The 144,179-nt window shown below is 40.1% G+C and overlaps 5 protein-coding genes and 1 long non-coding RNA gene across 19 annotated transcripts in view; 4 read left to right on the plus strand and 2 right to left on the minus strand.

Moving 5' to 3' along the window:
- Positions 1-382, plus strand: part of LOC137257968 (uncharacterized) — a 4,383-nt gene extending 4,001 nt beyond the window's left edge. Inside the window, exon 2 of the long non-coding RNA XR_010954609.1 lies at positions 1-382. This exon is cut by the window's left edge and continues 3,222 nt beyond it. This is a non-coding gene — a long non-coding RNA (uncharacterized lncRNA).
- A 988-nt stretch (positions 383-1,370) lies between these two features.
- On the plus strand, positions 1,371-11,517 carry LOC137258065 (uncharacterized). The gene is made up of 7 exons (XM_067795614.1): positions 1,371-1,979; positions 3,361-3,947; positions 5,277-5,355; positions 5,683-5,740; positions 6,451-6,581; positions 8,860-8,953; positions 10,190-11,517. The coding sequence occupies exons 1-7, from the start codon at positions 1,838-1,840 to the stop codon at positions 10,293-10,295; spliced, it is 1,197 nt and encodes a 398-aa protein (XP_067651715.1). The 5' UTR covers positions 1,371-1,837; the 3' UTR covers positions 10,296-11,517.
- Positions 11,518-17,255: 5,738 nt separating this feature from the next.
- On the plus strand, positions 17,256-61,203 carry LOC137257652 (uncharacterized). 14 transcript variants are annotated; one of them, XM_067794995.1, is made up of 14 exons: positions 17,256-17,369; positions 18,977-19,035; positions 39,022-39,130; positions 41,146-41,291; positions 43,322-45,145; positions 47,882-47,983; positions 48,868-48,954; positions 49,636-49,689; positions 50,955-50,978; positions 52,944-53,018; positions 55,469-55,674; positions 56,916-56,985; positions 58,835-58,983; positions 60,192-61,203. In XM_067794995.1, the coding sequence occupies exons 2-13, from the start codon at positions 18,997-18,999 to the stop codon at positions 58,943-58,945; spliced, it is 2,847 nt and encodes a 948-aa protein (XP_067651096.1). In that variant the 5' UTR covers positions 17,256-17,369; positions 18,977-18,996; the 3' UTR covers positions 58,946-58,983; positions 60,192-61,203. The 14 variants fall into 14 exon arrangements, with proteins under 14 accessions (XP_067651096.1, XP_067651095.1, XP_067651099.1 ...); XM_067794994.1 differs by lacking the exons at positions 17,256-17,369; positions 18,977-19,035 and adding an exon at positions 24,262-24,343; XM_067794998.1 differs by lacking the exons at positions 17,256-17,369; positions 18,977-19,035; positions 52,944-53,018 and adding exons at positions 24,262-24,343; positions 51,653-51,670 and having other exon boundaries at positions 60,192-60,275.
- Positions 61,204-79,713: 18,510 nt separating this feature from the next.
- Positions 79,714-97,182, minus strand: LOC137258005 (lon protease homolog 2, peroxisomal-like). Its single transcript, XM_067795538.1, has 17 exons — positions 97,057-97,182; positions 96,073-96,166; positions 94,873-95,071; positions 92,005-92,117; positions 91,426-91,578; positions 90,380-90,552; positions 89,658-89,756; positions 88,763-88,837; positions 87,920-88,105; positions 87,321-87,468; positions 86,418-86,497; positions 85,429-85,661; positions 84,137-84,393; positions 83,375-83,587; positions 82,702-82,893; positions 81,779-81,889; positions 79,714-80,877 (listed from the first exon to the last, which is right to left on the minus strand). The coding sequence occupies exons 1-17, from the start codon at positions 97,161-97,163 to the stop codon at positions 80,767-80,769; spliced, it is 2,544 nt and encodes an 847-aa protein (XP_067651639.1). The 5' UTR covers positions 97,164-97,182; the 3' UTR covers positions 79,714-80,766.
- Positions 97,183-97,421: 239 nt separating this feature from the next.
- LOC137258720 (F-box and leucine-rich repeat protein 13-like) lies at positions 97,422-109,947 on the plus strand. The gene is made up of 2 exons (XM_067796413.1): positions 97,422-97,584; positions 105,728-109,947. The coding sequence occupies exons 1-2, from the start codon at positions 97,561-97,563 to the stop codon at positions 107,624-107,626; spliced, it is 1,923 nt and encodes a 640-aa protein (XP_067652514.1). The 5' UTR covers positions 97,422-97,560; the 3' UTR covers positions 107,627-109,947.
- A 10,341-nt stretch (positions 109,948-120,288) lies between these two features.
- Positions 120,289-144,179, minus strand: part of LOC137257910 (importin-4-like) — a 36,150-nt gene continuing 12,259 nt past the window's right edge. Inside the window, exons 14-29 of the mRNA XM_067795414.1 lie at positions 143,403-143,511; positions 142,844-142,982; positions 142,302-142,415; positions 141,449-141,565; positions 139,757-139,880; positions 139,154-139,265; positions 138,380-138,495; positions 131,096-131,173; positions 130,673-130,836; positions 129,511-129,704; positions 128,546-128,716; positions 127,811-128,019; positions 126,187-126,319; positions 125,283-125,387; positions 122,801-122,870; positions 120,289-122,210 (exon numbers count right to left, since the gene is read on the minus strand). Of these exons, the coding sequence (XP_067651515.1) occupies positions 122,062-122,210; positions 122,801-122,870; positions 125,283-125,387; positions 126,187-126,319; positions 127,811-128,019; positions 128,546-128,716; positions 129,511-129,704; positions 130,673-130,836; positions 131,096-131,173; positions 138,380-138,495; positions 139,154-139,265; positions 139,757-139,880; positions 141,449-141,565; positions 142,302-142,415; positions 142,844-142,982; positions 143,403-143,511 (2,104 nt within the window). The 3' untranslated portion in view covers positions 120,289-122,061. The remainder of the gene's footprint in view (positions 122,211-122,800; positions 122,871-125,282; positions 125,388-126,186; positions 126,320-127,810; positions 128,020-128,545; positions 128,717-129,510; positions 129,705-130,672; positions 130,837-131,095; positions 131,174-138,379; positions 138,496-139,153; positions 139,266-139,756; positions 139,881-141,448; positions 141,566-142,301; positions 142,416-142,843; positions 142,983-143,402; positions 143,512-144,179) is intronic.

A 144,179-nucleotide genomic window follows, 5' to 3' on the forward strand; every position in this document is an offset into this window, starting at 1 on the left:
ATCAATATTGCTAGAATATTTCTGAAAGCAGCGTAAACCTAAACTCTGTCACTCACCCCGTCTGACATATTCCTTTGAAATGTCAAGCAGTAAGCAATTTATTGGAAAATATTATCAGAAACATCAGAAGCTGGATGTTGAAAATTGTTTGTATATGGCTTTGATAAAGATTGTAATGTTCAGGTCACAATGCAGTCATACTGTGTGTTTCATGTATGTCCTTATGTGAAATATTTTTCTGCAGTTTACATGAAATGACTTCTTCCCTACTGGCATTTTGAATTGTGTGTGTCTGGATAGAGTGGCGTCAGGGACCATATTGATGAAATGAATGTAAAAATACATGTATGCATGATTTATGTAATAAAAACATTTTATTTTTGCTGGTGTTAAGTGTTTTGTTTTCACATCACAAGCTAGTCTTTTCGCTTATAATGTTAAGTGAATTTAAAAACAATCAGTATTTCATTGTAGTGGCTATTTATTATGCTAAATCAGGGATAATTGATATATAGTCTCCCTGGTTAAATGATGAGAAACATTTGTAATAGCAACTATTGATTTAAATAAGTTAAATGATGAGGAAACATGCAGCATGCAGTTCCTAATAGTAACTGTTCATTAAATAAGAGTGAGTGAGTTTAGTTTTACACCGCAATCAGCAATATTTCATCTATATGGCGGCAGTCTGTAAATAATCGAGTCTGGACCAGACAATCCAGTGATCAACAACAGGAGCATCAATCTGCGCAATTGGGTACATGTGTCAACCAAGTCAGCGAGCCTGACCACCTGATCCCGTTAGTCGCCTCTTACGACAAACACAGTCGCCTTTTATGCAAACATGGGTTGCTGAAGGCCTATTGTACCCCGGGACCGTTCATTAAATAAGAAAGGTATAATGGACATACGATATTACTGTCGTTAAAAGCTTGAATGAATGAATGAATGAATGAATGAATGAATCGTCTTTCATTCGAACTTTATGCTTCGATCACTCAGAGCCAGAGGCGAACATGAAATTGCTTCTTTTTTTTCATTATCAGCAGACCATAGGTGTACTTATCATTGATATCGTACTGGACAAGAACAAAAACAATAACGAAGAAAAACAACATGATTTGTAAATTTGAAAGTAAAACAATCAAGTGTTACAAACGTGTATTAATCTGAGCATCATTCAAGCTCCGACACACGCACACTGTTAGCGAGTAATTGTCTCCCATGACTGTTATTTGTTTATAGACGGCGTTGAGATAATCACCGAAGCACATGGTTCATGCTCTCAACAGCGACGTTGAGTTCCCTGCGATGTCCTGTTGATATTGCAACACATCGCAACATGCGTTGGAATGGAGCTTAAACAAGTTGCTAAAAATAGATCAATACAACTTGCGAACGTTCTCGACGACAGGCAGTAAAAACACGTCAGTTCTTCTGTATTGCACAACTATTGCTCAGGTTAGCTGCATATAAAAGGGAAACGGGAAGCTGTCTGATCAAAGCCCGTCAGCCACAAGCAGTGACATTTGTTTTGACACGAGCATCGTTTATGATATTGCAAATCGGCAACCGTGAGGTGCATTTGACTGATTGAGCTGGTCTCCTGTTCTCCAATACTTTTTGGACGGCAGATCTAGTTACTATTATATGATTTCTTTTAACTAATGTTGCATTAGATAATATTTAGAATTGTTTTCTAATCGTTAGCTATGACCAAAAACTGAAAATGTTTTAAGTAATATTTGATTATTCGTCTAAATGTAAGCGTTTTGAAAACTGTAATCCTTTGAAAACGAGTAATTATAGTAAGTGAAAGTAGACTAATCACTCGAGGATGCCGAGTTGCATATATCACAGTGATAAGGTCAAATTTGAGAATGCGAGGAAAGATCTGCAGAAACTTCAGATCTTACCCAAGAAATATGGACCTCGACTGGCAATGGCTGTGTGCTCCTGTCGAAAGAATGCCAAGAAAGGTGAGTTCAGAGTTGGTCGTCAAACGTTGATTGATTGTAATGCATTCTCCGTAATAAATTATTGACAAATGTGGGTGTTTACTAAAACCAGAGATTAGGTAATATGATCTGTTATATGGTCTCTGCCGAAACAATATGCAATAGAAATGTTTTTAGTTAAAGCATTCTTGAACAAACCATCTTTTTTCATTTTGATGATCTTCATTCTTTGCATGTGAGTACACTCACCTATAGAGATTGCTTACACACTGGCCACACACGGGGCATCGTGTTAAAAATGCTGGGTTATCTAATACATTTCTGCTGGCAGCCTAGAAATCTGATAACATAGGAAAGATCACACTCTAAAGGTTTTTAAATTCAAAGACTCGATGGGCCTAATTGTTGAATTCATTCTTAGCTTCATAACAGTGTACACATGATTCTATGCAGTGAACATGAAGATGTTATCCCTGAAGATGTTATCCCTGAAGTTGTTATCCCTGAAGTTGTTATCCATAACGTCACATGCTTCCTTATTGACTTCCCAATTTCTAGAAGACTGATAGAAATCATTTGATGGTGTGTGAGCATTTTATTTAAGGAACTATGTGGTTCTCTATTGTTACAATGAGATTGGACTTTTTTACCAACCATGCTTGTCATAGAAGGTGATTCTGCTTGTCATATGAAGCAATTTATGAGATCGGGTGGTCATTCTTGCTGACTTAGTTGACACATGTCATCGGTTCCCAGTTGCGCAGATCGATGCTCATGTTGTTGATCACTGGATTGTCTGGTCCAGACTCGATTATTTACAGACCACCGCTATATAGCTGGAATATTGCTGAGTGCGGCATAAAACTAAACTCACCCGTCAACACATAAGATCTCCTTTGACATTGATAATGATTTGTATGTTTGTGAAATATAAACTTAGGTTCTTATGGTTTAATGAGGATCTGTTTGTGAGTGATTTAGTTTAGAGTTTTACGCCACACACAGCAGTATTCCAGTTATGTGGCGGCTGCCTGTACATAATCGAGTCTGGACCAGACAATCCAGTTGCCATGACCATCAATCTACACAAATCTTCATTAGCTTTCAATGAAAAATGTACATCTCAAACATGGTACTGCCATTAGACTTGCAGTGCAGAGATATCATAGTATTGTGACATGATCAAAACTTTATGACATCAATCACTTGTGATGGCATCAGGATTTTTATATCCCAGCTTTGTCATTTCATATAGCTGATGTTGTCAGGGCATTGTACAAAATCTACTGTCAAAATAATATATCCTTGGAGATTTCGTTTGATTTCACACAAACAATATCTCCAACAGAACACTGTTCTGGATGATAAATATGAAATCGGTATGTTTTATATATGTTTACAGGTGATTATGATGTGGACAGCATTGAAGTAACAAATGAAGATTTTAACAGATTATACTTGGAATTAGAACTCCCTAAGTGGGATACTTACCCCCAAACTAAAGACTTCGTTAATGAAGTACAAGCTATTAGCTTGTGTAACCCAAGTGTGAAGAAGTTGCTCTATGTTCTAGCACGGGCTTTAGATAAAAATTATACTTTCCTTGAGCAAGAAATGAGATTGATACCAATCAACATCAAACAACAGAAAACATCTCCCTCAGCTATTCCTCACATCATCAGGAAAAGAAAAAAGTCATGTTCCATCAAGACTGACATCATCCTTCCACTGTTTGGAGGGAATAGCAAATCCCTTGAAACAACTACTGGCAAAGGTTTTTGTGACATAAATAGGAAGTTTGACTGTGTGGTTCAGTTTGATGGAGAGAAGACAAAGGCATTTATGGACAAAGAGAAACAGAAGACAGTAGTGACTGTTTGGTGCAAGTCACGGGAAAGTCTCACAGACATCACTCTGTGTTTGACAGCAGCTGCTGAGAAGATTCAGTCTGAGGCTTCCCGAAGACATCAACGGGAAAAAGAAAGAAGGGTATTTAGATATTTCTATTTATTGTCAACAGTCGTAGGGGAGTTGGGTAGCCTAGTGGTTAAGGCATTTGTTAGTCATTCTGAAGATCAAGGTTCAAATTCCCTCATGAGTAATATTCATGACACCAATTTCTGGTGACCCCTACCATGATATTACTTGAATAATGCCCAAAGTGACATAAAAGTAAACTCACTCGCTGTTTCTTGGTGTTGGCATTATAAATTTTCTGGTATGTCTACTCACACCATCTAATTTCTGTTGTATTTTAAGTATTCTTGAATGTCATTGTGCATATGGTTACCTAGTAGAGTTTGCACTTACAGATTTAAACAGCATTAACTAAAGACTACCAAGAGAGGTGACAGTATCATGATATTGGTGAACCAATGCCTCAGTGCATTGTGGGGTTTCATGCAATGATATGAATACCGATGCATGTTTTTCTGTATCGATACAAGACAAAACAACAATATGTGCACCAATATTATACAAAATGCATTATTTTCTGTATCATTACAACACAATACAACAATAGGATGTGAAATACATTATTATTTGTATCCACACAAAAGGCACAAGGCAAGTGACTTCAAGAAAGTTACACTTGTACTGACTAATTTTACACTTGCCCTGATTTTATGACACAATGTTTAATGTTAATGTTTACTGTACTATTTATCAAAGAGTGATAGATTTCGAAGAACAATGGTTCTAAATTATTATTATTGAGAAATGTAATAACTGCATTACACGCAGATATGAAATGAAATCCAAGATTATTTGCAGTTTGAAACCATAAGTGGAAATTATCTAGTAGCCCATGGACAAGTAAGATACCATTATTTGATGGCCCGAAATGAAAATTGACTTGTCCCAGGCATCCGGCAATGGAATTTTTGAAGCCCTGATACAGGATAATACAATGTGTGGAGTGATACAATACACAATGCATTCTGTATTGTATCGATACAAGGCAATGTGATGTGTGCAATAATATGGTCCACTTGGCATTTTTTTGTCTTGTATCAAGACACGACAAAACACTTCCTTAAATACTTACAACTTACTAATGATTCTTCCCATCTCATATTTTATCCAAGAGAAATATCACACAATGACTTGTTATCAGTGTTTCTAGTTTACTACAAAAACATGCCACAAACTTGTCTACAGCTGGCTTTTTCTTTGAAATATGTGCTGAAATGTTTCAGTCGTTGTATCTGTGTATCATAATGATCTTGGTGATGCACAGTTCGTCATGTCCTGTTCTTGTTTTAAGGTTTCATGTTTACAAGTCATCCATGTTATATTGTTTGTTTTTGCCTTCAGGATGTAGCCAAAGCAAACTCAAGGTTCTTTAGCGAGAAATCTAGTTCTGATGTCAAAACAGCTTATAATTTCGAAATGGGTGAGTTTTCTGTAGTACCAATCACTCCTTTAAGGGTTCAAGGATTAAGAATTAAGGTTTGACGTCGGCCATTATTGGTGAACATCATAGACATGTTTACGAGACATGGTTATACTGGATTGTTTTATTTTCTGCCTATGATTGGTAAATCTACATTGCTTATTTTTTTATATATAAAATCTGGTTAACAGAAGGATGCAGAAATTAGAATAACATCCTTCTCAGGATCACAGAGTGTCTGTCTCATGAAAGAATTTTGAATGCCTACCAAGGTTTGGGACAGTTAAATGTTTATTTTGTTTTCTAATGATGTATTCTGTTCTGCAGATCGGAAGGAGATATTGTCTTGTGACTTTGAAAAGAAAGTATTGAAAGAAGATAAACAGTACGTATTTTTATAACTTATGAACAAGTGGGTAAATGTTGTTGAACACCACAATCAGCAATATTCACGCAGTGAATGTGTGTTATCTTGACAGGAAATCTAGATGCTTACAAGCCATAGTGTTGTAGCCAACCAAATCAGTCAATAGGGGCTGTAAGTCGCACAAGGCACTACTTCTGATACAGCTGGTTCTCAGGTCCCTTTGTGCCTACCTTGCAGTATGACAGATTTCCGGTGACATTTGAGTGAGTGAGTGAGTTTAGTTTTACACTCAGCAATATTCCAACTGTATGGAGCAGTCTGTAAATAATCGAGTCTGGACCAGACAATCCAGTGATGAACATAATGAGCATTGATCTGTGCAATTGGGAACTGATGACATGTGTCAACCAAGTCAGCGAGTCAGACCACCCGATCCCTCTAGTTGCCTCTTATGACAAGCATAGTCGCCTATTATGGCAAGCGTAGGTTGCTGAAGGCCTATTCTACCCCGGACCTTCACGGGTCCCGGAGACAAGCATATGGTCAAGAACCAGTTCAGGTTCCAAACTGTGTGACCTCAAAATATGACTTTACTAGACCAGACCACGTATATAGCCTTGTTTTGGTGTCACACGGTTGAATTAGTTGTCTAATTTGTGGATGGTTAGGTCAGAATCTAGTTTTGGATGCATGTGTAACCTTTTCAGATTTGATTTTCATTTTTTCAGGAAGAGGTACCAACCTACTGGCAAGGAAAAGGTGGACCCCTTGATAGGCGGTCACTGCATGAATTGCCTCAAGATGTACGACTCCCTGAAGTCCAGTGATGAAACGTGTCGTTACCATGAAGGCTATATCTGTAAGTAGTGAAGAAGTTGTGACTTAGCGCTGTTGTCAGGTTGTTAGGGTGTTCATTGATCAAACCCGGGTGCTTTAAGACCCTGGTGCACCCAAGTGAGATCAGTCCTTTAAGTTTGATAGATAGAGGAACAGAGCATTTTATATTCTTCAACTTTGGTTGGGTGGTGTTTAGAAAATAGTTTTTATGAAATGTTACCAAGAAAAGGCATTCTCATATTTGTTTTTACAGAAAGATAGAAGAACTATCTATCCACAAAATGCTTACGAAAAACATTTATTTTGCTCATAATTTGTTTTGCAGTATTTTAGTAATATCAAGGTTGGGTTCACCAGAAAGTGGCCTCACACATTGTATCTTTTTGTGTGGAATCAAACATAGGTCTTCGGTACGATGAGCGAACTCTTTAACCACTAGACTACCCATCTGCTTCTGCAACGTTTAAACTTGGGGACAGTTGGCCGTCTGAAGTGACATTCTGGTCATTCTCAGAGAGCAGTTGGGTGGCTTGCCATGCCAAAGACCCAGGTTTGAATCGCCACAGGGGTACAGTGTGTGAAGCCCATTTCTGTTGTTCCCCACCATGATGTTTGGTGGAATATTGCTGAAAGCAACGTGAAAGCCAAACCTAGTTAGTCAGCCAGAGAGCATTTGAAACAGAATTTACTGTTGAGAAAGTTATCTCCCTTGTGCTGTACTCAAACCATGTAACGCAGATTGTCACGGTTGTGATATGAGCAAAATAAAGAAATAACATTAGATATATTTTGAAAATATTTTGGACATTGATGTTTTTAAAAATATGAAACTGATATCACTGATGCACAAATTATGAGATCATAATCAATCATCAGATCCAGGATTCATTCATTTTTGTGAAAATGTCCTCCTCTTTATTGCTTGGTCTCACATTTTGGTAAACCGTTACTATTCCTGGAACCAGTCCCGTTATTCTTGTGATTGCAAATAACCTGCCCTTTGTTTTTTCACATTTTACCAATCGGCGATAAGTAGACTTATGTGTAGGGTTAAGGAAGGTAACTTATATCACCGAGAAACACCAAAACCACTGCCGCTGTTTATGGACATGAACAAACACTGCCCATCAAAAAGAATTTTTAGTCCTTTATTTCAAGTGTCAGTCAGTTTTCCCATATTGCAGCCCCCAAAGATTGACCAAAACCAGCGAGACTGCCCACCATGTTGTTTATATCACCATTCAACATTCAGGCTGGTTTGTAGCTCTCATTTTGATTGGTATGCTAGATCTGGCAGCACGGCCAATCAAATGTTGAGTTTGTAAGGACCCCAGGAATGGATCCAGGGGTTTACTGAAATGAGCAGTCTGGAGATACAGAGGATCTTTCACTTCTGAACTAATTTACTAGTCTGAAGCCCAAGTCTAGTAACATTCTGAGTGGGCAAGTGAGCTTGGATGATGATAGATCATATATTTACTAAAACTTTTATTGAACTGAAGTGTAGGCTCATAAAACCATTGTCAGGCCATATAAAAATGTTGTTTCGGTTCCAATTACATCTCTTTGAAATTTGATGACTGATGTCTGTTGGTGCCAGTGAGGACAAAACAATGATATTTGAGAGCTTATTTTATTCATACTGCCAAGGCTGAAAAAGAATAGGGCCTGCACCAGAATTCAAGGGTTAGTCGGGTAAACCGAACGACTACTTATTTTTCAGGCCTCAGCTAAAATTGTTCAGTGGGAAGTGCTGAAAGATTTGTAGTATTGAAACTTCTGTGTTGATTTACAACAATATTGGAACATAGTTTTGATAATAATATTTATTTGTCCAGGCACCACCCCCCACCGCACCCAATTTGAAAATCAGGATTATGAGTCCCAGGAACACTCAAATATAGGACTCAAGTAAATTCCTGCTGATGTACATAATTTGATATAATTTCATTTTTTGCAATTCAACAGGTCTGCAGTGCCATTTAAAAGAACAGACAGTGTAACGTCAGAATTACAAGGACATAAATCTTGAATAGCTTCAAACATGATCTTTATAATGATATGATGAACAATGCACACAATGGATCAGTGATTAGCCCTAATGTGTATAGACTGTAACTAACCTACTGGCTCGATGACCTATTTATGTACATTTTATGTCAAATTTTCAACTGCAGTAAAGTAATATGGTGGAACTGAGTTATGGGATGTTTAATGCTTGATTTAAATTTTTGAGAATGAGGTAGTAATGGAAAGCCTGTTACTTTACATGCAACTCAAGTACTGCTGTTTTATTCCAGCCTACAATGCTGTCGGTAAATACCACTTCTGGACCTGTTGTAATAACTCTTCATGTTACCTCAAGCCCACCCACGAGGAACACTCCAGTCACGGGTAAGTGATTCTCCTGTTATACCACCCTGTTGTGGGCCCCATTCTACAAACTGAATGCAGAGCTCCACATAAGCAATTGGGTATTTACTCGCATGTTTGTTTATGTGTGAGTTGTATAATTGCAGTTTTTGAGGAGTAACGAGCATTTTATATACTCCCCCTAGTTTAAAGAATCGAGTACTTTTACACAGAGTTTCTCATCCTTATTGGGTAATTAACTCTCCTACATATATAAATATATGTGCTTTTCAGTGGACTGAAAGTTGTTATTAATTGTTATATTGTAAATTATTTGCAGTCATTTTTAAATGGTAAAGATGGAAGTCATGTGACTATTGTATTAAACGCTACAGTTATAACTGTATATTTATGGGCTTTGCCTACCACTTGCTAATGTTGTAGAGTTTTTGAGCGCCATGACAAATCATACGCAAGCCAATTTAGTTAATTGAGTAAAGTATGCGAGGTATTATAGACATATTTTAAGTGATTCTTACTCTTGCGTTTTTGGTACTCCCAAATTTGTAGTTAATTGAGTAAATGTGAGTAAATTGAGTAAAATACGCAAATATGCGCCTTATCTGGAGCTCTGTGAATGTAGGCCTAAATGATTTTCCTCCCAGTCACAGCACATTTACCATTTTGTGGAACATATGATATTGTGGAACAGAAATTAATCTGTTCTGTTATCCTCACATGTGAGGGGTAGAATCAGTCTTCAGCAAACCATACTTGTCATAAGGAGTTACTGACAGAATTGAGTGGTCACACTTGCTGACGGTTGGCATATCATCATATCCCAATTGCGTAGCTGAATGTTCATGATGTTGATCACTTGATTGTCTGGTTCAGACTTGACTGTTTACAAATAACTAGAATATTTCTTAGTTTTGGATGAAACCAACAAAGAATATATTCTGTCATCCTCACTTTCCCAGATATTTGTCCATAGCCTCATTCAAGTGTTATCTACAGTCATATCATTGTTATCAGGACAGGGTCATAAAACATATGCTAAGTATTTTGGGAAGGGATGAAAACAGTGTAGAAGGACAGGGTGAAGGCCACCTTAAACGTGACAAGCTTTAGAGGGGGGTCCCTATTTTTAGTACATTGAAACATTTTTATATACCCAAATTTTTGTATCTGCTAAAATTTACTGCAAGGGAAAATGTTTGGACACTTACTCTGCATCATATTATTGGAAACATTTCTTTGGGTATCTCATTTTTTCAGGTGCAAAGAAGGACGACATGTATGGCGTCCTCACTTGAAGGCATCAAGGGGAGACAAATCTGAACACAAACACTGGACCAAGGTTTTCAGTCGCTATAAGCATTGAAAAAACTCAGAACTTCAATGAACAATTTCTTTAACCACACAATGGTATATCCCTGCCACTTTCAAAATGGAGAGTAGCCAGCTGTTGGTGGCAGTCCTGCGTAGTTATGTGTGGAGTAAAATTTACTGTCAGAGTTCCATGTTCCAGCAATACATGACCATGTACCTTATTTTACAGATCCTCTCAACAAGCTTGTTCATTCTTTTGAAGTTGACTTTTTTAGATAAATGTGTGTCATGAAATGGTTGACATATATTGAGATGATGTCGAAACAATCATGCACTAATTCCATTTACATATTACATTTACATAACTTCTTTTTACGGTGATTACAAGTACATCGTTTGATGTAATCAAAGCCAGAGCTGGTGATGCATGAAGGTATACTGTACGTCACTGTTCTATGACGATTACTTATTTTTGAATTTGGTGCTATGAATTTTTCTGTTCGCAAATAATAATGTAATGAATAAGTATTCATATAAAGAAACTCATCTAAACATTGTTGTTAAAGGTCCCTTGTATTCAGATTTAGTCAATCTGCTATATGGCTGATTACAAAGGAAAACTCAACTCAACTAGTGCCATATCTATGAAATCATGCAAAACAATTATTTAAAAATGGTTGATGTGTTTTTGTCATTCCAAAGACTCAGATTGATGCCCCACACAGGTACAGTAGAGGAAGCCCATTTCTAGTGTCGCCAGCTGTAATATTGCTGAAAATGTTGCTATAAGGGACATAGAAATAAACATGTCCTCTCACTCACCCAGAATACTCATGGATATTTATGCATATTGAGAGGTGGCACTTGTGTGATATTGCCGGTGTCCAGTCATTTAATTTTAGATAAATGGATAGTGACCAACACTTTACAATCTTAGACAATCATCTTTCAGAATTTGGATGTGTCATCTGGGGTGCCACAGTTTGCTCTGCTCCATGTGTGTCGCTGTTTGTTGGTTTTATCAAAGTTGCCTCTTGAAACAGTTTTTCTTCATTGTATACTGTCATGCATTGATATATGACCCTCGTGCTATTCAAAGTGGTGTTAAAAGTGTCCTGATCACCAACAGATGGATCTTTTTGTGTTTCATGTTGAATGACTGTTACATCTACATGTGTTATTGTTAATTGTTGTTAATACATGAATGAAAATTGTATGTGAATGAGTTTTCAAGCGATGAAATTCATGTACAAATAAAACTTTTTGTTACAGAATTTAGAGTTTGTACGTTTGTACATTGTATGTACAGGGGATAGATACTGCACGCCCGGTGATGGAGGGTTTCCGGGATTGCCCATATTTAAGCCCTGGGGCTTAGTAATGGAAAATGACCCCTCTTGTTAACAAACATAAGCCTCATAATAAAGCCCTTGCCTTTGGAAATGCTTGTATCAGAAGAAAGTGATTCTGGGACACAGTAAAATGGAATAAACTTTACTGCAAACGGATAAATACCGAACACTGGAACCATAAAAATAAGTGAAAGCAAATTTTTAAACTTTCAGTTATTGTTATACATGAAAACCTGATAAATTTGATATCTTAATTTGGGCCTATGGGCTTAATAACGGGAAAATATCCCGTTTTAGTGCACACTACAATACAGCACATTTCTAGTATTCTTTTCATCATACTATGTTGAAGAATTGTAACATTCTTTATAAATACTTCTCATAAAATATGTAAGTGACGCATAAGATTTTCTTTGGTTAGAATTGTCTTCATCAACCAATGTTTATCGTTATCACGCCTCTCGAAAGAAAGGGGTCAGGTGGCCTGGATCGTTTACGTGTCGCATGTCATCGTTTCCTTATTGCCTAGGGGGCGGTGGGGTAGCCTAGTGGTTAAAGCGTTCGCTCGTCACGCCGAAGACCCGGGTTCGATTCCCCACATGGGTACGATGTGTGAAGCCCATTTTCTGGTGTCCCCCGCCGTGATATTGCTGGAATATTTCTAAAAGCGGTGTAAAACTAAACTCACTCACTCACTCCTTATTGCCTAGAGCGATGCTCATCATGTCAGTCACTGGATTATCAGGTCCAGACTAGACTATTCACAGACCGCCACTATATAGCTGGAATAACAATGAGCACAGCGTTACAACATCAATTATAGGGCAGCCAGACAAACAACTACGAATTCTTTTCTTGCCGGGCACAGGCAGTTGTTTAACTACATTAATCAAGATGTTACATATAGTCAGTATAGTTGGACGTTTGAGAAGGAACACGCTCTGACACTGAACAGCCCGACCTATCCTAAATTCCAACTTTTATAACCAAAGGATTCCTCTCAATTTTTCATCTTGAGCATCCTTGCAAGTGCTTTCTTCATTACCTGGTTTAATGCCCCCTCAGACGCGGCCATGATGCACTGACGAGAATAACTGCTGGAAACGTACAACCTAGTCTACTAATATTACCTCAAAACAAAGGTAGTGATGTTGACTTTGAAATCCCCGTCATTTTGATTTCCTTATATTCGATATTATTGACTCCGCTTGTCTCGAATAACTGATATTAACAAGCCAGGTAACTTGGTCCAACCATGACAACAATCCGCGTATTCGTCCAAATCAGACACAACTCTTGTCTAGAAATGCAGATAACCTGATTTCCATAGATGTGTAACTTAATCGTTATGAAAGTATTATATATACTTCGATATTTTACTCGAATGAAGGTTGACTCCACAATTAAAACTTAGTCCGTACAAGATCACGTTGATCTGATGAAAGTAGAATGCTTGTCTCGTGATATGGAAAATTCGACTGGTAAAGACGACGCAACATAATCTTTGTAGAAACATTTTCGACATTTTGGTCGAATTCTGACACTCCGATGTTCTCGAAATGTTCACTTGAAATAACGTTGGTTGGTTTGTTGTTTTACGTCGCATCCAGTAGTATTTCAGGTATATGGTGGTAGTCTGTAAATATTGAAAACTGGACCAACCCATCCACTGATCAACAGTATGAGCATCAATCTACGCAAGTGGTATGTGATTACATGCGTCAACCAAATCAACGAGTCTGACTACCGAATCCCATTGTTCGCCTCTTACAACAAGCATGGGTCGCTGAAGATTGATTCTATCCAGGATCTTCACGGGTCGTTGATCTGACAAAGCAGTAGGTTTGTCTCATGACACGGATAATTCGATAGATAAATATGATTTAACTTAGTTGTCCAACTCACTCACTCATCCTCTTGTTCAGAGTTCCGCAGGTTCCATGCTGCCTCCCGCTGACTCGTTTACCATTGCCTCCCGCCATCGTTACCATGCTCTGTTCTGCTGCTGTCTTGACAGCCTCCTAGTAAAGACACACTTCTCGCTCTGCTATCAATGGCACTGGTGGTTCTGTCGAGCAAACTAACGCCGTTCAGTAACCATGCAAATACTGTTATGTCGAGGTTGATCTCGCGGACCTACAGAAATACTTCGAGTAATCCGACGTTCGAAACAATCGAAGGAAGGATAACGAAAGGGAAGTGAGAGAGTTTAGTTTTACGGCGCGTTTAGCAATATTCCAGCAATATCACGTTGATGATGATGATGATGATGATGATGGTGATGATGATGATGATGGCAATTGTGTGTCCTGCGTATTGTGAAGGGATCCAACTTGCAGATACACCAAACGCAACCCCACCCCATACCTGAGTCACCACTAACGGGTCCAGCTGCATAGATAATCTCATGGCAATACGTCTCGTTCGAACGTCTCCATCTCGGCCGTCGGGATGGTGTAGATTATAGCAATTTTCATCAGACCAATGAATCCTAAGCCATGTCCTCAAGTTCCGATCTTCTGTCTGCCTACACCACGTCACCTGCTTCTGTCTGTCTGTCTGTCTGTCGGGATGAGGGGCGATGGGGCAGCTTGATGGTTAAACCGTCGACCCGTCACGCTTGCCTGGTGTGTTCGACATTTGTATACCGTCGATATCTAGTTCGCCATCTCAATTGCTCAAGGGCGCTTTGTGTTTCCCCCGATAATGGATGTCCATCTCAACGGCACATCGTATTTTCAATCTCAACTCCCTGGGGATCATACAACTCTTGCTCGTCAAGATTTCACTCGTCAAGCTGAATGCCCATTTACGATTTTCCATATGGGTGTAATGTGTGAACCCCATATCTGGTGTCCCCTCGTGCTTTTGCTGGAATATTGCTAAAGGCAACAAAACTCACACTCACTTTGACGAAGTTCCGACAGACCAGTAGCCCGCAGCCTCCCCCTACTGGTGCTGATCAGCCTCTAACTCTCCATCACCCAGTGGTCTAGCGGATAAGGTGTTTGTTCGAGGATGGGAAGGGCGGTGGTTCGATCCCCTGGTCAACTGGCAAAATGTATTGAAGGTCTGTACTTGTTCTTACCTTACCTGGAACCCTTCATAAAGAGGATGAAACAAGGACTGCTCGGGTCGATGTGTCTGTGATCTGCGTCTAGGAAGGATATCACAGTGACAATAGCATGGCGTGATAGTGGGCTACCATTCACACACAAATTCGTACACGCACCCCCACACATACGCTCAGTGCAATAATCTTGACTTTGGTTCGGTTGCATGGCCAGTATTCCTGCAGTATGTACTTTACTCGAGTCTGGACCAGACAGTCAATCTAGACAATTAGGATGCGATGACGTGTCAACCAAGTCGGTGAGCCTAACCACCTGATCTCGTTAGTCCAAAGATTTTGAACCTTACGTTAAATCTTATTTTACCGTCCCCGCTCCCCTCACATACATCAAACCCTCCCCAAGGCACTTGTACACATACCAGCTTGTATTCTGTTTTCATTTGTGTCTCACCTGGCGAGCGTTATTATACTCATTTGGACCGAACGCCTCACAAATATCACTCCCGAGGAAATGCCAGCACACTATTTCAGTAAGAGAGACCACATTTCCAAGTTGAGCATACAGGCACCGTCCTACAAGCTGCCACTGCGGCTAAACTTGCCCTGTTTGCAAACTACTGTTTGTATGAGGCGTAAAGTAACACTGGAATTATGGACAGTAGATCCACAAAAACATGCAAAGGTTTACTATCACGTGGCTGATATTCTGATTTTTCCCCCATTGTAGCGTTTAGATGAAATCTCCATTATTTATACTAGTATTCTCGTTGGAGTGGACCTGGGCCTCCTTTCAAAAATCACTCAGGTCATCGTAAGGCACTAAGATAGCCTTAGTACAATGTTAAACAATGGGAGTTAACCGAAGTAAAGGTTGCTGAGTGAAAGGAACTTCAGAGCTTCCTTTCAAAAAGCATTGAGGTGATCTTGAGGCTTTAAGATAACTTTAGTACGTTGTTAAAGAATGTGAGTTAAGGTTAACCTTAGTAAGTGTTGTTTCGTGAAAAGAGTCCCTGGTTAATATGGACAACTCCCAAATGAGTTTTGTTGTTTAAAATGTCTACATGCGTACTTTAAAGTGTACAAATTCGTTAACACCATAATGTTTGTTTATTTGCGTTTTGTTGTTCTCTCCGATTGTTATTTTTTCTTGTTTATTTATCTCTATATGGAAAGGAAATATATCAATTACCATTTTACATGGTACAATCCAGATTAAAGAGATGTCACTGTAGATAAATTCAGCATTAATTCAACGAAACTCGGTTAAATGAAAAAGGTTGTGACACATTCAAATTAAAGAGTTGTCTAAGACGGACAGCTACGAAAAGCTGCACCAATATCAGCATCTGGACTAGTGGATGCACTGGTTTGTAAATTCACCCTACATTTGCTGACATAGAGGAAAATGTTCCAAATACGTTCTGTCCCCGATATGCTCGTTGATACGGCCTCTCTCTCTCTCTCTCTCTCTCTCTCTCTCTCTCTCTCTCTCTCTCTCTCTCTCACTCACTCACTCTCTCTCTCTCTCTCTCTCTCTCTCTCTCTCTCTCTCTCTCTCTCTCTCTCTCTCTCTCATATTAACATTACTGCTGCCTAATCGCATTAAGTTCAGCATCGACTGAATGTCGTTTCTTTGAAAAATAATCCAACAATAATTATTAGGCACTTATAACTGTTAGGCACCTAATCTGTGTCTTTAGTATTCTTTTAACTAAGCCTATCAAGTACTTCATACACCCCCCCGCCCCCAATCCCCACTCCCTTTCTCTCTCTCTCTCTCTCACACACACACGGTTACTAAGGAAGAACATTACTAAAATACCATTACTATTACCCTTGTTCTATTTTGTTTTTCCAAGAAGAAAGGCAGGTCCACCAAAAGTATACGTTCATTTGTCTCTACTGTGTATCAGTTATTACATTTTATGAGTGAAAAGGTGTTCTCAGTTGAATAAAATACCTGCAGTTTTAAATGTTATCGTTTTTGCAAGTGATCCTGTTCTCAACATCGTGACAGTTTAATGACAAGACTATCAAGTGGTATATGTCACATTGTTTCTTCCCGGTATATCAGGTTACAGCCTCCGAGACATCCACCTTGGCACCATGTTGGATGGTAACTGCTCAGTGGTGCTGTGTGTCACTGTGGCACCAGTATGGTAAACGGCCGCTCACGTTCTGCAGTCTTGCATTTTGTTGGAACCAATGCGCTTGTGAGAGAATACTGCACACCAGTACATGTATACACACTGTAAGCAACAACTGCCGTTACCCACCCCCTCCTGAAATATCCGTCCTTGACGCGGGCTTGCTTCGCCATTTATAGGCAGGTGAGAAACACACTTGAAGAATCCGCCGCTGAGAACCATTATGGCAGCGAGGGGTGTTAGGTCACTATCGAGTGCTCCATATCAGCGGACTGTTAAAACCAAATCATACAAACATTTTTTGCTCATTTTTTGTTTTTAAATGTCGTGCAGTCATCAGAGCAAACTTATGGGTGTCTGGGTTTAAAATATTGTTTTTGAGTTAAATTTGATATTTTTAACCTTCTTCCCCTTAAGGTGGACTGGTCCCACATGACGGTATATTCGACTGTAGTCTAAGGTTGTACACTGCCTGTTACTTCCCCTCCAGTCCTCCTAAGCTGTAACTTTGGTCGTGGATTTTCGATCTATTTCGAAGTAGGCGACCTAGAAAAGTAAGTATTATTCCTATTCTTCTTATATTCCACAGTTATTTCATGTATGAAATACACGGGTAATGATAACGGTACGAATTGCCGACTAAGCGTTATTTATTTACATTAATATGCAAATGAGGAATATTGGATTTACCTGAAATACGGACATCTTTTACCTGGATCACCTGAGCAGGTATCGACCGACAATCTTGACGCAGGAATCGGTAACCATGGAAAGGTCGTGATATTTCCACGGGTTTGCTATGCCAGATGTAATAGAAACTTGAGTCCACATCTCAGTACTGGGCACCGCGCATGTACGTAAGACCATAGGCTAGCTCATGTGTGCCATACTAAGAAAAACCCTGTCCGTAAGCTAGCTTTATAGGAGAATCATTTTTAGCAAGTCTTCACTGTCGTGGGAGACGTGGACTCAGCTATAGTGTAGAACTACTCTTATCTCTTCCATCAGCCTCCTTTCGTTTTAGATTCTCACGACAGTGATAAGTAGATAAAGTTAAAAAACATTTAAAAATGAAGCTCTCTCCGGTCTGGCAGAACTATGCGTATTTGAAGAACCAGCAGACTGTTCAGAAAGTTGCAGTTCAAACTGCCCTTGAAGAGGCTGAGGAGAGGGTAGGTCGTGTGATACCGTAGTTATATCAGAGTTAGCCATCTTGAATTTGATTCAAACTTGCGCAATCGTGATCCCAAATCCGAGTGTAATATTTCAAGACAACGATGCGGCAAAGTTTGTTAAAGAGATGCTATTCTTAGAATCCCGACCCGATCTGGTTGACTTTTTCACCTTCAGTCATTGTTTATGTTCCAAAAGGGAATGTGTTTTGATGGAATGGTCCAGCACGGATGGGTGTTATGGCGTAGTGGCGGGAGCTTTCCAAACATTACTCTTAAAAGAAAAGGTTAAGAAAATGGTTTCTTCAACCATCCTTTTCTTGGAATGGTTTTCACGATTGGTGCAAGTTTGACACACCTGTGCAACCAGACAATAGCATTTCCTCCGTGGGCATAGATAAGGTTGCGTGTGCCTTGATGATTCACAGTAATGCCATTGTCTGGTGCGTCTACCACTACCGTTCCGATTTGCAACTCGGACACAGTGACCAGTTTGTCTGGTCGTATCCGTCCTTTATAGTAGGAAGTAGAACATTTCGTCATAGATCAAAAGGAATATTTATTTCATTCTATATGGTTTCCAAGATAGAATTCGTTTAGTTTGGCATTTCCCCTGCGCTGACTCAGCGGAGGATTCTTGGAAGGCCACCAGATTTCGTAGGAGAAGCAAGTGTTTGTTTTTGTCTCCAAATTTTTGGCACAAGCAGGGATAAACAAGATATCTCCGGTAAAACAGGTCAGGCTATCGCATGTAACTCATCTTGTAAATCTTCGTCAAATTTGGAGGAAATAAGTTTTTTAAAATATTAATATAAAATCTTTTAGTGGTGAAGGGGCCATTGGAATAGCTGATCATTAATACTTAATAGCGAACGCTTGAACATGTACATGGTCGTGTTCACAATGGTCGCTTGTGTTCCGATTTGCAAACATGGATCAAATTAAGAATGCATTCATGCAATTAATTAATGGTTTTAAACGACGAACAGGTGAGGCTCAGCGGGTAGCTATGACTAAGAGGAGGTTCTTCGCCCCCGGCTACTCAGTGGTAAGATTCACAACTTTCAACTAACACTCGGCGACCGTCATTTTGTTTCGCCAGACGACAGTTGGCAGCCATATTGGAATTTTTGACAACTTCTTTCTTAGAAACTCCAAAAATGACAAATGCCTTGCTTTAACGCTCTGGACGTCCAACATCGAGACATGACATATTTTCTATTTTTTGGAGTGATGATATCAGGTTGTCAAATGTTCCAAAATGTTTATATTGCTCTGCAGCTTCATGCAGGGCGGTTTGGTAGCCCAACGGTTAAAGCGTTTGCTCGTTACACCGAAGGCGCGGGTTCGGTTTCCCACAAGGGGACAAATGTGTGAAGCTCATTTCAGGTCTCGTCATAGTGCTGGAATATTATTAAATGCGGCGTCAAACACAACCTATTCATCAGCTTCGTGGACCTTCGTTTGAAGCCGAACCCTGTCGCTGCGTCAAGCTTTACATATTCAATGAATAGGGCATTGTTCCATTCACTAATCTTTGTGCTATTTTTTTCTCTCGCTTCTTGTAACATAGACTTGCGACTATCGTGGTAGAAAGAGAATATTATGGGAAGAAGCCCTATCTCCTTTTTTGTCACACTACACATGCATGGTGTCAAATGGTTCTTTGAGAACTGATATTGACGGAATGTTGTAATGGTAACTGTTTATGTACAGACGGTTCCTTGCTGGATTTACTAAAATCTTCCACTACATGTTTCCCAGTTTGCTAAAAGACTAACACATATCAAACACGTGGTTTCTCTAGCAGATGTTACTTTAAGGAGGCGGTGGTGTAGCCTAGTGGCTAAAGCGTTCGCTAGTCCCGCCAGAGTGGCAGGTTCAATTCACCATATTTGGTACAATGAAGCCCGTCGTGATATTGCTGGAATATTGCTAAATGTGGCGTACAATCATACTCATTCGCTCCCTTGGTTATTTCTTCAGAATATGTCAGCTTGGAGTGTCACGTACTTTTAGCACCCGGTGACATCCCTGATTTTCATCCATGAATTTATTAATATTTTACCTTTTACGTCCAATAGAATCAGATTGGGCGGATATTCGAGGCAGGTTACTCCCGGCTTAAACGTTTTTCAATTATTGTACTGTACTTATTGTATAACAGAAGAGGAACTGAGTGCTTCCTAAACAAGGTACATCTGCAAAACTAGTCCCTACATAGCTTTCTCGCTCTCGTAATAAGGTATGCTAATGGGTGTTATTACGTAGTTCAACGGTTGAAATATCTGGCGCTGACAAATGCCGTTTGTTCGACAGAACCAAGATCGATTCCCACTTGTTCGACAGAACCAAGATTGAACCCCACGTGTTTAACAGACATAAGATTGATCCCCACTTGTTTGACAGAACTAAGACCGATTCTCTTTTGTTTGACAGAACTAGGTTCGATTCTCACATGTGTTCACCAAGTGATGCTAGCTATATGTTGTACAACCACACTCCTTCACTGAAGTAGGAAAATGACCCGTAATTCCATGTTATTCCTCAATTACAGCTTAGTGTTGAGAAACAACTCGTTTGTTTGTCAGACATCTTTCTCGGCTTTGTTCCTCATCGGTTCTAGCTCTCTTTACAGAAGGAACTGCATTCCCCAGCATTTTCCCCCATCACACTCCCGCCCATATTTGAAAACGCGCCTGTTGTGTCAGCGACCTCTGCCAAGAGTGCCAAATACCTACAATGCAAGTACCAAGTTGCCATGGAAACTTATGAGGATAGCGTTCTAGATATTCCATCCTGTTTTCGCAAGATACGCCAAAGATAACAAAGGCAAAGATCACACCGCAAAGCTTGGTGCATTTTGTTGCATATTCGTGCACTTGGATTAAACTATAAAACTTGGGCGCCAAAATCTGGTTTTATCTGGATGGATCCGAATGTTCATCCTCTCTGATATGATTACGTGGGTGTGTTTGCGAGAATCTCAGTGACTCAGGATTGCTACTTCGCTACCTGTAGACGCACTGTTCCGTTATGTAGAAACTATATCTTTATATAGGTTGTGTGTGGGGGTGGGGGTATCTGGTAATGCCAGGATAACCTTGTACTAACGGATGCACATGAAATGTATTAAATAGAGTTGAACCGCCGACAGTGATATCAAAAGGCGACCTTTGCACTTTGACTAAATATAGTACATATTTTTAAATGTGACACAAACGTAAAAAATATTAACGGATTGAGTTACATTCACGTGTATTTTCAATTTCATTGATTAAACTTTAAACTCATTTAGTCATAATCAGCTCTAAATAAAGTATGAAATTATATGAAGTTATTGCAAAGGATCTTTTCCGTAGATAACTATATTTGTTCCTGTGAACACTATTGCTGTTTGAAGTACGTCTTCTGTGTCACGTGTTAATTAAGGTCTTCCAGCCTACTGGTATGAATCGATGTTTATCTTTAAGGTATCTGACTTATTACCTCCCACCCACATCTCACGGACTGATAAGTTGCAATGTTATTTAACGCAGTGATAAATCCACTCACTTACCCACTTTGTACTATCAGAGTGAACTGTGAAAAGTCGTTTGGCGTCTTTCAACGACGGTCTGGTCTGGTCGTAATAGAGACCCGGGTCGACTCCCCATATGAGTACAATGTGTGAAGCCTGCTTCTGGTGACCCCCATCATGATATTGCTAGACTATTGCTATAAGCAGCCCGAAATCCTCTCTCACCAAATGCCTTTCACCTTTAAGACATAAAACATATGTATTTCATAAACAACCCAATATCACGTACATTGAAACAGAGGTTCTCTGCAGTATCCTAAACTGTAGTCTGTCGCACAGACCCCGACATAAATATAACCACGAAAACCCATGCAAGTTGGGAATATGTGGCAAGTCTAGATTTCAATAGTTTTAGAAAATGGGCTCCTTTCATCGCATTTGGAAAATATTCAGTTCAAATATATGTAAACAATTCTGTCAAATATGTATTTCAGAGACTTGATGCTAGTTTACCTAAACTAACCGCCCTAGCTGGAGCCGGGGCCTATCAACCCACGTGGTTGTTTATGAGCCGAATAGTTCCTGTGTATCTCTTCGAGCCTACGTCAGTACAGCGAGGAGAATTGCTCTCGGTCGAGGCTATGCCTATATATACCTATCCCTTCTTCACTCATGTTGAGAGCCAGCCGATGCCAGAATGTTGACTCGCAACAGATACATGCACTGCAAGACGCATATATCTGTCACTTCAGCATTCACTGTCTCATAGTGCAGCATTTATTCTTTGCCAAGGACGAACACAGGTATGCAGGTTTTGCACTTGGGGTATGTAAGGAAACGCGGAAACAGCTGGGTGGACAAATCACAGCCAGTGTATATAAACGGTAACAGAACGCGTCCCTTGAAACCAAACAGAACCTGCAGCAAAGGGCTTTTTATGCATTGCAATAGATAGTCAAATTCTAGTCAATTCACCTTACATGAGAATATTGAGGCACTCAATCTCTACTTTAACGGGGTTCGGGTCAAAACCGTTGAAAATCATAAACATTTGGGATTAACGTTTTCAAAAGATTGTAAATGGTCTGACCACATTGATAATATTGTAAAAACAACATCAAAAATGATTTCTTCTCTACGTAAACTCAAATGATTATTACCGCGCTGTGTATTGAATAGAATTTATGTAATGTTCATAAGACCCCATTTCGAATATGCGTGTGAGGTATGGGATGGGTGTGCTCAATACCAAGCAAATAGATTAGAACAACTGCAATTAGAAGCAGCAAGAATTGTAACAGGTTTACCCAAATATACACATCATGAACATCTGTATTATGAAACTGGTTGGGAATCTTTAGCAGAGCGTAGGAGAAAGCGAAAACTTTGTCTTTTCTACAAAATACAGCATAATATGGCACCATCGTACCTTAATGATCTTGTTCCTGGGAAGGTAGCGTCAAAAAGTAGCTATAATCTTCGTAACTCTGACGATATCTCGCTTCCCTTCTCCCGATTGAAGTTTACTTATAATTCGTATTTTCCATCCACAATTAGAATGTGGAATGAATTTCCAGTTGAAGTTAGAAAAAGCGTGTCACTGAATTCTTTTAAATCAAATATTGTTGTAACACAAAACACAGCTCCCAAATATACTTTGATTTTGGACCGAGAATCACTAATATCACCCTTACAAAACTATGTTATATGTGTAGTCAACTGAATTACGATCTATTCCGTGCTGGCATAATAGATAACCCTAAATGTTCTTGTGGATATATTTGTGAAAACTCTTATAATTGCCTATTTGACTGTCAACTATATACTCAACAGAGATCTGCCATGATGGCTAATTTACGCAGTGTTACCAATGTTACTATAAACTCTGATTTACTGTTACGTGGCAATGCAGATCTGACTGATGATGCAAATCAAAACATATTTAAAATTGTTCAAACATACATTTGTCAATCATTTGTCAATGTTCTTAATTATTGCAATTGCCCCAATCTTTCTCATCTTTCTGTTCTTGTCTGTCCATCTTGTATAATGAATGTAAATAATATTATGAAAATACTACGGAGAAGGTGTTCTAAGTTGTATAACTTGTACCCAATCCTTTTCTCACGAATAAAATATGTTTAAAACTAAAAAAAAGTGTCGGAGGTGATTAAGGCGGCTGATTAATGATCTAGTCTAAACTTGAGCTGACACGAGTTTTCTCAATAACCCACTATGACGGTACTCATCACATAACGGTAGGGGGAACAAGGCAGATAAATATACTCGTCTCGTCGGTCTGCTCAAACCATTTTACTGACGGAGAAAATACATTAAAAGACGTATAGGAAAACCACGATAGAGTCAGGATGGTATCTTCCAGTCTTTCTGGCTGCTGGCGGTGGGTGGCCAATGATTAAAGTTTTTACTAGTCGCAGAGACGACACTGAACCAATTCCTCACATACGGAGTTCATTCCTCCTATATCCGCAAAACTGTCAGTGGGAATTGGCGCGGCGTAAAATCACACTCACTGACCCTGTTTGTGAGTCATCCCTGTCACACTGTTTCTCATCGCTTGTAGGAAACAGCTTTTATATGACATGTTTCCTCTTCTTAGCGAGTCTTATCTTGACGTGCAATCAATTAACATGGAGCTAAACAAAATTGCACCAACTGCATATTTCTTTAAATAGCTAGCATTCCATTTGTCTGATAAAACTCGACATTCCCTCCCCAAGAGCTCAGAACGGTGTCGGCCTCGTATGGTGTGCACAGGGAAGGTAAAAACATGGATACTAGCACTTCCGATCCGAGGGACTTGAGACTGAAAAAGGTACGTCTTGCAAATATGCGTGCACGTGTCCTGACAAATCTCATTCGTCAACGCTCGGTGTTTTCCGTTTATTGCAACGGACGTGTCCGATTGTCACAACGACATGCTTCAAACCTACAGCACCTTTGAAATTAGTTGTGAGTGTATCTCGTCGCTGATACTGACTCAGGCTTGATTTTCTAGATCGTTCATGACGTGAAATTGCTACCGGAACTGTTTACCTTAAAAGGTAACCGGCTGATGGGTCTTTGGAATAAATAAATAGCATTGACATAACAGTAGCTGTGGTCAAGAAATCAAGAGCAGTGTTTCCAAGAATATTTCATTTGTTGAGTAAGAACTTGGAGAAAAACCCTGCCTCTACTCAGTTACTCAGTATCAACGCATGGGGAAAAAGATAGATATTTAAATGGCTAAGCCGCTTCTACAGATAGATGGGGGACCATATACACACTGCACACGGTGAACGCACTGTACATTGGTATTGCCCTAGAAGATGGCGTTCAAGACGAAACTTTCGGAGTAATATGACACAGATTAATTTATACACAGATTAATATATGGCCGTCGAACGGAAACCACTTCATTATTACTGCAGGAAATAATGGCCATAAACCAAACGAAAACAAAACACAACATACGCAGGTACTCTCTCTCTCTCTCTCTCTCTCTCTCTCTCTCTCTCTCACACACACACACACACACACACACACACACACACATCAAACGCATACATATTAAAACTTACCCAAACACCTTGTGCTAACGGCAATATTGTTTAAAGCGTCGGTAACCAAGCTCACTTACTCACTCTTCTTAGTATATCACCCATGTGGGTAAAACATGTGAAGTCTACTTCCGGTGTTTCTTGATATTGCTGGAGTATTGCCAAAAGGGGCATAAAACCATATTGACTCACTCACTCACCTCTTCACTCTTTTTTGGCAATTCCAAATCGAAAATGGGCGAAAATATTACGGTTCGAAAAACTAATGACATTAATTCATCGGCCTGGGTGTTTGTAGTGTTGACTCAAAAAATGCAAAGATGTTACTGTCAGCAGAAGATGATGAGCCGTACATGTTTTTCTGACGGAGCTATACCCATGTTCCATCTGTGTGTGTTATCACAAGGATATCAGGTTATGGCAATCAACTGCACTGCTAAGACTGGTCCTGTGCTGCTGTCTGTTTGCCAAGGTGTTGATCTCATTAAGTCATTAACAGTCGCCAGGATTGACTGGTACGTTTATTACAAAAGTATACACATGCGTGTTGTTATGTGGGGTAAACATGTATACATGTGTGGACCTATTTAAGGGTGAAAGTCAAAGATGTATGTTTAGTACGTTGTCATCTGCTGTTTGGGTTAATCTTCTTTTGTGATATTGTTCTCCGGTTACCGATTCTGCATGCTAAATTGGCATTAAGTGACATCAGTTTGCAGCAGTTTGTGTTTTTCTTAAGAAAAGGAAACGGATGTATTGTCTCAGATTCATCTTGTCATACAGTAAGAGCCATCCGAACAACTATGCTCTTAAATCTCGCGTTCTGAAGCGTAAAGGATTGTACGGTAGCCCAATGGCTAAAGCGTTCGCTAGTCACCTTGAACGTCTTCGTTTGACTCCCTACGAAAGTACAATGTGTCGAGGTCATTTCTAGTGTTCCCGATGTAAGAGGATCGGGGTTATACGTTGTCTCCGGCAACTCATGTTTGTGGTAAGAGGCGACTGACGGATACTACATATGATACGATGTTGGCAATGATCATCACTACTTTGGTACAATTTCTTTACACATTGACGTGTCACGTGATGTAGACCAAATAAAGACCTCAAAGAGCTGTTTAGATTGTGATGAACTGAGTTCAGGTAAAATGATTTACTGCGCAGTTTGGCTCCGCTGAGTAGGTGACCAGTTGTTCACGTCAGAGCTACACGAAACAGACCCTCACACACAAGTCTGTGTCTGTCTGCACAGCTCATCAACGTCGGCTAGGGCAGCCAATCCGAGCAACAGGTGCCCGCTCGCCCCCAGCCAGCCCGGCAGTGGGAGCTCTGGAGAAGATACATACATCCAGCCACATCAGCAATGTTGTGTTGTTTTCAGTATAAATGTACTTAAACTTGACACTGAATTGCTTGTGCAGATACATATGTAATTTCCTGTTTGGTGCTTTAATTTAGCCTGAAAACATCACTGTCTCTACGTTCTAAATCTTCCTCCCGGCTGATGTTCTTGGCCATTTCTGATCTGACTACCATCTTTGTATTAAACTTCCGATCCTGCTGTCTTCAGTTGTTCAGTGAACTATGCATGAAGTTTCATTTCATAAGTTACTGATGTTTAAAATTACAATACAAGATAACTTTAGTGCTATGTTAAAGCATATGGCAGTTAAGGTTAACCTTAGTAAAGGTTGCTTCGTGAAAGGAGCCTAGGTATTGCCACTAAGAAGCTGTTGCTCAGCTTCGACATGTGTTGTTTACAATATTCGCGAAGAAAGTGTTCCATTTAATCTTCGTTTTGACGTGATTTGAAACATAGATATATTTAACGTCATCCTCTCCATACTTACTAAGGTTTCCATAACAAAGTTCAACCAAGGTTCGTTGGATTCTTTTCAAGTAAGTGATCTTTACAAATTATGCTGACGTTTGCAGTTTGCTCTTTGTCGGACTTTGTTAACGGAACATAGCTTTAACTACACAGCGTGAATACAGATAGGGATTAAGTAACGCTTTTCACTATTTTTCAATAATTGGTCAACAGTCCTTCCCTTATGCAGTTGGTGTCTGACTTGTGACAAGTACAGGAATACTGCGTTAGAACATGATTTTAAGTGGTCATTAGGGTCTACGCTGATGTTTTGGTTGAACTTCAGTTTCTTTTGGCGAGCTGTAATTTGGCAGCATTGTCCACATTGTCCTCGAAATTGTTTCTGGTCCGGATTTGTCGGGGTTTTTTATGCAGTAGATTAGCGAAATTGTTAGAGCTGCTTTCCCCAATATGCTCCTGGACATCCCCCGCCTTCACAAGATTGGAATATTCCTGAAATTCGAGTGAGATCACCCCTTCACTCTCTGTTTTTCTAATGCGTTATGAACCTTTAACACATCCCATTGTAGTGAATAGTTAGGGTATTGAGAGTACAGATTGAAATGCCACCTTGTAATGGACGAAATGAGAACCGGCATCCCTGGGTTCTTGGCATCAGAGATGTACATCACAATGGGACAACCGCGTCTTGTAATGAAGAAGGGTTCCATCTAGGCAGTTTGGCAAACTTACCGGTGCCTCTTTGACCTGTATAAAAAAACGAAAGCTGATGTTTTGATGGTCTTGGACCTTGAGAAGTCCTTGAGAATATAAGCAATGTATAGAGTTTTATTCATGAGTTTCAAGTTCTTCTCGGTAGTGTTCAGGTAGATTATGCCCTATCTCTGCCTATAATGAAGATCTATATTTAGCTTCTGCACTGCATGTCTGTATTTGTGACTGGTTCTGTTGGGGAAGCTCGGAGTCCGAGCTTGAAACCAGATACATGTGGGCTACGTGTATCATGTAAAGATGGTTATTCATATAGCTGCAAAGCTTGGTGTTAAGAGGAAACAAGTTGTTGTCATGGAAACTCTATCATCTCTATCGAGTAACTGTTTGAAGATTACAAGATTGTTATTGTTTGGTTAAATCAGTTAAATTATTTGTGGAATGATGTTATTCATGTTAAGAACAAATTGAAACAGTTATACGTTGAAGCATATATTCAAATGGTAACACCCTTTCATAGTGTTCAGTCGACACAGAACTTGCAACTAATTAGATATTACGTATTGTATATGACAATGCACTTGGAATGTCGTAAATAATGAAGATAAACATCGAATGAGTAATCAGATTATAGGACCAGGTGCCGTTGTGCAAAGCAACTTAGCGCCACACCAGACGCAAGTCTATATTAGGGTCCTGGAGTTACGGTCACCTTAGCGCCACACCAGACGTAGGTCCGTGTTATGGTATTGGAGTTACGATCACCGTAGCACTAAATTGGCTTTGTAACGCGGCACCAGGTATGACACTCGTGTATGGCAAGGCGCTGTATAAATACGACACAATGTGTAATTGTAAATATTCTGATGAACATTCTAATTTTAAACTGTAAATTCTAGTCTAACTTTAATAGGTGGTACCAAATGCTTGACTGTAATATCACTGTCATACAATCACAACATTGTCTTAACCCTTTGTCATGGTTCCAAGGGCTGTTCAGTGACAACTGGATTTGTTCATTTGCCAGAATGGGTTCATTGTGTAGAGGCAGTCTATATACAATACCTGGTTGGTGCCATGTAGAGGCAGCCAGTTCTTATCAGTGAAGCATACACTGGGCATACATCAATGATAACTGTAACCTATAAGTCATAATACACATGGCATGTTGAAATATTCCCCTGGCAAGTGCCGTCACAGAGCACCCCGCTGACAAACAGGGATACTGCAACAACTGTTGCTGCTGGCGGATTTCCAAACTGATGAGGAGCAGTTTGTAGTCAAGGTTTCCTGCTTGATCAACACGATTGGGATAAAGTTTCAAGATTTGGAGATAACCGATTCAACAGTTTAGATTTAGACGTAGTTCTTTAGACGTAGACACAGCCTAGAGCGCCATGTGATGATAATGTTTTAACTGCATCATCAAAGAACATCTGGGCGTTAGATTGTCAAACATCTAGGAGTCACAGCTACACTAACACACAACTAGGAGGTTTAGTATCAGAACATCTAAGCGTTACACTATCAAGCATCCAAGATGTTTAGTATCAAACATCTAGGGGCTACACTATCAAACATCTAGGTGTTATAGTATCAGACATCTAGATGTTACTGTGTCAAACACATATGAGTTAGTAACAAAGATAGAGGTGTTAGTAGCAAACATATATTAGTTAGTAAGAGTTACACTATCAAACCACCAAGAGGTTTAGTGTCAAACTTCTAGGAGCTTCACTATCAGATATCTGGGAGTTACAGAGCCAAACATCGAGCAGTAATAGTATCAGACATCTAGGAGTTACACTATCAAACAGCTAAGAGTCATAGTGTCAGACATCTAGCAGCTACACTTCCAAACATCTAGGAGTCATAGTGTCAGACATCCAGGAGCTACAATTCCAAACATCTAAGAGTCATAGTGTCAGACATCTAGGAGTTACACTATCAAACATCTAAGAGTCATAGTGTCAGACATCTAGCAGCTACACTTCCAAACATCTAAGAGTCATGGTGTCAGACATCTAGGAGCTACAATTCCAAACATCTAAGAGTCATAGTGTCAGACATCTAGGAGCTACAATTCCAAACATCTAGGAGTCATAGTGTCAGACATCTAGGAGCTACAATTCCAAACATCTAAGAGTCATGGTGTCAGACATCTAGGAGCTACAATTCCAAACATCTAGGAGTCATAGTGTCAGACATCTAGCAGCTACAATTCCAAACATCTAGGAGTCATAGTGTCAGACATCTAGGAGCTACAATTCCAAACATCTAAGAGTCATAGTGTCAGACATCTAGGAGTTACACTATCAAACATCTAGGAGTCATGGTGTCAGACATCTAGGAGTTACACTATCAAACATCTAAAAGTCATAGTGTCAGACATCTAGGAATTACGCTATCAAACATCTAAGAGTCATGGTGTCAGACATCTAGGAGTTACACTATCAAACATCTAAGAGTCATAGAGTCAGACATCTAGGAGTTACACTATCAAACATCTAAGAGTCATGGTGTCAGACATCTAGGAGTTACACTATCAAACATCTAAAAGTCATAGTGTCAGACATCTAGGAATTACGCTATCAAACATCTAAGAGTCATGGTGTCAGACATCTAGGAGTTACGCTATCAAACATCTAGGAGTCATAGTGTCAGACATCTAGGAGTTACGCTATCAAACATCTAAGAGTCATGGTGTCAGACATCTAGGAGTTACGCTATCAAACATCTAAAAGTCATACTGTCAGTCATCTAGAAGTTACGTTATCAAACATCTAGGAGTCAGTAACAAATATTGTGTGATATTGAGTGTCACTTTTGGACTTATTTACCATCCGATAACAACTGACCTCAAATACCACACGGTTGCTTTCTATCTGAGTAGTATCAAAGAAGATACTTACAGATTCGTTTCCGATATCGTTACATGCTTATTTACTTTGAAGAACATCTTCCGCCAAAATAAGTTAAATGATCCATGTCTAAATACCAGCTAACTGGCGATATTGCTGCAGTGGCAGCAGATATGTTTATAGTGCATCTGCCGCAACCTGTAATTAATGGTGCATGTTGATAGTCTAAGTAAACATCAAATTGTTGTTTACCCTCTAAGCAAATATCGCACATCGAACATGCAACTGGTGGAATGAGATAAACCATGGCACTCTAAGGTTACCGTGACTGTCTGAATAAATAAGTACCATCCAGGACACGGTGTAACAATGCATATGAACTATATAGCTGATATGCTGTTCAAAAGAAATCAGGGAACAGTCAAGTCTTCTAAAGTACAGATCAAGCAATGTGAAAGAATCGGATGTTCTCCAAGTTTTATTAAGCTGTCTGTATGAATTTTGTTGCAGAGTAATAAGAACAAATTTACATAACAAAACAGCCCCTATGCTCACGAAACAGTACTGACGTACGTACGCCAAGTGTTTGACCTTGGTAAAGTCGCAGACGAAATGCAAACATATTCTGACAGGTTTTTGAAACTTTTCATAAACCATCCCTTCATCAAAACAACGACACTTCTGAAACATGAAAATTTGTTATTAAGCTGTTATTACGTATAGGCGCGTAATCTTAAATGGCGCTTGTTGATGCCCCGTGACCCGTGACTTTTTTACACAAACTGTTTCAATTGCATCATTAAAATATTTTGAAACGAAAACTAATGTGATAATCTTGAGACACATGAAAATATATAGAAATATTCTTACGTATTGGCTGTTATTCCTAAGTTTCTTGTTAATGACCCGTCAAGGTACATTAGAACTGTTCTTGGAGAAATCATGCTTTGAATGGGCGACATATATCGCCGCCATATAACCAATATAGTGTTGAGTGCAATAGACCCGAAAGAAACAATTTAGTGAGAACATGTGCTTCACCTGTATTCCATCCTTAGTTCGCCAGATATCTCTGGATCAGCTCTTGTTTAAACATTCCATTATCACCACGAGCCGTGTTATATGTTTATGTTTCTAACTGCACCTACACTGTCGGGTTTTACTGATGATCCAATGCAAAAGGTGATGCTCCTCTGCAAACACGCACGTGAAATCATTCTTCACTCTGGCCATCGTTAATTAATTCATAATAGATAAGTGTTATAAGGTGCAGGTTCTACCTAACATTCCAGCTATAAGCCAAAGGGTACACAAGCCTATCAGTTTCATTCACGATGCTAACATGTAATTTTGTAAGTACCTCTCCGACCAGAGACGCTGCACTCTATGATGCAGATGTTGGTGCCGAAACATTTAGTCGTTCCTGCAAACATTTACCAGAAAGGTTACAAAAGCTGAGGATGTAACTACACAAACATGTCCATATACTTTTTACGAACGGAAGACACCTTTGATTCTCAGAACTGTGTTAGTTTACCTACGTATTTCAAGTCTGGTGTATTAAAGGTTACCAATTTCTCATGCCTGATCGTCTGAGATCTACCACTGTCTGTAGGTCACGGAGATAGTGTGTGCCGCAATGCTGTAGAGTTACTTTAGCCCCTAGATCATCCATAGAAGTAGAATCGTCCAAGGACGAGAACAGTTAATGGCCTCAGCTGCCCCTTCTCTTGTGATAATAATTAAAGCAAGCCGTTGCCAAGTCCTTGTATTCTCTTTTCCATCTAGACACCAAACTGATAGTGTGTTTCAAAGGGTAGTTTACAGGAATGTGTTTTAAAGAACATCTATGAGAGTATCATTTCCACGATATTACATAAGCTCTTCGGAGGGAGCGACAGGTGTTTTTGTGGATTGGCAGTCTGCCCAGACGACTTGCGACAGGGGTTGTAAGGGAGACCTGTGTCATTTCCGACATAGTCGGACGTGATTGGTCTGCCAGTTGCAAGTCAATCTTGATTCTCTGCCAATGCCAGCTGGGTCCGATGCAGGATAATGTCAGCTGCAGTAGGTTATTGGAATATTATAAACTAGAGGCGGACCTTACCCCCGGGAGCTGGATCTTAAACCATCCTCTCCAGCTCCGCAACGTACTTAACCATCCGCTTTTGCGTAGTAGATTACTCACAAAGAAACTGTTGTGCCTTGCAACAAGGAGGTGTTTTCGTCCTTCCAAGGTGGATTATCAGTTTTGAACTTCATTAAGGTAATTACAACATGTTTGCTAATATTCTAATCAGATAAGATTATATTTTAAAACTTGATTATGTTCTAAATTTTTTGTTGAAGTAGTTGTTATTAACTGTTATCTCCGTAAGGGCCTCCCAGCTTTAGTAGCTGATATTCCCAAAAATCTTGTTGTTAAGAAATAAAATATATTATTTAATTATATAATCCGATTTTAAAAAAAAATGTTATATTTAACATATGGTATGTTTGGAATTATACTTTCTTAGTAAAGCAGTAAAGCAGTAAAGTAGATTTTTGTGCTTTTATTATTATCATTTTTATTTTACATAATATCCAGACTGTTTTAATCCTAAAATAAGGGGAAAATGCGTTTATGTGAATTTAATCATTTCAAGACATATTTGACATCATATCTCGCAATCAGAATTTTTGTCTTGACGTATGGTAAAAATATGAAATATGAAATTTGCATTGAATATATATGAATTATGTGAAATTTTAACATGATTGGAATAATAGCTAGCCATGCTAAGCATTGCATCAGAAATAAAAATGCAGATCATAGATGTTTTTCATTTGAGTCAATGGTTAAAAGTACCTAACAAATCGACCCCAAGTGAAAAGTTAGCGGCAGGATATTTGCAGGAGAAATAACCAGGGCCCCATTTCACAAAACTCTCGTAAGGTGTCGTAACTTTTCTCGTAGCATTTGTACCTGGCATACTGTTACATAGGAGGTGCAAAGGCTACGAGAAAAGTTACGACACCTTAGCCTTACGAGAGTTTTGTGAAACGGGGCCCTGGACATTATTTAAATTCCATTTCTTCTGTCTCGCACCTTGATGTTGCTGGAATACTGCAAACTGCAACGGCGTAAAACCATTTTCATTCGCTTACTCATAAACACAATGGTTTCATCTGTGAAAACAAAGCAGCTTTAGAAAAATACCTGCTCCCCTTGCTCTGATTCTTTCAGAAGACGCAGATGGCCATTGACCTTTAAAGCGCCATCTGCCGCCGTCTCTGACGTCAGTGTAGGCGTCACTAGTCAGAACATCTGATACATGACATTTACTGACAATGCCTGCTTGGTGGGGGGCTTCAGTTTTCAGGGACCTCGAGGTATATGATACGAAATGTAAGTAATGGAGATTAGTTTTTCTCATAATTGTGAATCTGTATCCGATGTAGTGTTTACGGTAATCAGCCAAGAACAAATTCATATTAGGTTCTGTTTCTGTTTGTTTCTTTCTTGCGGTTATGATTTAGTTCGAATTATCATATTCATCCTGGTAATGGTTGCTCTGTGTGGTCATTCCCATTCTTTTGGGCTTCTGCGTTTTTTGGTCACGTTCTACAACACGTGTCACAATGTTCTACAACACGTGTCACAATGTGATTTCTTCTTATTCAAGGGTCTACTTCCCAAGGCTATGTACACTGATATGTTCAGTAACCATTCCATCGATCACTTGGCAATCATTTGGATACAGGATCAGCGCTGTGGTCGTATATCGTCGACACAGGGCAAGTTCTTCTCAGCTGGCAAGTGCGGATACTGAGAATGATTCACCAGGTGGAGCTGTACAAGGCTTTGAAAAACTAACTTACAGATACTTAGAGTATTTAGAGCCTGAGTCAGTTGGACCTAATTATCACACACGAAGGAGATGATATTCAGCTTCTTGGGTCATAGGCTGATGTCTAGTCTCTAAAAATATTTAATTATTTATCGAAACAAAACAACCGTGAAATGAAAAAGGAGTCATGGAAAGGTCGGAGTACCTGAACATGTTCAAAATCTAGAGCTGGACGTCAGTGAAAATAATGTTTCAGGCACTGTGAGTCAGAATTATCAGGAGCCTGGGTCTCCTGTAATAAAGCACTAAGGTGATCGTAAGTCACTAAGGCAGCCTTACTGCAATGTTAAAGACTGGAAGTTAATGTTAACCCGAATAAAAGGGGACTGTTCCCGTTTTACCACACACCTAACGTGCAGTACAATACAAAACTGGTCAGATTAGAGGGTAAAGCGAGGACCGGGTTTGAACCCCAAACCCCAAACGTTGAGGCCCTCCCCACCTTCCCCATTGCTGCTCCCTTGTATGTAATTAAGCATTTGGTAAAAGGAGTTCAAAACCTGTAGCCATTCTCATATTTGGCGACGTTCTCAGCCTTGCCTGAACATGACATCGTGGAAAGTATATATATATTTTTAACTTACTCTGCACTGTTATGGAGACACTTTGGACTTCATTTTTGCCACAGTGAAATATCTGAGCGATAGAAACAGTTGACGTCACACTACATCCCCCACCGTGAAGACAGTTTAATTTTAGCCGTTTACTCAGTGTGCCAAAACTGTTTCATTTGTCGACTGGTGAGGCCCACGGCAGTTGCAGCAAGAGCACCAGCATGAAGAGCGTGGATATATTTATACCTGGTGATTAACTAGACATGGCACTAGGGGGAAACAATGTTGCATCGACATTTAGTTCCTTGCAAGCCGACTGTCTTAGATATGGTTAACAACAGTCTTGCTCCAAGGCTGTACTGAAAGCTAAGCTTCTATTCATTTTGGAATTTTATCCTTTAAAGAGACACGTATCGATAAATGGGGCAGAGCACCTACTGACGCCAGTCTGTTAAACGGACAATCTGATAATTGTGTGTGTATGTGTGTGCACGTGTGTGTGTGCGTGTGTGTCTATTCAGTAATTATTCAGGGCAGTGTCTGTCCACAACAACAAACTGGACAGGGTCGTTGGATATTGATGACGTCATTGCTGCTGACGACGGAACAGCCCTTATAATATCAATCACTGGTTTGGTTAATTTAAAACCAAATGTATGTAGACTGCAGTCCCATGGCTATAATATTGTTGTTTCAATGCTAAACACAGACCAAACAATATTATCCAACGAAAACACAAGTTACGTTAAAAGAACCTACAATATATTTGATACAAACCTATATTACCTGAAGAAAGCACCAAAACTAATTAATAAATTAATTTCATTAATTATAGTTCAGGACCCCAGACCCATTGAAATAGGTTCTTCATATATCAGCATATATTTGCCATTGTAGTTCGGAAAATACCGCTTCCGAGAACTTCTTCCAAATTTAGCATTAGATGTTACGGAGCATTCCTTTGCATATTTCACAATCTCATCTGGTTGTCGTTATTTCTTAATAACGAAGTCCGACTTAACGAAGTTTAAATGTACACAATGCTCGCTCTGTCATTCCAAAGAAACAACACGGCCTTGGCATATTTCTTTGGAACTTGCTACAGTATACTCTGTAATACATCATGTTCCGCTTGTTCCTGCATTTTGTGTGGGTGATTTACTGATATGTCTGTGGTCTGTCCATGTTATTGTTCTCGTTCTTCTCTATCGTGGTGCCTGCAAGTCTGAGGGGTTAATAATAGCGCCTTCTTATTATGTACACGTAGGTGTTTCTCCAATGCTTTATATGTACATTGTTCGCTGCTGAACTCAGCCTCGTAGAATGTTACAAGCTAACCCTGGAACTAAAAATTCCGGATGGGCACAGATGTCCCAAGTCATTAACTTAGTCTTTTGCAACAATACAGAGTCGCAATGAGTTTCCTATTTCAGTCTTTCAGTGGTATATTTCTGTTATACAGACCCTAAAATATATATATCCAATACACCCGACCCAAGGCCATATTACTTGGCAATGAAGTGGTGTTCCTTTATATTAGTTGTTTGGGTAATTGAAGAAATGTTTCTTTCTGTAAAATGATTTCTTTTAAGAGATTTGATGTTAGGGTTCATCATCTCAGGCAACTGGGAATATTAAACACAATTTAACCGATGCTGAAGAATTCATCACTCGATTAGAAATGACTTGCAGTTCATGTTACGACCAATGTCTCATGACTTTATCCCATAAAGATATCGCAGTACTGTTATATGTCTATAGATGTCATTTTTACGAAACTAGAAATGCCTGTTGCGTCTAAGGACATATCAATATGTCTATGCTGTTATCACAACAATCACGCCATGGACACAAAGGATAACTGTATCGTTATAAACATTAAGAGTATTAGAAGATAAGCATCACTGAAATAGCTGTGCAATAGAGACGTTATCTCTCTCTTACGTGGAGGTATTTTACAAGTCTACGTCAGACGTCCTCTCTGGGACGGTCTTGCTTTATCTACCTATCCGTTTCCATGGCAACCTTACAAGCACGCGTTCGTGGAGCTCTTCTCCTATTTATCACTGTATTGAGATGAGCGCAGCTAAATTAGGCCCTTCCTGTATGGATGCCGTGTTTCTGGGAGGAATGTGGCGTGTGTCAGTAGGTATCGGGTTTCACCCCTCTTCTGCTTCACAAGTGGATCTTCCCACATTCTGACCGATTCTGGAATGGCGGTTCTGTATTGAAAAACCGGTTTTAGACGCCCAGCTATAACTTGGAAGTGCAAGTTTATTGTAGCGGAACGAATGCATTTGAAGAAATAATTATATAGTTCATTGTCCCTTCATTCCAGAGTTGACATATGTTTTACATTCATGTCTGTGACGAAATTATATGTGATGTCATATCACATTTTGTAGTCCAGACAATTCAACAAAATATGGTATTTAAATATGCTACCTTTTAACTAATCGGGTGTTTACTGTCAGCGATGCATATATTTTAGTGTAATGTCTCCACTTTGTAATGTGTGCCATGTTATCGGTGAAATCTTTGTGTGAAGCCTAAGCAAAAAAATATCGGAAGATCTCAAACAATGTTTTAGCAGATAGTACTTGAGAATATGGGACAAGTTTTATTTTTAACAGAGAATTCCTATGGCTTTAGAAAGGCTTCCGTCTCTTGGCAATTCCTTAGGAAGCCTTACATGCCCTCGTACATGCAGACGCAGACGCAGACGCAGACGCACACGCACACATGCTTACGCATACAAACACATTTTTCTTGAAGCAATATATGACAATGACAAATATCAACGATAGTCTTTTAAAAACCACGAAGCCCATTTTTGGTGACACACGCACTAAGACTGCTGGAATGTTGCCAAAGTTGCCATCAAAACCTACTCACTCACTCATTCACTCACCCGCCCACTCACTCACTCACTCACTCACACATTCTAACTTCGGCTTCTCACGAATCCTGCACATCTGCACGGCAAAGTGCATGGCTGCACAATCTGCTACGTCAACGCATTCGGCTGCAGTGACAGAAATTCCAGTGATGCATTTGCCCTTCTGCAGACCATTTATTCCGGTTGCCGGTTGCGGAAGTAATGTTTTGTTGGAAAACTGAAGCATGAAAATACTGTATACTGTATGTTTGTTGTCTTGGGTCCTTTTTCCTGTTGCTAAATATATCGCCTGGAGGGGTCTATAGGGCGAGATGGGACTATGGATGAGATAAATATTGTGGATTATTTTGAAAAAGATATTGTGTGTCCTGATTTTTCTCCGAACGTAGTAAAATATTCTCTGCAGACTTTTCAAACAAATTTGTGAAAACATTGTGCAATATTTCGAACTGTCCTCACAGAAGAAAAACTCCTTGTTTTGAAGCAGTGACATAGACAATAGCCTGTCTTTAAACAGTGTGAAAGGGAATCCAGTTTCCTTTCCCACTGTATGTTAAATACTTCAGGACCCAAAAGACTTAAATACTGAATATTAATATTCATTGTCGTTAACAACCCCTCCTTGTGGTGTTAATGGGATATAGCCATTAACATTCACTTTGGTCTTGATAACATTGCATGCATTTGATAATTAACACAAGCACTTCGAGAAGAAACTGGTTTTATTAACATGATTACACTAATATCACTTTGCAAGAAATTTCCCATAAAAGACTGGTTATTTAGTAGTTAATGTTTGAATTCTACAATAACGCTTCAGTTATGTTCTCAGAATATCAGTCATGTTTTAGAGTAAACATCCTCTGTATTACCCGTGTCAGATGTAACATGCGTGTACTATAACCCCTGTATTTCCCGTGTCAGAATAAACACACCTGTACTACAACCCCTGTATTACCCGTGTCAGAGTACACACACGTGTACTGTGATCCCTATATTACACATGTGTCGAAGTAAAGACAGGTGTACTATAACCCCTATATTACCTACGTTAGAGTAAACATACCTATACGATTATTCCTATATTGCCCGTGTACACAATGTACCATAACACTCTAATGCTGTTATCTGCAGCTGTACTTTAACCCCTGTATTACATGTTCCCGTACAGCACCCTTCCTAACACCAAGTATTGCCTGTTTCAGAGCACAAGGGGCCACTCCGTTCTGCGCAGAGGGACGTACGGTGCCAGCCCTAGACGAGTGTTCGGCGACGCCTTTGCCCCCGAGTATATACCTCGAAGGATCGGATACGGTAACTGCCTCTTTCCACTATCATAAGATATATCTGCATAAAGCACAAATTGAGCCTGTTTTCCACATTAATTTAAAGACCGTTGTGGGTACATGGGCAACTAAATACACAAAAGCTCTATACCATCAGGGGATCGGTGGGAGGAGCAGCAAACAGTAGAACAAAGATGAATACCCCACTCAGACACGTTATGCTAACTCAGAGACGACCAGTCTTTGTCGTGCTCATTAATGCCGAGCGTTAGGCAGGGACCAACAAGTACCACAGTGCAACGTCTTTTGGCACGACGCAGACGGATATAGAACCCATGACCTTCTCCGGACGTGCGCTCTAAGCACTACAACATAGAGTCGGTCCTTAACGTGTGCAGTGTCTCATTCCTGTTTGGACACTTTTAAGGATGGGCGATTCATCTTGACTGTCGTTCTTATTGGTACAGCGTTCCATGTATGATTTACTCATTTTATAAATTTCTGCATGAAATAGCCATGCAGCGTTTGCTACAATCTTCGGGATATCTTGTCGAATGTCGAACACTGGCAGACGTCAACGTGTTGCTGTTGATATGTTCAATGTGTCACTGTTTGTGATTAACAGAATCTGGAACAGATACCATGAAGTTGTTTCAAAGGCATGAAATTCTCACAGGAGGGTCAATCCCGTTCGGGGTTTTCCAGGTCGTCATCACGAACACACTATCTATCTGAAATAAGGCTTTAGGAAAACGACCTGAAACGCCAAATGAAATGGCTTCATACTTTGATCTGGCCAGTGGAGTACAGGTTGTTGATATTAAGATATCTATGTGCATCCTATCTCCGCATCTCAAACATTCGTCAGTAATATAAACGGCGTATAATGTAAAGCTTTGGTAAACGTCAATCGACACATGTCTTGCTTTACTATGAGTTTCAGTCATTGTGCACAACCGTGTTAGGTGTCTGATGCATTAGAAATGAACGTCAAGCTGTTGTAGAGATCTCATGACATATTTGGTGGTGGATAGTTAATAGTGTGGAATGACACCACTATAAATGAGTAAACCACACTCTATAATGTTCAGGGTAGGGTCATACATTGACATGCGTCAACCAAGTCAGAGAGTCTCGCCACCCGATCCCGTTCGTCGCCTCTAACCATTATGTATGATTTGCTGATGACCCGGATCTTCATGGGCTCCACACGGGTCTAGCTCTGAATATACCCAAGAAAACTTATGCGTTAACATCATGGGCCGCCAACCATGTTAGCAGAACTTGGCAAGGCGCTGCAAGAAGAGTCGGGATGGCTCGATGAAATCGCTACTGAAAGACATACCCAGAATGCCCCCTCGACTGAATGAAGATTTGGCAGGTCTTGGTGGTACATCATCATTACCCATCTTACACCGGGTCACCCTTCAAGATCGTCGGAAGTCATAACATCTGCTCTTTTCCCTTTTACAACAAAGAAAGAAATTTTTTACCAACTAGTCCGGGTATCCCTATATGTGGAGAGTATTACTCAAAAACCATGAAAACATTTTGAAAAATAACAGTTTTTGCTCGCAATTATCATATCATGAACAATGACTACAATTCAACACTCCGAAAGTGTGTTGTACTACAAATGTATATTATAGAATTCCATTTTGAACTAGTACACATGACTATCACATGGCACTATCAAATTTAGCATCAGTTGAGATACTCGCAATCTTCTTGCTCAGTATCAAAATAATTTGTATGTGATAGGTTTTTCGTAACATTGACCATCGTGTTGTCAGAGCTTGCGATGTTTTCACGTCCTGCAGACGGATTGCAGTGGTTATGCTTGGGAACTGTGTAGTAACGGAATGAGCCGAGTGGATCTGAATGGTATAGGGCTTTTTTCATTCGTCATTACTCGTTCTTTTCCGTAACCTTCAAAAAGTTCGTTATTCGGTAGTCCCGGAAGAACCCTTGTGGGTCACGAATGTCTTTTCCCCTAAAACATATCAACAACTATGGCTCTGAAATAAAACTCTCTGTTTTCAGAATCAACTGCAGAGGAGTACGCTCTTGACAGTGCCATCACCAACGCTACATCCTATTCTGACGCTTCCCTGTTCGACACCTACGACACTGCCAGCAAGTCACGAGGGCGGGACCAGGCACTTCTGCAAAACGCCACAGCAGCCATCGTGAGTTACCTCTCTTTATCCGCCATTTTACTGTCAGTTTTCAACATTTTGAAAAAAAGCAGTATTCCACTATGTTGCTTTTAGGTTAAGACTGTTCGAACTGGGTTGAAGAGAACATAGCACGTTGCCCTTTCTTAATAGCGATACGCTACTGAACAGCTGGGTTTCCATGGCCCTAGAAAATATTACCCTCAAGTGTTTGGACACTAAAGAACATCCGTTGTTTTCTCGATTATCCCATATACATATCACTAACTTATAAATGAAAACTTTATCCTAAACACAAGCCATCAATCGAGAGTTGACAACGTGTGTGTGAGACACACTACTTTTCATTACAGTCCGAAGGAGCACTGACGTCCGATAATCTATGACGTCCGAAAAAGTATGATCCAATGAAAAGATGGTTCGAGGTTAATGTACAAGAACACTTTATTTCTGTATCATAATACGGATTTTGATTCGAAAGGTTATGCAACATCGGTAAACATGAAAAAATACGAATAAAAACCGAAAATGGCTTGCATGTCCGTTGAAATAGTTGACAATATTTTTTTAATTTGAATTTTAATTTCATATTCCAAAAGGAGTCTTGAAGCTTGTCGGTTTACCATTCATGTCTATTTCATTTTTAGAACCTTGTAGCATATGAAATTATTCTGAATCCATTGTCCAAAGTTTGTAATTTGTAAGTCTAATGCACCATGACATTTTATTGGATTGTGCCCATTTGATGTGTTTATGCAGTGAATCTTCACTTGCATTTGTGAAACTTTATTCCTGAAAATTAACTATCGTTTTTATCCTTCAATCATCAATGGCAACAATCTGGAGTATAGAGGAACCAGGTAATTGCCGTGAAGGCGAAGTGAAGTTATATTTTGATAGTCAGTCAGTAACACGGAGAATGGTTGTTAATCTTAATCACATAGTATCAGAAGACGTGTGTGCGTGTGTATGCGTGTGATCCTATGACTCCCTAAATAATTATCCTCATAACATTCCGTTTCAGATATATACTTTTTATTCCACATTTTTAAAACTATTTTTAGTAATGATTAAACATGCAACTGTATACATAAGAGGTATATATCGTTTTAACAGTTTTTATTTAAGGTTCGTGTTGTGAAATATATATGTTAAGTCGCTGTAAAATGTTGTAGTTAGATGTATAGTGGATATTACGATGTTGTCTGTAAATATCTTGAATGATCTGAAACGAAATTTATAACAAAATGCACAGTCCCTATTCCAATAGCACATATACTGGACATTCATCATATTCTGGTTTGTCCATATAATTTACTGCATGGCCTTTGTGTTTTGATAGTAAAATCAAAATGAATAGCGATTACTATTAGAATTGGAGTATTTGCAGAAACGGATTTAAAAAGTATTTCGTTTTAATCAGAAATACCTTTCAACCAATATTGTTGCAGAATGCAATGGGGGTTATAAATACAAAATGTAAAAGCCAGAGACAAATATGTTTTGATTTCTGCTGAAACAAATTCTATTGGACTTAGAATCAAAACGACGGTGGAAATGGATCTCTGAAACTCAGGGATTAGTATTCAGTAAATGATAAGCATGTTTTGATCAAAGCCTACCTGCGTTTCTGCAAATGAAACCCGAAGGGTCTGAAAGATTGAATATATCGTCTGTCTGTTTCTGCAAATTCTCCAGGCATATTCCGGATGACATTCATCATCTTTAACATCGTCAACAGTCAATAGGCACTGGCGAACACGCATTCACAAACGTCATTTTTACCGTCATGTGTTACAAGATCATGCCATTCTGGGACCAGGTAACTGTTCCATACATGTAGCCCGTCCTGTAGCCTTTTGTAACCTCATTAGTTCCTACAACCTACAACCTACAACCCAATGCTTCTCATATTTTGTTTTTAGAGATAGTAATTTTTCTTTGATTTGCCCTTAGACCCTCTAGCTTCATCAACAAGACCATACGTTCCATCAGTTTAGACCAGAGCAAATATCTAAGGTGTCCCTTCACTGTTCATGCAGCCCCCGTCGACATACTCTCCGCTGATGGCCTCGCCTAGCCGGACAGCCAGCGCCCTTCCCGGGAGGCGTTTTCTGTCACAACCGTTCACTCGTTCCTTCTCCCCCGACATCGATGACACACCGGTGTCATCGAGTAAGACAAGTTACTCTCTCCCCACCTCACACCTTCAAGCCAGCGCACCTCCTCGACCAAATATAACTCCCACAGTCAGTAAATACAGCAGGAGCCCTAGTTTAGGCCAAACTGCCAGTAGGATAGCGTCTCTCAAAAGAACTTACGATAATGGTTCTTCAGATGTTTTGCCAGAGAGTTCAACCACTCGGCTTCTAGGAGGGTACATTCCTCGCACTCTCTACCGTTCTGGATCTCCACTTCGTAGCGGCACGGCCTCTCCCCTTTATGAATCGCCATATCTTGGCCCGAATAGGCCGACCTACAAATTAGTATATGACAGTGGATCTACTACACCCACATACAGACCATCAGAATATACAGAGACCACAAGGCTTCTCGGGGGTTATGTGCCTCCTAGGCTTGCCTACAGAGGTGTCAGTGTGTCTCCATATGCCAGTGGCACAGCTTCCCCTGTGTACCCGTCCTACAGGTCCAGAACTGGAACCAGGTTACTAAGTGGGTACATCCCCTCCAGACGTCTGGCGCTGTCACCGTCAGTGTCCCCTTATGGTAGCGGCACCCAGACGCCGGTCACATACACGACCGGCGCCCCTCAGACTACATATGACAATTATTATGTGAATGAACCTGTATATCCAGAAGTGACCATCGCGAAACGTCGGCCAAAGGTCTTGGGGACCAAGATGCGAGTTGGCAACTACATGGACAGACTTAGAAAAAAGCGGGCAGGGCAAAAGGGATCATCAAAGTACTGGCCTTACTATAATGTGGACGACATCACGTCAGAGGTAGGTGATGTTCTCAGCGAGACGGACTCAATACCAGAATACTATACTACAGATAATGCCAGCCACTGGGACGACGAAGGAGCTGTTGGTGGAATGTACACAAGCTACGGGGATAATGGGGACAGGTTTCAGGATAGTTACATGGACGAACCTGATGAGTACGTACCCTTCAGACCCAGACGACGGCTTGAGTCGCCCGGTGTTCTAGAACTGGCCCCCTATGATGATACTCCCCCCGCACCAGACCTCCCTCTTGTGTCCAAAATCCCATATGTTCCCAAAATCAGCTCAGATTATGGTTCAAAGGCAAGTGACTTGTACTTAAATTCCATTGTGTCGTCATCCGCTTCTCGTGCAAGGACCGCTTTCAAAAACAATGGCTTTGGGAACTATGACAATGCGAGCTTAGTGCTAAGCGTAGAAGGAGATGTGGTCTCCCCCGATACTGGTGGCAGATATGGATTTAAATACTACCACCCTCCAGTTCCGCTTGTTGGCTCAGGACTGGGATCAAGCGTACTTGGCCTACCCTCGCCAAGTTCCTCAACAGGGGACAGTTTCCTTGGGACCTATTTGAACAAGCTGCGCGATATTCGTGCAGATTTCCGCGATAGACTTGAAAGCAGTGTTTCACCAAGAAGAACGGTGCCATCTGCATACAGAGAGATCGGAACTTACACTCCTAGCAAGCCGACAGATAACTTCCTCCCATACACATCCTTCAGAAAACGCCTTCAGGGGGGCGCAACGCAACGTGTTGACGTCATTGAGCTTCCTGTCAGCGAGCGTGTGTTGCCCTCGGAGACGCTGTCTCTCACTCTCCCTGAAACGGCTTCTGCGCATGACAAGGACAAACGTGACAGTTATAAGCTTACTGTTCTTGATAAAATCAAAATCAAGGTAATGTGTTCTGCCCGTAGTCTAGCCAAGCCTATGGACATGCTCTGTCTCCCCATCTGCTCCTAGTGATTGGCTGGCTGATGCTTCACCCAATGTAGTGGCTACTCCGGTTCTGTCTATCACTTGCTAGCTCCTGTGTATGACTGGCTGTTCAGTGGATGCTAACGGTTATAACCTTCTAGATAGAGGAGAGCTGCGCGCATTACATCTCCCCTCAGACAGGTGTGTTGCTAACTAGGAATAAACCAACTAACTAGGCTTATATTCTTTCCTTCCTACTCACAAGCACTTACATCAGTAGAAAGGCTGGTCTGGCACTTAATGACGGTGGGTTGCCTGAATGCTGACTAGATATCACTTAAGAACATGAAGGAACACCACTGATGAACATCGGTTTCATCAGAAAACAAATTCTGAAAAAAATAAGTCCAATGTCCCAAGCTTCACTAGGTTTGTAGATTGTGTAGACCATCTTTAATTTGCAGCTCTTGTGTTGTTCCACTCCTTCCATGATTTTTGTGCCCTCCCTTCCTCGCAGGTTTCCAGTGAGGCATACGCTACACCCAAGACTTCTGTCGCAGCGAGAAGGGTTGCACGAAAAGCCAACCAACAATCTGTGCAACCGCAAGCCAAACCTATCCCAACCCGGACTGAGGTAGCTAGCTATCCTTATGCCTACTATCCCGCCTACTATTCGCCTAGACCTAGAGTCGTCCTTGTTCAAGGGCCAGGGAGAGGGTATTATGTAATACCCGTAGGCCCCCGAGTGCGTGCCCCACAGTACGTTGCTGACAGTGTGCCACTCTCTGTGATTGTCCCTAAAGAGAACAAGGGACAGCCTGTAGTTGTACAGGAGCGGCAAGTGGTTCGCTCCACTTACACATATATTTCAACACCAAAACGCGCGAACGTTCCTCCTCGCTATCGACTCCGCTCTCTGCGGTCTGCATATGCCACTTATAGAAATCCAAGAAGAGCAAAGGTGATGTGTAGTTCCTGTTTGGCTGTTTCTTAGTTCAGTTGGTTCGCTGTTGGGTTATCTTTGGCAAGCATATTTGAGTTCATGCTATCACTGGTTCCCGTAGTTTCCTCGGAACGTCAAAACCCTATTCCAAATTTGTCCACAAGAAAACCCTTGCTCTTTTTACACGGCTTCCCGTAGCGACATAACCGCTTCCGCTTTTGTCACTATAATGGTTCAGCATCAGCCCAATAACAAATATTCGCATTTGTTGGCTTTACTTACAACATGTTGATGCTTCATCTTGCATTCTTCAAGGGTTAAACTATTGAAAAGCCAGTGGCATATGTTGCTCTTTCTCTACTAATGCCACGTGGCATGCGACGATTGGCTAAACTGTTACTGTCCTTCATGTTCTTAATATTACAGCCAGACTTGGATTTGTTCACGCTAATGCTTGATCCTTTTTACAGTTACATTGTTTTCAGCGTAGTAATCGATTTACCCAGCATGCCACTTTCAGGATGGCCGCCGTTTTTACTTACAGCATTGTTGGCATGTGGAGCGGACATAGGAAGAACGCATGGGCATTACGTTACAAGTCAGGTGACCCATGAAGGGTGGCTGACTTCTCGGACGGACCAGTCGTTGACCCCAAAACTCACATTTAATTCTAATTCTGGTGTTAAACGGTACCACTAAACATCTACTGATATGTTCACACTGAGTCGACGAGAGAAGTCTGCATGCTCCCATAGGCACTTTCTTGTGGCATGACATGTCGAGTGAAAAGCGTTACTCGTGTTGTATAACACCGTTAGTCTGGGTACATGCCTCACCCGCCTGATCACTAACATACATCAGCCAGCCTTTGTCAGAATGCTTCTGTACGTTTTATGTTCATTGCATTTGTTTTAGTATCGTGGTATATGCATACGTACATATAATGATTGTGGTTATATTTAAAGTCTACATAAGCATAAAGAAGAAATACAAATTCCATTGCAATGATTTTATGATTTAAAGTATTTATTGCTCTTATGTTTAACGTTGTTTTATTATGTTGTTGACTAAATCATTTTTAACGATCTTAAAAGAAAATATACCATTTAACAAAGTGTGCATACCTTAATTTTTCTTCACCGGGTGAGGCATTTCCTTGTAGACTGTGGGCCACAGTAAAACGAAGTAAACTTGTCCATCGGCAGTCACCAGGTGTCAGTACGTTGATACGTGTATATATAATAATTCTGTTATTGTGGATTAACAGAAAGAGTGCCATATATGGAATCATGGGCGGCTCCCCATATTCTGTAATACAATCCGTGAATATTAATGTGATAATGAGTCCAGTCGCCGATCATCAGTTACGTCAATGTCTATTCGTTCAACATTAAAGGTAAAAATTCAGAACATACTGAAACTGATATCCATCAACATCAAATTTTACCTTTGCCGCTTAATCCTTTTTAGCTATTGAGACAATCTACCTGTACATTTTAATAATCATTCCACGTGTTACCCAACGTTTGCTAAGGATCGTGTACTAGGGTAAAGTGACTACCCTGACACTGTACATGTTCCATGTATACTATTCAACGTTTGATAGGGGTCGTGTACTAATGACTTTGCATATGTAAAATGTATCTGCCTATCACAAGTTGAGCAGTATACATGTGATCATGTCTGTGACTCCGTCCTGGTATCAAGTTTTCAATTCATCTGTGGCCCACTTTATCCTGCCCTCGAATTTCATCCGTTTGCTTTTCACACAGGCCGCAATTGTTGCAAGCAAAGTTGAAGTTGAGCCCAGGAGGAAACGGCCACGTTCTAAGTTCGCCGCAGAAAAATTGCGAACTACTCGTGCAAGAGGCGAGGTAAAAACCCGTCCATTTGTAAGTGTGACCTTGGACGCCGGCGACCTTGGAGCCGAAAGGTCACGTGATGCATGGTCTTTGACTCGATTGGTTGAAGGAACTGCCAGTAGATCATAGACGTTTCTATTCTTATTTGATACGCATATTGAAATGAGTAAATAAGAATAGAAATGGCGTGTATTTGTGTTACACGTTACGTGAGTTGTCTTAATAAGCGACGCAATATGTTAGTGAAATATCTCCATTTAATTATGTCAGATGCGATTTGTTTTTAAAGCGAAAACCCTTCAGTCCAAACATGCATGTTCCTAATGTGTCTGTTTTTGCCAGTTGGCTTCTTCACTTCTTGGTGTGACACTGCACAGCACAAACATGAAAAACAAAGATTTTTTAAAGAGATCCTCTCGAATGTGAAAGCCATGACTGAAAACAAATCACGTCACATTTATATATCCCTTTCAGTACGAAATGGAAAACAATTCAGTTTGGAGGAAAACAGAAATAGCAAAAACTATTAAGGATAAATGATATATGCCCAAGAGTAGTGTAGTTAGGCTGCTTTCTTTAATTATTTGGTTTACGGATCTGTCTGCCTCAGTTCCGCATACGAGAAATTTCTTCATTTACTTTCAACATGTTAACTAATTTTTTGCAGTAGGGAAATGGGTAAATAATTTCAGTCACCTATTCATTGCTTCTTCTCTTCTCTTCTCTTTTGAGATCACTTATATAGATTGTCATTTGAAAACGGTTATGGTAAATGTCTGTAAACCAAGAATTAAAGCAAGGCATTGCATTCTAGCAATAGCAGTAGCAGTAGTAGTATATTGACGCTTGTGCTTTAGCGGAATCCTTAATTTATCTTAATATCTTGATTTCAACAGTTACCTCAATTAGAACTGGGGGAAGGTTCAAACAAAGTGGATCCTTCTTTAGATCTCCCCCAATTGAGGCGATCATTGTTACTGCAGGTATGTTTAAACAAATATAAGGCATGTCCCATGTACCACTTCCATAGACACCGATCAGCACGTGACACGATCACCTGAAGAATAGTACTCCTAGTCTTCCGCATCTGCCTTCAAGCACCAATTAATGACCTTCAAAGTAGATCACCGAACACCCAGTGTGATAATAACACACCTTGTATGGAACCTTCTACTGATAAGATCCCACCCAGTAACACTTCTTCTCTCTTCTGTCTCACGAATCATATCTTCGAGAACAAGCTCAAAACAAGCACTGAACAAGCCAAATATTAGATGACCAATAAAACAATGTTGGCGTTATTCATTTCACTGTTGGGTTTTCAGGAGAAACGTTTGAAATGACAGCAACAAAGCTGTTTCCGTAAATATCGGAGACCTCTTCTAAAACCAGGGTCCATTTTTTTATATGAAACTGCATGACTTGAAGAAACGGTTTTTCATAATGAATGAATTCAGAAAACATAAGTCTGTCTTTTTCTTCTGCACATGATCATTAGTTGTCACGATGTTCATTTCATTCACATCTTCATTCTTGTCAGTCAGTATATACAATCCTACAGGCAGTTCCTTCTCAATCATTATGTCTGTATTCGTATGGTCACGTGAATGCATACCGTCATTTCGCTGAGTCAGCACATACGCACCGACTGCATTATGTTTCAGGAAAATGTGTACACCCAGCCCACCTCTGGACTCACCGCATCCAGACCACCCGTGGTAGGTCATTTTTAATGTGTACGTCAGTTTAAGATGAAATATACCATTCCAAAATAGTAGGGGATATTCCATCTTGCGAGCATACCACCAGCCAATGTCAGTAAAGTAAAGTAATATATACAGATGAAACAGTTTCCCTTAATTTCTCTTCAGCATCTGTTTCGTCCTTGGCTGCATCATCTGCATTTTATAAATCTTGTAAATTCAATATCCCCTAATTTTTAATGGTATATAATGTCACCATTTATTATTTTAAAAAATCAACGTATATTTCTTTAGGTTAATCGCCATAGAGCAACATCGTCAATAGTGCAGCTATTCATGGCTACTCTTTTAAGAGAAATGTTTAATTCTGAAACTTAAATGATGGTGTAAGTGATTTTACGAGCGTATCAAGTTAAACCTATGTTGCATTCGGATTTCTAATTATCTGTACTTACATCGGATCTTAGAAATAAAGAAATGATTTTGTGGCATATTTTCGATAATTATCATTACCCATGATGTTTGATTCATCTGTTTTAAATGATTATCGTGGTATTTAAGCATCATAGTAACACTTGTCTTTCAGATAAATACATTCAGTTCTACACGATCTATAAAATATTAACTTAAATGTCGTGCACAGTTCTATAACAATCAAAATACACATCTTACTCAATCAATTACACACAATGTAAACAATTTAGCGCTTCCTAATAACACAAACCTACACGTACTGCAGACCATTGCTTGTGTTTCTGTGAGTCATTCGTAACTACTTGTATCATTCCGGCAACCCGGATGGCGTCATGTACCACTCTCGGGGCCATGTTTACGACTGGGTTTTGTCTAAGCGCAAACGGGCATGGAGATGAAAACAATCTAGTATCATTAACAAGGAAAGATAACTCTGAATGTCCAAACATGGCTCTAAAAACAATACGGCCATTCTCTTTGCAAATATGTTTCCGTGTTGAAGGTTGTTCATCCTTTAGCTCACAGTTTAAATTGTGTTTGCTATAGTTAAGTGAAGTTTCGAAGTTCAGTGGTCCCGCCATTTTCATGTTTTGAAATACGTATTACTACGCGTCATTTAATTGGTTTGCCACGATTCTTGGCAAAAATGGCGTACGAGAGGGGAACGAGTTTCTTGTAGGTCACGGAAAGAGATGAGTAGTTACGAATCTCTGTGAGTATATACGTATGTAAGGGACTTTTGTGTCTCTGGTCTACTTGCATCTCAGAAGTATCAGCCGATCTTGATGTGGCTCAACACTTTTCAGAAATACGATGACCTGGCACAGGTGGTGAGGAAAAATAGCGATATAGAGTATGACCTAGGCTTGACGTGGATACCAGTTTGATCTTTGGCATATTTGACATAAATATTAGGTACAGAGCATTTTATATTCTGTTTGAGACAAAAGGCACGTTTCAGTAATCTCTTCGAAATATAAAAATTCTCGGAATGTAAACATTTGGAGTTTTGGAAAAGAACATCATTTTCAGGACTTTTTTATAGAATATGAAATGTTCACTCCTTACATGACATCGGTGGAAATATTGACCGAACTGGGATGAGATTTTACCTATTCCTTCAATTCTATAGGTGAAATCCCATACTCAGTCGAGTATCCACCGTCATGTATTGTCAAATCTTCCTCCTCCTTCCCATGTTGCCAAACATAGCTGTTTGTTCCTCAGTACCCGCTAGACAACCTGAGATGGGCCTTCAAAGACCCGTTTTACTTTAACTCCAAATTGTATACGTAACCAAACGTTCAACTGATTCGCTCTCTCACAAGTCGCAGCATACCATTGTGATGACCCCAAGTTTCAAATAACCAAGGTTTATTCGTTGCTTCCCTGTTCAATCACAATGGGTTGTGATCTACCCTGCATTTGTGGACGTTCGTTTCAAGGCTAATACGGGTTATGGTGGCCCCGAATATGGATCTTGATCAGGTTATGTCTTTTTCAGCGCACCCCGAGGGCATTGGTAGGTATTGGCGTTCTGAGCAATAATAAGCACAAACTCAGCATCTTGGTTCTACGTTTATACTCAAAATGCACGGTCTACAGGTGTCCTACGATGTCTCGCTGCATGGGGACCGTACAACATCAAGTGAAGACGATTTAAGAATTTATATCTTCCCAAAGAACCTGTATCAGCACCGAGATCTGTGGATCTGATTATCCTAGGATGTGTCTTCAATCAATGTTTTCATATACGTTTCAATAAAGATTTAGTTCAGATATATTTATGCCAAAGAGCCAAGACTGAGGCTTCGTTGGTCCTTCGATTTTATATTATATACATGATGTATATCTTTTCACAGCAGTATTTTGAGAAATATTTAAATACAATTAGAATTAATGTTAATCAGCCAGTGTGCAAGGACGAGAACGGAATATGTAACGGATCTGATGAGACGTAACGGTAACAAGATGGCGACCATACCACGACACGTGGATGACGACATTGAACAAATGAGACAAATCGACACCGTGCATTTTGAGTGTGCGCCTGGCGTTGGTATTTCTGAGCAGCACTGTCCATTGGGGCATCGTCCTTTCTTGTTCTACTCATCTTGTTTATTTACTCATGTATGTCGCTTAGCAACGCTCTTTCTTCAGCGCTTCTTTGTTGTTGAAAATTGCATTAAGGTGAGGTAACAAACAAACATGTTACGACAATTACAAACAATCACTTCTGCATTGACGTCTTTAAGGAAATTGTGCTGTACGAACTAGGTACAATTCTCCCATTTTCAGGACGTGCTGTACGTGTCTGACGTAATCATTTCTATCATCACGTGATTATAACAATATGTTACATGTTCCTGTCTGAAATCTTCTTTGCTAATAACCCTTACAAACAACAAATTAAACCTCACGTATTTTTGAGAAAGAAGAAGTTACAAGTATTTTTGTCACCGGAAGAAGTAAGTAATATTTGGGCTATTGATTAAGTCATGTTTTTTTAACATAAACTCAAAACACCATGTGTTGTAATTCTAATCCTTCTCTCAGCTTCCATCTGGAACGGTAATCCTTACTGGATGGTTGCATGAAGCAAAGAGCCCTTTAAATGTATCAAAATTTTAGAAAAAACACTCTTCCCAATAATCCACCAAAATCTTCAAACACCTTCAAACCATAAAACATGAACATGTCACACAAACACATCACTAACACGCTCGTGCTAAGCGAGGTACATACTCGAAATACTCGTGAGCCGAATGTATTTACCGTCTTCCTCCTCCCACCAGCCCCTCCCATCAGACAGGCGAGCTATTCGAGATGTGGAGGGATTCACCAAACCTAGGAATCTACTGTCCTGGCAGGTGCGTCAGTTCGTATATCGTCTTCAGATGTTCATGATGTCAATCTTTGGTTCGGAGTGTGCATGGGATCGTCTCCACGCAACCCTGGGAGGATGGGGCTAGTATAGGAACAAGGACATTATCATTTCGTCATGCTGACTTGGGGCAACCAATTTCAAACTTTAAAAGTTGTAGCCAATTCTTTATAAATTTTGGGACATTCTTAGGAATCAGTTCAAATTAAATAAACTTTTTTCTTAAAAGCCTAGGTAAAAAATGTTCAATATGGGAAGCGTTATTCTTGTCAAAGCAATTTTTTATAAATTAAACACGATTTTAGTAATTTTATGAATTCACACGCTACTTGTTTTGACCTCAAACCAATCTGAAAATCTACTACCAAAACATCCAAGCTTCATTCTATCAGGTTTGTGTGGATAGTTTGAAAATATCAAATCACGCCTCTCTGTGACATCCTAATAATAACAAATAAGACACATTTTTTCTAAGGCATTTTGGTCCTTTCTGGGCAAAAATGCACACTTCTTATCGAGTGCTGTCTAGTATAGTTTTGACCATTGATTTACACAGACGTATTATTTTGTCATCAAATCATACCTTATGTCCGCATCAAAGCCTTACCACTTATGATTTGCTCATACACTGTAGGCTGTTTTTCTTTGTACAACATGAACAAGACACATAACAAGTAACATCGCTTCTGCGCTCATCTAACACATCTACCTGCGCTCAGCATATTAACTATAGATGCTTCGTTATGTTCAGCTTTACTCATCACGTTTACTGTTATATTTGTTTCAGCAAATTACACTGTTAATAACATCATGCTCGGCCACATGTTATGTTATTTTGTTAATGTCTTGGACGTTATGTTTACCATTGATGTTATTTCGTTAAACATTGGTTACTTGCATGAATATTGTCTATTGCATGACGGAAGCACTGAGAAGTAAGATCGGTTACAGCAGAACATCGTAATCTCGAGCCGGCTTTATCTTGAATGTACAGATATTTCGAACCTATTATCCGGTCATGACTGCTTCTCACTACGAGTATGTAAACATTCAAATGTACATGCATAGTGCCAGCCCGAAACTTGGACTCGGTTCCAACTTGATTCTACTAGAGTTTGACCTTTACGAAACCATTTTACAAATAAAATCCGTTTGTAAATTATACAACGCAGTTTGGATGAATATTCACAGGCCTGATAATATTACGGTAGATGGTCTTAAGGAGTTCCTTCTAACAGAAATCAATCACATTTCCACGCTGTATTGTGCAGAGGGACTGAAGTCTTTAATCTACCTCCATAAATACAGCCGAATGGCGACAAATCAAGTGAATGTCATAATCTACCAATATCCTTTGCGATAGTTAATACATACCAAGCCCGCGGTAAGGTGGTGGGACAGTCACGCGGTTAACACATTCGATCGTCTCGTCGAAGATCCAGGTTCGATTCCCGAATTAAGTTCAATATCTGGAGACCATTCTAGGTGTTGTGACGTTGCCCCATATTACAAAACGCGAGCTCACTGTATTCGCTCAATTGTGCAAGGAGATCGTGTATTGGTAGCTGGTCGTGAAGTTAATATCGTTACACAAGTTCACAGATGACACTGGGACTTGCTGAAGTATTGGTAAGATAAGATGGACTGCTTCCTGGGATATTCGACAGTACTAACATAGAACAAACACTCCCCGGTGTGAAAAGTATTAGTCATCCCATGAATACCCTTGTCAGTGTTAGAGTTGTATGTGTCCCATACCCTAGAGAATATATTAAAAAGGAGTCCAGCTCAGTTCTTGATAGATAAGGCAGTCTAGACTGCTCAGCTTGGAAAGTAAGAACTGTTTTGGATCCTTTGAGATAACAGGTATGTATTCCCTTTAAGAATATATGCTTTCAAATCATATAATTAGAAGCGACAAAACCCTTTCCTCGTCTAGAACTTTATGCCTTTGATTAAACTTTAGTATCGTGTATTAGCTCCTGTGTAAGAATGTATATGGACTCGAAGGTTCGCCCTCTAACTAGTGAAAGCCATATTCCACTCCCTTCCGAGCATGATTCTTGCATGTAATGTAACTAACTGCCTTGGATTTTTTCTCCGTTTATTTTCCTGACATCTGTATATTTCAGTTATCGGGTTTGTTGAAACGTTTTGAAAGTACAGATGTAAAAGTTTTAATAAAATTAATGAAACATGAAAACGTACGATTATATTTCATAACGTCAAGATTGCTAAACAGTAAGACTATCAACCGGTCACAAAAGACTTCAATTATTGTTAAAAAGTATCAGTTCAAGGTCATATTGTGTTGGATGTTACGAATTGTTAAGATGTGCTCAGGATACAGGAAGTAGTCATGCAAGAGACTTTTAGCAGAAATAATACTTATGGAGTTGATTTTGTAACTTATTAATTTGCCAAAAATCTCCACAGTACCGTCTGGACTCCCGTATGGACCCCGCTGATCTTATCTACAAGCCAGGATCATTCTCGCGCATGCGCGAGCAGGTGCGTGAGGCCCATGACAAGATGGACCGCCACCGTCAAATGCTTGACCGCTACTTGACCGAGAGTGGCCAGCCCCGTGACATACAGGGAAGTGTTCAGCGCAAGATGGAGGAGCTGGAGCGTCGTGACCCGTATGTACCCACTACGTCACTTCCTGCCCACATTCCAGTTAGAGTTACCTCCCTTGCAGTTTGGTTTCATGTTGAACTGAGAGACGTTATATTCAATATGAAGCCTGTGGTGCGTTTTTCCTTTGAATATTGATCTGAACTGATTATGAATTTCTATTTATATTTGTATTCGAAATTATTATACTAAATGAAGAAACGAAGATGCCACATTCAAGGGAGACAACTGTGATATTATAGTGTTTAGCCACACGAGTTTCGAATGCATATTTGGAACTTTAAGTATTTCAAATCCTAAAGAGAAATATCCTTTTCTGAAATCAAATTATAATTTATGGAAAGAAAGTTTTGATAATTCCTATCAAGATGTCAGATGAAGAAATTCGTTTGTATAAACCAAATGCATGCACGTGTCTGATTTTTCTGTCGACTTTCCTCGTGAATTGTGCATGTTCTATCTTTTTTTTTGGTATTTTTTATTCTATTTTTTAAGTCGGAAATATAAAATTACTATTGCAAATTCAATTAAATACTTTACAGTGGAATGCATGTGTGAGAGGAAAATAATGTAAAATTTATGACCAGGTATTGGAAATTTACTAAAGCCTTTGACCCACAAAAGTAGCATGCAATCTCTTACCCATTTTCTATTTAGAGAATATATTCTTCTCTTCCCTTTTCTATATATCATGCACAAGCTCCCACATTTTGGTTTCACTTGTTTCAGTTCAAGGCTAGTGATAGCGTTATTGTTTTGTTTACTTCTTTATTCATAACTCACACTAGAAAACTTTCTTCACCTTCACATTACTAACACTTAATTACTACCTAAACGATGTTAAACTTGTACTAAGTATTTATTAATTGTTATTTGTTATGAGATTAAACAGTGTTATTTGTTACGAGATTAAACTTGTTTATCGTTTACTATGTCGAGCTTTTCATGTTTCTCCTAGCAGACTTAAACGCTTTTACAAACATGTTCACAACTCACCTTGAACTAGAACAGTGACTAGCGACTTAAACGCAGCCGTTGACTACAAGTTGCTTTGCAACTTAACCGGCTCTTTGTTTCCCTTTGCTGTGTGCTTAACCTATACTTACGCTGAGAGCTTAAGTGTTTCAGAAGAAAACGTTGCTTATTAGAAAAGCGAGTCTAACTCTCGGCGGCATACAGTGATGAGGTCGTATGGCAATGGTGCATCGTGCTATCGAAATGTTTTAATTTTTTCTGACTTTTAAAGTTCTTACAGAGGCCCGGTGAGTGTGAGCGGCGATCGCCTGTCGGTATACAAACCCTCTCCCCGTGTGGTCGTAAGTTTTGCTTCTAGTTCAACTAACCCGGCACACTAAACACTGAAGACAGAAAAAACTCGTTAATCCGGACAAAACCTCATTTGGATTTAGGAATTTCTAGATAAACGAATCACAGATACGTAATAATATACTTGGTAGTTTACCGCCCTTGCACTGATTGTCCAGAGCTTGTATTTCCAGATTGACAGGGTTCGGAAAAGAAAGGTTCACAGTATCTCAGTTTGCTTTATTGAAATATACATATGTATCAACAAATTTCTTTCCATCACATATTACTTTATTAGATATTTTGGGGATAATATTGGAGACACACTTCATAGTAATAGTAAAATTAGACTTAATTTCACATAGTTTTGAAATTAGTAAATGAATGTTCAATACAATAGTATGTTTAAACGTTATGCATTTATATGTAGTATTTGCATTGAGACGAGGTAAGGAATGCATGTGATTCTGTAACGGCGTGTGCGGATTAACAATTGGTAGTGACATCCTTTCACTTAATCCATAATCCTAACGTTCTGAAAAATTATGGATACTCACCAACGCACAAAACAAATAAAGGTCAAATATGTTATTGATGCACAAAACCGTACACATCCCCCAACCCATGTCAGTATTTACCTACATATACCGATGTCCATAGTAGACGCCTTCCCTGTAATAAACAATGCTTGTCATGGAAATAACTGCAATTTAGAAGAGAATCGTAATTTTATTAAAGTGTATTGACATTATGCAATAATCACCAGTCGTGATTAGGAAGCGGGTGGCCAAGAGGTAATAGCACTGCTAAGAGTCCTGGTTCGATTCGCAAAATGACACATGAAACCAGTTCTTGATATTCTGGGAGGAATTTTAAGGGAGTTTTAATTATGATTATTTCCTTTTTAAATTTAAATGCTTATGAGTTTCTTATCTTAACTGGAAGGGGGTTCGGTGGGGTAGATCTGTGTGCATTGTAAAGTCACCTTGGCGATAAATGTCGCTTTACATCGCGATTGCCATGACAAGTATTGTATTAGATACACACTGTCCTGTTTGCAGTGGGGCGTGGCACCACTTTTGTATGTATGTATGTATGTATGTATGTATGTATGTATGTATGTATGTATGTATGTATGTATGTATGTATGTATGTATGTATGTATGTTCGTTTGCGTGCGTGCATACGTGCGTGAGTGAGTGCTTCCCTTCGTATGTAAACATATATCGCTTGAAATGTATAATGGAATATACACAATATATCGGTATGTAGTTTGAAATTAGTTTTAGCACTAAGGATACTGTACATAGATATAGATTTGCACTTCCATCTACGTTGAATAATCGTCATTTGAAAAGAAGTAAACTTCATTAAGTACTTTGTGTAAGACGTTATCTACAATCAAACTTATTGCATGTTGTGGATTCATGCCAGTTTTTTAAAATGCTTTAAATATTATACTGTTTTCCTAACGAGTTCATTCCATAGTATTGTTAAAGTAACATTCTTCACTGTTTAACCGTTGTTGCTTCATGAGTTCAGCCCAGTTTTTGCACTAACGTCAGCTTTCTGCATTAAAATAAGTCAACGAGAATATATCGAATATGTCAGGGACCTGGGCACAGCAGGAGTTTCCAGAAACTACCGTCATCCATTGTCATTTCAAGAACGTTTCATGTTACACGGTAAAGCCTTTACAACACCGGTAGTGTGATTTGTAAAACATATTTTTGATGACTTGGCATCTTGGTCAGACACACGACCTTGACACTGACAGTTGATTTCCGAGTTTCTGGAACTAGCAATGTCATGACGTCACCCAAAGCATATGACGTCACCTATTGTGCTATACCTTGACAGAGCCAATACGGTATGCCCCCAAAACAGCCCGTCTCCGAACTGAGGAGGAGATTGAGGCGCACCGTGTGTAGGAGCCGAGGCGATCCCAACTATTACAGGGACCGGGAGTAAAGCCACGTGCAACACACGTGTCTAGTCCCTTCGGGAGGGTAGGTATCCATAGCAACGGACGGGCTTGCAGTGAAACACCTTACAGTGATGCTCCGAATACACAAACCTTACATCCTACCGGATTCCTGCAAGATATTGTACACTGAGTGACCCCTGTGCCAGTAGCCCCAACGAATGTAGTATCTGTAATGTCTCTGGGACAGTTAGGGAGTGAGTTTAGTTTTACGCCGCTTTTAGCAATATTCCTGCAATAACACGGCTGCGAATACCACAAATGGGCTTCAAACATTGTACTCATGTGGGCATTCGAACCCGTGTCTTCGGCGTAAATAGCGAACGCTGTAACCACTAGACTACACCACCGCCCCGGTTCTCAACGAACCCAACACAGTGGTAAGATTGCGACCAGATGAACCGGATGATGAGACGCAATTACCCGGCTGATTGTGTGTGATCATACCCCTCTATTGTGGAACGTTGTTCATAATATCACTAGTTTATCTGGCCCTGACCTTCCACAATAGAACGTTTCAAGTTACTTCCTACTCATAAAACCCGTACCCAGAAATGACGTCATTATCCAGAATTAAACCCAGTGATGGTTTATAAACAAATCTGCAAATTGCTTCGCTGCTTTTAGTGGGCAAGCTGCAGTAAAGCGAATGCATAAACGACACACCAGGTTTGAATTTGGACTAAACATCCAAATGTTACAAATTCTTATTTTCAATAAACCTCGGATGTTTAACTTCCGGTACATGGCCGCCATGTTGGTTGTCATCCGGGTATGCGGATTACTGCAAGGCGATGGTTAGACGTGTTGGTGGATCTGATACCTGATGCGTCGTTTATTCGTTTGTTGTTTTATCTATCTATTTATTTATCTAACACGGTGACTGACACAGTTCCGCTGTTGTTTGTGTTCCCATTGCATGACGACCCCTTGGTGTTCCAAGTAATGATCACATGTCGCGGTCACGTGTCGTTGTGGTAACCAATCAGTGGAATAATCATAAGTTCTTTTGTCAGATAACTTTCTGAATCACATAATGAGTTATCTCAACCTAATTTGGCTCAATCAGTTACGGTTATTATGAAATATTATGTAATTAATAATATCTAACCATTTATACCATTTCTTAAATTCGGTGGAAAATGAAACAAAAATGTATCATGTTTTGCTTTTTTAATATTATTATTATTATTATTTCAGTTTTCTTTAATATGCCTTAATTTCACATTTCAGAAGAAGTATTAGAGTGAAGTAGGGCGTCCCAGTCAAGTTGGTGTCTGGTCAGGGAGCATACCAGACTGTTTCTTTCATCGAAGCATCGATTGGAGATTTTGTACATTTTGTTTCGATTAGAAAAGCTTTTCTTCCGGTTTTGGTACAACTATTTTACTATCCCACGTTACAGCGTATGCTTTATGGTGACTTTGTTAATGCGTCTCACTCTACTCTGCGAACTCAATCAGCTTCCATTGCTGAAACTGCGCCTTGGTGAAACAGAATCGAATGCTGAAACAGTTTAAAACGAAGCCATAAAGCGCGCACTTGCTGTACATGTGTATGTCCAAACTGTTGACAAAAGTAAGGAATATTTCATATTTGTTATTTATTTGCATATATTTATTTAAAGGCTAACTTAAAGCATTTGGTTGTTATAACAAGTGTTATATTCGCAACAGCTAGGCATAAAAAGGGTTTGAAAATCAACCGAGGGAAGAAACCGATTCACGTGTGATTTACTATTCCTCACTGCCATTACGATTTTTATCCCGATATATTTTCTTCCATTGTACATAAATTGATATACACTATTAATTAGTAACAGCTCAGAATAACTACCGAAAGGAAAGACAAACGACTACGGCCACACCGGAATATACTTCTTCATTCGTGGTTGATTTTACGAGTCTGGAAATCTGAATTGCTGCGAACTGACTCCAGTATATAATGAGGCCCAAACTGGTTACATATAAATTTCAAACTGCCTCACAAACCAGTTTCGGTGCGAGTGTGGCCACGGCAAAGTGATGGGAAAACGTGTTGAAAAGACTGAAAAGCGTTTACTAAAAAGTGTTGAAGAAAATTTGAAAATATTTACTTGACATTTCAAGTCAGTTCATTGCTGTACAGAACGGACTTTGAGCTTTCAGAGCGGTGTGTTGTTCTCTGCGTGTTCAAGTATATATGGTCCCTCTAGCGCCACTGTTGAAACAGCTCTTGTAATTAAAAACTTCATTAAACTACCCGCCATTTGAGTCATGTCTTTATTCCTATCAGCATTACATGGATTCAGAGATAATATCGCAGGAATGAGGAGTCCGTTTCATGTTGCAGAAACGAGGGTCCGTTTCTAAAATCTAAAATTGCTCCTCAGCAATCAATGCTTATCGTAAAATCGGGATCGGGTGGTCAGACTCACTGACTTGGTTCACATGTCATCGTATCAAAGTTGCACAGGTCGGTGATCATGCTGTTGATCACTGGATTGTCTGTACAAAAAAAACCCGATAATTTACATTGCTGAGTAAATCAAACAAACCAAATCCGTTTCACAATGCAATCTTAGGACTTAGATTAGTCTGTCGTCAGATCCTGAAACAAATATACTCAAGACAGCTCATACAAGTCTAAAATATGTTGTAAGTCCAGATTACCAAAGTTTCGGGAAATAGAACAAAAATTCCGTGTATCTTTTTCATTATAGATCATGAATATAGTGTAAGAAACGTTATGTTCTGAAAATATGTTCATTTCAAAGATGATATGTTAGTCAAGGCTAAGGTGATCGTATCTTCCATACGTTAACATTAGCCCAAAATAATCGAAGTCCAGATATTGCTTTGTAGAACGAGAGTTCCCCTACCAGTCTACTGCTTGATCCCAATGTGAAGCAAGTGATTGACTTTGTTGATTGTGTGTCATCGTACCCGATGCATGTGTAAGTGACTGCTACGACGGTGGTGCAGGATACGCTCAACGTTTAACGAACGGCAGGATGGGCACAATTTGTCAAGCCCATTTCTGGTGTCCCCCACAGTGATATTGCTAGAATAGTGCTAAAAGCGGCGCAAACCCACACTCATTTACAAACACAAGGTGTCATCATTTACTACAGTGAACTATGAACACTTGAACAACGGGGAGATTTTTGGAGATATACAACATCTTTATCATTAATATAAGCGACGTTTCAGTGTAGTTCCTTAATACCGGTGTGAGCTATGTCGAAGTTGTTTATCAATTGAACTCTCCCCGTCGTTCATCACATTTCCAAATGACACTCAAAGAAGTCATAAACATGATGCAGTCGGTAGAATAGTTCAATGGTCTCTGGGTTTTCGTATTGTGTTTTGTTATCACAATATCAACACTGGTTTGACTGGTCCAGAATCAATATTTACAGGAAATCGTGACATAGACTGAAGAGTTAACCAACAGATATTCATACAACGTACACGCTTCTGCATGTTGAGGTATACTTCCTAGATTCATCTATTGAGACTCAAAAGTTTCACGCAATATATCTCTGTGGTTGTAGGTTCGAATCCCATATTCACCTCGGTTTTGGTCAGTTTGTCTGAGGAGTCGCATTACTGCGTACCATGACACGATGGGCGTGATACGATGGGCGTGGCACAATGGTCGTGGCGCGATGCTATGCTAGCTGCTAGGGATGACTGGCGCCTCAGACTGGACTATAGACCCTGGGTTCCACAAATAGTCATCATCTGAGAACTGCATCACTGCTACATACGACTAGCTGAGTATAGCTGTAATACATGACTCGGCAAAGAAAATCCCGATGTGCCACACCCAAATGGGATATCACATCATGACATTGTTGGAGCTTTTATGAGAGCTTACTGTCATTGTACACTTGGGTATAGACTAACAGCTAGTCTATGAAATGAACATATTTTACTGAAAAAACGTTCATAATGAAAAACATAATATAATGAAATGGAGCCCTGACACTTTCTATGGAAATTTAGACTTGCCACATTTTCTAGACTTGCATGGGCTTTCTTGGATATTTATGCTTCAGGGTCTGTACGACAGACTAACTTGGGTAGGCCTCGGTCAAATTCGAATCAGCTTTTCCAAAATGTCTGTGAAAATATATTGACACAAAACTTTAATAAAAACTGCAAGCACGTATCACAAAATCGTACAGTCTTGTATCAGTGACAGATCTGTCATTACTTGTTCAGCTTGGTCAATGGGTGTACAGTCTGTCATCGTGTGCTCACACCTGTCATATAGTCAACGTTGTCAGCTTGAGGACACCGACTGCTCTATCTTACAACTGCCGCTTGAAAAATACACCAGGTTCTAAAAAGTTGACAGATTAGCTTTTGTCGTGTGGAAAATCTAGAGTTCTTGAACTTCTTCTTTTGAGAGGCATATGTAACCTGGCACATTATACTCAAAGAAGTTGGATACTACAGTATGGCCACATACAAAAACAGCTATTTTCTACTGATGCCTAACTGGGAAGCACATTTCCAACCACTGCATCTTTACGTTTTCACCATGACCATTTCCTCCCAAATTTGAAACGCCGCAACACATCTGGAATACTGCTAAAAGCAGCGTTCAGCCACACTCTCTAGGTCCTGCGACGGTGACTTCAGCAGCAACTACAGTCTATACGTATACTACCGGGATGTCTACACTCGCTTTGCTGAAGCTGCAACTGGCGTTAGTCGAGACTAAACGCCGTCTCAAAAGAGCATGTGACCAAATACATCTCCTGGACGCCAGATTGGACGACATTCAGCATCGCCGCCACATCGCAAGCAGCAAACCAGCCTTCCGCTATAACCTTCTGCTCCAACTGAGAGTGACGGAGGGTATACGGAACACGTACTATGAGTACGCATGGAAGAAGGTTGAAGAAATAGCTTACCTCAAGTATGAAATACGAAAGTCTGAACAAAGGGTTTCTTCGTAAACCGGAAAAAGAAAGTTAAATCACGCTTAATTTCAAAGGCCCTTATCAGGGCCAACAAATCCAAGAAAGAAACTTTGAAAACAATGACATTATTAGTCTGGGTTCTTTTTATAATTTTAGATGTGTGTAAAAAAATTATCAAATTTAATTCCCCAGAAAAATGTAACAATGATGAGAAAAAAGTGTTCAATTGGGTGGTATTTATTTTCATGTTTGTGACTGATACATGTTATTCATACCTTATCGTAATACGGCCACATGAATCCTCTTTCCGATTATGTTCCGCTAAATCGCTACAATATACAGCTACTAAATATTTGTTTACATAGTTCATTGTTTATGTTATTATTACTCGGGCGCTATATTCACAACTATAACACACACACACACACACACACACACACACACACACACACACACACACACACACACAGACAGACACACAGACAGACAGACAGACAGACAGACAGACAGACAGACAGACATACATACATACATACATACATACATACATACATACATACATACATACATACATACATACATACATACATACATACATACATACATACATACATACATACATGTGTGTGTGTGTGTGTGTATTCCCAAAATACGCATAAATCATGTTACGTGTCATACAAGGAGATGGGGAGATGGACTCACCCCTTGTTATTTTCTAAAGTACCAATCTTCGCATATTTTCTACCTAAACTGTCTGCTGTGAAAGGCAAGGTAGACATTAACGGACCACTGACAATTAGTGAGGAGACCGGGTGCTGTTAACAACTGATTCTAATATGTTGTAGCTTATTTGCATAAATGCCAACAGTACTAGTAATAGTCAGCTTTTATGGTTTGCACATATTGGTTTCCGCTGAAAGGAACCGGGTTAGTAAACAAGTTTAAGCATACGTAAATACCCCTCTGTGACACAATGGAAGGAAGAGAAAACATGCCAAGATGAATGTACAATGTGAGTGGTATAAAATGTTGCAGAAACGAGAAATAAAACTAATCATTGTTAAACAGTATGTGTCATACAGACAATTATTTCAGGTAAAATCTGGCAGATAAATTTATAAACGAGTGCCCTAGTTAAGAGGTCTTTGTTTGCTATTGAAGAACAGTTCTGGTTTCCAAACAAAATTCATTTTAGGTTTAACCCATCAGTATAAAAACACATCAGTTGACGTATATTGTCGTAAAGAGTACATGAAAAGAAATAATGAGCAGTGTCTTCATAGGTATGGCCACACGAGGAAGATGATGATGGAGATATACATCATATGTCATATTATCATTTTGTACGCCTTAAGGTCTATACATTCAAGTCGGATTTAAGTAAAAATTACAGTAGATGTTAGAATCGTTTGAAATTACAATTTATATCTCGATAGGGTCGGTGATTCTCAATGTTCGGCCAATAAGGAATTCCATATTTAAAACGGCATATGAAAGAAAGGATCACGCATAATTTACAGATTTACAGCTTATATAGACTAAGGGTCAGTCTCCGAATATACTCGTACATAATGTTGATAGTAACAAACAGACCCATTTTAATTTAAAAGTGGCCCCACGGAGACCAGACATTCTGAACCTGATGAAATCTAGACTTGTTTAATGCTTGCTTTAGTACTGCAGAGAAGGCTTGGCATTAGGCACAACAATGTGGTTCAGGGACTGTAAGATAGACTTACAGTGCGAAGGATTGAATCATCGCGCAGATTAGAACCAACGACATTTGAAACTCAAGGTGGAACAAGTTTACTAACATAACTTGGTGTTGTGTTATTAACAATTTTGTAAAACATGGTCATTTTATGAAAGTTTTACAACCGGTGAAAATCAGTTTCTTTGTATATTTTATGATGGCTGGCACCACGAACAGCACCACGCACAGTTCTCAGAGCGCCAAGATTGAGCTTTTCAAGTATATCTGTTTGTGGTTTGGGTACAATTATCCCATACATGACTGCAATGATAAAAAAAGATAATATGAATTGTTTGTACCTAGTTTATAATGTTCGAACGATACTTGAGACTTCCTAAGACACCATTGGTGCAACTGGTTTTAGTGCAGTCGTTAATGTCTTTGGTACATCAGCAATCATGCTGAATCGTAAGACTTAAATGTTTACGACTTTGAACGAAATTAGTGATGTTACCATTCATTGTTAATTAGAGTTGGTTGCTATTTACGAGTAAAGAGTATTCTGTCTTGTTGGGATTAAAAGATGCTTGCCATTTTTCTACCCATTCCGTACATTTCTGTAAATCATTGTTTATATGGAGTTCATGCCCAGCCACAATGTCTGTTCACGGCGCTACGTACATTACTATCCCCGGTCATAGGACACTATCGTACTTCCCGATGCTTTTTTCAACTCCATGGGGACTATACAGTCATGCTACCTGTTAGGTTCAATGAACTGCACGTTCATATTGCCAGCACATCCTCATGGTGGTTGAACTGAGGCATTGTGGATCTAAGTATCTTGTCCAAGGATACTACGCAAATATGCCACCTGGGGACCCGAACTTTGGTGCCTCGACCGGGGACCGAACCCTGGCCTTCAGCGTGATAGACAGGGGCCTTGTCACTGCATTATTGTGCTCCATCGCAAAGATATATAGAACTCACTTCTACTCATTTGTCAACAACGATAACTCCTGTATAGTAATTGAGGAGCGCCATAACATGCCGATATGATACGAATTAGGGATCATCGTGTCATAATGCAACAGTTATCAGTTTAACAGGAAACGATTAGTGACTCGGCTAGTAAGCCTGGCCAATTTTTCGGTTTATGAAAGCAAAAACGCAAACATATTTGCATTTTGAGACATTTCATAATGCATAAACGCAGAAAAAAATGAAGTGCAATTCATTTATCAACTGATATTATTCTACAGGCTGAGGATAACGTTTAAAATGTTGAAGGTGTTGCTATAAAACTGCCATCTCCATCAATTCAAAACTGTTCCCTAGCAACAACCATATCTAACACGTTTGGTTAATTAACCAACAAGCAGTCTCTCGAACACAAAAGCGGCGTGGGCCTGATGGTATCAGGCAGAAATCCATCAGGCTTTAACCAGCCTAGCTGGAACTAATTAACACTACTCTCTTGAACGTAACAATACACGCTTGATCAACTTAAACTGACGTTAATTAATTATGAAAACAGACTTTACGTTCTGTGATCTTAATTATCCAGTTAAAGATGGTTGTCTGGTAGTTGTAGACAATTAACGTCAATTAAGGTAACAATGCGAGCGAGACGACACATTCTGTCACACGCTGACATAGAGTGTTTTATAGTCCTTGTTAAAGGGAAAGTTAAACATGGCATTAACAGCCTTTCACGTGATACATATAAATACTTCAGCGCAGTCACCACATCCCATTCCCACCATGGCAATCGTCTACTCCATTAACCGCGATATGCTGGAAAACGACCTCTACGACTGTGAAGAAAGGTTCCTGAAAGCCCGCGACCAGGTTGTGCTTCTGTCACAAAGAATGAAAGAGATCAACCACCGTTACGAAAAAGCCAAATCTAACGGTCAGAGAGCGTTCGTCCTTCACCTTAGACTACGGAAGGTCATCCTGGAGGGGATGATGGGTGTGTACATGGAGTATCTAGACAGAAAGGCCAAGGACATGGTGCGCCTACGGTTCAGTCTGGTGGAGATAGAAGAAGCACAACGGAATGCCGAAGGACGCCATGAAGAGACGGAGATGGAGTTGTAAACTGGAATCATCCAGGCTTAAAAAGGCTCTTTTAAGAGCCAGCAATTCATCCTGAAAGATGACTTGAAAAAATGATTATGCGTGTGGTTGCCACACCCAAAAATATTGTATAACTGTATGAAGGTGGCCTAGACTGGTCTAGGTCTGTACCTAATCAACTCTGGCCAAGATAATCTAGTGACTGATATGAACATCGGTGTAGGTAGAAAACCCTATTTCCCAGCATTCAGTCAGGCGGAGAACAACCGAGGCAGGGATTACTGGGTAGAGTATAGAAGTCAACATGTGCAATTTCGGTAAATTTTTATTGAAGAGTATCGTATGTTGAAATAGGTATTAGAGTGCTGGTTAGATTAAAAAGTCGAACTCAATTGTGGAAAATACTAAAACGTAAGAAAAATAGGAGGTACCTATGACAATGATTACTTTAAGGAGAAAAGTGGTAGTACCAATGACATCAGAGAACTAACCCATACAGTGGGTATAAATGTTGTACAATGTCAGTGGGAAGTACGATCATGGCCAATCAGTAGATACGTCACATATTTATACCAACATCAAGGGGTGGTAGATACCTTTGTATGGATGGTTTTATGTAGCAAGTGGGCAAGGGGAAACGGGACGACTCGATATAATGGAAGTGCGTGGAGAAGAACTGTAAGTCCGCAGTTTCTACCCCGAATGGCATCATCACCCTGACATCAACACCCTGACATCAACACCCTGACACTCACATCCATGTGGGAGATGAACCAATCGTTCAAGTGAGACGAAACTCACGCATTTACAACTATACAGAAGGCTTGCTGGAACGGTCGCCTGAAAAAAATCATCGAGAGGTTGCGTTTTCTGAAAGAGGGGAGAAACTGAATGAAGATTCATCTTGTTCAGTAAGGCGCCAGGCAAAGACAACCATCAATAAGGAGGAAAACATGCCGACATAGACCGCATGTTGAGGCTCTGCAACACCGACGACAGAGGGATGATGTCATCGACGTCTTCTATTACGACACAGGATGCTGTAACATCTCTTTGGTGAAGGCCATTCCGAAACTCGGACCAATAAAGTAAACATTCCCCAATGTTTCACACAACAAATGACTGTATATTTTTAATTAACTTTAATTCTTCCCATATTGATTTTTATGGTTTTAAATATTTATTTAAGTATAAAAAATGTATTATATTCATCAAGCATTGTGATTTATGCATTTAATAATATTTATTTTCGTGTGTGAGTGGATGCGCGAGTGTGGGTTTGTTGGCAAACCTTTGTGTGGTGAGTGAGTTTAGTTTATTCCAGCTATATCGCGGCGGTCTGAAAAAAATCGGGTCCTGGCCAGACAATCCAGTGATCAGCAACATGAGCATCGATCTGCGCGATTGGGAATCGATGCCATGTGACAACCAAGTCAACGAGTCTGATCATCCGATCCCGTTAGTCGCTTCTTACGACAAGCGACGTTTTTGTAAACAAGAGGTTTTAATTAATAACAGTAGCAATACAATGCTCGATCACTTGTAAACTGGCGTTAATTATGTACACATAGGTCTTAATCCTTCAAAATAAGCCTATCTGGTTCCTGGGACCTGGCGTCCATTACCCGCTTATAATTAATCACAAGCGGAGAGTATCTTGGCGCTAATTAAGTTCAATGTACCCCACTCGTTAATGAAATACAGCATACAGAACTGATGCTAATTAAAGATATATGGGAGTTTCAATCAACTCAGTGGTATCAATGTATTTTAATATCACCTGATACGCGCAACATAACGACAAAAGAACCACTGGACTATTTTCAAACAGGAGGCCAGCCCTAGTTGTTTCTATATAGTGAGCATAAGAAATGCCGATTTATTGCTTCTTGTGTAAAAAGGCTATGGCCATTGTATATATGCATGTACGTTTTACCATTTTAGTCTCCTGTTACTGCGCATGAGATGGCCTGAGAGTTTTGTGTAGTCAGTCAATACCTTCTCGTGGAACTGGGTGGCTTAAAAGACATAGTTCCAACTTGCGTGAAAACGTATATTGCAAAACAAACGCAACTCCAGTTTTTGTCAAGTTTTTCAAGAGAGGGCATTAACAAAAAACGCTGATTTTTATGAGATTTCACTTTTTTAAACTCTCGTTTCTTCTGCTGTTCATCATATACAGAAACAAATATTACAGTATATTATCTATTGACCTGATTTGAATTGCGGAGGATTGTGTTATACACACAGAGGAGTTCGCATACAATATAACTGGGTACACTACACGCTCATTTTTCAATATATATATCAGTAATACGTTGTGGGCAACACCGACGTATCATGTAGGTAAACGCACGTAAAAGATTGAACTCAACACCATTGACACGCGTTGTGTGAAAGAAGTCATTTAAACTGATATTACTTCACGAGAGAGAAAAATATAGTGCCAGGACTGCGAGGTAGTCCACAGGGGCGTGTCACGCTTAGAAATGGCTTTAGAAAGGCAGATGTGTGTAGACCCTACTTGTTGTGAATGACAAAGATCTTTTTCCCCCATTCTTCCTATTAAGTTCGCATAACACATTTTTTAAAAAATAATTTAAAATATTTCAGTATCACGTCTGTGGTATGCAAAACACGAACACGCTCACAATATACCATGTATACTCAACTACAGTAGTAGCTTCTATCACGTGAGTTAAATGAGTTCTTCATGTTTACAAAGTATTCTTTCGGGATATTTCTTGGCTCTGAAAAGAGCCTTTTTAAGTGAAGTTGGAAACACTCGGCTCATTCCGCCTCAGTCCAACGGAGGCAAACCGTCCGAAAGTCCGAATGAGCGAACCTCTCTTTCTACCAGTCTGGCGATCGGAGCGCGCTGTTCAACCTCGCCATCTCGGTGCCCTTTTCCAGTGCGTATTCCCGATAGGCGTTCCGGACTCCCTGGATGGTCGCTATGCGGATCCGGTACAGCATTCGGAACTGTCTCTGGTTGTTTCGGACAGCACGGTCGTACCGAACTCGCACGTCCTCCAGCCGAGCATCCAGTACAGCGATTTGAGTGCAGGCGGACTTAAACTTTCTCTCAGCTTCGTACAGGCTGCTGTAGAGCTCGAATATTTCATCGGTATCCATGGTAATTGAGAACATGCTTGCGGATATATATATATCACAGATGTTCAAAGACTGTTGGATATATTTCACCTGATGGATCGTTTGAGAATCTGGATTGTTTCACTATGACCGAAGAGGACATATGATGAAATCCAATACTTGTTCGAGACCTTTATACACCCTTGTGACACTGAGGAGGAGGAAGAGGTGTCACGGGTGTCACATGCCGCACGTGACACCGGGAAAGCCCCGCTTGTACCCGTGACGCGGAGAGCCTCGTATGACACTGCCAGCTTAATGACCTGTCGTCCACCACCGGTCACTTTAACTCAGAGCAGGGATGATCACCAGCGGGTCGAGAGGTGTGAAGTTACAGATATGCTTCACAAACCACACATTCCTATTTAAATTTCCCTCAATACTCAGTTTATATGTTTTTATTTTTGGGGGCGCTTTCATACTTTCTATTTTCTCTCAGGTGATATCATCAGTTGCTTCATGACGGTGTTAGAACCTACACCGAAACGTCGCTCTCATAGCAATAAAGGAGTTGTTCATCCATGTATTGTCATCCTTCCTTACTGCCCCAACTTCAAAATGTCTCTCAAAGAAGTCATGTATACCTTAGTTGTGCATGCGACATTAAAAAATGCAAATAACTAACAACTTCACAAATACCTCAACTCAAAGAAGTTATGTATACCTTAGTTGTGCATGCGACATTAAAAAATGCAAATAACTAACAACTTCACAAATACCTCAACTCTAAGAAGTTGTATATACCTTAGTTGTGCATGCGACATTAAAAAAGCAAATAACTAACAACTTCACAAATACCTCAACTCTAAGAAGTTGTATATACCTTAGTTGTGCATGCGACGTTAAAAAAGCAAATAACTAACAACTTCACAAATACCTCAACTCTAAGAAGTTATGTATACCTTAGTTGTACATGTGACATTTAAAAAAGCAAATAACTAACAACTTCACAAATACCTCAACTCAAAGAAGTTGTATATACCTTAGTTGTGCATGCGACGTTAAAAAAAGCAAATAACTCACAACTTCACAAATACCTCAACTCTAAGAAGTTGTATATACCTTAGTTGTGCATGTGACATTAAAAAATGCAAATAACTAACAACTTCACAAATACCTCAACTCAAAGAAAATATATATACCTTAGTTGTACATGTGACATTTAAAAAAGCAAATAACTAACAACTTCACAAATACCTCAACTCAAAGAAAATATATATACCTTAGTTGTGCATGCGACGTTAAAAAAGCAAATAACTAACAACTTCACAAATACCTCAACTCAAAGAAAATATATATACCTTAGTTGTGCATGCGACATTTAAAAAAGCAAATAACTAACAACTTCACAAATACCTCAACTCAAAGAAAATATATATACCTTAGTTGTGCATGCGACATTTAAAAAAGCAAATAACTAACAACTTCACAAATACCTCAACTCAAAGAAGTTGTATATACCTTAGTTGTGCATGCGACGTTAAAAAAAAGCAAATAACTAACAACTTCACAAATACCTCAACTCAAAGAAGTTGTATATACCTTAGTTGTGCATGCGACGTTAAAAAAAAGCAAATAACTAACAACTTCACAAATACCTCAACTCAAAGAAGTTGTATATACCTTAGTTGTGCATGCGACGTTAAAAAAGCAAATAACTAACAACTTCACAAATAGCTCAACTCAAAGAAGTTATATATACCTTAGTTGTGCATGCGACGTCAAGAAAAGCAAATAACTAACAACTTCACAAATACGTCAACTCTCCACTTTCACTAACACTCACCTATCACTACAAACACTCCTTAGCCCACTAATTAACACTCAGACCCCCGCATTCTTATCAAATTAAGCTGGTCTTTTAGATCGTTAATAACCCCATATAACCTACTGGTGCTTTCATAAATGATATCCCAAAACAAATCATAAAAGCAAGCAAAATAAATATCAACCAACCATTCCACAGGCCATGCCCCCTACAACTTCTGGCAGTTTCAAATTCAAAATTCATACAAATTTAGTTATGCAACCCTACCACCCTTTCAGATTGTCATTGATTTAGGTCAAATCACCTCAAACAATCGCTAAATAATGGCCTGACGGGTCCGTGTGGGGGACATCATGGCCATCAGACCCGTGAAGATCTGGATTAGAATAGTTTCCTTCAGTAACCCATGCTTGTCTTAAGAGGCGACTGACGGGATCGGGCGGTCAGGTTCGCTGACTTCAATTCAATTCAATTTATTTCTCAAAACACCACCAGCGGTGGTACATGAGAATACATACATATATACACTTCACGTGCTCCGTGCGGCCGTACCCCATGTGGAATTTTAAATGAATTCGCTGAAAAATATATGAATGTCCAAAAACGTCAGACTGAAATATTCCCAGAGATGTGAAATATATGGCCAGTGTTAATGGTTACAGTTGATTAGTTATACCGATATAAAAGTGTTGATTTCAAACGCCTAGCGATTCATAATTACAGTTCCTGAAACTATTGGATGCGCACGTACAATCATCACACAAGCAGTACTTACACCAATGGATTGCGATACACGCAAGGCCTGTAGGAAACCGAAACGTAACGGTGAAAAAGAAGCAAGACACGACCCATTTCAGTATTGTGTAGGGAATATGCATTGAAGAAGACTACTTTTGTAGGCGACACATGTTAGTACATTGTACGACATTAAGGATTCAGAGGTGATATTTCAAAATAGAAACTTTGTGCTATTCGGTGGAGTACCCATTATGCTAGTCTTATTCCTAATGCCGACAGCCAATCTGCATGCACGCATTCACGCACGCACAGGCTGTGCTTCGGGCTAAGCACTTCAACAATACAGGTCTAAATGCACCATCGAGGAAATTACAAACATGATTAAATCTCAGCGCTAGGAATCAGCGTCAGGTTTTAACAGTTAGAAGTGAAAAGGTTTCTTTATTGCTCCCCGACTACAATCATTTTCTTTTTTTTTTCTCCTGGCTGCCGGCCTTGTTGCGTGCGGGGGTTTCTATTAGAACCACAAAAAACGTGGAATAAAGTTACTCAGGCTGTTGACCACCGGTTTGTCCGGTCCAGACTCGATTATGCACAGACCGCCGCTGTATAGATGGATCATTGCTGAGTGCGGTATAAAACTAAACTCATTCACTCATTTCAGAAGTAACAAGACATGTCAACATCGACAGTAGTAAGTGAACTCAACATTGCATGGACGTCTGGGTGGCATGACATTTGTTGTAAGCAATTTGCAACAGGAAGGACTTGTATGAGAACACCCATTTGCTTATTGGAGGAGGTATGGCGCCTTTATACAGTAGTCCAAACAGGACAGACAAGCCTGTAAGATCCTTTTGAATAATCATTCACCCCGTTTTGAAAGAATATAATACGTGTCAACAAGAATATAATACATGTCTGAACGAATATCATAAGTCTTTAGGAACAATAGCGCACAGTCGTGACATCCATCCATATTTATGGGTCAAGGTCACGTGGTACAGTGAGTGAGTGAGTGAGTGAGTTTCCCCAGATTGTATTACATTGCTCCTCTAAAGGGAAAAGTTGGTTGGTTTGTCCATTAACGCCGCACTCGACAATTTTCCATGGCAGGTCTATGGCGGCAGTCTGTAAATAATCGTATCTGGAGCAGATAATCCAGATAATCCATCATGAGCAGCTGGTATATCGTGATAATTGTGGACCAAATCAGCGAGTTTGACCACCCGACCTGTCAGTCAACAAGCATGGGATGCTGAAGACGGATTATAGTCCGCATCTTCACGGGGCAGATGGTTACATATTAGCATAGCCATGAATCGGCATCAGTTACGTGAATGAATGAATGAATGAATGAATGAATGAATGAATTCAGTGTTACATGAATCTAACATGATAACACTTCTTTCAAAAGGTGTTCTTTAATGGAATACGGTTACATGTTTTCAAAGCATTCTCCTGTGGAAATTTGTTGGCCCTGAAAAGGGCCGTATGACCCACAGCTACATATGACGAATAGCTGACGTCCCTCTCGGTTGGTGTAATAGGTTGCAAGGGTGCACATTCATGGGTCTCAGGTGGAATATAATTGGAAAAGATGTCACCGATGAATATGTTTGACGTTTCATTTCGAAGTGGCGGTGCCGTTCGACACACATGTAAACGTTGCAAGCATCAATCGTCTGTAGTTTAGCTGGCCATCTCCATCATGTCCCAGGCTATCTTCTCAGCATACTTGAAATACATGTCCCGGACACCCTTAATGACGGCCAGACGCAGCCGGATGTGGTATCGATAACTTCGACGGTTCACTGCCAGTGCTCTGTCGTATCGGACCTGCGACTCGTCCATACGTTCATTCAACAGATGGACCTGATTGACAGCCCACTGGAACCTCTTCCGTATCCTCCTCAACTTGGTCTGGCGACGTGTTCTAGACGCAATACTCATTGTCATTTCTGATGAGTGGAATGGAAGCTGATGATATGGTTCTGAACTGTTGCCGACCGCTTTTAAGGGGATTTCCGTGTTGTTTGTGTAACGTCTTGATGGAAGCCAGTAGATGATGCATTGAGTAGCTGGTGCCACCCTCGGCCACAGTGACAAGTGATGTTTGTTTAATGGCGAGTTAGTGCGTGTTGTCACGCGTCAATGTCGACACTGGCTTCCTTACTTGTTGAAACTGAAGACGTTCGCGAACCTCAAATGAACAGCATTGAATTTGTTGACATACACATCATCCACTTCCCCCCGGAAATATACATTTTTGGGGGGTATGGTGATTTATTGCTTATTCCCACTTATTAATCATTTATTTCCCCCACCTACCCCGTCGGAGACAACTTAAAGCTTCAAACAACCGAAATGATTTTATTAATGTCTCTCCAGACAATATTTATGCGACTTGTATTTCATTGTATTATTACATAAGTACATGATATCACAAATGACATTAAACATACAACATGCATGAATAAGAACATCTTTGGAGCCAAATCGCATCTAACTGTACTACCTTATTATAGTGTCATTCTGGATATAATTAAGTATTTCTCCTGGACAAACGGTGACACTATAATCAGGATGTACTGTATAGTGACTGAACATGACTGGTGTGTAGTATATTTTTAAATAATGTTATTACGAATGCAGACGAGCTGTACCTGACAGTGTTATTATTGTCTAGTATGGATGGTAGTTTGTCAAACTGGGCCTGTCTTGTAAAACATTGCTTTATCTCGTGTGAATCTGCAAAATGATGGCGACACTGAACCAATCACACAAACAATCACTCAACAAATTAGAAGTGTTCATATAAAAAAGCAATTCTTCAGCATTTAATGAATCTCACAAACATTTCTTGTCTGTTAAATATTGCATCTCAAGAACGCAGAAATATCGGAAGTATGTTTTAAAAAACGGCACAGTTCAGCTTAAAAGGTGTTTTGAAAATAACATGGAATTTTGTTGCGCAGGGGCGTAGCTACCAATATTAAAGAAGCCCCGGGCTTACACATGATTTGTGTTGTGTAAGTTGGGCAAGCCCACAATACTATCTGGATAGATTTATTGCCAATGATTCGCGATGTGGTCATTGATATGAGGATGCACATCACTACCCTATTTATACACCCACATTATGCAGACATTCTTCATGTGAAGCTACTTCTATGTAAATGGTCACAACTTCAACACAGTATTATTTGGCAATAAGAACTTACCTAATTATGTGAAGACAAAAATAACCCAATTTGTTCATACGTTTATATCACTAAGCAAACGCTTTACGTTAAACTATCACATTCGAAACTACTTGTGGCATTCCGGCAAGCTGGATGGCGTCTTCTTGTAGGTCACGGAAAGAGACGAGTAGTTACGAATGAAACTACCAGTGTGTGACACTAATTGTTTTCTTCATGCATGCATGTATAATAAATTCTGATGTAAACATTCTATTGTAATATGTATTCGTTTGGGCAGAGACATTGATGTACGGGAAACGCTGTTTGTCAGTCCCACTGTACGTGCCTTAAGTACAAGAATAAATATTGTTGAAACTAAAATGGAACAATCACACAAATTAAATAAGCTGAATGGGCCTGACCGTGCCTCTATATCTCTAATCGAATGTGGATCAAATCATGAGGAAAAGTGACAGTATTCCGACTCATCGATTAGGATAAAACATCCATGAAATGTGAAAAGTTTACAAACGTTTCATAGCCCAATTTATGCATGCCTTCGAGGACACCCGTCATTAGTTTTCAAATGCCCCAACTATGATGCTATAAGAAATTATTTATTTTATTTCAAACATGGATGTATCATAAATGACGCACTGCGTGGTTACCTATAATCACACTGATCTGTAAATCTGATATTATCAAATCAGCACACAACTCTATTACCATTTAAAGAATATTTAATCAATCATGTGTTTTCATGAGAGTATTTTGGCTGCATGGGTGTTCTTATTCATGTACGTTGCATGTTCAATGTTATTTGTGATATCATGTACTTATGTGAGTGAGTTTAGGTTTACGTCGCACTCAGCAATATTCCAGCTATATGGCGGCGGTCTCTAATTAATCGAGTCTGGACCAGACAATCCAGTGATCAGCAGCATGAACATCGGTCTGCGCAGTTGGGAACCGATGACATGTGCCAACCAAGTCAGCGAGTCTGACCACCCGATCGCGTTAGTGGCCTCTTACGACAAGCATAGTCTCCTTTTATGGCAAGCATGGGTTGCTGAAGGTTTATTCTACCCCGGACCTTCATGGGTTCATGTACGTATGTAATAATACAATGAAATACAAGTCGCATAAATATTGACTGGATTGGCATTAATATAATCTTTTCGTTTGTTTGATGATTACGTTTCTCAACAATACTGCAAAAATAAATATGTTTAATCCAATGATGCATGTCAACATGGGGATGATCTGTATGTCAACAAATTCAATGCTGTTCATTTGAGGTTCGCGAACGTCTTCAGTTTCAACAAGTAAGGAAGCCAGTGTCGACACTGACGCGAGACAACACGCACTAACTCGCCATTAAACAAACATCACTTGTCACTGTGGCCAAGAGTGACACCAGCTACTTAATGCATCATCTACTGGCTTCCATCAAGACGTTACACAAACAACACGGAAATCCCCTTAAAAGCGGTCGGCAACAGTTCAGAACCATATCATCAGCTTCCATTCCACTCATCAGAAATGACAATGAGTATTGCGTCTAGAACACGTCGTCAGACCAAGTTGAGGAGGATACGGAAGAGGTTCCAGTGGGCTGTCAATCAGGTCCATCTGTTGAATGAACGTATGGACGAGTCGCAGGTCCGATACGACAGAGCACTGGCAGTGAACCGTCGAAGTTATCGATACCACATCCGGCTGCGTCTGGCCGTCATTGAGGGTGTCCGGGACATGTATTTCAAGTATGCTGAGAAGATAGCCTGGGACATGATGGACATGGCCAGATACACCAGGCGACGTACGGACGATTGAAGCCCACCACGTCTACCTGTGCATCAAACGAAGGTGCAACCGCGTCACATTCCCATGACTCGGATGGTTGAAAGTGTGGCCACGTTTAGTTCCGTTTACGGCGATTCTAACGGCCGTTTTCAGCGTCAACCAGAGGACATTTCTCCAGAGGACATTTTGAAAACGTGCAGCCAGCTTATGCCAGACACACAACAATATTACATTTAAGAAGTTTGGAAGTGTGAAACAGCATAGTTTAAGCATCACAGTGATGAAATCAGCATCATCAAGCGAAGCTATTTTCACCACTGCTGGTTGGAGGAAACACTAGCCAAAGCCTACCCGTGACAATGATGGATTTGGGGAGACTTTATTGTTAATGGCTCAGAATGAGAAACTTTAACGTTAATATTAAAGATTCATCAAAGAAACACCTTTGTTTTCATTGGATAATGACAACATTACCAGTTTAATTGTCAGTTCTAGTTGTACGCTGAGCCTTGTGAATACATGTATAATTATTTCATGTTGCAGCAGTAAATTTTGGACAGCAGTGACCTTGTGTTTTGTTATGGTTATGTAGAAAATATGATTTCCCTTAAGTCTCATGGGATTCTGGAATAGAAAGGCGATTATAACAAAATTAAAGGAGACTTACCTGTAAGCTTTATTTTGATAATAATTGAAGTACTGAGGGATCACACGCTCATCCTTCCCATCCCTTGGATTTTTTGGGTTAAACTCACATTTTACTTTAAAAACTGAAATAGCGACTCAATAGGCCAGTGGAATTATCATCAAACTCTAACTTGCACGTAAGTCTCATTCACCTTTATAACTATGTCAGAGCTGGATCGGGCACATGTTTAACTTGAGCCTAAGATGGGTTTCTGTGGCTTTATCCCTATCTTTATTGGACCCGTGAAGGATACAGGCTAGAATAGGCCTTCAGCAACCCATGCTTACCATAAAAGGCGACTATGCTTGTCGTAAGAGGCCACTAACGGGATCGGGTGGTCAGACTCGGTGACCTGGTTGACACATGTCATCGGTTCCCAAGTACGCAGATCGATGTTCACGTTGTTGATTGTGTAGGTGCAGACTCGATTATTTAGATACCGCCGCCATATAGCTGGAATATTGCTGAGTGCGACATAAAACTAACTCACTCACTGACTCTTTATTCTAATGTTTCAAGATATGCCTGTAGTGTAAAATCTGCACATCCATCACCCTTAACAATGAACTGTTTGAACATGTGCAGCTATAGTTCTGAAAAGTTTGCAGATTGTAGTTTTGACAAAATATCCACATAATTGTCAGTATATGGTCTCAGAAAAGAAATTTGCCCAAATGACTAGTTAGCATGTTGACATTGCTATTCAAAAGGAAACGTAAACAAGAAAATCTTTACATTCCGTGACACATTTTATTGATAACAAAAACAAAGTCAGTAACAAGTAGCATGTACTTCATAATTACACCAGTTTTCACCCATTGTGGTCAAGTCATTTCATAATACATAAGAGATGACTGAATCACTTCTCTAAATAAAATCAGAGCATTGCATCATTGGATCAAAATCATGTTCTTGAAAAGCTACAAATATACTCATTCCAAGTAATAACATTATGTGATAGTGGGTACATGTCACACTTTCTGAGACACAGCAAGTCAATGTTTACTACACATAAACAATATATGCATTGTTATACAAACAATCACCAATGGAAATATTCAGAATATTTCACATTTCTTTCTGTTTATAAAGCATATTTTCTTCAGTTTCATAATGCAAAAAATCTATGAAAAAAATCCACTAAACTTTGTGTTTGACCACACCCGATAACAGATATGACAAAAAGTTATACATCTCTTCAAGCTGTCTCTTTGTAAAGGTCATCCATCCCATCCTTTGGAATGTTTGAAACCAGCCTGTCAAGAGTTGTCTACTCTGACAGTCATTCCTCCCACACCCACCCAAACATCAGTAGATATTCCTGGAAACATCATGGCAACTTCTATAGCATATAGATCTCCAGTGCTAATGTCTTGATCCCAAATTACTAAACTGATGAATGGGTGGTAAAATCTCTTCCCATTGATCAGTTATGTCGGTCCATACTGTTACAGGATACAGCTGGATCATAGCAGGCTATGGCATAAAACAACATTCATTCACTTCAACATGGCCAACTTGTATCAGAAACATAAGTTGCAAACACTTAACATTCACCAATACTCATTTTAATAATTCTAACTGGGCTACAATTTTCAGAAAATATACTGATGCATTAAGGAGCAAATATATATTCACATTCATATTCACATATCCCCAAAGTAACCATCCATTTCATAAATTAAAGCATCAAGTGTAATCTGTATATTGAATACCATATGGTAAAGAAAGATCTATGGTTGGCCAAGGCAAGGTCAAGGCCATCCTGAAAGGTTAGCTTTTGTTACAGTTTGCTGACATCCATCGGGGAAGGTGCCAGGGACGGGAACCCATTGTCAAATGCTGCATTGAGGACATCTTCCAGTTTACTTGCCAACACAATAGACAGATCCTTCTGGAATATCAAAATGGCAATTATGTTCAACATGATGTTGTGACGATGTCTGTTACTAAGATAAACTGAAAACCAGTGTTGGCAAATGTATTTCAGTTCTTGGTTGTCTCTATGGTTTTCAGATGAGTCTTTGGATGACACTACTAATATGGCAATGTCTCCCCCCAACCACCAACCACCCCCACCCACTCACCCCACCCCCATCCCGCCCAATGTCCCCCTGCCCCTTAAGAAGCATGAATATCTATAACACATTCACTACTTTTCACTTTTCGGTCACATACGAAATGCGTGAAATGACTGGTGTCCGCATAATCACCCATTGTAGGCTGTTGACAAAATTGATGGCATGCAATGTTTGATGAGATTAACATAAGCTTGAAATGTGGACAAACTGTCGTGGTAACATTGAAAATAAGATCACGGTCACCCAAAATGACTGTATGTCTGTATAATACCCTAATGTAGGCTGTCGCCAAAATTTGAAAACACTGGGTACAACAGTTCATGAGATATAGTGTTAAAAAGAGTTTTAAAAGTGCTCAAGGGTTGTGGTGACCTTTAAAATATGGTCAAGGTCACCCAAATTAACTGGTGTCTGCATGATCACCCAATGTAGACTGTCACAAAAGTTGAAGACATTGGGTACAACAGTTCACGAGATATCATGTTAACAAGAAACAGGACTTATGGATGTACAGACGCTGCTGAATACATAGTCCCCCATTCCATGTTGCGGCGGGGTGCAACAACCCTCATAGCCAAAGCAACAAACCAATTTAAATTTGATCGGGTACCTCCTGCTGATGATCCATCTGAAGATTAATTCAGTGAGTCTGAACCTGATATATTTGGACATCCTTAAGTCCATCGTATTCCTGTCATTGCTGCATGTACATACCAGAATATTAGCTGGGATATCCTGCAAGTCCTTCTCATTTCTACGTGGTAGGATCACACGTCTAATTCCTGCTCTATGTGCTGACAGAACCTTCTCCTTTATGCCGCCGACCTAGGTAATAAGACAAAAGGTTTTTGTGAACTGAGAAACATTATTAACCTTCCCTCATTTAAAGTTCTATGCAACACATATGTTATGAATGTGTATTTTCTGTCTATCTTGTTATTAACTAAGTAATCGATTGGGTCACATGGACATTATCTGCCCTTGACTTCCTGTTTGTTTACTTCTGGGAGGTTATTCAGGGCCATTCTACCATGTTGGCGACGGCCGTAGGTGCTGGGACTTTCGGGAAATGACTGAAGGTATATATGAAGGCTAGTTGCCGTGTTGTGACGGACATTCACATCACTGGAGTTTACATCGCCAACAAATCTGTCAACGCCTGAAACTGCTGTCACACCGCTCACCGTATTACATTCTGCATGACTGTTTCTCTCTCGCACTTTGCTGAGTTTGCTATACTATATATTTTGTGACCCATTGCCTTAGATTTTGTCGCATTTGTATTGTATTTGAAACCTGTATTGTGAAACTGACTTGTGACTTTGTATAACTTGCTCTCTCGTTGCTAAATAATTTATATCTGAATATTTTAAACTTGTCTTTGTTCTGTTTTGCTGATTCACAGGGGTTTTTCTCACACTGTTTGTCACAATAAATTCATAACTGTGATACATACCATACTCCTATGCCACTGCAAAATGCTAGAAATTCATAAATGTTTCTTTCTGGACAATATCTAAGAACCTTTCATCAACATTTCCTTAAATAAGTGCTACTTCAATTTCAAATTATGCATTCCGTCAATGTGACTTTTCACAAACAAGTTCATAACCAATTCAACACTGTTTAATACCTACTGGCAAGACAAGTCCTCTCAGAGTGATCTCCCCTGTCATAGCAGTGTCAGAGCGAACACATCGCTCACTGAAGAGTGACACCAGGACAGTTGCTATGGTAACACCAGCAGATGGTCCATCCTTGCCAACAGCACCCGCAGGGAAGTGAATGTGAAGATCAGTGTTGTCCAGAAGGTCAGACTTCATGTTCAGCTGGAGAAAAGATTTCACTGTATGTCAAAACAAAATTGTTTAAAATATCAAAATTCAATTTAAAACTGCTTCAAGCCATAAATTCTGTGAGTTAAATAAGGCAAAAGAGCAGAGAGCAGTACAAAAATATAATATGCTTTCCATTTTTGTAAACACCACTTCGAGGGTCATGGTGCTGAGAACCAATAATTGTTTGAAATCTGAGTTTCAAATCAGCAGATCCTAGCATAGCAATGGGAGGTAGCTCCAACTATCTGCATGTCAAGCTCTTGGTTAGAACTGGGCCTCCTTTCACAAAGCACTGTGATTGTAAGTCACTAAGGTAACCTTAGAGCAGTGATAAAGGATGGGACGTATGGTTAAGCTCGTAAAGGAGCCCCAGGTCTTCAGCAACCCATACTTGTTGTAAAAGGCAGCTAACAGGATCAGATGGCCAGGCTTGCTGACTTGGTTGACATATACTTCTAGATGGACTACTTACTCTCATTGCATTGGCCCTGACCCAGTTGAGAGCCAGGTTAGCCGACTCCTTCATCACATCACCCAGTTGTCCTGTGAGAGTTATCTTCCCTTCTCCCTCCATGCGGGTGGCCTCCACAAACATAATCTCGCCCCCCATGGCAGTCCATGCCAACCCCACGGCTACCCCTGGCTGACCGAGGCGCTCGGACATCTCTCGCTCATACATAGGAGGCTAAAACAAACAAGGATTACACAACATATACTACTGATGCTCACAAAATAATACAGCCTTTCCATATACACAGCAAATATCTGTATGTATACGAAAGACTTCGCTAAGCGTTGGTCAACAATGCAAACTCTGTACTATGTGGTCTAATTACATGTGTGTTATTTACAAAACATGCATTTTCAAATGTTTGTACCATATACATGTTTACTGAGAACAACATATTCTTTTTGTAATTTCAACATTCCAGCTTTTAATTTTTTTCTTTCTATTTCCAAACCTAAGGGGTGATACTAATAAACTTGGCCTAAAAGATTTTTCAAAAGATCTTAATTTTTTCTAAATATACTCTGCTGTGGAATTGGTAGAGGAAATATGGTGTGTGAAATGTTGACGCATGTCATTCTATCCAAATTGCACAGATTGATGCTCATGCTGTTGATCATTGGACTGTCTATTCCAGATTGACTCTTTACAAACCACCTCCATATAACTAAAATATTGGCATTAAACAAACTAACAAATAATAACATTCTAGTTGTGGCCACCTACCCCTAGGATGTCCTCAATGGCAGCTTCATCGATGACTATTGGCATTTCAGGAGGGTGGGCCAGCGTGGAGGCTTCGTGAGAATCATTGGCTGACAGAATCTCTGATGAAATATCCTTCTTGTTACCCTGGGTAGCCTCCAGCTTCTCATGACGAGCTTTGGATGCTCCCTCTGCGACCCGCACAGCCACAGCTCGACAAATTGCCGCAATACGTCGCTCTAGGGTACGAACTCCTGCCTCACGGGTGTACTTAGACACTGACAACAAAAGCATCATCTCACAGCAATACTACCTCCTAAAATCACTTTACATACTTCTGTTTCGATGTTTAGGACATACTTCATATTACAGCAGCCTGTAAACAATCAACACTGACCAAGAAAAAACAGAGATGACATTATTATCAACGACAGGAATTACTGATCATTGCACCTGATCATCTATTTTCGAGTTACATCTCCCCATGCGAGAAGCGACTTAAACATTCAAAGCCTGTCCCTGTTGGGCAAGGATAATATTACTTTCAGTCCTATTCCCTGCACATATCAGTGATATAAGTCAGTTTGCAGTAAGAAATAACTGGGCATTTTGTGGACATTCCAACATAGAATAGTTCTTGAATATAGAATAGTTCTTGAACATAGAATAGTTCTTGAACATAGAATTGTTCCCCAGCATAGAACACGTCCTAACCAAAGAATAACTCCTCAACTATGAAATAGTTCCTTCCACAGCACTGAACAGAATCCCACAACTGAAAAGGTATCCAATAGCTGCATCTTAACAAAGACTATTTTCAATGGTATAGGAAACTTCCCATGCATAGAATAGGTTTCCGCAATAGAACACAGAACATTTTCCGGCATAGAACTGTTCTTGAGCATTATCTTACCTTACACATAAATGTCTCTTTCTGACTTGCTGAGCCAATCAATGTACCCTGCTTACAAATGAGTAACATTTTCTATGTTACCCACTGGAAATGACAAATCGTTATTCATTTGGTACTCCTTGTTAGTAATGTTTTGACTGTTACTCCAGTACTCCTTATTACGATCCAATACCGCTGCTTCAAACAGTTCAAAATTAACATTGACATGTTCATTAAGATACATAATTCACTGGTTCCTTGGGGCCCTTGGGTTTTTTGGTTCCCTGAGTCCGAAGAGGGTACATAAACCCATGTCCACCTTGTGACCAGTGAACATCCAATTAGATGACGTGTCTTGTCATGACTTCCTTATTTACAGAGCATCATCACAACAAAACACAAACCGAGCAAGTGTGCTCACCCAGAACTTTGATGGAATCCTCGGGGATTTGTATCTGCTCTGCAGTCAGTCCATGTTCCTTAAGTTGTTTGGGCATGAGATGGCGCACCCCGATGTTGACCTTCTCTTCCTGGGTGTAGCCCGGGATCTGGATCAACTCCATGCGGTCAAGGAGGGCTGGTGGGATGGTGGACATGTTGTTTGCCGTTGCGATGAACAGCACTTGGGACAAGTCAAACGGGACATTCAGATAGCTGAACTTGTTCAGGAATAATACACATTGCTGGATTCTAAATGGGATTGCAGAGGTGTGAATCCCATTATGTTGTCCTACACATTAACAGTTATCTGCACTCTCAGCCATGTAGATTTGTGACTTGGATAATATTCACATCCTCTTTCTTTCAAGATACTGAATCTGCCTCTGACATGTAGACATAGTTATGAAACGAACCACACACTTTTAAAATATTTTAAGGCTTTTGGGGGCATTACATCAAATTGTTGATCTCAAAAGACAGTGAAGTTTTGCCTATGGATCCAAGAGCATTTACTGGCAAACAAGGATAATTTGGATCGGCGCAGAGAATGTGTTTACTAGACCTAGGCAATGAGCAAACCCAGTTGGTTTGAGCATACCTGAGCAGATGTAGGCTAGTGTAAGTGCGGTGCATGATGATGACTATGATTTCACCCATAGCTGCATACGCCTTGTTCTTTAGACTCGGTAATATACACTACACTTGATCGTAGACATCCCGGCTCACGATGGCAAGTGCCAGTGGGCAGCACTCATACGGGTCAATTGTCAGATTGGTACTCAACTTACCCTTGTTTGCCAGTAGTTTGTAATTTTGTGTTTGACAGCATTTGAAACTGACAGAGCATGTTGATAAACATAACAACTTTGCTATAACTGAGCAACAGATGCACAGAAATGTTACTATATGAAAAATCTGGAAATCTTTTCTAACACCTGTACAAGTCATAATGGTTGTGGGTTAGGATACTGATCTACGAAGTTGTTGTTCTGTTCCGGGTCCAGAACCTCCAGCAGAGCAGCGGCAGGGTCCCCATGGAGACTCTTGCTCTGCAACACCAGACATGAAATGGAAGTCAGTCACTAAGGTTTCAAGTTGCTGTAAGCCATATTCCAGCTACATCACAGGGAAATGCACATAAACCACATAAAGATCACCTCCATCAAGTTACTCCACTACCAATCAGCTACTCCAATTCAAGTTTCCCAACCCCTCCTAGTACTTGGGTGTGGACACCCCATCAAAGTGCGACGACCCAACTCATCTCGGTGTGACATCCCCCACACCATATTGAGGTATAACACCCCCTTAGGGTATGACACTACATCCACCTATGACACTACATCCAGGTATGAAATCCAATCCAAGTATGACACCACATCCAGCTATGACACATCAGGTCATGACACAACATCAGGTCAAGACACCACATCTGGTTATGACACCACATCCAGGTATATTATGACCCCATATCAAGCTATGACACCACATCAGATCATGACATCCCAACAGGTTATGATACAACATGAGGTCATGACATCCCATCATGACACCACACAAGGATATGACATCCCATTAGCATATTACACCACTTGAGGTTAGGACACCCAATCAATGTATGATACAACAGTTTAGGACACCCTAATTCTAAATGACGCCCCCACAGCATACGGCACCATATGAGGTTAAGACAACCACATCCAGGTATGACACCACATGCGGTTATGACACCCCATCACCATATGGCACCACATGAGGCTATGACAGCACAACAGATGGGTTGTATTCAGCTGATTTCAACAAGTTCCACAAATAATGTCATTGTTGACTTCGTTACCTAATGAGAAATACATGCATAACATTGGTACATACCAGTTTATCTATCTCATCCAGCAGAAAGACCGGGTTGTGGGTATTGACAATCTTCAGCCCCTGTATGATGCGTCCAGGCATAGAGCCGATGTAGGTCCGACGATGACCACGGATATCAGACTGGTCACACACTCCCCCCAGTGCTATTCTAGTAGACAAACAGAATTAAGGGGACTGTCAGAGACAGTACATTTCATGCAACCTAGTCTACTGTTTACAAAATTTAATTCAATGATTAACAACTCCAAAAAAGAGACAAAATTTACTTTGAACATATTCCTCTTCAAATGGACTAAAGGAAAAAAGCACAAAGATATCATCAATACACTACAAAAGTAATGAACGGTGAAAAGGACATAAACCTCACTAATCTAATCTAATGTAATCCCATTAATCTTAATTAATATCTATGTACAAATGTACCAAGGCCCAAAACGGCACTACTTATTACTAACTCAATCTCACTAATCTTAATTAAGTCATGTAAAACTGCTTCAATCTGCCACAAATCTATTAACATGAAACATAAATACAGTTAAGGCATCCCAACCACCTGACTGTGTTCAATGAAGTACTCCTTGTAGATAATACAGAGTTACCTATGAAATTCTCTGCCCAGAGTGCTGGCTATGGAGCGTCCCACACTAGTTTTCCCCACCCCTGGGGGTCCGACAAAACAAAGAATGGGACCCTTGAGAGAGTTTTTCAGCTGGCGGACTGCCAGGTATTCCAAGACACGCTTCTTCAGCTTGTCCAGGCCGTAGTGATCGGCATCCAGATCCTTCCTGCCAGGATATAGAATTTTGGGTCATCAGACAGATGACACATAAACTCAGCATAATTGTTGTTCATCTCACTATTCTCAGTTAATAAATGTAACATGTTAAATTTGGGGTATACACACTTGCTGAATTTCTGGTGGATGAGAGGGTTAGATTGCTGACTTTGTGTGCTGGTGATCAGGTGCTATTCTGACAGTGAAGGTTCAAATCATCGAAGGGACTTCACTCCCCATAGTACATGAGTGAGTGAGTGAGTGAGCCAGTGAGTGAGTTTAGTTTTATACCACACACCAGAATATTCCAGCTATATAGCAGCAGTCCAGGGATCAACAACATGAGCATCAATCAATGCAACTGAGACACAAAGAAATGTGCCAACCCAGTCAGCAAGTCTGACCACCCGATCCCCTCAGTCACCTCTTATGGACAAGCATAGGTTACTGAAGATCAATTCTATCTGTGATCTTCATGGGTCACATCCACACCTCTTGCAGCTACACTGTCCTGTACATCTTGTAAAACTGTAAATAGTTGAATCATAGTCCCACAGTTGTGTCTCTCCCACAAACTGTGGTTCACAGTCACCGTAATTCCAGAGGGTGGTATAGTAGACGTCACTGTAATGTCATCATGACCTACACAATCTGTGACATGACTGACCTGGCCTGCAAGATGTCTAGAGTGTCCTTGCTCTGCCGGGACCATGGTAACTCCACCATCAGCTCCAGGTAGTTCCTGCAATACAGGACACTCACAGTCACACATTCATAGGACCCCACCTGCTTACTTGCAACTCTTGGCATTGCTAAGGGGGTAAAAGAAATTCACCAGGAATCATCTCAACAGCAAAACCTTCCCCTGTTCAAGCATGTACATAATCAAGATCAATAACACTTTCCTACTTATCCAATAGACTACACATTCACACATGCCTTCTTGAAAAGAACCTTCACTGACAACCATTTATTTTCACCTGTTTACGTTTATGTTTAAGAAAGAAAGGAGGAAATATAAGTCAAACATGAACCGTTTATGATACAGCTTCCTTCCTGAGTGAATTACATGAAGAATATCAACTCTCCATACTCAACCACAATTGCCCCATACAACACCTTTAACTTTAAGCAGCTACAGACAACCAGAGAGGTTTAATTTCAACTCCCAGGTTCAATACAGAATATCATTGTGGGAATCGTCCCTTACTACAGTATCAAATTGTTCTGAGTAAGTTTAGTTTTACTCCACACTCAGCACTATTTCAGCCATATGGTGGCAGTCTGTAAATAATCGAGTCCGGACCAGACAATCCAGTGATCAACAGGAAAAGCATTGATCTGTGCAATTGGAAACCGATGACATGTGCCAACCAATTCAGCAAGCCTGAACACCTGATTCCATTAGTCACCTCTTACGACAAACATAGTCGCCTTTTGTGGCCAGCATGGGTTGCTGAAGTACCTTTATTCTACCCCGTACCATTACAGGTCTGAAATTGTTCAGAGTATTGTGGACAAAAGAAATCCAAATCCTGTCAAGATAAAAGACTGATGACTACCTGATCATTGCATGTTCTGGCATGTGTTGTGGCATCTTCTTCAGCCTCTTTAGCTCCTTCATCGACGCCTTGTGCGCCTGCTCGGGCATGTTGGCCGCTCTGTCGTTACAAAAACACGAACCTGTTGTAGTCTCAGAGACATCAGATAATATTCTAGTTTCAAACTGTCCTCATGGTGAGTGAGTGAGTGAGTGAGTGAGTGAGTGAGTGAGTGAGTGAGTGAGTGAGTGAGTGAGTGAGTGAGTGAGTGAGTGAGTGAGTGAGTGAGTGATCAGCAGCATGAACACTGATCTGTGCATTTGGAAACCGATGACGTGTCAGCTAAGTCAGCAAGCCTGACCACCTGATCCCGTTAGTCACCAATTACGACAAGCATAGTCGCCTCTTGTGGCATGCATGGGTTGGTGTTGATCTATTCCACCGCAGAATTTCACAGGTCTAATCACATATAATAGCAATAGTTGGTTGTTCAATGTTTCTCTCAGCAATATTACGACTGTATGACCAAGGTCCTTATAATAAAGACTGAACTGAACAGTCCCTTGATTGAAATTGGTCTACACAACTGGGATATGATGAAATGCTTCTACCAAGCGCATGAGTCTGACCACCCAATCCCTCTAACTGCCTTTTACAAGCAGCATGAGTTGCTTAAGACCAATTAAAACATGGATTTTGACAGGTGTTAAAAATGGCACAAACAAAATGATAACCAAGCATACTTTATCTTCTGCTCCAGGTCAAGGTCGTCTGACTCATTGTCTCCATCCTCCTCCTCCAAGTCTGTGCTCAGCTTCCGGAACACACTCCGCATGTTGGTTGGCCTTGACCCTTCCTTCCGGGTCACAATTTCGACTTTGCCATCTTTCCTTGCTCGTTGAAGAAGCTTGAGACCCTAGTTGTAGGAACATAAAAGACAAACTTTCTAAGAGTGGACAGCTTTCCAGTGATGATCTGCAGAGATTTATTTGTTAAGCTTGCTAGACAAAAAGAGTTGCTCCTACACATGGATTTTGTGCAGGTATCTAATGTAGCAGTCCAGAAGCCAGATCCCCCAAAATGGTGAAAATGTCATGTAGGGGCCCTTTTAAGGTGCAACATGCCAAGTCAGTTATGGTAATAATGTAACCGATAGCTGGATGGTTCAGTTTTAAAACTCTGGTTTGGACTGGCTGATTTTCATCAAAATTGTAGTTTGGGACTGCTCAGATCATGATTTAACATGATGTGGACAATAATAATATTACATATATGCTCATTGTAAACATATTTTGGTAAGGTCAAAGGTCAATTTTAATAGGAAGGGAAAATGAGAGAAAATGGGAAAATAGGAGCTGAATTAAACGTAATTTTTCCAAAAATAGGTTTTACTGATAGAGCTATATCATTTGAAGATCACATATTCCTTTGGATGGCACTGTATTCACATAAAAGGATTACACGGAAACACAAGTTGGTACAAGTTGGTATTTAAATCAGCACGATACTACATAATATCTTCGACATGTTTAGTGATGCTTTGTAAAACATGAAGGTGAAATTATTTCATATTTGCTGATCTAAATACACAATACAAATGTTTGTTTCCTTGTAGTGTTTTTTATGCTGGATTAGAAAAACATAACTATTTGACTCCCAATACCATGTCAATGACTCCCTCTCATGACACTACAGTGTCATGATGACTCCCGAATTGTTATGGCTCCGGCAAACACTGGTGGGTACAGTACCCAAATGAGGTAAATCCTACGTGGAACTATAAGAGTACCTCGATCTGCCTCATCAGCAGGGGCAGAGCCTTCTTGAACCTGTCTGTCAGATCCACCGCATCCAGCACCTGAATCTTCTCGGTGTACGAGGCTTTCACAATGGCTGCACACACATCTGGAAGATGCTGACTCGGGAGATTCTCCAGCATTTTCTGGCAATGATTGAAACTGATTTAAAATGTTTATTTCCTACAGAAATATTATTTGATGGAGACAGACTGTACATCAATGAGTTAGTGAATCCTTTAGCAAATTATACAGCATTCTGTCACCACCACAGGAAGAACAAAGCTTAAGAAAAAATGTAATTTATGCAATAAAATTGATATTTTATACTTATCCTGACTCATGCATATCTGCTTATCTCCCCTTCCTTCTGAACAGTTAGTGCAAAGTTGAAACCCTTCAAATTTATGGATATCAACTTCTTTTTTGTTTCGGGGTGTATGCTTGCTCATGTATCGGGTGAAAAGTAAGAAGTATCAGGGAAGCGTTTTCTTATGCATTCCATTCCCCCTGATAGAATGTATTTCTATGTTAGGCTAAACTCCACACAACAGTGAGCTCAAGGTGATTACCTTCAATTTGGCGACAACTGGGATTGAGATGTCCAGCATCTCTACAAGTTTGGCAGCCTGGTCTCGGAAATTCACAGCTAAAGCAGTGAGCTCCTGGTTTTCATCCATGTCCTCTTCAATAAGAGAGGTAATAAACATAATAAACATCTGTATTTTCCGTCGTGCATTTATCAACAGAACTTGATTACTAAAGTAAAGTACCGTCGGAAATAGTAAAAAAACTGGGTTTTTTTCCATGTTTATCTCTACAGTTTATGTAGTTGATATGCAAAAGTGTGAAATTACAAAATAAATAAGTTAAAATAAGTTTGAAACGACCTTTCCAGTAATAGGGAGATAGGAAATGTAATAAAACATCTTTACTGATGAGAGACTAGTAGAGAAATGAGCAATGCGGATTTTGTTCAAAGTCCACAGTGACTTGTTGGGAATGAACCATGGCTTTACGGAAATTAAGAGTGCAAAGATATTGTATTACAAGCAGCACTTTTTAAATGTCCATTTTAAAATTAGACTAAGCTTTATCATACATGATAGCTGTCATAAAAATAATGACTTTTATGATGAAAGTGAAACTATTAAGGATGTTGCTACCATGGAGTTTCATTATTAAAAAAACAGATACGAGGGGGTCATCTCAAAAGCATGGACAGGACAGGTGAAGTAGATGATGGTTGGGGTAGGGCTAGGGGGTAGAGATATCAGCTAAGACATGATAATCCAATAAGCGAAGTAAATTAGGGAAGTACATGGCATGTCCTAACATATATAACAATATCCAGTTCTGTCAATCTTCGGGTGGTCATGCCACCTAAAGATTTTGAAACATTTGTTCTACGCTTTCCCATGGGTATCACGTATCATACTCTTTTAAGTATCTTTACATAAACTCAGATAAAATAGTAGAGACACATTCAACACACAAGAAAAAGCACAAAACGTCTTTGAGATGACCCCTTGTGCCAGTAGGTAGCGCATGCATTTCATACCAAGTGAGTTGACAGTCCATTGTCATACCTGGTTGAGCGATCTAACTGACATCTTTAGTCTGATCTATTGTTTTCAGCAGCGTAAAAACAAGTTTTTTTTGTTTCTGACAGTACTTCATCGAGTCACATATACTATCGATGCATCAATAGTTTTTAATTTCTACCAATCTAAGTGTTTTTCGCTACACTCCACCAATGAGTCTAACAAAACCTAGAAGAAGATCACGCCAGGTAACCTTTGAGCAACCTATGACGATCCAATTAAAAGCGAGATGGCTAAACTGATTTAACCAATCAGACAACGGCTACTGTCTAGGATTCGGTGTGACTTACAAAATACACCGGTCACTGACACTGATCTCTCAACAAACGAAAATCTGCATATATCTCTGATATTTGACCTGCAGTATACACACTTTTTGCTTTCAGATGACATGGTTACCATCAGCTAATATTTCCACAAGCTGACATTCTTGAATATTGCCAAAAATGCTGTTTTCAGCAACTGTTTGCTCGCTGTTGTGGCCTGCCCCATGTCCATCATCTGGAGGCAATTGTAGGGATAATAGCATTCGGGGTTGTACGGGTACAAACCTTGTGTGGGTTAAAGTTCAAAAGGTATGTGCGAGAGTCCACTTTAGCGATTTGGTAAGCTGTGCTCTGATTGGTCAGTCTCAAAGGTTTTGTGACTAGGTTTTGTTATATCCAGTAATATGAGTATAGGAGTGTAATGAATAACACTGGGGCTAAGTTTACTTAGACTGTCATTTCTACCATCCATTAACTGCTTTTGGAGACTCAACAGCAATCCATCAGTAGTTCAATGCATTGTTTCAACCCTGCTAAATACTGTTGAAGGACAAGGCTAGAACAAAGGTGGTAATTCATGCAAAGGTTGTAAAAATGTTTTTGTATAGTTCCAGGTAGTTATACATCATATCATAGACTTCATTTCAGTGTAGTAATGGAGAATCACATGACAAACCGCTTCTTCTTTAAGGATTCCTTTAGCAGTTATACAAGGTCCCACCTCATTTGTAATAACATCCTCGATATCTCCAAGGTATACGTTCCGATAAGTCTTCTCTATACCCTTGATGTATCTATGACTAAGCCCAATAAATTTGTTACCTCCCTTGGCTGGCTTTTTATCCAATCAGGTGTATATGCTGGGAAGTTGAGCGAACCAATCACAACACACTTTCGCTTTTTAAATTATCTAACCGATTAAACTTGGCAACACGAACTATGCACAAATTCTCTGAAAGGAGTTCTTGCATATACTTGTTTAAATTTTCGGACCTATCAGTGTGTCTGTATGATTTCTCCTAAATCCGAGTCGCTCTGCAAACAAACCTTCGCAGTTGCAACCACTATCTTTAATGACACTGGTAAGTTCAGTTGTAACGGCAGCTTAGCTGATTGGCTGAATGTGACTGTGAGAATGCAAGCCAGCAAAGGGAGGTAATAAAATTTTCAAACCAAACCGTAGATGCATCAATACTCTGGAGATATCGAGGATGTTGGCAAATATTTAATTCAGAGAAATTATCACTTTCCAGTTCTGCAATTTTTGCTGACATTTCCTTTTGACTGAGCACCAAACACGACTGAGCACCAAATATCCCTGAGCAAGCCTAGATAAATTCCCAAGAATGGAAGAAGATATGTTTTAGATACATTTCACTTCTTAAATTTTACATACTAACAAATAATTCTGAACCATTTTCACCATTTTAGGGATCTAGCTTCTACACTACAGCAGGTATGATTTTTTTTGGCAATCCAGAAAATTAGTAAACCTTATTTCACGCTTTGACAGAGTTTGTATCTATTCTCTTTACACTTTGACCAAGCTGGAATAACTATTGAAACTTACCTCGATCATTTTCAGAAAGTTTGTCCAACTGTGTAACCATTGCAATAGGATATGGTGTTTCCTGAAGTATGGACTCCACCTTGAACCGGCACAATCCAGTAACCAGTAAAGTGTATGCTGGTCTTGGCCAGTTGGTTCCGGTTATCTGAACAACAACAGCTGCTGTGCCTATTGAATGAAGTGCTGTAAGCTCATCATCCTACAAAGTGAATTAAAAGAAAAAATTGGAAAATGTCAATTTGATTATTTATCATTAACATGACGTAAATTATATATATTCACCCACACTGTGTCCAAACCTTTCCAAACAATTATCCAAAACTTGACAGCATCAGATTCTATTGATTGAAATGTTCTATATGTACTATTATATCTAAGCTTCTTAGGCTTAACAGAACTGGACCAAGCTTTAGTGTAGTTGCAGACAGTTCCTCTACAAAATGGAAGGGAAAATGATAGCCTTACTGTCAAAAGGGACGTGATCAATGCAAATTATTTTCCTTACGTTTTCACATTCAGACTGAAACATCACTTCATTGCCTTACAAATCTCATGATGAAAATTCACAAAACATCTACTTCAGTTTGACATCCCTTGAAACATTGTCAACTCAAACTGAATACAACTATATCACAGAAACTACACATGGTAGGACATTCAGTTGTATGTTTTAATTATGAAACCAATGTAGCAATTAGATTGTTCGAAATAAATGAGTCCACAGCAAGGTGGAAGAGATTGTTAGCTGATGGCTTATAGACCCTGTGTAATAAAGTTGTGAATAATATTAGTACTGTGATGCAGCAGGTATGGTAAGTTTTCTTTTAAATATGAACAGTACTTATGATGAAGTTGTTCATGCGTAAGACATTGGTCGTATCACAACGTGTCTTAGAAATACTGATGCAGTAATTTTAACTTACCAAATATGTGAACAATGTCAACTTCTGAGAGTGGAACTTTCCCATGAATATTGGAAATAGTCAACAGTGTCTACTTTTCTTTGAATGACACATACCAACTTCACAGAAGGTAATATATATTTTCTAGCCCTGTATAAATAAAAATGAAGCCACATACCTCATCATCTTTAGAAGGAATTTTCAAAATGCTGTAACTTTCTTTGAATGACACGTAACAACTTCACAGAAGGTAATATATATTTTCTAGCCCTGCATAAATAAAAATAAAGCCACATACCTCATCATCTTTAGCTGGATCCTTAGGTATGACACCAATGACTGTACTGCTTAGTGTATTCCGCCCAAGGAGACGGCTCTTCACCATATTCATGCTGAAATGTTGTACAACCATGTCTATAGTCACACTATTCTCATCAGTATCCAGGACACACAGCTGTTGAATTCAACTTCCAGTGTCCTTTGACAAAGAGTATTGTACACTTTAGTTATTAAATCTTACATAAATACTACAATATATATCATCCAGCTGTCGTATGTTAACATCCAACTACTCTGTAGTTCACTAGATGGCCCTGGCTACATAGATTTCTGCAAATTGCTATATACTTGTGTAAAGACAGCCTTTTTGAAAGTTTTATTAGCAGGCTTGGAATGAAGGAAAAAGCCTGATATCTTGCTGTGAGGACTTTCATTGCTTTCATACAGAATAAGGAAAGGGTTGAAAGCCAAAAGACCTTCATTTGAAAGTTGCACAGTTTTCAATCAAATTCATCAGTGAACCCGTTCTCTCCAAAATAGTATCAAAGAAATATCATCATTCTACCGTTATATTTAATGCTGGGATTAAAGTTATATGAACGGTGCTGCTGCAATAAGAACAAATACGTTGTTATGATAAATAAAAATAACCCATCTACTCTATAGACTTCGTAAACATTATGGAACCATTGATAAAGTCTATCTCTTTAGAAATTTCTAGAGATCTTTGACGGTCTCTTTATTCGATTATACTGGAAATTTATATTTTAAAAAAAAAATACTACATAAAGATGAGGGAAAGTGAGAATGATGATCAATGAAGTCGATTCATGTGCATGAGCCTTTCCTTTTATTATTGAATATGGCCCTTGGATCCAGCTGACAGGCACCTGTCACGTGACAATAACAGTAACAGAAAACCTATGACGATTGAAGTGAACGGGATCATGTACACATCGTTTAGGACAAACCAAGACAACGAGTGCAACTGAAAGACACTCACTTTCTGATGTTTCTAACAGGAATTCGCATCGAGGAACCAGGTAGTAAGACATTTTCTGCCACTAAGAGCAGGGGCACCCGTCGTGGAATAGCTATGGAGGACGCCATCTTGTACAGATGAACTTTGGCCTTTGAAGCTGGTTTCTGATTCCTTTTGCGCATCCTTAACTTGCGCCACAGATTATATTGCCGTATAAGAGACTGGGCCCAGCCTATACTGCAAACATAGGTTATATAATAGTTTTTACTGCATGTGAGATTAATTACATGGTATTGGTGTTTAAGCGTTATTATATCTCTATCGAAGGGACTGTATTTTTAAGTTACTTTACAAACTTAATATTTGTTTATGCAATGGTAAATCACATGACATTTCTTGTAAACAAAATGGCTGCATCGAGTCATCTGCTTGTGAACGTGATGTCATTTGAGGTCACGATCGTATAAGCTAAACGTACACGGATATAATCAGCAAACGACATTTCATATCAAGGTTGCGCAAATTATGGCTTCAAAACTACCAACAGAGGTGAGTAGTTAACAATGCCAGTTTGTTGTTAACTCATTCTTTGACGTTTGAAGAATGACTTGACAACTTGTGAATGAGAACAACACAGGGGCTTGATAAAGATCATGAGTCTGATGAGATAGTTTTGGGGTCATAGTTTTAAAGGACATTTTAAGTTTTACCTTTCGAAAGGCGCATATCTTTTATTTCGAAATCCTCTTAATTGTTACGTGGTTTGAAAAGGATTTAAACAGGCCAAGTGACTGCGAAATGTAATGACAGTTTTATTCACGATACTTGAAAAATACTTTCGGTCATAATCATTGCTAGATAAGGAAAAGAGGATATCTCCCCGAGGCAGACGATGGCAAAGATGAGATGGAAATATCGAGTTTAGATACCTAATTATCAGTCCATGTGTCAAGATGTTAAATGCTGAAAGAAAGGCGTGTATTCATGATAAACGAATGATTTATTCTTTTCACCAATTAATACTTTATGTCATTTGCAACTCATGAAAGAAGACAGCATCATTTGCTTTAATACCCTCAACATTCTCAACTAAGTGCTATGAGACATAAACAACCCAACAGAATATGTCTGTTGATTAATTCTTAAATGTATGAGCATGCTTGGTGTGTTGTGTGTTAATGTTATGAATATATAATTAGCTTAAATAACTCCATTTTGTGAGATAAAAGACAAGAAGCAATATGATGTTCGTTATCATGATCATGCTGTTTCATGGCAGTAATGTTATGAAAACAGTCAGTCATGTTATTATATACCTTTTTTCTTCATCCAGACAACAAGTGCTGCCAGCATCTGAAGCAGAATTTTACAACAGACAGACATAATTGTTGTGGATTTGACTTTATGCCCAAATTATTTTATGTTTTAGATATGAGTAATAACTGCAATATATTTACATATGAAATCTAATTCCAGATTGAGTGTTTAGTGCTTTTTTTTTTTCTTTGTTTATTTCCCGAATTTTGTTGTTGCATGGATTACATAACGGAATATATTTATAATAAAGGAAAATCAAGTTCTATGGACAGTCAACTTCTTTATTTTTATTGCAATGGGTGCGAAATTTCAGTATAGGTACTACTTGCTCGATAGCGGTGTTAGTATCTACGCTGAAACGATGCACCTATTGCAGTTAACATAATAGAGAAGTTGACTATCCATAGAACTTGGTTTTCCTTCATCTATACAACTTCTAAAATGTCTTTCAAAGAAAATCAGTAATAAATTGTAGTTACCATCATGAAACATAATAGTGCATCCTTTGCGTGTAAACATGCAAACCTTCCCTTACTAGCTTGCCAGTTTTATCCGCTAGGCAACGAAGGATCTCTATGAAGAATGTGAGTGTTGTTCAGTATAAACCAAAGTAAGACTGCGGCAGAGGGAAACTGGGAGGTCTTCCTGAATTTCCTTCTGTTACAGGATTACTTTTTCCAACAAAACTGAGGAGGATGTCTGGATGCTTTACAGAAAATGTTGCTTTAAACCTGTTGCAGAAAGAGGATTAGGAATGATTGATAGATTTGCTTACGTTGATGCACTTAAAGGGGCACTGATGCGGAGCATTTTCCGTGGACTGGGGTAAACTTTTGTTATTGTTTTTCTCCCGTGAGTACCCGGATGATATCCCAGAATTCGTGACTGGTTCGTGAACTCTGCTGCGCAGTCCGTAAGCGCAATTGATAGTTTAATTATAGACAGATCAACTGAGGTGAAGTCAATTGTACTTCATTACAAATGTATTATGAAAACAAATGAAACACTTTGAAGGTTAATCATCTGCCAGTGGTAGAAATGGTAAAAAACTATTAGGACGGAAAAATAACGAAGCCAATGTACGTCTCTATATTTTGTCTCATAACCCTAATTAGTTTATTGTCATATTTGTATGATTCTGAAAATTAATAAAAGAACACACGATTTGCTTATACTCATAGTAAATTTCTAACATAACAGCAACATTTATACATTGTATAAATTGCCGATGTGGATCCTATTTCACGCACATACGCGATCTAGTGTGTGTTTTCTGTCATATGCATTATTTGTCAAATGCAAATAATGAACGTAAAACAGACTTTTATAGCAACAGTGTCAGGCTACTACCTTGTTCAGGAATGTATCCATCAATATCCACGTAAAAGAAATCGTATTCCATTCATCTGCAGCTGGTAAATAATCCTGCTCTGTGTCGCGTGTCTTACAACTGTCTCATTTGCGAAAAAGTATCACATCGTTTCACGTCTTTCGTTGGTGAAAACTAGATAAAGCTCTCATTGGTCTCCCAAGATAGCACACCTGGCAACTAATTGTATGATGTCCACTATTCTAAGTAATTTAGTTGACCAATATTGAACAATCAATCAACGCAAGGGTGGTTAATTCTTTGAAGGGAGGATGTTGTTTTTGCACGCACACTTTACGACAGGGTGTAGTCATCTACACACACTGCCTTTTGACAAATCCGCTAGAAGAACAAAAGTAATTAATCAATCAGTGTGTTATCGGTTAATCCTTTGATCGATGTTTGTTTTTGTAACTCAGGTGATAAACCCTCTTGCATCACTTACATGCACATATTACATAACATACAATACATTTGCCATTACAGACCTTAATTTATAATGTTGAGTATTTACTCCAGACAGGAGAAATGCCAAATGGGAACCTTTGTTGAGTAACCGAAGTGGTGTTGCTACTAATTATACCTGTTATAAATTCATGAATTGACCATCAAGAGAATGATGACAAATAACACGTGTAGGTTTACAACATCAAACGCGAGTTACAGCAAGGAAGATGTAATCTCTGTGTCGCATGCAGCCTGAAAACACTTATGGGCCGAAACTGTTTTGAGGATACCAACGGAATTTCGTTACATAAAGAATACACACAGGCATTTGCTGTGTATTTTGGTAAATAAGTGAAATAAGTTTTTTTGTACGTAAGACAATTTTCAGATTTCTCTACCAAAGCCAAGGTCATCGTTTTTTTTTTGTTTACGAATTCAAATAAATCAACTGTGTGTTTTTATTATCATAAAAAAATAAACCATTGTAGCTACCATAGCTACCAAAATTTACGTATGCTATTTGCTATCACAGCTCAACCAACACTCAAAACTACCTAAATATACAGCTTTGCAATCTTCCGTACTGAAACAAATGGCTTGCTACGTGCCTGTAGACATCATATTTTCATGTAACATGATTAAATATCGAGGTTAAAAACACAGAAATAGGATCAAATTGGATTAGTAAGTATACCATCCAAGCATCCGAAAAGAACTACACTGCTGGGATATATGGTTACGATCAGACAAGGAATACCATGGATATTTTTAAACAAATGGCATGTGATGGGCATCCGGCCTCCTGACTGTTTAAGTGAAGAAATTTTGCTAATATGGACAGGAGCCCAGTTCCTTTGTCCGTCACGGTCGAAGGAGTGGGCACTGACCAATTTGCGGTCTGCTTTCGTATTTCGACCGTTGGCGAGAAGCATTATTCGCTCCGCATCAGTGCCCCTTTAAGTTGACATCAAATGTTGTGTTGTTTGGTATTTTAGAATCATTCCACAGTGATGATATATTTGACCATTATAACCCTGTAAATAATCACGATAATTATGAAATGATAAAGATTAACTTGGCATATTACCAGTTGGGTTATGTTGCATGATGTACCTGGTTACAGAGTTATTTCATTTCATGATTTCACAATGTTTATATTGTCACTCATGTCACTTAAAATAACCACCCTGGCTTGTATACGTGTGACAGTGATAACCAAGAGTCGCTGACAGTAGCCTACAGATCCCAGACAGTCGGTACAAACTTAATATCATGGCAAAGGTATGCAAGAAAACATTTTAGGGTTAACCCTTTTTAAATTGATTTGTAAGTCTGTATTTCATTACACTATTTGTACTAGTGATCTCAAAGAAGTTTATCAGGTTTAGATGCCTGCAGGTAATGCTGGAAATAGGGAATGCCTTTGAAACAACTTCCAACTGGGACTTTTGAAATATGTTATTGTCTGCTGTGTCTCACTAACATGGCCTTGCAGGGCAATAATATAGCCTAGTGGTTAAAGCGTTTTGCTCGTCACGTGGAAGACCCAGGTTTGATTACCCTTATTGTCACAATATGAAGCCCGTTTCTGGTGTACCCTGCCTTGATAATGCTTGCATATTGCTAAAAGTGGTGTAAAACTAGACTCACTTGCTCACATGGCTTTGTTCATCATTCTTCTTCCACTCTTTGTATTAATAAGATACAAAGTATCATTCACAGTCTGGAATAAATTAAGCTGGTTGTTTTTGTTGTTAAGGTGGTAACAATAGTTTGGCAATCACTTTGGTTTCACCAATACTTTGTAATAATAGAGGACTAGATATGTACCATTCACATTCCAATATGAAAACTACTGGATATTTTTATAAATAAAGTAGTAACATTAACTTGCATGAGGTTTTATCTTCAATAACCAACTTCTGAACTGGTCCATAAACCTAAGATTAAGGTCTATCATGAGCTGAGCTCACGATCTCACACAAGCTTCAGACCAGTATACTTGCAGTATGGTTGTGTTTGCTTAAAAAGTTTACTCTGTTACTTGATAGCTGTCATGTGTTTAGTTAGGCAGGGGTGGTGAGGTAGCCCAGTGGCTAGAGTATTCCCTTGTTACACCAAAGACTGAGAGGGATTCGATTTCCCACATGGGTACAGTGAATGACAGTCATTTCTGGTGTTCCCCGAAGTGATATTGCGGGAATAATATTAAAGTGGCATAAAACTAAACTCACTACAGGGCTGTAAGGATGCATTGAACTATTGAGTAAGTGCGTGAGTTTAGTTTTGCACCGTACTCAGCAATATTCCAGCTATATGGCGGCGGTCTGAAAATAATTGAGTCTGGACCAGACAATCCAGTGATCAACAACATGAGCATCAGTCTACACAATTGGGAATCGATGACATGTGTCAACCAAGTCAGCGAGTCTGACTACCCGATCCCGTTAGTCGCCTCTTACGACAAGCATAGTTGCCTTTTATGGCAAGCATGAGTTGCTGAAGACCTATTCTAACCCGGGACCTTCACGGGTACATTGAACTATTGATGGATAGCAGTTGTTGAGTCTCTTAACAAGTAATCAATAGTAGAAACAAAAAACTATCGATGCATCAATAGTATGTGTGACTATCAATAGTTAAGTAATTGACCTCTGTTGATAAATGCGCAACACAAACTACAGGAAGTACCATATTTGTTCACTTTGATTTAGAGTTATCCACTCCTGTTATGATCTGGGTTTCAAGTTTCTTGTCTGTTATCAAAAGAAATTTAAACTACTCTAATCTGCTTTTATTTCTTATAAACTATGCTGCATTCATTAAGGAATTCATTTAAAGTGAGATTTTTCAATGAGAAAAAAATATTGCAATAGTATTGCCATAGTTGATTGCAATAGGCGATCAATATCGCAGTAGTATGTTAAAATACACTATTGCTATCACAATAGTTGTTTTCCCCTCAGTAGTAACCATTAATTTTGATTGCATGAGTCAAATATGCTGACCGTAAATTTGACAAGATTATTTACTCTCTATGTAAAAAGCTTGATTTGAATAAAGTGTAACATGTCATATTTGGGATTACACTTTCCTAGTAAGTCCCAAATGTCACACGTTATATTTGACTGTGTCCTAAGGCATTGTGTAACCATTGAATAAAGAGATAGATCTGTTTTCCGTACAAAATGATTGTAACAAAGGTATTGAAACCAGTCTAAGTAAACTTATCCTCAGTACTTTTCGTTACACTCCACTACTGAGTCTAACAAAACAGGAGGTCGCGTCAGATAACCTTTGAGACTGACCAATCTGAACACAGCTTAACAAATCGCAAAAGTGGACATTCGCACACACCTTTTGAACTTTTTACCTCGAAAAGGTTTGTACCCGAACAATTCTGAATACTATTTAGCGTAGGCTCGCTTCCAAGTTATGCGCACGACATATGTACAACCATGACAACAGTAAGTAAACAGTTGCTGGAAATAGTGTTTTTAGCAATATACAAGGATGTTATCTTGTGGAAATATTAGTTAATGGTAACCATGTCAACAGAAACCCCCCCAGGATATATACTGCAGGTCAAATAACTGTGTTGCTTGCAGAGTTTTGTTTGTGGAGAGATCTGTGTCCGTGACCTGAATATTTTGAAAGTCCCTCCGATCCCTAAATAGTAGCCGTTGTCTGATTGGTTAAATCGACTTAACCGTCTTGCGTTAGATTGGACGGTTGTCGCTCAAAGGTTTACCTGATGCAACCTTTTACTAGGTTTTGTTGACTCATTGGTGGAGTTTACTTAGACTGATACTGAAACATTCTCAGTTTGTCTATGTTAACATATTGTTATAACAACTCTTTGAAAATACTGATAGCTCATCTTAGGATTAGGTTTGAAAATGCATTCAAGTGACATATTCTCAGTGGAAATGAATGGATTTTATGAACTGATTTATTTCATTTCATGGTCAACAAGGAAATTGAACTGAGTTTGTGGTACATAAAACAGCGCAATTCTTTCAAGTTCCTACCATATCTCCTTGTTCTAGTGCAGCAATGCCTGTTTCTCTGATTACAGAATAGGTTTGCTTTAACATAGATAGTGAAACTGAAAGGGCATTAGTGGAAGATTGTGTGTTTGTTTGCATCATCAATAGATTTTGTTTCTTTCTACATTCTGCTTCACTGCTTTGTGAGATTTAAAACAGTTAAATTCTTCGAGCCATATTTTCTAGTGCTGCAGTCAGATTACAGAAATAGATCGGCTTGCAATTTTGTTTCACTCACCTAGTGAAACTGAAACACCCCTGATGGAAGGATCATGTTTGTTTATATGATCAATAGGTATTGTTTCACTGTATTGCCTAAATCACCCCTCATGTGTACAATGTATGAAGCCCATTTCTGGTGTCCCCCACTATGACATTGTTGGAATATTGCTATAAGCAATGTAAAACCTCTATCACTCACTCACCCACTCACTCACTCACACACCCTTCAGTGCCTGCATCAGACTATAGCTCCAGTATTCAAGTGCATGTTGAAGGAGCTGTAATGTAATAAGAAGGAGCTCGATGGCATCAGATGATCAGTGATTTGGTTTTATGCTGCTTGTTATATCAACCACTAGTTTGTTTGGCCCATCTTCTGCCTGAACTGGAATTATTATAGATCATCTAAATGCCAATGAATGAAAATAATGACATCACTAGGGGGTTAAAGTTGTGTTTTTCGCGTCTAAACCCTCTAATCCGATTTTCTGTATTGTTCATATGGGTTCTGTGCATAGAAGACATTCTTGATGCCCAGATGAGATATTACTGAAGAATAGACAAGTGTAGTGGCCATCACTGTTAGAATTTAAAGAAATATGGAGGAAGAATGGACAAATATAAATTGCCATTTAGTCCAGCCATGAGCATTATACAAGTTATATCTTAGGAGCAGAGCAATACTTAGTACATTATTTTGCATTTGCTACTAATTTTACTTATACTGAAGTTGGATGTAAAAGTTTTTATGCTGCCACAAGGACACATCACAAAATTCCAAAATCTCAAAATTTGTGGATGTTGAGACTTAATCGCTATCAAAGATCTTTTCCATTTCTCGTTTAGGTGTCCATCAAAGAAAGAAATTTAAAACCAATAAATATTAAGGTTCCAAATAGATGTATAAACGTGCATGTTTGTGAGAGAGAGAACAATGCGTTTTCCTTATGGCAGATACAAATTATCAAGATTTAAAATCTGTTGTGTCATGTTTCAAATTTGCTTTAATGAGTAAAAATATACTGAAATGAAATATGGGTCTATTTTGTCAGGCTCTTGTACTGTATTGTGTGCATGGCATCGTTATGGACCTGTGGTTTTTAATGTAGTAAACAATTTATCTGATTTTTTCACAGTGATACAAACTGCCCTGTCCTGTGTTGTGTCCCAGTAATTAGTCATGTGTTAAATATTCTGTTGTCTTCATAAGTTTATAGTCATTGAACATCAAAGCCAACAACCAACCATAATTGGTTGGAGTGTCTTAAGAAGTTTCTTCTCTTTGCAGGTCATCTCCCACTTGATGAGCTTCCTCAGTGTGTCGGACCGCAAGGAAGCTGCACTGGTCAACACATCATGGTATGAGGCCTCTATGGACCCAGCTCTACAGAGGGACATGGTAGTCAACTTCTCCGACACTAATGTAACCAACCTGCGCACAAGGAGAAAACTGACCCACCTGGTGCTGAACCATATCGACAACTCTACCTCCTCCGTAACTGAGATGGTAAAGTTCTTTGAGTACATGAGCGAAAGTCTGACAAACCTGTCTCTCAAGGGCTCCAACATTACAGAAGGAACATTTGTCAAGCTCCTATCACAATGCAAGAATCTGACCGTTCTCGACCTGACAAGCTGTAATTCTTTGTTTATGTCTGGCAACCTTCTTGATCGCAAGTTGGATGTTCAAACCCTCAAAGAGTCCCTGCAGCATGTCAAAAAGTTGACCTTGGCTTCAGTAAGATTTCTTTCTGATGTAAGCTTTAATCGAATTTTATCAGTGTGTCCAAATGTTGAGGAACTATCTCTTGCTCATGCTCAGATAACATTCAACAGTGCAACCTACTACCCCCAGGGAAGCAAGGTTGGGACCAACTCGGCTGTTCTCACCTTCCATAACATCCTGGATTTTGTTGATAGACAGGGGCCAAAACTGAAGTCACTGAACCTAAGCCGGACCACCATTGCCAACTGCCACCTCTCCGAGTTAGCCAGGTGTCAGAACATTGCTTTAGAGGAGCTTATCCTTGTTGGCTGTAGGGAGATCACCGACTCTGGCCTTGGTCAGTTTTGTCGCCAACAGAAGAGCCTCCAGAAGCTGGACATCAGCAGCTGCACTGACATCACCGACAGTGGCATTGCTGCTGTGGCAACCAACCTGACCCAGCTGCGATCATTTAAGGCCAACAAATGCAGGCAGATGACTGACAATTCTGTTAAACTGTTCAAGTATATGTCTCTTCTGGAAAGCCTGGACCTCTCCGAGTGTTACGAGCTGTTCAGCCAGGGGACGATTCAGGGGTTGTGTAGTGGGATACAGAGTAAGCTTACACACCTCAACCTTAGCTGCTGCACTGCTCTAACAGACTACTTTGTTGTGGAACTTACAAAAACTGTGCCCAGTTTGGTTCACCTTGACCTTGGCTCTCTGTTCAATATCACTGACATCAGTGTCCACGCGATCTCCAAGAGGCTGAAGCATCTGAGATACTTGCGCCTTGCATGGTGTAAGGAATTATCAGACAAGGGCCTATTGGGGCTTGAGGAACTGGATGACTCCAGGTATGAGACTCATGTTCTTGATGGTCATAATGGACAGTGTCGCTGCACTCGCAGACATTCAGAACAAGGCTCCAACATATTCAAGAAACCATCTGGTAGTGGCGGGAAGGACAAGAAGATGTCTATTGGAGATCTTGAGGCCATGGTGAAGAATGGGGGAGAGCTCTATAGCCTCAGCAACTTGTCAGGTCTCCGAACCTTGGACCTGACATCTTGCTCCAAGTTCACAGACTTTGGTCTAAAAGAAGCCATAAAATTCAAGGAACTTAAGAGTTTATCCCTTGGGATGGTACACGGAATGACCAATGAGAGCCTTGTTGCCATAGCCCGTAACAATCCAAGCCTGGAGGATGTCCGCGTGAACCAGTGTATCAAAATCACAGATGCAGCTGTAGAAGCTTTGACAAGTAAGTGTCCACGATTGTCCCACCTGGACGTGTCTAGCTGTGACAGATTGACCAATCACACCCTATACTATGTCCAGACCAACTGTCAACGTCTGCGTCATCTTGATGTCTCCTTCTGTAGTGGATTGACCCCAGAGGCTGTAGACAAGCTAGAGGGCACCATGAAAGGCCTGCATACAGTACACAAGAGGCTGGTCGGAACCACCGCCACACACTAGCAGGGGATGTCAGGAACTGGCACGGACATGTTCGAATGTCCCTCCATCTTCGTTCAATAATGCACCTGTTCTAAAGCTGTGAGACTGCTTTTGGATGTTGATAATGTTGAATGTGACAAGAGACTGAGAAATTGTACTGTTTCGATGTTACACAGACTTTCAAGGAGATTTTGATTGTTTCTGTTTATGCAGCATGTTTGACACACTGCAGGAATATACACAATTCTGAATTTGACTGGATGGGAGTTAATTTATCCAGCACAGTTACTGTCATGTTATTGGACACTTTGGATGTGGAGCTATATCATACATGTCTTCAGACTGGTGTATGTTTTGCTCAGTGTTGACCTATTACATACGAAACTGACAATCCAGATGTGACAGTGATAAGATATTAAGCACATAGGAACCATATTTTCCATAAATCATGTGTCACTTGTTTCCAAGGGACAATGACAAGCCACCTGGCACACTAGTCATAGAAATGATAAAGATTTTTTAGTGTGCCATTAATCAGCTGAAGCTAACTGTGAGTTGTTAGAATTGGATATAACCTGAAGTGATATAATACTGTTCTTCATAGTCATGGATGTCAGTGTATGATAACTGCAATATATACATTACTAGTTATATGTACTGGATTTTTTGGAGAGGTGTCATTGCATTGAGAAGCATATCAGGAAGTAGAAGATATGCAGTATGCATAATATAGCCATATAGCAACTGTATGTAGGATGTATTCAATGAAAGGTCCTTCAGCATTCTATATTCTCGAATTTATGAAGATTATTGTAACAGGACAATTTTTGTTAAAGTTGAAATTTGGTGTATTATCACAAGAAATCCACTGAACTTGTTGGCTTCATCCTAATCTTGAAGTTTGCCTGTCAAGAGTCTTATCCATTTCTAGATCCAGGTTTTGTACGTCATTAATAATTCCATTGTAACACATGACGGTTTGTATGCCTGTTGTGACATGTGACAAGCATTATGTGATGTTTATTCATGTTTCCTTTTTGTTGTTTTACCACATGTGCTGTGATACATATGTATTTAACTAACTCTTTACACTTTGATGATGATGATGATGATGATGATGATGATGATGATGGTGATGATGATGATGATGATGATGATGATGATGATGATGATGATGATGATGAACAAGAAGTAGAAGCAATTTCGAATCAGTATCATCACTGGAATGAGCATGATGAATTGATGTAGTTGCAACAGGTACGCTGATCAGGTGCAATGGGTTTACCATTCCATGATAGCCAAGTGAGGTTTTTGTGTTGCTGAATTAACCTCATTTGACACAGCATTTTGTCTTTTGGAAATTTAGTAGTCATAAAATTGAATGTATTCTGTACCACAATGAGTTTAATATTTATGAGCACCGGTTAATTAATAACTTATGTGTATTTTCTCACACATGAAACACTGTTCGAATTTTTCAGCCCACTTGATCAAAGTGTTTCTATGTTTATGATGAAATATTTTCATCGTGGCGAGTCATTATCGGCAATAATCAGGGATGGTACACACACCCTTGTCAAGCATCACTTACACCATCTTGCATGACAATGGTATGTGCACCTGAACCAAAGTGTAATGGTTACCATGGTTACAGTACTGTGAAAATGTTGTTACTCATAAACTGTCGTCAGTCAGGTAATGTGTTGCTGATTGTGGAAACTTGGCTGAGAGAACACTCCATTGATGAATATTAGCATAATCATAATCTGTCTTACAGACCCTGAAGCAAATATATCTAACAAAGCCCACTTGCCATGTCTAGAAAATGTGGCTAGCATAATCATGATAATTGTTGTTTTAATTTTATTAGTTTCAACTAATCCCTGTTAATGATATATAAAATTAGAGTTATTTATATTTACTTTATTGGAATGACATTCCTTTTCTTGTAGCATATTTTATCTTGGAGATGGCCTACCAATATTACCTTGACCTTCTAAACTGGTACATTTTATTTTTGGGTAATACAGGTCTATATATGTAACTGTTTTGTTGTATACATACACGTTTATAAGTCGCTCAAGCTTTGCTATGTTAATATTCAGCCATAAGCGAAATAGTTATGCATTTTAATGAGAAGCTTTTGAAAAATACTGTTTGATTAACAGCAACAAACGGTTAAATTTTCTTCTGCTGGATCAAATCATTGTCTGTTTTTTTCTTAATGATAACAGTATTTGTAGAAGTATACTGAACAGCAAAAGTAACATGTTTTGAAAAATGAAATGCCATAAAAGTAAGTGTTCATGTTTATGTCTTGTCTAATAAAAACTTGACAAAAAGTTGCATTTCTTTTACTAATATATGTCAGTGGCGTATATTCACTTAAAATCATAATTTATCTACAATGTTTCAATAATTTGTGCTTAGGCCAGACCAATTCTATTTCTTGTTTTACGAATTTTTGTCCTCTGAAAACCTAAAGGCTTAACCTTAATTTTTTTTTTTCCTCATTCTTGAAAAAATATGGCAGGCAGATCCGTAAAACAAGAAATAAAATTGGTCTGGCCTTTTTTTGAAAAAAAGTTCTGATATACACGAACAGACACAAAAAGATATTTTGACAAAGAAGCCTTAGTGTGGAGGTATGATGTATCTTTAAATTATATAGCACACAATTTACAGCACATGTATGCTTGCTTGCAAGGTATCAATTTTACACCAGTAATTCACATGTGTGTCATACATGCAAGGTAATGGATGAATAAGTTCTTGTAACAATTTGGTTTTCAAGTATAAGTCAAAATGTTATGGATGTCTTTAGTGTATACATGTTTCTGGGCCATTCCTTGCCCCATAGTCAGGTGAAGGGACAAGGAACCCAAAAAGAATTCAGTTGACATCCATGATATTTTGTCTAATATAGGATGCATACTATTGAGTACCCATGAATACATCATGTTGTTATATTCGATTGTTTGTTGTAGCAACATGGCAGTAGGATTATGAAGTGGTTGATTTTACATTTTTGCAATCTTTTTATTTCACTTGCTGCTCTCAGTGAACATCAATGACTCCTGCATTGCCGTTCTCAGACATTTACATTGAGTATGCGTACAGCAGTGTCATGTCATTAGCTGGCCATTTCATCCGGTTCCCATGGTAGCATCTGGTGCTGCTCATTTGGAATGTCATTCTGACTTTACGTTACAATATGATTTGAATGACTTCACCACTGTGGATGGCTCAACAAAACAATTGCTTGCGATGTTTCTACGTGTCTATACGCAGCGAATAGTCTTGAAGTTTCTGGGAATCGAATACCATTTTGTCATGTTTTTCATCCAATCAAATTACAGAACACAGTGACTTTGGGTTTACAATATTGATAAAAGGGATGGCAAAATTGATTCCAAGGACCCTTAAATGGATGGAACAAGGCGATTGCTTTAACCACTAGGCCAGACCACACTAACCTATGGAGCCACAACAGGAATAGATCCCAAGGAACTCTCAGGAGTCAATCTGACATCAACTCTGTCTCCTGTCCAACTCATCTCTGCAGCCAACTTTTCTTAAAGGAAACGTTTACACAAAAGATGGTATATAGATATCAGGAGGAACTACTATATTTTGGGCGTTATAGTAATTCATATTTTCCACATTAACCAAGATTAACTTGAGTACTCTCCCCATGTAGTACCAAAACAAACAAACAAATTTATTCTGTAACCAGGCCCATAATATATAATATACTACATTCATATTATCCAGCATGCATTAAGTTTCAGTTTTTGAGGATGTTTTCAGTTTTTGAGGATGATTTTATGGTGAATACTTTAGATAGATAGAGTCCCAGTTTGTATGATACATCTTTATCAGTCGATTCCATCAAGTGTATGACATTAGTAGTTGTTGGGTAGTCTGTAAAGCAAGCTGTTAGATATTTTTTTCTCAGATGAGAGAATTTTTTACACTTTATAAGTACATGGTATTCATTTTCCAGTCTTCATATTTTTCTCCAAACAGTAATCACAGATTCTCTCTTCATGGGGTCATCCCATATACATTGCCTGATTATTCAGCACCAAGGCTGAACTAGACGTCAAATAATATGAGCCATGTGCATGGGAGCCAGTGGGCTGAGATGCCACAAGTCATAAAGCTCAGTTGTGTCCCTTGAGTATTGCAGGATCAGCTGATCATACTGATAGCAGTCAAAGATCACATTTTCAGTCATCAGTCTGACAATCCCAGTTTTATCAGTGCCTCATTTATACTTGTACCATAGTGAGAACCAGTTTGGGTTTCTTTTTTTAACCTTCATTACCATGATTAAGCGTCATAAATAACTGTTTTTGTGGAAATAGTAAATAACTTACTCCCTTCAGCATGGGTAACATATTAGACAGAGTTTAGAAACACTGGTGAAATGGACTTGACAGTAAAAGAAGACTCCATCATCAATCATTATCTGTTCGGGGAAAACTGGGACTAAATTATTGAAGGTAATCAGTCTTATGCGTGATCACCTCCAGTTTGACCTGGGCATCCAGCACTGTGGTCACCTTGATGGCCATGGAGAAGAGTTCCTGTTCGTGTAGAGCAGCGTGTCGTGCAGCCACGCTTGGGCACACCTCGCTAGACAATTACAGGTACATAAATGCTTCCTTTTCTCTTTTTTTTTTTTTTTTGTGTCTGTGAGAGAGAAAGAGAGAAAGAGAGAGAGAAATGTAGTGGCCATCACTGTCAAAGAAATGTCGAGGAAAAATGGACAAATAAATTGCCATTTAGTCCGGCCATGTGTATTATGCACGTTATATCTTAGAAGCAGAGTAATACAAGCAGTACATCATTCTAACATCATTCTACTGTGTGTACCTTCGCTACTAATTTTGCATTTTGCTTATACTTATGTTGGATGTACAACCTTTTATACTGGCACAAGGACATCACACAATTCCCAAATCTGAAAACTTGTGTACATGTTGTGACTTATTCAGTATCAAGGATCATTTCTGTTTCTCCTGTAAGTGTCCATCAGTGAAAGAAATTTAAAAACAATTAATATTAGGGTTCCAAATAAATATATAAACGTGTGTGTGTGTGTCTGTGTGTGTGGAGAAGAGAGTGTTCAGCAAATCTGACAACATAGACACTGTAAAATCTGTAAATTCAAACACTGTCATTCTGAACAAGATCGTCTGGATTAACATGGTTAGCTCTTTTCCAGGTTAATGAATCATAAACATTAGGCAGTAACTCTCAACCGGTAAGGTGTTCTCGTATGTTTTAAGAGATGGAAGGTTTTCCAAATTAATTGTCTGGATGCCAGTATAAGTCGTTGCTCATGCTTTTTGTCACCAGTTTTTCTTGCTCAGACTTGATTGAACTGAGGCCATTGTGGTAGAACGGAAATAATGCTCTTCATTTAAGTAAGTTAGGTTGTAGGCTACTTTTAGCAATAATCCTTCAATATCACAGCAGGCAACAGTCAAAATGGGCTTCCCACACTGTACTCTTGTGAGAAAATAAACCAAAGTCTTTAGAGTCTTTAGCGTCTTTACCTCACCATCCCACTCACATTCTAGATGGACAACAGTATGTGGTGATGTGATTGTACATACAGTGTTCTTTTGCCTCTATCGTCATTTCTTTCAAAGGCAACAAAAAGGTTTGGAGGGTTGGGATTAGCAGCTTGGTTGATGGACATTGTATCCTATTCATTGTGACATAATATTCATGGTGCTGGAAAAAATTTTCAAGGAAACATCAAATAATATTGCTGTTATACCTTGATGTAGGAATTATTAGTAGGCCAAGTAGAACTCAGGATCTCATTCCACATATTTTAAGGAATTTAATGATTGTATCAAAGTTTTACATACAATGTAAGCCGCATCTTTGTTCATCATGACATGTATATATTATAAATTTTGTATGGAATAAAAGAATCTCAGTGTGTAGAAGCTGGGTATTGCTCGAAGCTGAGTACTGCCCAGGGTCAAGTGGGGAAAACACTGCAATATTAGCCGTTATCAGTCAGTGACTCAGCTATCACCCTGACAGTCACACTATTTCCTGACCCCTTGTAGTGAACATACTTCTGTTCATACACAACGCAAACCTTGCACTGTTACTAGGTCCAGTTCCAGGTCACACCACAGCACAAGATAACTCTGTGTTGTATGAATTTTTCAGTTCAGGGGAGCCATGCAATAAGTTTAGTTTAATGCCACACTCATATTCAAGCAATATGGCGGCAGTCTGTAAATAATCCAGTCTGGACCAGACAATTCAGTGATCAACAGCATGAGCATCGATGTAGGCAACTGGCTTATAATAACGTGTCAACCACGTCACTGAGTCTGACCACCTGATCCCGTAAGTCGCCTCATACGAGAAGCATGGGCTACTGAAGACCAATTCTAACCTGGACCTTCACAGGCTATGTGATCATGTTTAAGTGATATAGATTTCATAGCTGACACAGGATGTGAACATGACATAACAGACGACAAATACCTCTGTTTCATCACAATTTATTGACTGAAAATAATTTTCAGAACTTCCTCTTTGGATGTAAAATACTGTCCGGCAAAAAATATGACAACCAACTTGTCCCCTTTCAAGTTTCTTTCCTTGTTAATAAATTTCACCTTGACAGATTCAGAATACATGATACAAGGGTATCACTGCAAAGTGTGAGAGAATAGGATACCTATTAACAATAGGCCACTTGACAATATCAGCACTGAGTCCCAAATATAAATTACTAAATAAGCTACTTAAATTTGAGTAGCTACGACAGTTGCACTGTGTCGAAATAGAAGCTTCACACAGCTGCTGTATACAGAGAGACAATGACATCTACACTAGGTCTGTTACAGATCCAAATTTTCTACCTGGGTAACCCTCCCTTATACCCCACCTGACCCTGATATCTGTTATGTTAATTCCTGACATTAAATTTGTAAGAAATGGCAGCATGCTTCAGCTCTGAGGCTAACACTTCAAGGTTTTCAATATCTTTAACATGTACTATATTCAAAACAGGGGACTGAAATTTATGTCGAAATCTTCAAAGACATCACAACATAAAGGAAAAACATATTACATTTTTAATCTATTAACTCACCTGTCCCAGGTATCCAGGTGACCCATACCAGCCCTAATCTACTGGCAGTGGGGACACATGTAGTGTATGAGTGAGGGAGTATTAAACCCTATGAGGAGTACTACCCACAATACAGGTTTCTGAGGGTTCTTCTTCCGGTTACATGAAGGTCAAGTTCCCTACATACTGCTTGTGATACATACAGCATCATCAATCACAAACAGGGAAGTGTATTTTAGACAAAATCCTCGAGTGAGCTGGCATTGATGCCACTTTCCTTAGTACTCCAGATATTTCACATCCTGTGTGCTTCACATGGGAGGAAAGTCTCACAGTGTGTTACCCCGATCTTGGAAGAAAGTGAAGGTCTCACATATTTCCCACTTTAGGGAGACTCACAAGCTAATAAGCTATGGTGCTGAGAAATCTAGATTTCGAAATTCGAAATAATGGCCTGTCTGACCCTCCCCAGCATGGACTGCCAGTTTCTTAAATTTACCTGCTGCACAGTCAGATTTCAATTCAGACATGTATATAAAACTATGAATCATATTTCAGTACAATAAAACATTATCAATTCACACAAAAATAAATCCAACTGGCTGAGAAACTACATCACTCGTCAAATCTAAATTATTTGTGGGCAGGTAAGTTTTGGCCAGCCTTGTGGTCTGACTGAATTTTTTCTGCGTACCATTTCCTGGATATATACAGTGGAAGCTGTCAAAATCAGCATCTGTCCAATCCAGCACTGGCATGAAATCACAGTCCCATTCACGAGTGTCTACATTTATCATCAGCTCTACAATCCGGCACATTGTCTAAACTGGATTATCTATTCAGTCCCAATCAGTGCTGGTTTAGACAGCTTCCACTGTATTTGGGAAAATATATTTTCAAACCCATATCTATATCTTCTATGCAAAAATTAAGGTGGATGTTGAGCTCCATATGTTCCAAATGCAAGGACTCAATGACCAGCTTTTGTAGGTTGACATATCCCCTTTGCCTTCTCCTATCAAAGGGAGTGACTTTCCTCTTTAAGACAATGGACAGTTTATAACATCACAAAGAAAAAGTTCCGAACACTTGAAAGGCAATTAATTCACATTCAGGGCAAAGTCGAAATGGGAGAATCCAAATATGAATAAGAAAATATTGCACTGTAACCATGGTAACATTCTCATAAAATACAAAACAACAATGATGCCAGAAAATAGCAATGCATAAGTCTGAAATTTTGGATGCTGTACATTACCTTTGATAAAGTTAAACTTTACCCAACTTATCATCACAGATATCTGTGTGTCCTTTTCAAAGTCAATGACATACTTTTAAACACATCTGCAGAAAGAATAGTTCATTGTTTAATTGGAGTGATCATCTTATCTTCAAGAGGACTGGGAGTAAGAAACTGGTGAAAAATAAGTGTTCTATACTTTGATAAAAAGCAACAAATGAAAACACATCTTGTGTTAAGAATAAAAACAAGTTTTGTCTCTTTTGACAATTAATATACAAATAACACAGTCACCTGCACGATACAGCTGTGTGAGTGAATGTTTGTGATTTTATGCCTCTTCTAACAATATTGAAGCAATGTCACAGCAGGGGCGACCAGAAATGTACCTACACTTATACCCATTTGGGGAATCAACCCAGATCTTCATTATGACATGTAAGGCTAAACAAAAAAAAGTGAAATATTTCTTGGGTATCAGCTTATAATTTTTATTTGTGCATGGAACAATTTTCTAATGCCTTTTAAAAAAATAATTTTGACTTGGTCGCGTCCTGACCATCCAACTGTCCACTATAAGAATGAGCGTCTGTAAGAATGAGTACGACTGAATCTACAACTCATTAACACATACTAAACTTCCGAAGCTGTATTTCTGAGAGAGAGAAAATGTGCCTGTGAAACATTTAATTTTTGTTGCAGCCTAATGGTCAGTTCCTTGTTTATCAATTCTATTCTCATCACTAACATGATCCGTTATCATGATTATCATTAATTATTCTACAAAGGTACATCTCTGCCAACAGAGCATAGGTTTATAGCACGGATACAACTCGTGGTAAAGCTATTTTGTGCTAATCTGAGATTGCTAGCAAAGCATAGATGCCATAATTGCCATGACATGTTTTAATCAGTTGTTACTGAACCATGGCTATCTAATTTGGAAATCATTTTCAAATTGGCCATCAACATTATACACACTTACAAACACGCAAGAAATAAACATAGCAAACATTTCAACAACCTACAGCTAATGATACGGTAAGTGTTCAAAGAAAATTCAATCAGAAAATTGTTAAAGGTAAATTGTTTGACTGTACAGCATGATCAAATGCAAGCAAAACAAACCAACACTGAATCTGGCCATGTTTTCAACATTTCTAAAACCATATTGACCAGCATAAGAGTGAGTGAGTTGGGTGTTACTCCACTTTTGGCAATTCCAGTGATATCACAGTGGGGGATCCCAGAAATGGGCTTCACACATTGTACCCGTGATGGGAATCAAACCCGGGTCATAGAGGTGACGAGCAAATGCTTTAACCACTGGGCTACCCCACCACCCGTACCAGCATAAGATGAAATACAAGTTGTGGATTAAAATTTGGCTGCATCTTTAGAATTCACAACCAAAACTTCTCATGAGGATGTTCTTTGCATCAGGTCATTCAAACAAACACGTTACCAGACTCAAAACAAATCTCTCAGTCATTTCTTGCTGTGATGTGTAGAGTGAGTATAATTTTACGCTGCTTTTAGCAATATTCCACCAATGCCCAGCGTAAATTAGACATGGGCTTCACACACTGTAACTGTACAGGGAATCAAACCTGGGTCTTTGGCATGACAGGTTTAACTACTAGGTTACCCCACCCTCACCTTTGGTGTAGACATGATACTTCAGCTAGAGCTCTCACTTGATTGTTTCTGGTCTGATGTTACATGGCAATGTTTTTTTCAGTATTGCCCACAACAAAATGTCACAAATTACAAAATAGGGTAGCATGATGTGATAGTGTGGTTTATACTGAAGCTTAAAGATATCACACAAAATGGAGTTAAGGTACATAGGCTATATCAAGATCATTTCGTAAATTAATGTTGGGGATGTGTTTACTGTTCAGAGATACTCAAACTTGATTAATTTGTAAGTTACTTGGCAAGTTAGCTTCCATTTCTCATTATTCTAATCTCCCTGTATATCATGGCCAGGGTATAATACTGCAGGCAGTGGAGAATAAATAGTTTCAAAATAGAACATAAAACCAGTACAGAATCTGTTAAATATAGACAGTTACACACAGGCAGTTGCCACTATTCAGGTTCCAATATTAGCTGCTTACAGACAGTTGCCTAGTTTTCATCACACGAAAGAGGCACCTGCCAATGAAACCATATTGAAGTTCTGACTGCATAGGGCTATGAATGTTTTGTCGATCAGGGCCCTGTATTTTGTATGGCATAAATTGTCTGCGACTGTTGATTGATCACACTGTTGACCTTCAGAATTATTTTCCATATTTTACAGTGTGATTATGATTACACAATGTCATTTAGTCTATTTCCATTTTACACCATGCATCATGACCAATCAGATTACTGCTTTCTCTTTGCTGCCGGAGTGCAAACTGAACATTAATACAGAATGTTAATATAAGTGCACAGGACAAAACTACTGGTGTAAGATACAGCAATACAGTATTGTATCATGATACAAGGAGCAAGATACAAAACATACATTCACAACTCTTGTATTGAAATACGTTATAATACATTACAAGTTATACTAAGGCCACACAAAATTTATTTCTTGTTTTATGGATGCACCAGTCATATTTTTCTCAAGACTAAGACGAAAAAAAATAAATAAATAAAAATAAAATTTCCCCGTTCAAAAATACAATTCTGATGTTTTATTGGACAATAATGTAAACTTCCATGCAAATCTTTAATTGCTTTTGCCCCATACATACCGGTACTTGATTAACTGCCGAAAGTAAACTACTTTTACTGTTCAGAAGGAATATTACTTTGATTGGTGATTTTTTTTTCTTATTTATCACATTTTTCCCCTCTTGCTTTCAGGTTTTCTGAGAATCTGAGAAAAAAAAATCCATGAAAGAAATAAAACTGGTCTGGCCTGATGTAAATATATGTGAAAAACAAACTGACCTACATCCAGTTTGCAGAATCTCTTGTATAGCCTGGTTGACTATAAATATCAGAATTTTCACACTGCTCCTATTATTTTTTCTTGCCTTCAATATTCCAACATACATATGATTCAGAACTGTGATTTACCAACAGAAATGAATTGAATCTGGGCCTAGATTTCCGAAGCGCTATTGGCGCTTAGATAGTCTTAAGTTAATGTTAATGTACGGCACTTACGACTATCTTAGCACTAAGAGAGCTTCGAAAATCTGGGCCCAGGATACTAACTGTATCGCACTGTATCGCATATCATTGTACACTTCCAGACAAAACACAATCAACAGATCATGGAATGCATTCACTGGAACATATCTTGGTCCTGACGTCCGGAATCATTTTATAACCTATATTTGACACGAAAGGACTGTTAGGAAAGTGAAAATACAGCAAACAGGACTCAAGATCGTCTAGCTAAACTGTTCAACACCCTCAAATGCCAGATCTACTACCAACAACTAGCAGCATGTACTGAGTGAACATCCATATCGTGTTCCTGTATATGATTAAAAAAAAGTAGAGGATGTTGGATTTGCAAGATTGATAAGACGTAAATGATGATGCCAAGGAGGAAACAGGTGATGAAGAGAAATTAAAGGAAAATTTGACAATTCATTCCATTCCTTTGCAAATGTTTCATCAGTATGAATATATATTACTTTTTCTAATATGCAATGCTATATTTTTTTAATGGTATAGATGTTAGTGGTGTAGAACTTTTAAGCTAACATGTACACTACTAAATTTATTTACCTTCAAAGGAGAATCGAATCAATTTCAGAGGTAACTATGACAATTTTAGCATTTTTTTCATTGAGACAAGTACTAAGATATTGTCAAATGGAGAAACCTGTTGATCAATCTCTTGACTCCCAACACTTCCCTCCTCAAAAACTCATAGCTGAAATACTGATCCAACATGGAACATTTTAAGTGCTCCCTCAGACTTCAACTGTAAAACAAACTGTAGTTTCTCATTTGAAGGAACGTGAGCTAGCTAGTTCAGAATTTGCATTTAAGGCATAGAAACAGACATTTTCTTTATTGATGTTTGATTAATAAGCAAACTGTTTGATATATTTGGTGTCTGTCAATACATAATGTTAACATTAGGTGGAGGAACATGCGTTATCAGTTTTAGGCTGACATACAAACTTAATCAGATTATAGCTCACACTGTAACCAAAACCAGTGGTTAGGTTTGTACAGATGCATAAGGTCATAGTGGTTTGTGATGTTACATAGTTACATAGGAACTATAGATATCACGCAGTGCTCAAGCTTTAGCCAGAAAGTGTTTTTTCCATTCGAAAACACAAAACACAACTTAATCTCTTGGTCCAAATGTTTTCTTTCAAATGACAAAACATGCTGAAATGACTCGTGGTAACTCACATGTAATGCACACTCAATAAATCAGATCTTTAACTCTAATGGCTCCATCAAGTTCTGACAAATCCTCCCTGGCTCACAAATGGGCCTCCTTTCACAAAACAAACAGGTGATCGTAAATCACTAAGGTAAACTTAGTGCAGTGTTAAAGAATGGGAGTTAAGGTTAACCTTAGTAAAGGCTGTTTCATGAAAGGAGCCCCAGGTAGACATTCCAACTCACCAAGCAGCATGAAGACTTATACTGACTTCAGCATCTCTTAATACTACAGAAATGGTCAGTTCCGATTGATCTACGAAAAATGACTGTGGCATGTCGTGTGCTTTCACACTCTGTCAATTTGGTAATTTCCAACAGAAAATTATGTCAAAATTCCATTCAGTGCTGGTATCCTACTTAAAAACCCGAAAAGCTCATTCATGGCTGCTGACTGGAGATACTGACGACAAAACTTTATGCAACTACCAGAAAGCTTCATTCCAACTGAGCCGTGAGAGCACATGCCAGGTCTCAACAGTCTAGACCAAAGTTCTGATCAAAACGAGTGAGTTCAACTTCACACTGCTTTTAGCAATATTCTAGCAATATCACAAGAGGGAGACCAGAAATGGGCTTCCCGAGGAATCAAACCCAGGTCTTCAGCATAACAAGCAAATGCCCTAACCACTAGACTACCCCACTGCCCTCAAAATGATGAGTCTGTGAGTTTGGTTTTATGCCATTTACAGCAATATTGTAAGAATATTATGGCAAGGGGCACAAGAAATGGTCTTCTGACATCATACCAGGTCTTTGGTGTGAAGGGCAAAGGATGGCTGCACTCGGCTACTACACCACCTAAATCTGAGAGTGCAAGTATTACCCAAAATTTGCATAAAACATGGCTGTAAACACAGATATTTGGTTCATACCCACTGGCAGATATGAAATAATAGGTTATCAGACTGTTGTCTGACATTTTGTTTGATGTGCACATTTTGATAGCTTCAATATAAAATAAATATTTACAGTGCTATTTCAGGCTTTGCTACTGCTTGCTTCACAACAGATTGTCAGGTTATTACAGTATGAGAGTCTTATCACTGACTCTCGGACATTTCATGTCATATACTTAGTATGAACTGAAACATATCAGATAAAACACAAATGGTATCTGTGTATCTATGAAAAGTTGAATGGTAAGAAAATATTTTTATTTTATCATTCATATATTTTCTCAGTAAAATGGGAGTTTCTTACCAAAACTATCAAATGATAAAGGAAAGAAAATTATCACTACCTCTTCATGCTCGACAAAGATATCAAATGTTCAGCTGAAAGAATAACTATTAACTCTTCATTTTCAACAAAAATATCAAATGTTTAGTTGGGGGTAACTACTAACTTCATTTTCAACATAGTATAGGGAACTTGACTAGAAGATTGTCAAGGTTTCATTGAGATTATCAATGACTTTCACAAAGTAATGACACATTATCACTTGATCTCACAGCAAAAGTTGATGTTACATCACAAGCTTGCCAGGCCATAACAAAAACTGGCCAAAAATTACAAGCAGCTTGAAGCACCACAAAACTCTCACTCAAAACAACCACAATGGCTGCTCAACAACATTTCTCATCGAAGACAAGTCATGAATGGTTTTAGAGACTAAAAATAGAAACTGCATAGGCACAAGGCTTGAGCGGGAATAAAAGTATTGAAATATGATGGCTTTCATCCTGTTGGTGATCCTGCTACCATGGCAACACACATATCAAGTTTGTTGGCCTGCTCTGGTCCGATGCTGGCCTTGACCTCTGTGAATAAAGCTGGGTAGGCCGAAGCCACTGTCTGGACAAACTGAACCAACAGCTGCTGGATGTCTGAATGAAAACCAGAAGAAAAAACAGTTAGAGGATGAATGTTGTTTAAGGTCCAGCCACACTATAGGAGTAAATAGTTCTTTGTAAAACCCAAGTTGTTGAGCACAGACAGTAATACTTAATTTGCAAACTTTTAATAAAATTTGAAACAAAAGTATACAATACATCCAGCAATAATCACGTGCTACAGATCAACATATCGTTATATGTACACTGATAAACATTATGACGAAATGCATGAACACAGACAAAACAGGAGTGACTATTTTTCGTTTCATATTTTTATGTTCGTATTACTTGGCTGTGTTGATAAGGAAAAGCAATGGCTGAAAGCATAAGTATCTTTTATTCAATGTCACAGAGTAGTAAGTGAAATGGTATGTTTACGCTGCTTTTTGCAGTATTCGAGCAATTCATGGTGAGAGACTCCAGAAATGAGCTTCACACACTGTACCCCTTATGGGAACTGAACTGGGTTCTTTGGTGTGGCGAGTGGACACAATAATCACTGGGCTACCCCATCACCCAGAGTCACAAAGTAGAATCTTTACATTATTTGAATGAATATACCAAAATAAAAACATGCTTACCTTGTTTGATTGTGTCTGAACCAAGAAGGCTGGCTATCAACTTCAGTATTTGTGGAACCAGTTTTATTACCTGTGAAATAATCAGTGAAGAAGGGACCATAAGTTTAAAACATAGCATCTGAGACAATTTCACTGTTTGCATGTGTGTTTCAAGAATAATATCTGGTCTCTGATATATCAGTATTGTAAAGAGTGATCGAGATGGCAGGTACGGCTTTACGCCACTTTTAGCAATATTCCATCTATAGCATGGCTGGGAACACGTGGGGAACTGACCTGGGGTCTTTAGAGTGACGAGCGACAACCTGTAACCATTATACTAACCAACTGCCCCATATTTTGAAAAAAAAGGCAAACTGTTGAATATCTCGACCGTGACTCCCAACTTCAGCTGAACATATGTAAATTAACACAATGCTTTAAAAAATCAGAACATTGGAACATTTACACTGCACTTCCTCTTTAAAAAAAAGAAGCTGTTTTCAAACTTTGAAATACTTTGACCTGTGTAATTTCAAGTTGCTGGTTGAAAACCAACATATGTCATATTTGGGATTTCACTTTCATAGTAAAGTACAACTTGACCACTTTCTAAATGGCATTGTGTAAACATAGCTTTCGGCCGTACTAGAATTTGTACTCTACTAAGAAAGTGAAATCCCAAATATGACATAAGTTGCATTTGACCACTTTCTAAATGGCATCGTGTAATCATGGTTGAAAACCATTTAAAACAGGCAGTTTGGGGTTACAATGACTTTTTTAATTAAGGTTGCCATGGGTGAATCCGAAGATATGTAGAAATAATCATGGGACTATTCATACTAAAATATTATCTGTTTTCATTCAAGATGTGAAAATTAACGGCATCACAAGATTTACTATGCAAACATTGACAACACAAGGCTGGAATACATATCCTACCGACAGAAAATAAGGGAACAAGAAATTGAATGTAGATGACTTTGACTGTGACAGGGTCCGTTATCGTGGCATATCTCCCAAACGCAACATCCAATGACAATGGAATTTCGCATAATGCATGCCCAGCACGTGCTACACGTGCATACAGAAGTTAACTCCTGTAAATGTACTGGAGAAGTCGCAATCACTAATGCAATAGAGATTGACACTTACTGACAGAAATGCCTCCGAGGCAGTATCTTGGTGAAGCAACAAAATGGAGAATTGTGGGGATGATAGAGGGGGGGGACATCATTATGTGAAGTTGCCCGGCAGATGGGTAAATCAAAAAGTGTAATTTCACGCCTGTGGGATAAGTACCGTCAAACGGGTGGGGTTGCAACGAGACCTGGACGTGGTAGACCAAAATCAACGACACCACGACAGGATCGTCTCATTACGTTAATTGCTCTACGCGATAGGTTTAAATCGGCCCCTGCCATCAATAGAGAATTCCGCACACTCACTGGAAGACGCATTTCAACCTCAACCGTTAAAAACCGACCCTATCAAGCTCGTCTGAAAGCAAGACAGCCTTTTAAGGGTGTCACCCTTTCAGCTCACTATAAGCGCCAAAGACTGGGCTAGGCAGCATCAGGGACGGGCTATGCGCCACTGGCGTTACACCATGTTCCCTGATGAGTCAAGGTTTTTGCCTATGATTCACAGATGGCAGAAAACGTTGTTGGCGTCGGAGCGGGGAGCGATATGCCAGAGCAGCAATTCTTGACCATGATCGATATGGAGGTGTTAGTGTCATGGTGTGGGGTGGAATTACACATGACAGACGATCAGATTTGGTCATCATTAACGGAGCCATGACTGGTCAGCGATACGTTGACCAAATATTGCGTCCTGTTGTGGCTCCATTGGCTAGAGTTATTGGCCAAAATTTTGTATTCCAAGATGATAATGCCAGACCACATCGGGCCCGAATTGTCTCCGCTTATCTCCGACAAGAAGGTATCCAGACATTGGACTGGCCCTCTAAGTCCCCAGACCTGTCCCCAACTGAACATCTCTGGGACGTTCTTGGTCGAAGGGTGTACGCCAGGGACCCAGGACCCGCCAACCTGGCCCAGCTTGGTGCAGCTTTCCAAGAGGAATGGCGGGCAATACCACGGGCAACCATCCGGAAATTGATTAACAGCATGCCATCAAGGTGCCGTGAATGTGTTGCCCAACATGGTGGACACACCAGATATTGAACTTGACGCCTAAAATTGATTTAGTGAATATTTAAAGCAGTTTCAAATTCGCCATTATTTCATTAGTTCCCTTATTTCTTGTCGGTAGTATATTAAGTTTTCATTTAAGATGTGAAAATTAACAGCATCAAAGCTTTATAATATACACGTTGACAACAGATGGGTCAAAATGAGGTTGGAATTTTCAACACAATATATGATCCATTTACATTCAAAATGTGAAAAATGAAACAACACTAAACTGAAACGTAAACAATAGCAGCAGATGGGGTGAAAAGAGGTGAGATAAAGTGAGAAAGAGAAGTACTCACATGTTCACAACCCTGACTGTAGAGCTGAAGCAGACAGGTGAAGATGGTAGTCCACTCTTCCATGTCTTCCTTGAGGGGCAGACACTGCACGATGACGGGCACCACCTGCCAGACACACATCATAACTAATAATTGGTCAATAGGCTGTATGAATCAGGATGCTCATCCACATAGCGATCACAGAGAACTGGTGAGATGGCAAAAGCAGCCTCATACCTTGAAAACATCATAACTAATCATTGGTCAATTGGCTGTACGAATCAGGACCATCTTCCACAAGAGATCAAGGAGCATTGGTTCTTACGGCACCACCTGCCAGGCACACAAGCAAACTCAGGCACCTGGCTATTTAACCACAGTGAGTGAGTGAGGTTGGTTTTACTCTGCTTTTAGCAAGATTCCAGCAATATCACAGCAGGGGACAGAAGAAATGGGCTTCACACATTGCACCCAAGTGGTGAATCGAACTCAAGTCTTCGGTGTGAAGAGCGGATGCTTTAACCACTAGGCTACCCCACCACCACCCAATACTAACATGAGAAACTTGAAGAATAACTTATCACTGGTCAAAAGTCAGACTGCTTCACAGTTCTTAACTCTGAAACAGCATCCTGTCACCAGGTCAGCAACAACTCGAGTATGGAATGTCACAAAATTTTCAAGTTTCATGGAGCAATAAATCGTAATGCCCCAATACTACCACAAATCATTTGGGTAATAGATCTTATGCTGCCCAACAGCTTCAAACAAAAAAGGTTTACTAGCACAATTTAAATATTCATTAGTTTCCTGAACTGGATGATAGATGAACAAAACTTTCTACACAAACAAATGTATTCAGCTTCTTGCAATGTCAAACAGTTCTCTTATTCTCCATATCTAGCTGTTTCCATGTTGTACTCACATGTTCAAGGGGCACCTGATCCTTGTTGGCCATTATGAGGCGGCAGCTGGCAGCAGCGATGTTGTCCATGACACGGCCATTAGTCTCCTTGTTGAGGATGTCAAACAACATCTTCAAGATGTCCTTGTACTGGCTGGGAGAAGGTCAAGGTTACATGCAACATGGTGAAAGCCTGCAGTAGCTGAGACCAACATTTTTTTGGCATTAGCTAACACTACTCTCAGTAATATTTCAGCTGTATGATGGGTGAATATAATGACTGAACCAGACAATCCATTGATTGAGAGGTGACATAAAGTCTACACTGACAAAAACATCAACAAAGTCACCGATCCACCGGACAAAGCCGTATGTTACTGCCAGCTTAGGTCGCTACACAGTCTACTTCTGAGTGGATCAGTTATAATTTTACATTGCATCAGCAATATCACAGCCATACAGTGATGAAAACATGGTAATCAATTTAAAATATTCGTCTAAAAATAACTGCAAAACAAACTAGACTATCACAGATATAAATATTTAAAATTTGTAATGATATCTAAAATGCTTTAACTATAGAGGATGATACAATGCACAAACAGGCTATTGATCCAAAACAACCTTAGGTAGATCTCCATACTAGGGACCAAGGGGACTTATAGTACATCTGCTACCTTCATGCACTCTAGCTGGATTTACACTATCCCTTCAGCAGCCTGCGACTGTAGTCAAAGTCAGCCATAATGAAAATCATGGAACTCCTATGCCTAAAGTCATGGTAACATTTTACTTCTGGGTGACATAAAGAGAGATTTGTTAGTTGTTTAAAAGTGCAGTCAACAACATTCCAGCTGGATGGTGGCAGATTGTAAACAACCCAGTTGTTAACATCATGAGCATCAATCTACACAGTTCCGTTACATGTGTCTACCAAGTCTGTGAGTCTGACCACCAGTCCTGCTAGTCACCTCATATCACATGCATGGGTTCCCTACTACCTCTCACGAGCATACTCACAGTATCAATTCTGACGAATTTGCCAATACAGGTTATCACTTACATCAGTGGTATTTTCAAACAAGTTTCACATGTTGGTAAAGAAGGCACAAGAAACAAATGGCCCCTCACGTTTTGTATTGCCAAGAGAATATTGATTCTTGTTCCTGAGCCCGGATAACTCTGGGCCGTGTGACATAAAGAGACTGATTAACTACAACAGTGACACCAAAGAACACTGACATTTTATGCAGATTAATCACAAAAATGTGAATGAACCATGTTTTCCTCTGCTTTATACGAGAAGTACATTTCAGATGAAATATTCACTCAGTTCCATCTATGACACCACTGAAGGTCCAGGGTGGAATATGCTTTCAGCAACCTATGCTGGCCACAAAAGGCGACTATGCTGGTCTAGGGGTGACTAACGGGATCACCTGGGTGGTCAGGCTTACTGACTTAGTTGACACATGATATCTGGTTCCAAATTGTGCAGATTGACGCTCATGCTGTTGATCGCTAGAATGTCTGGTCGAGACTCGATAATTTACAGATTGCCACCATATAGCTGCATAATTGCTGAGTGCGGCGTAAAACTGAACTCACTCACTCATTCAGTTCCAAACATGACCATCAAGGATACCCCAGCATCTTCTCGCCTCCATACATGGCAAGCACACCTAGGGCGTACACCGCATTGCTGCGGACTTCGTCGTCCTCCTCACGTATCATCCTCACAAACACTGGATACAATGTTTCTACAAATGCTACAGAGGTAGGACCACAGGCTTCAATTGTTTCAGCAAGAGTGCCAACTGCAAACGACTTTTCTGAAGTGGAGCTTGTCTCTTTCTGTAATGAATTCAGATGTGATTGAGGATAGACCTGGAGAATGTAATTCAAAGGCTCAACATTTCCTGATGTTAAATATGGGCTGACATAGTATTGTTTGGATTATAAATGCATTTATGTGAAAAGGATTGAATCAAATAGTTTCCAAAGATAATTTACTCTGTATCAAACAATGTGATCCAAATTACAGTCATGGTGGCCTCTTTTAAATATGGATTTTCAATTCATACAATACAATATGGTCCAATAATCTGTTTCCAACTTAGTGATTTCCAAATCAACCATGATCTAACCTTGTGACTCTGCATCAACGCTAGTCTCCACCACCTCAAACCCTGTGATCACTATATTAAACCACCATAGCCCCAGTGTACCACATCCTGCAAAATACCCTGTATCCACAATATTGTGGATTGGGCTGACAGTAACCCAGGGCTTAGTTTAATGATATTCAGACCCATTTTTGGACCTATGATAAACTCAGCCCCCCACCACACTTTATATGAAGCCCTATCTCCCCACCTACCAGCCTCTTGAGGAGGTCTGTGAGGAAGCTGCTGAAGAAAGGCAGGAACTGTTGACCTCCCAGGAGTCTCGCCATCACCGGCAACACATCCCCTGCAGACTCAATCAGCATTCCGTCATACTCTGCCTGGGCTTCATCGTCATCTTCATCCTCCTGATCCTGACATGCCAGCTGGGGTCAAGGACAGGAGAAGGTCAAGGTCATGATCATAGATAACTCAAATCATCACATATCATAACAATATGACACGATCATCTCAAAGTTACGAATGTGTGTTTGATGGAATATTCTTCAGTATTTCAAGTATCACATCATTCATGCTTAAAAATTCTGGAAAGTACAACTGGACACATTGTGCTAAAGAGGTGACCATCCACAACCACCTGACAACTCTAACAATTCATAACCAGCGAACAATCACCAAAAAACATTGGTAGATGTCATTTTGCAGATTTTCTTGTTCAGGTTGTTAATGCACATAAGTATACGGACAAAAACATGGTTTTCTTTTCCGTTTTTGTTATAGTAAGAAATTCTGCTAATACCACATCAAATGTAAAACAATGTAACTTGTTCCTGTAAAGGGATGACTAACATATCATGAACAAACCCTCCCAAAGTCCTAAAGAAATATTTAGTCATGACTTTTCAGTATGAGAAATGACTTTTCTAAAATTCAAACATGTTCCCAGGTCCTGACAACTTCTAAGATATTATTCCATCGTCAAGTGTTCAGTAGTTCCATTTGTGTTCAATCATGAGAAAATGTGCAATCCTCGATTGTTTCAATTAGTCAGACCACCACTAATTGACAATGCTTGTTTTGAAAAACACTGGATACAAATGGAAACTTGGATTAAAAGCTTATATAAACATTAAGCTCCTCTAATCCCTGAACTACCAGCTTATCTCAGACTGATAATCCTGACTTAAAAAACTGGAACATTTATGCTCAGACATTCTACCTTATGGGTAAAGATCTCCTTCACTGTTGTTAGTATAGCATCAGCAGATCCTGTCTCTCTCAGCACTGGTTCCCCGATCTTCTCCAGCATGTCATGAAGAGCATCCACTGCTGCCATGACAACCGTGCGGTCCATGTCGGTCTTGACAACCTCCAGTAACTTCTGGACTACAGTTGGCATCATGGAGCTAAGTGCTGTGGAGATGCAGTGAGAGTGTGTAGTTTTGTGCCTTACTAGCAGAGGTATGATCAAGAACTGTATTTTGCAAGATGTACCTGTGCCTGTCCCAGATTAGGAGTAACTGAGTGAGTTTTCCCTTAACACTGTTTCAGAAGGCACGGTGTGTATCTCTTGACAGACTGAGATTCATGCAACACACATTACATTTGTGGTTACACTTTCTCAAGTACAGAATATAGTACTTTTGAAGGGTTGATTCCAAACTGGGATTTGAACCCACACTGTCAGATTGAGAACATCTAACCCACTCAGCCACCAAGGTTCCCATACAAATGGAAGTCAGACAAACAGGTATTCAGTCTACTGACACTGAGAAAACGTAATTCCAACAGTACATGTTTTACATTTTACCACTTTCTACCATTGTGCATTGAGACCAAGGAACATAACTGGAACACCTTTCAAGACCAACTGTTCCCAGATGCCACAACAAGTCTGCACAGCAATAAACAACAGCTTACACTGAGAGAGCTGCCACATGCTGAGGGTGTTAGGATAACTGTGGTCAAATATATGTAGTTTACTCAAAATTATATGTGACAGTATCTGTCACACGGACATTAATCGAAAGAATCGGGTTCCAGGGGTGGAAATGACTATAAAATTGCTAGTGTAAACCAGTACAGTGGCACATGTCAAATCACTTGCCCTGATAATTTTTCCACTAAACTGGTCAATTTTGTCGTTTGATTTTCTAAAATAAGCAACATAATTAACACTGGCAAGTCAACTGGACACCAATACAGCATGAAATACAGATATGCTTGCCCGACAGAAAAAAACACTGGACTGGGACAACTGGCAATGGGTTATTTCCACCCCTGGGTTCCGAACAGAAATCACTGTTGTTAAAACATTATCATTAGGGTGTTTTTCAACAAGTACAACCTAACCTACAAAAGGAGATCTCCTGGAACCTCACCTGCTTGTGTCTCGGCTGACTGTGTCTCGCTGAAGACCTGGAAGACACACAGACAGAACTGGGACAGGGAGGAGATGGCTCCCTTCTTGACCCCTGGGGCAGGGAACTCCAGCAGACTGACAACTTCCATGTAACTGGTCTCCAGGTAGGGCAGGAACACAGATCTGTAGCAGGTCAAAGGGACATGGAGCAAAACACTGGGACATTGAGTAAAACTCAGATATATTGAAGCATTAACAGCGTGCTTTCACAGACACATTATGCTGTAAATATCTCATGACAAACTATTAATCGAAGGAACGATATGTGTAACAGTAGAATGTTTGGCACTGGGCTTCAATTACACTAAAATATTAATGACTGGCACTCTGAAATAAGTAAAATGAAGGATGTAAGCATGGATGGGGCATCTCTGATACTGACCCACAGTTGACGGCCAGCTCCCCAAGAGATGTGCAAGCATCTTCCTTCTCATCGAGGTAGGAGTTCTCCACACTGATGCTGGGGGCACACAAACATGTCAAATTCATAAACAACATCTAGGTTGTTCTATTCTTTTGTCATCAATATTCGCATCATTTCACATTTTCGATGATGGCAACAGGAAAATCTACTTTCAGATGAAACTTTCATATTGTGTTGAAAATTGGCAGGAATCTGCAGATCCGTGGAAAATTTATACAAACCTGTAGAGGTTATGAATTCTTTGAAGAATGTCCTCCTTGGGGTACATATATAGCATTAAAATGTCCATTTAAAAATGCCTACGACAGTTGTAACAATATTGAATAAATATTTTACAAAACAAAAAACTCGTTTTTGTCTTGTGAGACCACCCCTACAGGGCCCCCACCCGGGCCCCTTAACAGCCAAGAGCAGGCAACTCTCGCCGTGTACCTCATACCTCACTTTTCATGCTGAGATTGTCAGACAGAATGTGGGGAGGCGGGTGGCCGTACCCCAAGGAGGACATTCTTCAAAGAATTCATAACCTCTACAGGTTTGTACAATTCTTTTTCAGAAGAAGTCCTCCTTGGGGTACATATATAGCATAAGACAGACTCCCAACGAACGTGAGTCGGGAGCGGCATTCTGTCTGCTGATGTGTACCCTACACACACTCTCATACACTGCCGAAGCTGCGAGAGATAGAGAAATACACTTACCCAATCACCAAGCCGCTGATGTCAATCAGGCGGGGGCGTGGCAACATAGGGCCGAAAGAGCCAATCGACAATAACCCGACAATAACACCATCACCCAAACCAGCGAAGTAGTGCCGGGAATAACAGTGCAAGGGTAAATATGAGCGTATGTCGACGCTAATAGTGAAAAAACCATCTATAGGTAGTTTCTCTTTGTGTGTGTTTTTTTTTTTATATATAAAAACACCACCACCAGGGGATATCCGTCACCAATATAACAAGAAATGTTTCGTGAAAAACCCACCACCAGGAACATTTCATGATAAACAAAGTCGAGATCTCAGACGCCCATTCAGCTAGGGGAATCACGACTCTGCCCACTGGTGAGAACTGTATGGCCAAACCGAGCACGTTCCCGTGAATGTTTGTCCAGTTGGTATTGACGGATAAACGTGCTCGGTCGGCTCCAAATAGCCGCAGAGCAGATCTCCTCAATGGGCAGAGCCGCGGCATAAGCCTGTGACGTAGCCACTGCCCTAACAGAATGAGCCTTTAACCCATTAGGGATAGGTAACCCTTTATGAGTATATGCCATACAAATGGCAGAGACAAGCCACCTAGATATGGTTTGCTTGTTCGCCGGCAGACCAGCTCTTCCCCCGCCATAACAACAAAACAACTGGTTATCTTTTCGGATATCAGCAGTTCGTTTGATATAAGCCCTAAGGGTCTTACGGACATCTAAGACGTGAGCACGTCGAAGAGAGGTACCGGGCGAGGGAGGCTGCATGAGCTTAGGGAGCTCAATAGGCGCTGTAACATGAAAAGCGCCTGCGATCTTAGGACGGTAAGAATCCGGCAGTCTAATACTGACCCTGTCTTTGTGAAAGACGGTCAAAGCAGGATCCGCTGACATTGCATGAATGTCACCTACCCGCCTGCCAGACGTTACCGCCACAACAAAGGCAGCCTTCCACGTTAACAGCTGGAGAGAAAGCCCAAGAGAGCACCGTCAACAGGAATATGAAATGCCGAAATGGCCGTGGAATAGCCCCGGATAGTAGAGGGGGCTAGGCCTGACTCTAACCGGGACTGCAAAAATTCCAGTACTTCAACTAGAGTTGAAGAAAAGGGATCAAGAATCCCCCTGTTGACACACCAGCGCGCATAACAGGCCCATCTATCCTCATATTGAACGTTTGTCGAATCCCTCCGCGAAGCCAGAATTGTGTCTGCAACTGGTGCAGAAATTCCGCTCGCTTGGAGGCGATTCCTGACAGTGGCCAGGCCACCCACTGAATCCTGGGATTCGGGTGCGGCGCTCCGTTCTGGGATAGTAAGTCCGGTCGAAAGGGTAAAAGGACAGGAGGCAATCATCATTACCGGAAACCAGCTTTGAGACGACCAAAGAGGAGCAAGAAGCACTAACAGTCGAGCTGGTTGGGTGGCAAGCTGCGAGAGGACCCTGGGAATCAGCGGCAGAGGTGGGAATGCCCACAATACCCTGTCCGTCCAATCGAGCTGGAAAGCGTCCTGAGCGATGGCTCTCGGATCCGGTATCCGAGAACAAAACACCGGAATCTGGTTCGTCCCCCCAGAGGCAAACAGATCCACCTGGAACGATCCGAACAACCGGGAGATAATCCCGAATATCTCCCGATGCAACATCCACTCGTGAGGAGCTAGGACACGTCGAGAGAGCGCGTCTGCTCGAACATTGTCCACCCCGGGGAGATACACGGGACGCACCCGAACATTGAACCGGTCGCACCACTGTAGAAAGTGCCACGCCTCCTCTAGGAGGGACGGAGAAACCGTACCGCCCTGTTTCAGGATATAGGTCATTGCCGTCTGGTTGTCCATCTCTAGACGTACCACACAGCCTCGAACCGTCTCCCGAAAGTGTTGGAACACTAGCCGGACAGCTCTCAATTCGAGCACATTGATGTGCAGGCGCGTTTCGTGCCGTAACCATAGGCCCGAAACTGAATGGGCGCCCAGCACGCCACCCCACCCTGTGAGGGAAGCGTCCGTCTGAATTGAAAGGGTTGGTGAGGGAGCGTCCAGGTGTAACCCCCTGGATAGATTCCCTACCACTGTCCACCACCGTAAATGAGGAAGGAGCCACTCCGGAGTGAGGAGAATCATCTCGTAACTCCTGCCGTGGGACCACATTCGCGCCAAGGCGTACTGAATGGGTCGCATCCTCAACCGCGCCCTCCAAGCAACGTCCACCGTCGCTGCCATGTTGCCTAGCAACTGGAGCCAAACCCGAGCCGAAGCCGAGGGGGACTCGAGGAATTGCATAACAACTCTCTGAACTTTGGAGATCCGATCCGGCGACAGGGAGACTATGCCTCTCGCTGTGTCAAACCGTGCGCCTAAGAAGATCAGATCCTGTGTAGGAACTAGGTCTGACTTCTTGAGATTGATAATCCAGCCCAACCTGGTGAGAATACACATTATGGCGAATGTTGCGTCTCGACTCAAGTGAGCGGCAAGTGCTCGTATAAGCCAATCGTCCAGGTACGGGTGACAACACCTGCCCTGTGACCTGGCCACTTGCTCTGGGATTAACATAAGCTTGGTGAATACCCTCAGAGCCGTAGCAATGCCGAAGGGAAGCACCCGAAACTGATAGCATACCCCGTCGAAGGAGAACCGCAGGTACTTCCTGAACTCGGGATGCATCGGAACATGCAGGTACGCATCCTTGAGGTCGATGGACGTAAGCCAGTCGCCTCTTTCTACAGATGAGATCACTGACCGTAGTGTCTCCATCTTGAATGACGGTACCTGCAGCATAGTGTTCAGCCGTTTGAGATTGAGAATCGGTCTGAACCCTCCGTCCTTTTTGGTGACCAGGAAACAAGTGGAGTAAAATCCCTCTTGTTCCTGGCCCCCTGGAACCACCTCGATGGCCGCCTTGTCCAGTAAAGACTGAACCTCGGCGCGGAGAACCTCGGCTTTCTCCGGAACTACCGGCACAGGAGTGCGCCGAATTCAGGAAAAGGGAGGCGGGTCTCTCTTCCATAGTGGTAAGTGGCCGTCCCTGAGTGTGGATAGGACCCAGGGGTTGGAGGTTACCTTTTCCCAATCCGACAGGAAGTGGGAAAGGCGGCCACCCACAGGAAGGTTTGGCAGAAGGCAATGAATGCCCGACGTCGGCAGTGCTCCGACTGCTTGATTCGGGTTCACTTGCAAGGGCTCCGGAGGATGACTTACTGGGAAGCCGGGGCCGACTTCCCTTTCCTCGGAAAAGGATGCTGGGGCGCGGCAGCCTTGCCCTTGCCCTTGCCCCTACCCTTACCCTTCCGCGCCTGCAAGGGCTGTGCCCACTTAGCAGAGTCCTTGGCCGGAGCCGAAGGATAAGCGGAGGAAAGCACCGGGGGACGCGCACGAGAAGTGTGAGGCTGTTCTAACAAGGGTTTAGACTCCTTGAATGTAGACACAGCCTCCGCGGCCTCCCGGACTACTGATGCCGCTCCCGGGAAGAGAGTAGATCCCATCCGGAATGGCAGTGAAAGTAGCGCTTGTTGAGTGGCCGGCGAATACCGTGCCACGGACAGCCACAGTCTACGGAGGCCCATAACTGCAGACATCATCTGACACGCCGAGGACCTGATCGAGTCCCGCGCCAGATGTGACTGCACCTCCGTAAGCTGTTGAGCGAGCGTTGGGGAAACACACTCCTCCTCAACACCGCCGCCGTCAACAAGCCGACGCTGCAATACCAAAGTATATGCGGCGTGTATTGTGACTTTAAGGCATTGAGCTGCATTTCGGTACTGCTCCTCAAACGACCTATAAGCCGATTTGAGGGCAGTAACGTTAGAGGTGAACGGAGGCAGGCGGCGTCCTTGCTTAGGTGAAGCTAAGGAGCTGCCAGAGGAACCCCCCAGGGCGACCGATGCATAGATACAGTCGTCGACCACTGGAGGGTTATACAAGTCAAGATCACCCATAAGGTAACGTCGGTCTAGCTCCGGCAAATCGAAGCGTGACCGCGCTCCCGTTATAAGAGGGTTAATCACTTCTGACAATATAGAAGGGAGGATGCGCAACCGAGAATCCACCACCTTGGCTGGGGCAAAAGCCTCACCCGGCAGTCGGAAATCCTCGGGGTCAGGTGTCGCCGAAGCAACCACGACCTGCGGCAGGACAGAAGCGATACGCTCCCGTACCTGCCTCAGCGAGGCGCCGAGCGAAAACGAAAACTCACTCGACCCACCCCGGTCCTCCCCCTCCTCCATTATCTCCTCCGCGCGATCCCCCATGAGTGACACCTCAGATCTGTCATCTAAGGATAGCTCCGGGGGATCGGTCGAGGGAACATCCGAAAGAGAGAGAGGCCCGAGCAGAGCCGAGCGGCCCGACGCCATAGACCCGACGCCCGAGACTGAATCTGGGTGGCGGATCGCCGGTACGCTCCCAACATAGGTATGGTCCCATGACCAACACTGGCAACCTCGGAGTGGCTGGCAACCGACTCTAAAGTCGGTTCCTGCGCACCCCTAATGGAAGTCCCCACACCGGCGCCAGAGGCGTGGCTGGGGAGTCACATGGAAGCCGAAGCCGGATACACACCCGACTCCGGACGAACACCGATCTCCTGACGGAGACCGGACATCGCGTCCGAAATCAGGGTATGCACCGACGCCATTTGCTGCTGTAACAAAGACGAAAGTAAATCAAATGTTAACGGTTGCGAGGGTTCAGTGGGAGGTGCTGCGGAGGTAGAAGCCACCGCTGGAGGTGGAGCCGAAGTACCCTTCGCTGGTTTTGCCGTATCCCCCCCCCGAGACTGAAGCCGAAGACGCCTTCTTAATATCTTTTTTGGCTTTTTTTGAAGGCGGCTCCTGAGCCCAAATATCCCCCCCCGCCTGGATCAAAGATCTATAAAAGATCAAGTCTGCATGACGGGATTTTTGAGCCCTAGGGGAAAAGTCCTGACATATGGTGCATCCTTGCTCGTCGTGAGCTTCCTCCGCCAAGCAACGCAGGCACAGAATATGCTTATCCCTCGGGGGGAGTTTTGCGTTACAAGTAGCACACCCCTTGAACTGGAAAAAACCGAACCGTGCTATGATTAATAGCAAGGCCCGTTAATCCAACAAACACATGAGTATTTAACAGAAACAATAATACGCACTGGTGATATTTAACCGTTAAATAATAAGAAAGCTATTTATGAAAACATACAATAGCATATAAGGATTTCTTTATCATGGAAAAGAAAGGTAGAAAACCATACAAATATCCGGTTTGTATTTAAAACCACCTAAAAGAATAGGCAGAAGAAATAACCACCAGGTACGTGCCGCCCGCCATCTTGTCAGCCACATGGCTGAAGACCATGGTAGCCACGGAAAGTTACAACATTTCATGAATGAAAAAGAGTGAAATATGCATTCCTAATACCGCCCGTGCGTTAAAAAGGAACCATACATACAGTTTTCGTAGCTTTCTCACTCATTTCTCTTCAATTCGTAGGTTCTCTAAATATGAGAGCTTGCTGATGGACGACTGTCCTCAATGACGACAGCATGAAAAGTGAGGTATGAGGTACACGGCGAGAGTTGCCTGCTCTTGGCTGTTAAGGGGCCCGGGTGGGGGCCCTGTAGGGGTGGTCTCACAAGACAAAAACGAGTTTTTTGTTTTGTAAAATATTTATTCAATATTGTTACAACTGTCGTAGGCATTTTTAAATGGACATTTTAATGCTATATATGTACCCCAAGGAGGACTTCTTCTGAAAAAGAATGCCACAACTGCATCTTGTCATGATGAGGCACATCAGTGGCTTACAGCATCCACAATATTCTGTTTGCTTATGGTTTAATGCTTATTTAGCAATAATTTTGCTACATCACAGTAGATGGTACATGCGGTCATGTCACAACCAGGCAAACAAGAAACAGTAAGCATTTGTTTTGTGAGTTATGGAAATGGCAAGTTTTGGGGCAAGAAAATCGAAACACACAGGTTCCTAGATTCATAACACATGTAGATATAATTTATGCCTTTTTTTAGCAATATTCCAGCAATATTCCAGCATGGCACACCAAAAATGGGCTTCACATATTGTACCATATGGGGAATTGAACTCTGGTCTTCAACATGACAAGCTAACACTTTAATCACTAGGCTACACCACAGTTCCTATCAGATCTAAGTATTAGATGAGCCACAACCTAAAAAATGACCCCAATTTGCATATATGGGAACACCCTCCAGAATATTCCATTTGAAACAAGAAGAAACAGGTTGTCGTCTAAATATTAAAAAGTTCAATTTCCTAATGTGAATCGTGTTTTGATTGTTATATCATACTACCGTGGACCTAAAACGCTCCACAAGACACATGTTAAACAGCAACGGCATTGATTTCATGTGATGGTCAACATGTATTGCATGTGCTTAATCACCAATCTACCTGTAGCAACCAAGTGTATTCGTCCACATTACTGCCCCGCCTGCTGGTCATAAACATGTTCACTGCACTGGCTCATCTAATACTTCTCAAGCAGTAATGCATGTTTTACAAAGCATATCATCCTACCCTTCGATTTTGTTGTTATCATCATCCTCTTCATCATCATCTCCTATATCTTCTTCATCCTGGAAATCACCATCATTAAATATGGCCACTTGCTCTGCTTCCTCTTTGAAGTGAGGCTGTAACAGATAGTGATTGGTCAGAAAGTGGATAAAAAAGACAGTGATTGGTCAGGAGGAGGCTATGAAAGATTGTGAGCTGCAATAAAGTGAGACTGGTCAGAAAGAGGTTATAAGAGATTCTGATTGGTCAGAAAGAGGCTGCAATAAATTGTGATTGGTCAGAAAGTGGTTGTAAAAAGATTGTGATTGGTCAGAAACAAAGACGCTATAAAAGATTGTGAGCTGTTATAGATTGTGATAGGTCAGAAAGAGACTATAAGAGATTCTGATCGGTCAAAAAGAGGCCCTTTGAGATTTTCATTGGTCAAAAAGAGGCTGTACTAGAATGTGATTGGTGAAAAGAGGTTGTAAGAGATAGTGCTTGTTCAGGGGGTTGTAAAAAGATTGTAACTGCTCTGAATATGACAGTCAAAGACTGCAATTGTCAGACTGAAATTCAGTGGCTTTGTTATTAGCCAGAATAAAGAGGTGATAGACTGTTATTGGTCAGAATGAAACTCTCGTGGATTACAAAAGGACTGATAGTGAATGAATGAGGCCAATGAGCATGACAGCCAACTGGTGTTGTATGGGGCTTTCTGTTGGTGTATGAGACTTTCTGGTGGTATATAAGTGATAATCTTGGACTGATCCCAGAGTGTCAGGACTAACTCACCGTAACGCCCTCATTTGACTTGACAGACAGCAGCATGTAGTGCACTATTTTAGCCAGGTATGTTCCCATCTCCCCCTTCATCAGGTTTGACACAGCAGCAAACAGGCTGTACCTGGAGATATAAACACAGTCAAACAGGCTGTACCTGGTGATACCATCAAACATGCTATACCTGGAGATACAAACAGTCACCCATGATGTACCTGGACATACAAACACAGTCAAACATAATGTACCTGGATACACAAACAGTCTGTACCTAGAGACATAAACACAGTCAAACAAACTGTACCTGGAGACACAAACACAGTCAAACATGATGTACCTGGACACACAAACACAGTCAAACATGATTTACCTAGACAAACATTGACAAACACAGTAAAACAGGCAATACCACAAGATATAACAGTCAAGCAAGCATTATCTGGACATACAGAGCGTACCTTGACACAAAAACAAATAGACTGTACCCTGGACATTCAAAACAAAGTCATACAGGTGGTACCTGAAGATACAAACACAGTCAAACAGAAGCACACAGGCTGAGGATGAACACACAAACACAGCTTTTCTTCTGTGGTCATACACATATCTACTTACACGCAACGTCTCACATCTGGATCATCAGCATTCTCCAGCAGGTTGATGCCGAACTGTATACACTCTTTACAGAGTGGCAGGAACGTCTCGTCACCCACGCTCCTTGCAAGCACTCCAAGGGTATCTGAGAGGGATTATGCATGAATATCGATAGGTAGTAGAATCCATTACTGAGACAGCATAGCATTTCTCGATTTTGTCAGGATAATACTCCCAAAATATTCATCATGACATATCCCCCCAGCCCCCACATATTTGAAAGGACAAATCATCTGACAGTTACTTATTGCCTTTTTAGACCAAGTCAAAATTGTTTCCATGGAATTCATGAAAAATATAATAAATGCCATATATCTGTAATAAAAAAAAGTCACCACTTCAAGATCTGTCTCATATATCTGCCAAGATCTTTTGAAAGATATGAAATGGTTTTCGAGTTGTGCTCCAGAAACGAAATCAGCAACGTGTTCATGGAACCGAGAAAATAATACATCATAAAAACCTGTAAATAGCGAAAGACAATACTTTGGGGTCTGCCACACATATCTACCTAGTAACACTGACAGATATTAAGAAGTTTTGGAGTTCTGCTCTGGAAACCAAACACTCCCCTCACTTTTGAGAGCAAGTCCGAAACGTTTCCATGGAAACCGATATAATAATAAATCACAAAAACCTGTATATAGCAAAGACCACTTTAGGTTCCGATTGATGTATCTACCAAGTTTTGCAGAAAAATATTGAATAGTTTTTGAATTCTGCTCCAGAAACGAAGCCCATCCCTCCATTTTGAGACCAAGTCTGAAACGTTTCCATAGAAACAGAGAAAATAATAAATGAGAAAAACATGTAAATAGCAAAAGGCACCACTTTGGGGTCTGCCACACATATCTACCAAGTAACACTGACAGATATGAAGAAGTTTTGGAGCTCTGCTCCGGAAACCAAACACACCTCTCACTTTTGAAACTACTATCTGAAACATTTCCATGGAAACTGATAAAATAATAACTCATAAAAACCTGTAAATACCAAAAGGCACCACTATAGGTTCCGACTGTTATATCTACCAAGCTTTGCAGAAAAATATTGAACTGTTTTTGAGTTCTGCTCCAGAAACGAAGCCCACCCCACCATAAGACTAACACCAAAAAGTTCCATGGAAAAAAAATAATATATATATATAAATGCCCAAAATCTGTAAATAGCAAAAGGCACAACCATACGCTGAGATTACTATATCTATCAAGTTTGGTCTAAAAATACTGAACGGTTTCTGAGTTATGCTCCGGAAACAAAATTATTACAGACAAACGGACGGATGGGGGACGGACGGACAAGGCGTCAACTACATCCCCCCACATTACATGCTGGGGGGATAATGAAGCACAGTGCACTGGACTCAAAATAGCTGTGAAATCAAATTACTCTTACGAGAGAGACGGGAGCTATGGAGGATTGTTAAACGGGTCAGGGCATTCATTAAAAATGGATAAATACATAATACCTTTGATAATCATGGATGCAAACAATGAAGAAATTACATTATCTTATCAACAGGCAGTAATTAGTGAAGTCTTGACAGGGGAGGAAAGATTTACTATCTGTCTGGCATTATTTATTTATTTTTAAATGCAAAAGTCACCTCCATATTTAAACTTTCATCTTATCTGTAGCTCTATACTATCATACCTATAGTCTGTATCTGTAGTTTTCTCATGTCTTCATTGTCGACGGCAGTGAGGTAAACTTTGAAGTGATCCATCACCTCAGGGAAGTATGGCACCAGGCCCTCCTTGGCCGCCAGAGCTACAAGAGTGAAACACAAGTGGAGATTGAGGGCTGCAGTTGCTCAGTTATGGCACAGTGTGGAGGTTAGGGGTGATGTACAGGACACGGTGTTGGGGTTGGGAGTGATCTCCAAGGTTCAGTGGGGCATGGGGTGGGGGGCTGGGTGGGGACAGGCAGTGCTTCACTGGGAAATCTGTAGGGGCATGGTGTGATGTACAGGATACAGAGTGGGGCATGGGGTGATGTACAAGGTACAGTGTGGAGTCTGGGGGTGATGTACAAGATACGGTGTGAGGTCTGGGAGTGATGTACAAGATACAATGTGGGGTCTGGAGGTGATGTACAGGGTACAGTGTGGGGTCTGGGGGTGATGTACAGGATACAGTGTCAAGTCTGGAGGTGAAGTACAGGGTACAGTGTGGGGTCTGTAGGTGATGTACAGGATACAGTGTGTGGTCAAGGGGTGATGTACAGGGTACAGTTTGGGTTCTTGGGGTGATGTACAGGGTACAGTGTGTGGGGTCTGGGGGTGATCTAAAGGGCACGGTGTGTAGGCTGGGGTGATGTACAGGGTACAGTAAGGGAGGGGTAGGTCAATAGGGCACCAAATGTAGGCTGGGGCTGGTCTACAAGGCACGTAGGGGCATGAGTGGGAGATGGCGGTGTTACGCTGGGCAACCTGTAGGGGCAAGGGGTGATCTACAGGGCACAATGTGAGGAAGGGGAATTCTCAAGAGGGGTCAGATAGACTCACCTGCAGCTCCTAGTGCGCTGATGGCCAGCTCCTTGGCTCTCATTGATGGGGAACTCTTCAACACAATCAACAGGTGTTCCATCAGGTTCGGCAAAAATGGAAGAATTTCTTTTTCTAGAAATCACAAAGGTACAAATTCTTCCATGACCCATTATGTCTTGAATTCTTGTCAAGAAGTTATTGACAGTTTGAACATCATCAGGCTCATAATACTTTACAAAAGTATTTTTAATTTTCACAATACTTCTGCATCAACTAAAACATCAACTACTACAGCCTGTGCCACCCCTTAAAATGGCACCAAACTTTATTTTGAGTTGAGTTGATTATGATCAGGCTCATAATACTTTACAAAAGTATTTTTAATTTTCACAATACTTCTGCATCAACTAAAACATCAACTACTACAGCCTGTGCCACCCCTTAAAATGGCACCAAACTTTATTTTGAGTTGATTTCAATCCTACATGGTCTCTTGATTGCTGAGTGCGAGACTGAGAAGTATTATCTCCACTCTGGCTTAAAACAAACTATGTACACACCTAGATTTTCAATAAACATTTCCAGAGCGTAATAGCTTTTGGTGAGACCCTTGGGATTCTTGTCGGCCTCTTGCGTAGCACGACCAAGATACTGGAACAACAGGGGCAGTAACTCCGAGGCAAACTTGCTGATGTTTGGCTGTAATGGAGAAGGAAACAATTTAAGTTTTGATTTTCGACAGATTTAAATGTCCATATAATTTCTCCATCACTGATCTTAAACAGAATGGCATGCCATTGTATTTGGCAAAACATTTCATTTCTCATGTGCATGGTGAAACTTGTAAACAGAAGCACACTGCTATTAATAACTGTTCGTTGCACTCAGCAGTATTCAACATATGACAGTTTTTGTTTTTATGAAATACCAAAACAATTGAAATCCCTGGATGCACAGTCAGAACAATTATCTCTGCCACTTATTGTTCATCTGCCATAATTGTTATCAAAACCAGTGAGTCTGACCACCCAATCCCATTAGTCGCCTCTTGCAAGCATGGGTTGACACTGTGTCCTGTGATTTACACAGGTCCCTGCCAATCTGTATTGCTATGGTTACCTGCAGATGCTCGGAGAACTGTCCCAAGGCAAACAGGGCTGAGTTTCTAACAATGGGATCTGGATCATTCAGGCCTTTACATACACACTGCAGGATTGCATTCAGGTGTCTGGGGATAGTAAGAATAATAGTGACATTTTCAGCATCCTGGGTAAAATACAACCACTACAATCAATTCAACAAATTCAGAGACAACAAAAAGCAATTCCTCTCTTAAACAAAATCTAAACATGGGTTGTTAAACATGTGTAATGCATTGTGTTTTATAGTTGAGTGAGTGAGCGAGCATGGTTTTACGCCACTTTTAGCAATGTTCCAGCAGTCTCACATCGAGGGACACCAGAAATGGGCTTCACACACTGTGCCCGTGGTGGGGAATCGAACCTGGATCTTCGGCGAGTTGACACTTTACGCACTATTCAGTTCCACCATCCCCATTGTTTTATGAACAAATAGTAACAATTAATAAACAAATGAGACATGGGCTTCTTACAATTTTATCTATGTTGTGAAACAAACCAGTGTCTTTTGGTGGCTCCCACTGGGCCCTCGTGAGTGAGTGAGTGAGTGAGTGAGTGAGTCCGTCAGTGAGTGAGTGAGTCCGTCAGTGAGTGAGTCAGTGAGTGAGTCAGTTGAAACAAACCCTGACCCTACCTACTCAAATCCAATTTTTGCTTCAAGTGAATGAGTTAATGATGATCTAATCTGACAAATGAAATATTACAGGAAAACACTCCTGGAGACAAGAAAGAGCTTCCCACACTGTGCTCATTAAAG

This window comes from Haliotis asinina, chromosome 12 (assembly GCF_037392515.1).
Source record: "Haliotis asinina isolate JCU_RB_2024 chromosome 12, JCU_Hal_asi_v2, whole genome shotgun sequence".
Taxonomy (NCBI): Eukaryota; Metazoa; Mollusca; class Gastropoda; order Lepetellida; family Haliotidae; genus Haliotis; species Haliotis asinina.

Coding starts and splice junctions, on each gene's coding strand:
- LOC137258065 (XM_067795614.1), top strand. CDS start 1,838: ATGCCGAGTTGCATATATCACAGTGATAAGGTCAAATTTGAGAATGCG. Junction 1,980..3,360: donor TCGAAAGAATGCCAAGAAAG/GTGAGTTCAGAG, acceptor ATATGTTTACAG/GTGATTATGATGTGGACAGC. Junction 5,356..5,682: donor AGCTTATAATTTCGAAATGG/GTGAGTTTTCTG, acceptor TCTGTTCTGCAG/ATCGGAAGGAGATATTGTCT.
- LOC137258720 (XM_067796413.1), top strand. CDS start 97,561: ATGGCTTCAAAACTACCAACAGAG. Junction 97,585..105,727: donor CTTCAAAACTACCAACAGAG/GTGAGTAGTTAA, acceptor TTCTCTTTGCAG/GTCATCTCCCACTTGATGAG.
- LOC137258005 (XM_067795538.1), bottom strand. CDS start 97,163: ATGGCGTCCTCCATAGCTATTCCACGACGGGTGCCCCTGCTCTTAGTG. Junction 84,394..85,428: donor GGATTCCATCAAAGTTCTGG/GTGAGCACACTT, acceptor TTTTGTTGTCAG/TGTCTAAGTACACCCGTGAG. Junction 82,894..83,374: donor TCAGGGCCAATGCAATGAGA/GTAAGTAGTCCA, acceptor TCTTTTCTCCAG/CTGAACATGAAGTCTGACCT.
- LOC137257652 (XM_067794994.1), top strand. CDS start 24,299: ATGGATACTAGCACTTCCGATCCGAGGGACTTGAGACTGAAAAAG. Junction 39,131..41,145: donor ACCTCGAAGGATCGGATACG/GTAACTGCCTCT, acceptor CTCTGTTTTCAG/AATCAACTGCAGAGGAGTAC. Junction 41,292..43,321: donor AAAACGCCACAGCAGCCATC/GTGAGTTACCTC, acceptor CTGTTCATGCAG/CCCCCGTCGACATACTCTCC.